Source organism: Culicoides brevitarsis, chromosome 2 (assembly GCF_036172545.1).
Source record: "Culicoides brevitarsis isolate CSIRO-B50_1 chromosome 2, AGI_CSIRO_Cbre_v1, whole genome shotgun sequence".
Classification (NCBI taxonomy): domain Eukaryota; kingdom Metazoa; phylum Arthropoda; class Insecta; order Diptera; family Ceratopogonidae; genus Culicoides; species Culicoides brevitarsis.
In genome coordinates this window covers 35,245,035-35,366,930 of record NC_087086.1, presented here as the reverse complement: position 1 = coordinate 35,366,930, position 121,896 = coordinate 35,245,035, and the positions used below count along the sequence as shown (strand labels likewise).

The following is a 121,896-nucleotide window of genomic DNA, read 5'->3' as shown; positions in this document are numbered from 1 at the left end:
AAAGATAGATCGCATATGTTTGTGCCATCCGCAACATTGTTTAGGTCGTCAAACTTTTACACACAGAAATTTATTTATTATTTTTAGCGAAAAAATGACCTAGATTTGACACGGATTGGAAATTGTTTGAACCAATTTCGTAAAATTTACTTTAATTTCTTTAATTAATAATTTTTTTTAAATAAATATTTTATTTTTTTGACACCTTTTGATCTGAATTGAGAAATAGTTTTGCAATTTTCCAAATTTTTTAATGTACGATCGACGGTTAAATCGCGACGAAGTTCATTGAGACACTAAGATGTGAGAAAAACAGGAAAAGTCGATCTTCTCAAGAAAATTTTATTTTAATTGTGTTAAAATGCATATAGATATAGATAAAAAAGAGTGAACGGGAGTGATGTCGGCGCTAAAAATATGTATTTTTAGCAGCATCTACTCAATCTGAATTTGAGTAACTTAAATTTTTTAAATAGCATTTCGAATAGTTGTTAAAGAAAAAAGGCGATTTTAGCAGGTAAGAAGTCTGTCATTTTGTAGACTTGGAAAAATTTCTAAATTTTTGAAATACTTTCTTTTTGTATCTTTCAGATTGATATTTTGATGGTTTCCAAAAACATAAGTAAACAAATTATAAAGTTTTAAAATTTATGAAAAAAAGTTGTCATTTGGCTGCCGATACGGAGAAACCAAATTTGATAAATATATCTCAAAAAGTCAAGAAGAACCGAAGCAGTCTTCGCATGTTATTTGCTGAACCACTGTTTCATCATTGGATTGTATAAAAAATGAGAACAAGATTCTGTGTCTTACAAGATTTAGGCTTCAAATGTAATGGATTATAAATTCGGCTGTTCACCTGTTCTAAGAGCAGCATTCTGTTCTCTTAGTAGATCAGACGATGTTGTTTTCTCGGCAGCTCCAATATTTTTCTTAATATAGGGAAGGTATCTTGTTGACAAGAATTTTAGAAGTCAAGACAGCACAGTAGAGTAATAAAATATGAAATTTTCATCGGAAATCCTGTCGGAAATATATCGATATTCTTCATAATATGAATTCAAATTCAACAGATCGCCTCAAATTAAAACTTTTGTTGTTTGAAAATTGACATAACCTAAAAATTCTAACCTAAAAAATTACAAATCATTAATACTTTATAAAAATTTTCATAAAATGATTAGAAAACATCTCAAAACTTACCTGAAAAGTAATTTCATCTAAAAGCGCTTCCTTTCCTCATCTCATCGACTTTTCAAAATTTCCTCATTACGCGTGCCTGTACGACGACACAATGTGAGTAGTAAATGAAAAACAAATTAAGAGCATCGGTCTTCCTACGACTACTGTGTGTCTCTCACACATCGTTGAGTTTATATGCAAATCATCACATCCAACTCATACAACAACGCAGGACGGATCGTACGACGGAAAATTATTATTATTACAACACCGGCTATATTGACATACATCGTGATGAAGAAGAAAAAAAAAATAAAACAAAAAATGTAAATAAGAGATTTTCTTCCGTAACACGTGCTGCTAACAAAATAATATGTAAGACACAAAATGGGCCGGCATAATGGTGTGTGGACTATTTTTCGTACTGTGTTATGTTAACATGATCGACGTGCGTGTTGCTGTCGTCTACAACACACACAGAAGACGAGAAAAAAAAACAGAAAACTTGGCAACCTTTACTCTAAACATTTGCTTTTCTTTCTCTTCTAATTATAAGTCACACACCAGAATAAAATTCCTTTTGTTTTGTTTGAAAACTCTGGCGAACGAACGAACGAACAACTGATTGATTGACGATATGACATTTGCAGCGCAACATCTTGCAGTGAAATAAAAACAAATAAATTTTGTTTTTTTTTTGTGTGGATAGTTGACAATAATTGGGCAAAAAGTAGCTAATCGTTTTGTGTCATCGATATGATGATTACATTTAGTTTAGTTTAGCAAAAAATAGCGAACAAGTATATTTATTCAGTTCTGCTCTAAATCACGAAGATCATTATCATTCTGAAAGTTGAGTAATTATTGGAAACTCATTATGTAACGCGACTACAATTGAATTATTATGACAATGAAAGTTTTTTCCAAAAATAAATTTATTTACAAAAACAATAAAAAAAACATATTTTAGAAGAGAGAGAAACTTAATTTCTTAAAAAAAACTAAATCTTCAATAAAGTTGTGGAAAAGTTATTGTTGACCAATTCTGAAAACAGAAAATCATTCAAAATCAAAAAATTGTTGAACTCTTTTCGATCATTATGCGTTTATAATGTCTCGGGCTTTAACAATTTACCACCATCCTTGGTTTCCGGCCCATGCGCCTTGATTTCCAGCAGCCCATCCACGGTTGGCGTTCCATCCAGAGTTGTATCCCAAGCCGCGGTTGTATCCGCTGTAGCCTGTAGCTCCAGCCCATCCGCCATATCCGCGGTTAGCTCCAGCCCATCCAGCGCCAGCATATCCGGGATATCCAACGCCGCGATTCCATCCAGAGTATCCGGAGTAACCAGTGTATGCGGGAGCAACAGCAGCAGCTACAGGAGCAACGGGAGCAGCCCATGCGGAGTTGTATCCTCTGTTCCATGTTGAGCTGTTTGAGAAAAGGGTAAGTTTGTTTCTTTAAAGGCAACTAATTTTTTTTTCAGCGAATTCAAATACTTTTTAATCCAAACCAAGCAAATTTATAGTTTACTTTACTCCTCAAGAGTAAATTAAATATTTTTTTAAGACTTCAAAATAATTTTAAGCCTAACTATGAAACTCGACTGATCTTAAAAACCTGATCTGAGAGTTAAAAAACTTACGCGCCATATCCGCCATAACCTCCATAGCCGCCATGCCCAGCATAGCCTCCTCCAAGCCCGCTATTCCATCCAGAAGAGTAGCTTGATTCGGCAGTTGAAAGATCAGCTTCCTTCTTGTCAGCTGGGGCAGCGAATGCTACAGCCAAGAGAACGAGGAAAGTCGTTGCCTGTATGAGAAAATATTTTTTTGTCAATTACTCAATGGAGACGACTGGCAAGAATTTTTTTTCGTGAATAATGAACTTGAGTTCTGAGAATTGTTTGTCATTGATGTTTTTGTTTATTTATTACTCATTTCGGATATTTAAATTTGTAATCCCTTTCGCTTTTTATTTAATTTATTTTTTTTTACAAAAAATACTCTTCCTTCTTTTTTCATGGGAAACACTTTTTTTTATTGTTACCTTAATGATCACCATTTTGGTAGTTTATTATTTTTTTTTATTATTAAAAAATCTCAAAAATAATTCAAATCTTAACAGTTGAAGATCTTTTTTGTAACTGATTTAAGAACAAAAAGTAGCTGCTTATTTATAGTCGACCGGGTGCATTACTGTTGACAATCACTCTATAATAACTCCTAAAGAGTTAAGTTACCTTTGCGTTGCTTTGTACGCAGATCTTTCTACAGAAAAATAGACAACTTTTAATAGATCACTACTCTGTACGCGTACTTTTGTGTTGCGGTTGTGCAGATTTAATCTTAAATAGTTAAATTTTTGTGTATTGAGGAAAAAATTACGAAGCGATGCACGTTTAATATAATTTTTATGCGTGAATACGTTCGACCTTTATTTATCAAGAAACAGAGAAAAAAATGCTGTATGAAAGATGGTGTTGCTTTGTGCTGTTATGAAATGTTATGAGATGTTATAATAATACGCTGGAGGTTGAGGATTGCACTGACCAGTAGTTGTTTAAAGGTAAACTCTGCAATAAAACAACGAGAGCACGTTCAAAAAGTACGAGGATGACCTGTTTGATATAGATTTAATTATAACAACATTCAACTTATGCAGTTTTGGATTGTTTATTATTTATAATTAAATGTTATCAAATTGGTTTTTAATACGGAGATTAAGGTGCAGGTTAAAAACTTATATTAATTAATCATCATTGTTTATTTGGCACGTTTAATATGCTTGTCAAGTTCTAATGCTAAAATGCGCTCAAGATAGTCTCATGCGTCATCGGAGTTAAAAACAAATTAAAATTAATTAAGGCTTCTGTCTATCTATCTAAATTATGTTCAAACCTCTCACCCACTTACGCTCTGACTTTACCTCAAATCGCTTGAAAATAACGTAATTTAACTTGAATTAAAAAAATTATTTTTCTTCTTATTAAACTTACATTAAGATTAGATAATAACTAATATAATAAAAACAAATAAACATTTTCTGCAAAATTCATAATCATGTCAGAATTTGTTGACCCCTGGGGGCAAAATGTGCATTACCTACAATAATTATTTAAAAATCAACAAAATATCTCAACCGCACAATTATGATAGACGAGCGGATAGCAGATGATGATGAGATCAGTTCTAAAAGCTGTTGGCGCAAATTTAATATGCAGCGAGAGAGTTCTAATAAACTTCATTTAAATAAGCTTTTGAATCGAAAAGTTATCTCAATCAATAATGTAGCAAAATCTTAATGAGAAGACATTAAAAATCATTCTTTATTGCCCATTCAATTGATTTATAGATGTTTTGCCTTATTTATAAAAAAAAATTATTTGAAATAATGAATTAGTAACTAAACTGTTTGATCAAATTTAGAGATTGTGACTTTGAAAAATGTCTTCCTCACAGTACCCAAATAGACAAAACGAGAGACAAATCGTGGTAATTTCAATTAGTTACAACATAATTAATTATTTGTCTCGATTAAAAATATGTTATGAAAAAACTTGCCACCTAAGTACGAGTCCTTCGGTATTGTTTTGATTGATTAGTCAAGAATATTGGTGCCATATGCTTGTTTAAATTTAAATAAATGTTCATTTTTCACAATTTTTATAACATATTTATTAACCATTTATTATATTTATTACGCTTGGCAAGTTGTTTATTTAATATAAATGATGAACGAAATGTATAGAAAATTTTTCTATGTTTAGGTCTTTGTCTTGATTGTGGCGAATTGTCAGAGTAAATCACGGAACAAGTCGTTTTAATAATAAGGTATAAAGTTTTGAGGCTTAAGCTGAAGGAAGATTGATGCGTTAATACATTTGAAAAGTTTTTGCGTGGTGAATTATTTTAATGACTTGAGCGCATTTTGTCTTCGTTACTAACGTTTATGATCAACAACGTGGATTTCGCATATTCTCATGTTAGTTGAAGCAAATTTCGCTAATTTTTTAAATATGTATTAATTTTCATAAAGAGCTTTTAAGACTTTTTCATTAAGTAATTGAGACAACGTATTTAAATTTATTAAGATAACTTCTTTCTTTAAGGAAATATATTAAACTAAAAAAAATAGTTTTTGATATTAACTTTATGTTCTCATAACGATATACAGTTTCAGATTCGTTCTGGTATTCGTTTTTGCACATATGCTCGCTGAATGGATGGAAAAAGGTTATTACAATACGATTTTCTAATTGCCTTATTGTTCACATTTAAGTACTCAAGGACTGTCTGAAAAAAGGTTCGTTCTAGTAAGCTTTTTGAATTTCTTATTAGATTTTCATTATTCAGTTCTACCCGAAGGACTCTTAGATGTATTTTGTCTTGCCTTGCCTTTTAGAAAAAATAAGATATTCCATAAACAAATGTTTTTACTGATAACAGTTTTCATTCTTGTAGCAAGAAATACGATACTTCGTTCCTTGCCAATCTTCTTCCTTTTAACATGTTTAACAAATTTTTCCAATTTTGATTTAATGTTTCTTTGATATTTAAGTTTGTATTTGAAATTGTACTTGCTTCTCTTCAGAACATTAGAATATCATATGGATCATCTAAAACAAATAAATTTCATCAAAAAATAAGAAAAAAAAATATTTAAAAGAATACTTACCAAAATACGCTCTCAGACAGACACTCCTCAACCATCGATCCAAATTTTTCCAATAGAAACGTTCGTGGCATATCGAATGTAAAAAAAATATATGATGTGAACACTTTCGATGTAACACAAGGACGTAATTAAAACGATTTTTTATTTATGATTATTCTGATGAGAACTGAAACACTTGAATAATTCCATAAGTTCCTGCTTTAATTCTTTGTCAATGCGTTATATTTGGACAATTGAAGCGATAAAAAAGTATTAAAAATAGTAGGGCTTCTACTTCTGTTTGAACAAAAAGAATTGCCGCAAAAATCGACGCATATCTCGTTACACATAAATAATGAAGTAATAATTATTGGGTCGACAGTGCTCCGAGGCAATGTACTTTCAAGTGTTCCAGATTGGTTTTTTGAACTCTGTGAGATGCAACACTCCGGGCATGTATAACTAACGAATTGGTTTTACTTGATTAATCAATTAATTGGATGCTTAGGTACTTACCTCAGAACATTGGAGCCGCATTTTAATTCAATTTTCGATTAAAAACATAATCGGGCACGGCGTATTTATCATCTTTATGGGTCACTTGAAACACTTTCAACAATTTTGCGAGATGCAATTTTTGTCGCAATGACGCAATTTAACGAAGTAAGTGGTCTGTAAAGTGCAAATTAATCGGCCAAAGATCAACGAGACTCGTTTAATTCGAGGTAATGAGAATGGTAGTTCCTCTTGTAAAATGAGCCATTATCTCGCGTTATCACCGCGACGCGACAATTACCATTGTTTGTCTTGCCATTGTCTCTATTTGCATAAACAATTGCGAAGAAAAGTCATCAAACTCGCACTTTCATGCGGATTAAAAGCCGTAAAATGACTGTTATTTAACACTTGTTGACTTTTTTTTCCATTTCCACACATTTATATTACGAAAACCGTTAGAGATTACAACTTTACATCGCGTTACAATTTTTTCCGCTCAGCCGCAAAAAAAAGCTTGTCTGATTGTCGCTTCTGATATTTAAAGTTGTTTGAACAAGTCGCATGCGAGTTTTTTTTTTGGCAAATCACAAAGTGTGTAAAAATAATTGGATGAGTGTGATGACACCTGTTACTCGCTGCTTTTCCATATCGCACTCGGTTTGTTCTATTGTCTGGCAGCAGTGCAGTGATTCACGCGGCGTTTTAGTGGAAAGTTGTGCCGAGCCAAGATATCGCGCGCTGCATTTTCTCGTGCAAAAATACTTTTTTTTTTCACGCGATGTGGGTTGACACGACGAAATTTTGTTAGTTAAAGTGTATATAAATAGGAAAAACAAACAAACACCTTTCCCATTTTACTTTCGAGTGTCACAATGTGTGGTTAATTATTATTTTTTTTTTATTTTGAAAAATATTTGAATATTTCTCGTGCGATGAAAAGTGATGAAAAATTTATAATTTTTGAACATTTATTGAATTAATAAAAAATTAATTGAAATATTTTATAAGAACGAATATAAGGAAAAAGATTAAAAAGTGATACAAAATGGAAAAACAAACATTAGTGATGAAAGGACTGATAATTTTAATGATAGTGAACAGTATTGATAGCATCGATTTTTCAACGAGGGATCCAAGATGTAAGTAAATTTTAATTTTTAATAATTTTTTCTAAAATTATTTAAATATTTTCAAAAAATGGTTAAAATTTTTTAATTAAAAAATTAATTAAAATATCTCATAATTTTATTATAATTTCAAAATAATTTTAATGATTTTTTTTATTAAATTTCTTATATAAAAAAGTTTAAAATTGAAAAAATTTTTTATGAAAAAAAATAAAGTAAAATTTTTAAAATTAAACCAGATAAGAGATTTTATGAATAATTAAAAAAATTTATAAAAAATGTTTTAAATTTAAAAAAAATAAAAATTTTGATCAATTCAAAAAATTAATTAAAATTTTATCTAAATAATATTAAATTTAATTAAAAATAAATCAAAAATGTTTTTAAATTTTTCAATTTAAAAAAATTAAATAAATTAATTTAAATATTAAAATATTTATTTAAATAATTTTTTTTTTTAAAAAATAAAATTTTTTTTTATTTTTTCAATTTTATTATTTTTATTTTATTTATTAAAAATTTACTATTTATTAAAAAAAAATAAAATTTAAAATTTTTTTAAAATAAAATTTTTAATTAAAAATTTTTTTTTTTATTTAAAATTTTAATTAGGTAATTAAAAATTTATTTTTTTCCGTAAAGAAAATTCAACAATTTATCAACCTTGATGAAAAAAAGTCAACCTAAATTTCTAATCACACATTCGTGCTCTCAAAACAACCTTATCATCTTTCATCAACTAAACAAAATACACACAAAAATTCTTTGTTCGAATGGGACAACAAAGTAAAGTGATGCAACCGAAAGTAATTTAGCACACTTTTTGTGCAGATAACCTATTCTGACATGCATGAACGTTAAAACGAATTTAAAAAAATAAATATAAAAGTAATCAGTGACTGAATTAATTTGTTGAAGTTTTTTTAAAATATAATTTTTTACTTCCTGTAACCTTGAAAGAAGTTTATTTTGTGAAATTTAGCCTAAAATTATTAAATTTGGAAACTTTTTTGTGATGTTCATTGTTTTGATAATGAAATTGGAAATTTATTTAAAACAATTGAATTTTTTTTTAAATTGTTTTTTGTTTCAAAAATATGAAAATATGCTTTTTTAGTACAAATGAACTTGAATTTAGTTGATAATTTAAAAAAAAAAATATTAAAATTTTTGTTAAATTTTTAAAATAAATTATGTGAAATATTTTGATAATTTTTTGAATAAAAATAAATGAAAAAAATTTTTTCAATAAAAATTATTTTTTTTTAAATTTTATTTTTTTTTATAAATTAAAAAATAAAAATTTTAAATAAAAAAAATTTAAAAAAAAATTAAAAATAAAAAAAATTTAAATAAAAAAAAATAAAAAATATTTGAAAAAAAATAAGAAAAATATTTTTCTAAATAAATAAATAATACTTTAAAAAAAAATTTTCAAATAATTTCTGAACAACGCCTTTGCTCAAAAAATTCAAGTAGGGGAAAATCTCTCAATTCTCTCTCATACGCTCCATTCCTCTTTATTTCGCAGCTGCTAATAAAAAAACAACAACAAAAACAAATATCAGCTGAAACAATTCAAACAACAAAAATACGAGAAATATCTTCGAATAAATGAAACATGAAGTCATCTTTTCATCTTTTTTTCCTACAATTAAAAACCTTCAAACTCCAAAATCCCTCAAAAAATCGCAAAATCCGCAAATTAATTTAAAACAACAACAATTTCTTCATGTTTTCTACGCTTCTAGGTGTATTCTACTCCACATAGACAGCAAATTGTTTTGAAAACAACATTAAAAAAACGAACCAACACAATCTCATTATTTCGCTTGTTTATTTATAGAAATATTTTTGATGCTAGCTATACTACCTTGTCTTTATGGCTCGAACGTGTTATTACTTGCTTTTGCTTCGTTTTTCGATGATAAACAAACGGATCGCCGAGAATTGCTCAAAGCTTGTGTTTATTTATTTTTTTGTGATTAGGGGAGGGAGAATTTTCGAGAAAATCATCTCTAAAAATTTTTTTAAAGTCTCTGAGAAGAAAATATCGACCGAAAAAGGGGTCGTTGCCCCTTATTGATGTCTTTGTCAGATAGATAGATAATTTCATATCTTCAAATAAAAATAATTATTAAAAAAATAATAAAACAAATATTTAAATAAATAAATAAAAAAAAATTAAAATTGAATGAAAAATTAAATTAATAAAAAAATAAATAAAATAAAAAAAATAAAAAAATAAAATTAATAAAATAAATAAATAAAATAAAATAAATAAAAAAAAAAAAATATAAAATAATTAAAAATTATTTTAAAAAATATTAAAAAAAATAAAAAATAAATAAAATAAATAAAAAAAATAAAATAAAAATAAATTAAAAAATAAATAAAAATAAATAAAATAAAAAAAATAAATAAAAATAAATTTAAAATAAAAAAAAAAAATAAATTTTAAATTTAAATTATTAAAAAAAAATAAATAAAATAATAAAAAAAAAATAAAATAAAAAATAAATAAAATATAAAAATTATTTTAAAAATATTAATAAAAAAAAATAAATAAATAAATAAAATTAAAAAATAAAAAAATAATAAAAATTATAAAAAATAAATTAAAAACAAATATTTTTTGGATGGCTTATCATAATTTTATTTAAACCAAATTTTTGTACAATTTTATATAATTTTTTTTTTCATTTTAAATTCATTAATTTATCGCAATAATCATCACCGGTGCCTTAAGTAAACGAAGATAAATTATTAATATGGTAAAAGTACGGTCACAACTCTCATTCTATCTAATCTACGAAACAACTCGAAAAAAAAAATTCTTAAAGAAACTGCTGAAATATAAAGTTCGAGTAACAAAACACCTGATAATACATGTTTGTTATTGTTTTTCTGTGTCGATAACGAACATTTAAACGATAACAGCACGATTCAGACGTCCTCTAACTTAATGTCGTTGTATGTTTTTTAATGGAAAGTCGCTCAAGTCAATATTTCAACTCGAAGACTCTCGCGATACCGATTTGTAGAGTAGCACGTTGTTGAGCCATGTATGTCGTTACCGATATTATTGCATCACACACGGCGACGTAGACGGCCTATGTACGTCTATTAATTAGCATTGAACTTATTTAATTTTTTTTTTGTATTTTTTTAATCACATTTTTTGTTGTTGATCCATGTTCCAATTTTCGTTTTTCCAGATAAACTCGCCGAGATCAGTCTTGATTATTTTTCAGAACACTCAAAAATAATGGCAGTACAAAATTTTTTCGGCAAAACGACGGATTTACTTGCTGTCCTTCCGTTCCTTCTTCTTTTGCTCGGTATTTTGCAGCTTTGTGAGGATTTTACGCGAATGACCTGAGGGATCGTGATGATTTGTGTGGTCGCTCGCTTCCTTCTTTGTTCTTTGTTTACCACTGTGTCCTTGATTGGCAATCTTGTCTTGTTCGTAGTTGTAATGTTCGTACTCATCAACGTAGGTATCAGACATTTTCTTGCGTTTTTTGTACCTGAAATGCGAAAAATTAAGAATTTACGACGACACGAAGAAAATTATGACATAAACTCACTTTTTCTAGAAGAAATTGAAAAAATTAACTTGGCAGCGATGCGCTTCGACTTGATGCTTGGTAGAATTCTCACAATAAACTGCGTATAAATTGTTCAAAATGCAGGAAGGCAGAGAATTTTTGGAGTGGGGATGAAATTTTTTTTCAACTGCTGAGAGAAAAACGAAACCAGTTTCTCTCGAAATTTCGATCTGTCAAAATTTGAATGGAATTTCCGTTAAAAAATTTAACTTTTAAAATTTTTCATGCAAAAGAAGCCAACTAATAATCGTTTAGGGACCCATAAAATCAGATCGTTATCGAAATTTCCATCTATTTTTACACATGAACTAATTTTTAGCTCTCAGCAATTTCAATTATTTTTTCCTATTACAATTTTGTCGGTTTGTGAAATTATTTTGCTGCAACTGAGACTCAATTACTGATTGTGAAAAGTTGTGTGTGTGTGTTTGATGTAAATTTCAGCTGATATTAACGTTTTATGACATCACGTGCGAAATTTTTATTGCGACAACATGATTCGAGCGAATATTGTGTTACGGAATTTTCATTTTTTTTTTATGTTTATGTTTTTTTTTCGATATCGTTAATATTTGATTTTGATGATTTTTTTTTCCTTTTTTTTTGCAGTTCTCAGTGGCTTTCATAACTATCCGTGGGGAATGAATGTATGCGCAGCGCCATCTGGCGAGCTCGGAAATTGCATACCGAAGAAGGAGTGTGCTGTGAGGGGAGGATTGCCCGGAGGACCTTGTGCTAATGGATTTGGCGTTTGCTGTGTTTGTAAGTAATTTTTTTAAAGAAAATTTTCTGAAATAAAATTATTTTTTTAATTAAAAAAAAAATTTTAAAATCTATTATTATTTATTTACCTAAAGAAAATTTAAAAATTTTATTAAAATATTAATTTAAAATTTCTTTTAATTTTTTTTATCAAATTTAAACTTTTAACATAAAAAAAATAGAGATATCATTTTTAATCATTTTATAACTCAAAACTGCCAAAAAATTGAATCTGAAAAAAAAATTTTTCTTTGACACAGTTTTGATTTGAAAACTAAATCAAGAGCAAAACTGTGTCAAAAACTATGTCAAAAACTGTGTCAAAGCAATTTTGTCAAATCTTGCTCCAAATGGATAAAAATTTGTAAGAGAGCTCTAATTTATCATTTTTAATCATTTTTTAACTCAAAACTGCCAAAAAATTGAAACTGAAAAAAAAAATTTTCTTTGACACAGTTTTGATTTGAAAACTAAATCAAGAGCAAAACTGTGTCAAAAACTATGTCAAAAACTGTGTCAAAGCAATTTTTTTCAAATCTTGCTCCTAATGGATAAAAATTTGTCAGAGGGCTCTAATTTATCATTTTTAATCATTTTATAACTCAAAACTGCCAAAAAATTGAAACTGAAAAAAAAATTTTTCTTTGACACAGTTTTGATTTGAAAACTAAATCAAGAGCAAAACTGTGTCAAAAACTATGTCAAAAACTGTGTCAAAGCAATTTTTTTCAAATCTTGCTCCTAATGGATAAAAATTTGTCAGAGGGCTCTAATTTATCATTTTTAATCATTTTATAACTCAAAACTGCCAAAAAATTGAAACTGAAAAAAAAAATTTTTCTTTGACACAGTTTTGATTTGAAAACTAAATCAAGAGCAAAACTGTGTCAAAAACTATGTCAAAAACTGTGTCAAAGCAATTTTTGTCAAATCTTGCTCCAAATGGATAAAAATTTGTCAGAGGTCTCTAATTTATCATTTTTAATCATTTTATAACTCAAAACTGCCAAAAAATTGAAACTGAAAAAAAAATTTTTTCTTTGACACAGTTTTGATTTGAAAACTAAATCAAGAGCAAAACTGTGTCAAAAACTATGTCAAAAACTGTGTCAAAGCAATTTTTTTCAAATCTTGCTCCTAATGGATAAAAATTTGTCAGAGGGCTCTAATTTATCATTTTTAATCATTTTTTAACTCAAAACTGCCAAAAAATTGAAACTGAAAAAAAAAATTTTCTTTGACACAGTTTTGATTTGAAAACTAAATCAAGAGCAAAACTGTGTCAAAAACTATGTCAAAAACTGTGTCAAAGCAATTTTTTTCAAATCTTGCTCCTAATGGATAAAAATTTGTCAGAGGGCTCTAATTTATCATTTTTAATCATTTTATAACTCAAAACTGCCAAAAAATTGAAACTGAAAAAAAAATTTTTTCTTTGACACAGTTTTGATTTGAAAACTAAATCAAGAGCAAAACTGTGTCAAAAACTATGTCAAAAACTGTGTCAAAGCAAAACTGTGTCAAAAACTATGTCAAAAACTGTGTCAAACCAATTTTTGTCAAATCTTGCTCCAAATGGATAAAAATTTGTCAGAGGGCTCTAAATTATCATTTTTAATAATTTTAAAACTAACTCAAAACTGCAGTTTTGATTTGAAAACTAAATCAAGAGCAAAACTGTGTCAAAAACTATGTCAAAAACTGTGTCAAAGCAATTTTTTTCAAATCTTGCTCCTAATGGATAAAAATTTGTCAGAGGGCTCTAAATTATCATTTTTAATAATTTTATAACTCAAAACTGCTAAAAAATTGAAACTGAAAAAAAAATTTTTCTTTGACACAGTTTTGATTTGAAAACTAAATCAAGAGCAAAACTGTGTCAAAAACTATGTCAAAAACTGTGTCAAAGCAATTTTTTTCAAATCTTGCTCCTAATGGATAAAAATTTGTCAGAGGGCTCTAATTTATCATTTTTAATCATTAAATAACTCAAAACTGCTAAAAAATTGAAACTGAAAAAAAATTTTTTTTTTGACACAGTTTTGATTTGAAAACTAAATCAAGAGCAAAACTGTGTCAAAAACTATGTCAAGGCAATTTTTGTCAAATCTTGCTAAAAATGGATAAAAATTTGTCAATTTTATTTTTTAATCATTAAATAACTTTTTGAAACTGAAAAAAAATTTTTTTTTTGACACAGTTTTGATTTGAAAACTAAATCAAGAGCAAAACTGTGTCAAAAACTATGTCAAAAACTGTGTCAAAGCAATTTTTTTCAAATCTTGCTCCTAATGGATAAAAATTTGTCAGAGCTCAAATAAGTTTGATAATTTTACCTTTTTAACTCCAAAATTGCTTAAAATTGATTTTTAAAAATAAATTTCCCTTTTTCTTCTTTCACAGTCATGACAAGTTGCGGCGGAATGATTCGCGAAAACGGCAGTTATTTCGTAAACCCAAATCATCCCGACACAACCGATGGCACAGGCTCATGCCAAGTCAGCGTTTACAAGTTGCATCCCGACATCTGTCAAATCCGCATCGATTTCGACTTCTTTTCCATCGCAGGTCCCGAGCCCATTAACCACATTTGCAACTTGGATCAATTTCTCGTAGCGGGCGGAAGTCCAGCGCCCGTCATATGTGGCGTTAATAACGGCGAGCACAGTAAATTTTAATTTTAAACTCATAAATATGCAAATTAATCCTACTTAATTCCCCGCTTTTTGCAGTGTACATTGACGTAGGTCTCGGCCAAAGTAATCCATTAATCCTCACAATAATCACAAGCGGACCGTCGTATCCACGCGCATGGCGAATACGTGTCACGCAAATCCCGTGCAACAGCATTTGGCGAGCAGATCCGGGCTGTTTGCAGTATTACACGGGCGTCAATGGTCGCATTCGCAGTTTTAACTTTGACACGACTTCGGGGCGACAACTTTCGAATCAGGATTATTCGGTTTGCATCCGAACTGAACGCAATTTCTGCTCGATTCAGTACCAAGCGTGTGTCGATCCAAACAGAAATCGAAGTCAGTCGTTCACGTTGTCGGGAAATTCGAATTTAATTGTGCCCGCGATGATTTCCGGAGGTACTCAAGGTCAACCAAACTCGTGTCAAGCGGATTGGTTGATGATTCCGTGTGCAAAAGTGGCAGATCGGATGCCTGTGCCAACAACTTGTGAAGATAAGATTTGCGGAGGAACGTTTAATGCGGAAATAAGTTCGCTTGAAAGGACAGTAAGCTCCAATATAAGACCTTTTAGGATGTCGTTTCACACAGATTCGGTAGAAGCTCCTTTGGATACGGACAATAAAGGGTTTTGTTTAACGTATGTGCAGCAACCGTGTACGACGACAAATGGATGAAATTGGTATTGAACTGATTTTCAGTTAATTTGATTAATTTTATCCTATTTTAACGATAGGAAGTTTTGAGAATGTAGATTGTTTGAATAGAAATCGTTGTTATTTGACAGTTAGACCGAATTTTGATACTTTAGGTTAGAGTTTTATATATTTTTAGGCTGATACAATAATTAAAAATGTTTTTGAATTTAGTCTTTTAAAATTTTTGAAGAAATTATGTATATCGAGTAGTATAAAAAATCTATTTTCTTGAAAGTTTTAAACAAAAATTTTTAAAATTAAGAAAAGTTTATGATTTTCTGATATTTTTCTTTTCAAAAAATAAATTTTCTATTAGAAAATTTTAAAATTGAATTAAAATTTGGAAAATTGAATTAAAGTGTATTCTATAAAAATACCATAGATGGCGCTTTAATATTTTTTTTTGTATTTTTAAAACGATTGTAAATTATTGAATTTTCAAGCATCTAGAATAATTTGTTGGTTTGAATTATTTTCATAGATGGCACTTTATATTTTTAATTGAATTAGAAAAAAATTTCCAATTTTTTTTAACCATAAAAAAGTTTTTCATAAAAATTTAATAATTTTTAATAATTTTAGATTAAATTCTTAATATTCAAAGCATCCAAGTGTCGCGACATGTCGCTTAGAATATTTCAAAAAATTTAAGTTTCATAGATGGCGCTTTACGATTTTATTTGAATTAGGCAAAAAAATACAATAGATGGCGTTTTTCATAAAATTTTATATATTTTTGAAGTGGTTTTTATGATAATTGTCGAAATATCAGAAAATTTGAATTTTATAGATGGCGCTGAATCAACTTGAATTTCATTTGAAAAAAAAATCTTGACTTTTGAACTAATTTTAAACAATCGTTTCAAAAATACAAAAAAAAATATTAAAGCGCCATCTATGATATTTTCATCATATTCATTTTAAATCCAAAAGCGCCATCTATTCAAGTAAAAATTTAAAAAAATTATTTTAGTCAAGAATTTGAATTTTTTATGATGTATTCGATATATTCTTATTTTAAAAATTAAAAAGAATAAATTAAGACATTTTTTTAAATTTCGTTTTTATTATTTAAAAAAGAGGATAAAAAACATTTTTTATTATTGTATCAACCTAAATAAGACAAAAAAAAAATTTTTATACAAAAAATAATCTCGAAAACTTACCATTCCATCAAGAAAAGCCAGAAAAATAATTTTTCATGAACCATAAACATCTCGAGATAAGAACAAAGACACTTTGTTAATGACTTAATTCCACTTTTATTATTTTTTACTCTTTTTTATATAATGTAATAATAATATAATAATTATGTTGTAACAACAGAATAAAATGTTTTATGATATAATAGTCTAAGTTTTAATGATGTTTCAAAATTCCTTACTAGTTAGTAGTACATTAAGATTCGTTAATAATTTTATAAATATTTTTTGATCATATTTAAATTTGATTGAAAAAGATTTATTTTTTCATATTTTTTAACAAGTTAAATTTTTATCTCTGAGTATTTTTTTTGTGTGACTTCCTTCAACATTTCTCACCTTCTTTTTTTTCAGATTTTCTTTCAAGTTCTGTCTTCTTCCATCATTTTTTGTGTTTTTCTTTATTTTTATATAATAATGGTGTCTTTTTGTATCTTTTTTTTTTTGCTATGTAACACTTATTTAGACATTTGAAAGGCGAGTTTTCTTATATATTTTTCGTTCATTTTTATCTGTGGTGATGATAAGTTACTTTTTTATTATATTATGATAATAAAATTTGTATCATTAACAACTTTATTTTGTAATACTGAAGGCAAAGAACATCGCAAGAACGTAACTGGGGTCAAAAGTTCACGTAAACTAATTTTAACAAGGCAATCATTCCATCTCGTTACCATGCTAAATGCCAAAGCGGTTTGCGAAAGGAATGATAGAATGAAAGATAGAATGTTCCAACATATTTTGTTCGCCATTCATGTTCGTATTTTATTTAATTAAATGTTTGATATACATTTTACCAACAACATTCTATTATATTATTTTATGTAGAATTCAGAGAACGAGAATTTCTCTTGTTATTATTTTATTTATTATTTTTATTTATTTTATCATGTATGTTGAAGCAATAACAGAAAAAAACAGGTAGGAGAATTTTCTTTTTAATTAAAAGACACAAAAATATTCCAGTTGTTATTTTTTAATATTTTTCAATTAAAATATATATTTTTTAAATAACGTCAAACATTTTGATAGAATTTTTCTGTGTATATAGTTTTTTTAAATTTTATTCTGGATTTCACAATCATTTTATTTTTCAATTAATTTTCCTTTCAATTTTAATTACAATCACAATTTTTATGAGCTTCTTTGTTTCAATTTAAATAGATTGTCAAAAACATATTTTTTTTTATAACAATATTTTTTTCCATTTATTATTAAATATTATCGACGACGACGACAACGAATGCAAGGAAAAGGAGAAGACAGAAAAAATATTTAATTTTAGAAAAAATATAGAAAATTTTTTATAGATTTTAACATGATTTGAGTTATGCAAGAAATTTTTGGATTTTTTTTGTATTTATTTGGTTTGATTTATTGCATTTTTTTTTAAAATATATATTTTTTAAATTAAATGTTTAATTAATTATTTTTTTTACAATACAATTTTTATGAGCTTAAATTTAAATAGATTGTCAAAAACATATTTTTTTATAACAATATTTTTTTTCCATTTATTATTAAATATTATCGACGACGACGACAACGAATGCAAGGAAAAGGAGAAGACAGAAAAAATATTTAATTTTAGAAAAAATATAGAATTGTTTTTATAGATTTTAACATGATTTGAGTTATGCAAGATATTTTTGGATTTTTTATTTATTTGGTTTGATTTATTGCATTTTTTTAAAATTATTATTAAATTTTTTAATAAATAAAAATTTTTTTAAATTATTAAATTTTTAATTAATTATTTTTTAAAAATAATTCTTAATAAATAAATAAATATTTAAATAAATAGTTAAATATTTTTATAAAATAAATATTTTTTTAATAAAAAAAATTAAAAATTTTAATTATTTTTAATAAATATTTCATAAAAAATTAAAATAATTTAATTAAAAAAATATTTTTCAATAAATTTAATTTTTTTAAAAATTAATTTATAATAAATTTTAATTTTTTAAAATATTTTTTTGAATTATTATTTATTATTTTATTTAACTTTTTTCTTAATTTAAAACTTTTATTTTAATTAAACAAAAAATTAAAACATTTTTATTTGATCCTTCTTTCTTTCATTTTATAGATTCTTAATATAAGAATGTAACACTGTTCATTTATTTATTAATTTTTAAATATTTTTTTCAATAGTTTTTTTTTTTATTTAATATGCTTTATAAACATTCATAGTCTTTATCAAATATCAAGAAGTAGTAACAATTCTTGCTTAAAATGCCTTTAAAACGACAGATGTTTAATTTTCTATTTAAAAAAATAATGAATGTCGGAAAAATCAAAGAAAACTTTATCCTTTTACGAGTTTTTTTTATGTCATTTTTCTATGCCGTTAACACTTAAAAATAGAAAAAGCGATAAAAAAAAGGAGGAAATCAATTGAGGAAATTTCAATTTCCATTTAATTTTGTGGAATCGGCGAATCTCCTATCATTTCAAAAAAATATTTATCGCTTGCGGTGCATGCAGTTATTTTTCAGTTAAAATCTCGTCAGAATAACATTTATCTAAATATTTTTATGTAGGTAAAATTTTGCATGCATTTTCTTATATTTTTTCTGTTGTTATAAATTTATATCTTAAACATTCATAAGAAGTTATTTTCGTCGTTATATATTTAAAATCTTATATTTTTTTGATTACATTCAATTTTTTTATTACTTTCAATATAAATTTATTGAAAATTGGGGAAATGGGATGGTTAGAAAATTGTTTTTTTTTTTGAAATGTAGAAAATGGATCTTGTGGTGCAAAACATTTATATTTATTTAAATTTATCAGTTTTATATCATCAGCTTACGTTTCTAAATTTATGATGATGATGATGTTGCGCTAACAATGCTCGCTAAGTACATTTATTTATTTTACGATTCCAATAACGTTAAGGTTGATTAAACTCCTGATTGTTAGCTGAAAAAAAAGTCAGACAAAAGGTTCGAGAAATCAATGTGAAAAAAAGTACACAAAAGGGAATGAAAGTTGTCGAGATGAAAAATTTAAGCGCATTTTTTCATTTAATTTTTTAACCACGTGGTTAGTTAAGATCATAAGATCTATTTAAAACCACGTGGTTTTTTAAGTCATAAGATCTTTTTCAACTACGTGGTTAGTTAAGATCATGAGATCTGTTCAAACCACGTGGTTTATTAAGATCTTCAGATCTATTTAAATCTATGAAATCTTTTAAAACAACTTGGTTTGTTAAGATCTTGAGATCTATTTAAATCACGTGGTTTGTTAAGATCATGAGATCTATTAAAACCACGTGATTTTTTAATATCATGAGATCTTTTTAAATCACGTGGTTTGTTTAAAACCACGTGGTTTGTTAAGATCATGAGATCTTTTTAAACCACGTGGTTTGTTAAGATCATGAGATCTATTTAAACCACGTGATTTGTTAAGATCATGAGATCTATTTAAACCACGTGGTTTGTTAAGATCATGAGATCTGTTTAAAACCACGTGGTTTAAGTAGATCTCATGATCTTAACAAACCACGTGGTTTAAAAAAATTATAGAAAGACAAAAAAAACTTCTAAAAAAGTATTTTTTGTTCAAAAAAACGTAAATGCGCTGCAAACACGAGATTCAAACGTCAACAATGTCGAAAAAATCTCGTATTTCATCTCGTATTTATCAGAAAAAAACGCTCTCTCGAACGCAATGTCAACAAAAGAATATTTACTTGTTTGCCTTTTGCGCGTCAGCAGCTTTTATAAAGTACGATAATATATCGATTGGCAACGGAAACACAATTGTTGAATTCTTTTCCGCCGATATCGTATTGAGTGTCTGAAAAAAGAAGGAACAAAAAAAGGGAATTGAATGAAAATATCAAATACGACGTCGTTGAAGCGTGAAATTAGCTTCGTCGATCTTACGAACCTGCAAATAACGGAGCTGCAATGCGGCTGGCGAGTCCCCAATAACCTCAGATGCTTCTCGCAAGGCTCGTGATGCCTTTTGTTCGCCCTCGGCAGCGATTACCTTGGCACGCGCTGAAAGTTAAACAGAATTTGTCAAACACACGAACGAGAGACAGACAGAGAAAAAAAGTATTTGTTTGCGACTCGTTTTATGTCGTGTCGAGGCAAATTAGGATATAATTTAGTTAACACCAACAAAAATTGTTCCGACATGAATAATAAAACAAGTTAAATACCGTGAAATTAAGCCCAGTGAACGAAAGAGAGAGAAAAAAAAACGAAAACAAGATTATTATTAAATTTTCCACGTCTTTAGCATAAACTTATGAACGCAGAAAAATTTTATGCTCAACTCTCTCTTAATAATAAAAGCTTCGAATCCGTTAAATTTTGCTCAAAGAAATTTGTGCGTTCTTCTGAAAAAAATTTTCTTCTCGTCTCTTTGACAATTGTTGGTACAAATCCTCAAAAATTAATGCTGAACAAGCAAAGGCTCACACTTTGTTGGCGTAAACAAATTACAGCTCATTAATTTCGAGTGTAATATTTTTTTTTTTGCTTCTCGTTTGGCTCAGTTGATGGTTGTTGTTATTTCTCGTTCATCATCATTAAACAGAGAGGATTTGAAGGGTTTTGGATGATTATTTTGGAATTAGTTGTTTGTTGACTTTTTGAAAAATTACGTCTTTTGTGAACAAATTATAGAATTTAGAAGCTGCATTTTTTTTTAATTTATTTTTTTGAAAATTTAATGAGTTTTTAAAGATCAAAACATGAAAAAAATTTTGTATTCAGAGAATTTTTAAGTAATTTTAAAAATTTTTTGAATCTCTTTAATTTGATTTTTATTTTTAAAAAATATAAATTTAAATAATTAAAATTTTTGGCTATTTTTGTCGATTTTCAACAAATATATAAATTTTAATTCAGTAAAAATTTCCTCAAAAATATTTTAAAAATTTTTTTTTGATACTTGAAGCAAATTTATTTAAAAATTTTCATTAAATATATTTTTTTTTATTTTTAATATTAAAAAAATTATTAAATTAATATTTTATTATTTTTTTACTTTGTTAAAATTTCTTAAATAAAATTAAGAAATTAAAAAAAAAAATTAAATTAATTAAATTTTATAAGAAATAATGTCTAGATTAAATTAAAAATTATTTTTAAGACTCAAAATCTAAAAAAATAATTTTTTTTTGCAAAAATTCATTTTTAAATTATTTGATAAAATTAAATAAAAAATAAAAATAAAATAAAAAAAAAATTAAAAAAAAATAAATAAAAATTAATTTTTATAAAAAATAAAATAAAAAAAATATTTTCATTCTAAAATACATTGAATATTTTTTTTTAAATTTTCGATTAAAAAAAATTAATTGATTGATCTATTTTTTATATTTTTTTAAAGTTTATTAAAATTTTTTTTATAAAATTTTATTTTGATAAAATTAAAAATGTTTTTGAAAAATTTAAAGTCTTAAATTTTTGTTATTATTTAATAAAAACTTGTTTTACTCAAAATCTTAAAAAAATAATTATTTGAGCTAAAATTTATTTAAAAATTTAATTAAAAATATTTAAAATTAATTAATTAAATTATTAATTTTTTTTTTGAAAAACCCGAAAAGTCAATATTTAAAAATTTAAAATAATTAAATTCTCAAATTTTGAACCTCTTAATATTTTTTTCTTGAAAATAAATAATTTTCCTTAAAAAAATCAATTTTGTTGAGCAAAAAACTCATTAAAATCCCTTTTCAAAACCTCAACTTAATGAAAAACACACAAAAACCATCATCTCAGTTTTAATCAACTAAATGTTTTTCAATTTCCGGCTCCATTGACTTTCACCCCATCATTCGTTCATTCATCTCCCATCGTCCTACTTTCCGCAACAAAAGCTCAAAATCCCGCGCGTCACGAAAGACGTCACACTGCGTGTCTGCGAAAAAAAAAATCTTTGACGCGTGAAAAAAAAAATAAATCTCCGCTTTCCATTTTCTCGTAACTACATTTCCTACATTTTCATTCGGCATCATTCATTATTTCACCTTCTTTTATTTTATTTAAACAAAACTTTTTTTTCTCTTTGTTTTCATGACGATGAAGCATTGCTTAACGAACAAGATGAAAGACGGATGCTAAATAGTTCACATTATTTAAACGTCTGCTTTACTTCTTTCCTTCCTGCTGACATGAAACACAACAGAGACTCACCTTCACGTGCTGCCTCTGCCTCGGCAGCCATGGCGCGCTGTAACTGAATCGGCAAACGTACATCCTTGCTGTTGTTGTTCGGAGGTAAATTGTGTGTGTTCCGCATTTTAAACATTATAATGGCAGCGATAATAACAATAAAAATGTGGAAAAAGGCATGGAAAATGTTATTCAATTTGTTAAGATGTCGAGATGGAGAGAAATTGGGCTTACATTTCGACTCGTTCTACCTTGATACCCCATGCCTCCGTGGCCTCGTCTAATTGTTGCTGCGGGAAAATATAAGGGAAGGAGCGTTAGTTTCGACCAGCAATGCATGCGGAAGAGACAATTAAGCGCAATTACGAATGTCGTAGCAGAGAAAATATGCTTTGGCTCGTAGGATGAGTGCGGCAAGCAGATGTTGGGCTGCTTCAACGGCACCATCCTACGACGCGCAAAGCTTATTTTCCGTTTTTCTTGTTTTGGGATGCACAATAAATACACAATAAAAATGATGTGGTAATTGTAAACAGGAAGAAACTCATAAAATAGAGAAGAAGCGGATCAATAAAAAAAATAAAAAAAATTAAATTCTACAAAAATTAAGAAAAACTAAAAATTTAGTGTTCAGAGAGAGGCAAAACAAGAAAACATTTCTTCTTGCTAGGACACGTTCAATGTTCAAACAAAACCACATCAATTTTTACTTTGATTTTTTTTTATCTTTAAACTTAACAAAAATGGTACAGTGGAGACGCCACTTACTTGCATACTTCCTGAAATGGTCATACGTTCACTCAGGATTTCATGCAAATGTCGTGTGCCCATTGTATTTCGTAATGTTGTTTGAGCAAGCAATCTTGTCGAATGATGAGCATTTTCTACATTGGCAATCGAAACCGTCGCATTGGAAACACGATAATAAACCACAGCATCGACACTCACTGTTACCGAATCTTTTGTCAGCACCTTTTTTTGTGATTCATTTTGATGTTTATTTATTTATTTTTTTAATTTTATTTTATTTATTTATTTTTAGTCAGAATTAGTAGTGTAGCGGGGAATTATAGAAATGTGTGTTTGTGTATGGAATTGTGTGAAAAATAATGAAAGTTGTCGTGTTTTAAATAAAATTAATAATTAAAGCGTATTTTGTATTTGCTGAATTTGAATTAGCGAAAAGGCGATTTACAAATTTTTAGTTTTTAAAGGGATTTTTTGATTTTTCAACTAATTTTTGAAAAGGTTTTTAAATTTAATTTCAGTTCTTAACAAAAATTTTACATTTTGAGAGAATTTCGATCTAAATCTAATAAAAATTTGAGAATTGCCATTTTGCTAATTCAAATTCAGCAACTAAAGAAAAATGAAATGTGATAATATTTTAATTAAATTTCAATTAATTAATAATTTATTTTAACTTATTTATTTTTAATTTATTTTAAGTTAAATTTTATTAATTTTAATTAATTTAAATAATTTAAATAAATTAAATAAAAAATATACCAATATAAATTAAATTTGTTAAATTAATTTATTTTAAATTAAATTTTGAAAATTTTATATTTTTTGACAGCTGACAAATGTCAAAATTTTTTAGAAATTTGAATTTAGATTTTAATTTAATTTTTTTAAAATAATTTTGAAAAATTTAAATAATTTTTTTTTTATATAAAACTTTAAGATTTCTCATGATTTTTAGTATCGAAATTGATCAAAATTACTTTAAAAACCTAAATTTATGGAAAAATTTTGACAGTTAAAATATGACATTTAATAAAATAACTTGTCAAATTTAAAATTTTTGACTGTTATGAAAACTTAATATCATATTGTTTTAGATAAAAATGAAAAAAAAAATCAGAAAATATAAAGAATTATAAATATAAAGAAATAAATTTTACTAAAATACCTAAATTTTCTTTATTAATTGAATTTTCTGACAGCTGTCATATCTTTAAATGAAAAATTTCTCATGAAGTAAAAATCTTCAATAAATAAAAAAATAATTTTTAAATGAAAAAATTCTTTTAAACTTTCAAATGAAAAAAAAATTTAAATAAATTAAAAATTTTTTTAGAATTAAAAAATTTTTTTAAAAAATTAAAATAATTTATTTAATATTTATAATAAATATATTTTTTTGTTTTTATAAAATTTAATTAAAATTATTATTTAAAGTTAATTAAATTAAAATTTTAATAATTAATTTCTCATAAAATAATTGACAGACAGACAACAAACCAACCAAAAAAATCCGAATTTTCTTTTAAAAAAATCATGCGGCAGAAAAAGCGACTCATTAATTATTTTAACATATTTTAAAAAATAAAACCCCAAAATAATTTATTTTAACTAGGTTCCATAAATAATTTCGAGTCGTGTTAAAATAGTTTCGTGTCGCGTGTGTGTGTTTGTATGAAATGAGAGAGTGTTTGTGGTGAAGAAATCAAAGTAGAGTTCAGCAGAAGAAGAAGAAGGAACAAGGTGTTAATTACCTCTTGTGGCGGCACATCGTACGTTCGTGTACGCAAATCAACTCGGGCATATGCATCGATGCAAGGCAGGATGAAAAATATGCCTAATTTTTACACGCACACAGATTTTTCGTGCGATTTTGGCGGAGAATGGAATTGAAACCCCCGTGTAAGTTGGATAACGGAAGCACAGACAGAGAAAGAGAGAGAAAAGATAATGATAATAATAATGAATGAGTTTAAAACAAGTAGCAGCACGGAGTTAATCGGCTGGATTTATTCATTAAATTATTTTATGTGTCGCTCGTTTCTTTCATTCTGTTGGCAAATAACTCCGTTTTTTTGCTGTTTTAATTAGTCGAGCATGACGTTGAGTGTAGAAATAGTTGACAAGTCGGAAATTAACTTCCAATCAACTTTTTTCGTTGTTTATCGTGATACCGCAAGCGATCCAAAATTCAAAAAACGCAACGAAACATCTAAAACTGGAGTAATACTCACCTGGTCCCTTGGCGCCGCCCTGCACAAGTCGCCCAAGACGGAAAATGACAGCGCGCTCGTATTCCTGCACGACTTTGAAGCAAACCAGCAAACTGAATGGCATCGTGAGCATCACGAGACACCACGAGAGGAAAATTAGAATCTTTCCGCAAGCTGATGCCTCGCTGTGAATTTGGTCGTCAGCTGCAATTTAAATGGATTCGGAAATTATTTTTGATTATTTATGCGAGATTCATGCGAAAAATGTTTCTAAAAATATTGTGTGTGCAACTTTTACATATTTTCGAGCAAAAAAGGTGAATTTTTTAAAGAAAGGTGGATAGAATTAAAGAGAGAGAGGAAATTACAAGAAAAAAGACGAACGAAGAAGAGATAAGTATAGGAAATTATTTGTAATTCTAATATACAAAATCAATATTAAATACTAAAAAATTCCAATCGCATTTTCGCAGGATGGTTCACACATCGGTTCCTCTGTTTAATGCTTGGCTACGGAAAATAAAATTTACATTTGCAGATTTTCTCATATTTTTTTTTTTTCTAAATTTCAGTCACTTTTTTGAGGTAAGTTTTGTTTTTGGTTTTAAAATTTTTTTCTTTGTAGAATTTTTTTTAGTTTGAGGAGTACGAAAATGTGAAAAATTGAAATTTTTAACTTTTGAAGCAATTTTGGAAGCAAATTTTGTTTTTGGTTTCAATAATTTTTTTTTGTAGAATTTTTCAATTTTTTTAAATAACTTTTTAGCTTGAGAAGTATGAAAATGTAAAAAAAGTTTTCAGCATCCTTTGGGTCAGTTTTTGAAATAACTTTTGTTTTTGGTTTTTATAAAATCATTTGTTACGTAATTTTTTCACTTTTTAAATTAGAGTACGAAAATGTGAAAAATGTTTTTAAAATATCTTTTTAGTTTTTTTAGAAAGTTTTCAATTTTTTGAATTTTCTTAATTTTTTTTGGTTTAACTTTTTAGTTTGAGGAGTATAAAAATGTGAAAAACAAATTTGTCACTTTTGAAGCAAATTTAGGGGTAATATTTTTTTTTGTTAGAATAAAATAATATTTTTGCATAATTTTTCGCTTTTTAATTTGAGGAGTACGAAAATGTGAAGAAACTAAAAAGTAACTTTTGGAGCGAATTTAGAGGTAATTTTGGTTTAAAAGAGTTAAAGTGATCCTAATTAAGTTATTTTAAAAGCTTTTGAACGAATTTAAGGTTCAAATATCTGTGGCCTATCATTGAGGAGTAAGAAATTGTGAAATTTGAAGAATTCTGTTTGTAAGTTTTTGAACCCTAACCTAAGGTAAATTTTATTTTTAATATTAATTTTATTCTAATTAAGTTTTTTTCAAAGTTTTTTAAAGAAATTTTTGTCACTTAATCTAACGTTAGTACATTGAGGAGTATGAAAATGTGAAACAATCAAGAATTGTTCAAAATTTTCTTCAGAAAAGTTTTCATTAAGAAATTCAGGTAAGAAAATTAAAATTTTAATATTTTTGTGTATCAATTTTGAAGTTTTCAATCGAAACAAGAACTTGAAAAATATCAAAATTTGTAATATTATAAAAATTAATAATATGAACTCAAATAAAGACTTCTTTTTAAGATTTTTTTTCAATTTTCTCATTTTTGTAACATTTTTCAACATTTTAAGACAATTTCCTTAACTCATTATAAATTTTTCTTTAGATTTTACCATGAAAAATTTTTTAAACGCAATTTAGCAACTTTTTAACACAATTTCCTAACCTTCCTGATTACCTTTCCTGCTAATTCACGCGTTTTTTTTGTGTCATCTTTCACGTATGATAAAATATTCAGATCGCATTTATAGCGCGCGTCAATACCATTCGAGAAGCATCGCATATCATTTTTTTTATTCCGCCTTTATTTTCCTTTTTTTTCGCACACACAAAAATTTCTTTGGAAACGGAAGACGCGACAACGATTCTTGCGAAACATTATCAGTACTCCCTATAGACTTCCCCCGAACCCCCGAAAAAAAAAATGATAAATTTGTTTGCGTAAGGAAATAAATCTGGCGAACATTTTTTTCGTTTTATTTTTGCCGCGAGAGTTATAGTGCGTATATTTTTTAATGTCAAATTTAATATTTTTCCACGTATTTGATTTTTTTAAATTTATGAAGTCGATGACTTTGGGGCGCGGCATGACATATTTAAATAAAATTTTAAAATTAAATGATTAATCGAGTGATTTTCCAATTCAATTTTATGACATGAATGGAGAAAGGATGTTAGGTAATTAGTTATATAATACGGATGATGACATGTCGGGCTTTAATTTGTTGCGACACAAATCCTTTAATCCGAACCGAACCTCGTTGGCTTGTGTCATAGACAAAAAAGCGTTGCCAGGTCTCTTAAAAGACAATATAGAACAATAGAAAACTCATAAATTTAAACGACATGTGGGAATCTTCTCTACTACTGGATGATGTCGGTTCTTGATGATGAAGTGATAATATAGTTTTTTCTTTCAGATTTCTCTTGAATGAATCGAATGAAAAGGAAAAACACTCAACGAGATGGGTGGCAGTGAAGATAAATGAAGGTACGAAAAAAATATCAAATCATCATAAAAACAACATTTTTTCTCCAATTTTTTTTTGTTATATTTAAAGAATGTCATGTTGTTGAGTTTTATCTAAGTGACATCATTCATTCATGCCGGAAATGCTGTTGCTTTAGTTGCCACTTATGCGACGCGTGATAAATGATGGAAAAAGTGTCCTTTATCTCACGAACGTCATCAATATAAAAGGGCGACATGGGCAATCAAAAATCAATTTTGACCGATTTTACGAAGGATTTTTTTTTTTGATAAAATATGCAAATAAATGTCTTTAAATTGGATGACATGACAAAACGCGGTGCCTCCTGAAAACGTTACTCTAAAACTAATCATGCTGGGAATTTAAAACATGCAGGAAATTATTTTGGGGGTAAAACATGCGTTTGATTTGTAATTAGAATATTGATTTGAAATTAATGCGAACGAACGAAGCAAAGGGGGATCGTGTCGGATGCATGAAGAGCTATCAATCAACCCATTTGAGAATTCGTCGCTGCGTGATGCCAGAGACCATAAATGTAGCTGTTGTAGTAAATTTGTTAGAAACTCGTGCTGCCTGCTGCCAAAAAGCAGTAGGAGAGTGAAATGCATATAAAAAATATGGTTAGAACATAAATAACCTGGCATTGCGAGTTAGATAAGAGCGACATGTACACAATTGAATTTTAAGATCATATTTTTGTTGTTTGTTGCGATGCGTATGAATAGCAAATTTGGAGTTTGTGTGACAAATTTTAGTTTCGCAATTTTTTTTTTCTCTTTTTTTTCAGGGACTTTGGAGGATTGAGAGAAATTTTCCAACTCAAAGAGGAGCTCCAAAAACAACGTGGTTGCGCCAGATGCAAAAAAGAAGGCAACTTTACGGGTTAACAGAAGAAGAACAAATAGAAAGACAAGAGCCAAGAAGAAGACTTCGTTCCTTCCAACAAAATGCTAACCTCATGAATAATACTTAATTATTATTGATTGAGAAAAGAATTGACTAGTTTTAAGACGAAAGATTCAGAATAAAGCAAAGAAGAAGAAGAATTGAATAGAAATCTTGACACATCACAGGATTTCATCGAAAAATAAATGGCATGAGATTTTTTGTGTTAGTTAAGCCTAAAGTAGTCCAAAAAACCTAAATTTAAAATTCTGAAATGAGCTTTTGAGATTTTAGACATTTTTAGTGGGTTTGGGTACTTTCAAGTACCTCTTTGACATACCCGATCTCACTAAAAATGCATAGAAAAATTTAAGCTCATTCTAGAATTTTAAATTTAGGTTTTTTGGACTACTTTAGGCCTAACTAACACAAAACCATCAAAAAATGCCATTTATTTTTCGATGAAATGCTGAAATCGGGTGAGTATTACTAAAAATCCATGAAAAACGATGCGAAATATGAACTTTGCACAATACCAATAAGGAAGAAGACAGTAAAAACGAACGGCTGCTGCTTAGTTGCTACTCGTACTTGCCATAAAACAAGCAAGACACATGAATCTCTAACTAAAACATTATGCATTATTGTGTTTTTGTCACGTTTTCTGCCTTATACACAGTCGATTTCCCAAAATTGCTCAGCAACGACTGATGATGATGACTACGTTCGTCGCAGCAAGCTTCAAGCGAAAAACCCATCCAGCAGGCAGTTTTGTTGTTTAAACAAAAACAAGGAAAACACAACAAAGTGCTACGATATCTTTTTACCCAAAAAAATGAAAAAAAAAGAAAAATGGGAAACGACGATGGATAGAAGCGCGCGTGAGAAACAACCAGAACGTAAATGATATGGTATAGAGACAAAATTCTGTGTGCGTAAATCGGTTCTTCCTTCATTTCCGTTATGCTTTTGAGAAATGTCACAGTTGGTTCCTGTCTTTTATCTGCGACGTTCCTTTGATGCTGCTTGATTATCGAAAGGAAATTTATGTGAAAAGGAAAACGTTTTGCGAATTGTGTGGATATCTATGACCCATGAAATTCAATCTGAGATGAAAGTTATTCGAGTGTCATGGACAATAAAAGTACTTTAGGCAGTAACTCGAGTGAAATGGTAAATATCGTTAAGGTAATATGAAAGGTAAAAGAGTAACCAAAGATTTTTTTTTCTTTGTGACAATTTAAGCATATCAGAGAATTTTTTAACCTCACTTGAAAGGAAAGAATGAAACTTAAAGCTTTTAAAAGGATTTTAAATCTTATTTAAGGCAATTTTTGATATTAGAAGATTTCGAAACCTTACCAAAAATTATTGAATTTTTCTTAATTTTCAATTGAAATTTCTTCTTGAATCCTTATTAAGAAGAAATTTCAATTGAAAATTAAGAAAAATTTAATAATTTTTGGTAAGGTTTCGAAACCTTGATGGAAAATTTCTTATAATGGAAAAAAAATTGTAAAAAATGAACAAACTAATTTCTAATAATAGCTAAAAACTTTCCTAAAAGCTTATAATTTTTCATAAATTGCCATTTTCTACTAAAAAAAATCGTTTGAAATATTACCAAAAATTAAACAATCCATAAATCATAAATTTCAATATTTCCGCGCTCTATTCGAGAAAAAAGCAAGCAACAACAAAATTCCATCATCTCATGATGAAATTGCTTTTCTTCTATCGTCTATCGCTCGTTAAGTGTAATTGATATTAAGTAACCAATAAATCACTTAAATTTCCTCAACACATTAAGATTTATCCGCAAAATTCATTGACGAAAAAAAATCACAAATCGAAAGTGATATCATGTTCGGGAGAACACAATGGTCACACATTTTCGAAATTATATTCATTTTTCATTTTTTTAACATCACACCCAATAATAAAATATATTGCAGATGTTCAATATTTTTGCCGCTGCAACCATTGCGGAACAGGCTTAACAACGATTTGTAGCAGCGGCAGCGGAAAAATATCCATAAATTTTAAACAGAATTATTCGCTTCACGTTTTGTCTTGATTGAATCTAATCCCGAGTACACACAAAAAATTATGGGAAATCAATAAAAAAAACGCCTTTATGGAATAATTGAGCGAAGCTTTTAATCTGATTAACGAAACAAAACGCCAGTTTGAATATTTATAGATTTTAGTTTTCGAAAGCCTTTAATTTGAATCAAAATTATTTAGCAATTAGTGAAATGACGCATAGAATTGATTGGTTGTTTCCAAGCAGCCTGACGAGTGAAAAAGCAAACTCGAGTGATCTATCATAATTATTAACGAACGATTTGGGAGCAACTTCTCGAACGATAAAGCACGTTAGCAGCGCCTGATAAAGATATCAAGTTTATTTTGTGGCAAAGACGTCGATAACTCGTTTAAAGAGTTGAAAGAATGTACATGGAAAAAAGTGCCAAAAAAACGGAAGAACGAGTGCTTAAGAGATGACAATAAAAGATACATGAAGACAAAAACCGAATAACCATTGGTTATGGGATTATTCACTTGTGACTTGTGTGTGTGTGTGCTTTTTATGGCTCCGGACACACATTTTGCGGAAAATATGATGGTTAAAGGTCGTTTATTGCCCATATGTGGTGAATATGACGTAAGACAGAGGCTCTGGAGGATCGAGGAAGGGTTAATTTAATACCTTGAGAGGTTAAAGTAATTCCATGAAGGAGTAAATTAACCTCTGAAGGTATTAAATTAACCTAAAAGGTTAAAAAGTTTGTTAAATTGAACTTAGAAGTTATATATTAATCCAAACCAAGCATTAAAACTTAACCAAATTTTCCAATTGATCCAAACCAAGCATTAAAACTTAACCAAATTTTCCAATTGATCCAAACCAAGCATTAAAACTTATCCAAATTTTCCAATTAATCCAAACCAAGCTAAAAAACTTAAGATATGAAGCTTCAAAGAAAGTTAAATGACCGCTGATAAAAATCATTTGATGAGAGATGAAAAACTATCTGAGTTCATTAAGAGAATAAAGACAAGGAAGAAAATAAAATTCATATCGAAGGACTGTCAAAATCAACTCCTTTCCAACCTTCGCGTGATGAAAACGTAATTCGAGACCGATAGCTATTTTTAGCTCCCTCCATCTCTCTAACCATCGAATACTTCATCACAAAAAGGGACAGGATTGGTACGATTTACATTTAAATGACGCAAAATTATCTCGATCTGCTCTCGCTTTGTTCGTTAGAAAAGCCAGACAAAAATGTAGCAAAACGTAGAGATAATGTTCGTTTCGGAAAATCATGTTGCCTTCCAGCAATAACTTTTGCGGATAGAACACAAAATAAACCGACAACATTTCTCTCTCGTTCTCTTTAATTTCCCTGCATTTTGTCAACAAAGTCGTGGCGTTATCACGATCAGATATGAACTCTTGAAACTTGATGCTTTATGGTAACGTTATGGTACTTGACCTGTAATTCTAAATGATAATGTCATCTTTAGAGTACGACTTTACTATTAATGGCTGTGTAAACATCATGTCAAACGAAAGGATGTTGTTAGCAGTACTTGAAGCATAATAAGAGGACAGAATACTTCAAAAGCTTCGGAGAAACAGAATTTATCGTTATTTCATGCATTTTTGAGCAAAATCAATGAATGCATCTCTAATTTTATTTATTTTTCCGAACAAAAGCTGATAAAAGGAACGAGTTAGCTGCATGAAAAGAAGGAACAAAAAAAGTAAAAGCAAAGTCAAAAAAGAATCCAGACAAATATTTTATACCATTTTATATTATATTGAGTTCATTGAAGCGGCAGTAATATGCTTATGTATGCGAAAATGTTCAACACATGCTCTTGTAACATAGTTTCAGTATAAATTTTTTCCACATTCTTTTTATCATTTCAGTTTGGAGCTACACATTTTTTTTTATACATATGATGATAATATGACATGCAAGTTACGCGAGTAATGAAAAAATCGAACTAAAATTGAATCCGATGAAAAAAGTTGTAGCAGGTAGCTGTGGATGAAAATGTGAAAAATTGTGAAGGGAAATGTCAAAAAGTGCCTTGTGAAGCGTATGAATAAATTATGAGGCGAATGGAAAATTCATTCGTTCGAGCAATGGTTGTGATTTGTCGAGTTTAAAGCGAGTTGTGTTGGTGCAATTGGTTGGGAAAGTTTCGTTGGTTTACATTTTCCAGTTAAAGAGCTTTTGAAGAGAGACTTTGAAAGCTTTTAGAAGAAATTGAGAGACTTTTAGAATCGTTTGAAAGTCCTTATCTTCTTAAAACTTATTTAAAGGTTTCGAATAACTTTTAAAAAGCTTATTTGAAAGTCTGAACCTCAGAATTTCAGAGCCTCAGTCTTTCAAAAAAGCTTTTCAAAGTTATTCAGAAACCTTTAAATAAACTTTTCAAGCCAAGAAAAATTTCATGGAATTTTTCGAAGACCTTTAAAATAGGTTGTGAGTCTCAAATTAACTTCTAAAAATTTATTTAAAGATCTTTGAATAACTTCAAAAAGGTCATTAGAAAGTTTAGACCTCAGAGTTCGAGCTTCAACTTTTAGAAAAGCTTTTGAAGTTTTACAGAGACCTTTAAATTAAATTTTCAAGTCAAGAAAAATTTCATGGAATATTTCAAAGACTTACAGAGTAGTTTAAAAGTCTCGAAATATCTTCGAAATATTCGTTTAGGGGAAGATGGGGTAGTTTCAGACATGGGGCTATGTTTCGGATCGAAAATCTAAAAATTTTTTGAATATCTTTAAAATTCTATGATTTCTGGGTAGTCAAAGTTTTCTGTCTGAATGTGCCCCATCTTCCCCTAAAGGTCTTTGGATAACTTCAAAAAGCTCATTTGAAAGTTTGACCATCAAGATTTAGGTTTTAACTTTCAGAAAAGCTTTTTGAAGTTATCCAGAAACATTTTAATGAGTTTTTAAAAGATGATTTGAGACTTTCAAATTATTCTAAATTGAAAAAAAAAATGAAAAATTCCATGTTTAATGACTTGAAAAGTTTATTTAAAGGTTTTTGAATAACTTTATCAAGCTTTTCTGAAGGCTCAAACTTTCATCTGAGCTTTTTGAAGTTATTCCAAGACCTTTAAATAAGTTTTTAAAAAATGTTTTGAGACTTTCAAACTATTCTAAAAGTCTCTCAAATTCTTTTAAAAGCCTTTCTTCAAAAGCTCTTTAACTGGAAAAAAATTCCTTAAATTCCCTAAAAAAATATTTCTACTCCTCAGGGACTTCTAAACCCTTCAAATTTGACAGACAGATTTCAATTTGTCTCTTTACCCGTAAGAACGTTCATCTAAATTGATTCTCTTCAGTAACACGTCGATTTTTTTTATCTTCAATTCTATCTCGTTTTCTATTAACGAACACGAGGAAAAACACGAGACATGATCAAAAAAGGATAAAAAAAAAACTAAAAAAAAAGAACTGAAACACGATCACATGACATGTAAAATTGAATAATGAAAACCCAAGTGAATTATAATATTAAACAGGCAACATGCTATTTCATCATTCCGAATAATTTTTATATATTTCATCTACTACTTCTACTACTATTTTATTCAGGAGATAGACAATGAAAGAAGGAATTTTATTTTGTGGAAAATTACCTTGGTCCCATTTGAAACTTTGCTTAAACACAAATGCTTGTGGTGCAGTCTCTGTAAGCGTAGAAGGTAGAACGATGAGGATTGAGGTAGGCACATCGGGAAAAAAACAGGAGAGAGACACGTTTCGTGTTTTTTTGAAATGAGAAAAATGAAGAAAATGAAAATGATGTAGTGACACAAAATATACCAATATGAAACATTTAGTGTTCATTTTTCATGTTTTTTTTCGTTCGTTCGTTCAATTTTTTTTTGCCAGTCAGTGGTAGGAGGATGTGTGCAACTAACAATAGGTAAAAACACAAAATTTGCAGCAGAGATCGAAAAACAAGACACACACAGACACGAATTCGGTGCGATGATGATGCGAGATGTTTTCTAACACGTCTCTTGGTTAAATTTTTAACTTCATTATGCAACTTTCGCGTGCTCTATATGTAAAATTTTATAACAAACTCCCTCTTCTGTCTGTTGTTGTGGAAATTAAATTGAGCTCCACACAATATTTCATCGCATAAAAAATAAAATAAAATGGCAAATGTCGAAAAAAAGGTAGCGACGCGTCGTCGTACATATTCAGAGGGTTGCTGTTCAAATATTTATCGAATGTTTAACATGCGGTTGTGTAAATATTGTTCCACAAAAAAAAGGTCAAAAAATCACGGGCTGAGCAAAAAACCCCGTTGAAGGATGCGTTAGAGGAGATAATAAATTGCCAATTCGCCGGAAATGTAATAAAATAAAGTTTGGTTTTTATTCACGGGAAATCCGGTAGTTGATTGCTTAATTTTTGCAACCACATCCCGGGCACAAAAATTGCAATGCGCCAACGGCGGGCAATGATGATGGCTGATTTCCATAAAATTGAATAAAAATGCAAATGGAAAAAAACATCTGCCAATGATTGTAATCTCTTTAATTAATATAAAAAAGCAGCAGTAAAAATGGAATGGGCGAAATGGCAATAAAAATCTTTGTGGGACGAAAAATTGTCTGACAATAATTACCGCAAGAGATATTTTTCCGTTTTCCATGTGAAAGTTTACCATAAGAAGTAATGCCATTAAAACACCCCGTCAATTGGTAAATGGATGCTCTATGGATTGAAATTTAGGGATTTTGATACTTCATGGAGATTTTTTTAAAAATTTTTTTGGAAGAAAAATTTCATCAGATGTTAAATTTAACAGTTTTGGTTTCAATTTAACATCTTTAGGAGTTAAAATACAACCAAAAATGTTAAAAGTAGCACTTTATGGAATTAAAATAATGTCTTTAGAGCTTAAAATGAGTTCTTTAGAAATTCATTTAATTTCAGAAGATGTTAAATTTAACATTTTTGGTTTTAATTTAACATCTTGAGAGGTTTAATTAAGCCTTGAAGGTATTTTGGAAGTTATTTTAATACCTTCAAGGCTTAATTAAACCTCTCAAGATGTTAAAGTAGATCTAAAAAAGTAAAATTTAACATCTTCATAAAATAACTTAAACTCTGAAGGACTTTTTAGAAGTTAATTTAATACATTAAAGTGTTATTTTAAACTTCTTAAGTTAATTTTTGACATCTAAAGAAGTTTATTTTATTCCTTAAAATATTGATTTTTACATTTTTGATTTATTTTAAAATTTTAAAAAGTTTTAAGTTTAAATTCAAACTTTTCAAAATGTTAAAATAAAACTAAAAATGTCAAAATTAATATTTTAAAGAATAAAATAAACTCCTTTAGATGTCAAATTTACCCCTTTTTAACCTCATAGAGCAAAATCGTTTAGCAAAAGACGAGGTAATAAAAACAAAATGTGTGGAATGGAATTTAAATTCAAACTTTGGGTACTTTTTCTGGTATAAAACTTCTCTTAATGGAGTGTAACGGCTTGCGGAAAGTGTTGGATCTGATCAAAAAGTTGTTTGTTTGTGGCAGAAAAAAAGCAATTGTAATTATTAGTCTTAAAACGCCATAAAAGGAATTATTTCTTGTTTTGATCAAGATTTATTGCCACTTTAAGTGACTGACGCACTTCCTTTTATGTCATTCGTCTCAAAAAAAAAGACAGAAAATAAGACAAACTTTGTCATAATATCAAAATTATTACAAACATTTTTCTGACATGTCGTACGACGAATCATAAAAACAAACCAAACATGCGAGCGAAAGGATAAAAATGTTTGTTTGTTTGTATACACACGCATTATATTATCAATATCAATGTTTTTTCTTCCTTCAATCGTTCGTCGTTCTTCGTTATATTTCTTCCTTTCATTCATTCCAACTAATGCTCTTTTATTATTTTTATTATATTACATTATTTACTGAAGTATGCCGAGAAAGAGCGAGCGATTTCTTTTCTTTTTATTCGAGCATTTATGTCTGACGATTGCTTTCATAAGTGTATTTGAATCATTTGAATTATAATAGCGAGCGGAGGAAATGATTTCTTATGCCCTTGGAATAGACATATTTTATTGATAATGTATACATGGAAACATTATTACTATATTTGAATTGATTAAGGAAGTTGAGTTAATAATTTTATGGATGAGACGTATGGTTATTTTTTTCAAATGATTTTATGTTTAGCGAATGTATTTGATTGGAATATCAATGAGCAACCGCTTAATAGAGCCAAGTCACGATTTTTGTTTGGCAAAGAGTTGGAAAGGGCGGAATTTATGATTTTTTGATCTTAATGATAGAAATTCACCATATTGAAATTTTTTTTTCAGAAATTCACCTCAAGAAATTTTTCAATTCAGAAATTCACCTCAAAAATTTTTTATGAGAAGTTTTCTTCAAAAAACAATTTTTTATCATTAATTCAGTTCACAAAATTTTTCCTTGAGGCTTATTTAGGTCAAAAACTCGAAATTTATTCACCTTTAAGAATTTTTGGTCAAAATCTTCTTTTTTGAGAAATTCACCTCAAAAAATTTTTTTTATGAAAAATTCACCTCAACGACTTTTTGTCTTCTTATAAATCTAATAAATTCATCTATACCTAAAGCTCAGATATTAACAGAACTTTTTTTCAAATAATTATTTTTTAATTGAAAAATCAAATTTTATTCACCTCACAAATTTTTTTTGGGTCGATATTCACCTCAAGGTATTTTTTTAGAAATTTCTCTTTTTCACACAATTACTTTTCGTTAAAAGTTTATACTTCACAGTCCTAATTTTTATCAGAAATTCACTTTAGAAAAATTTTTGTTACAAATTTGTCTCAAAAAATTATTTCTTTCTGTTTAAAAATTCAGCTCAAAACTCAAATTTCAATCAAAAACTCACCACTTTCAATTTAAAAAACTTTTTAACTGCATTCAAAATTAAATTCCCAACAGAAACATATCAATTAAGTCCAAAATCACTCCTTAAACTCCTTGTTCCGCTCGCAAAATCTCCCCTAAGACCTTAAACATCTTATTTCACTTCGTATAATTTCTTATTCCCGCAAGAGATAAAATAAAAGACATTAAGCTTATATTTTTAATAGGATAAAAATTAATAAATTAGCAACATTTTAAAAGTTTATTTTCTCTTTTGGCTCTTCGTCCTTTATTTAATATTTTTTTTTTGTTTAACGAAATTCCTTTTGTTTGTTCAAGTCAGCAGCAAGCAATGTTTTGTCATTTCATAAAATAATATTTTATATTCAGTTTTTTTTTGTGCTCCAAAAAATGCTCTGTGGATAAAAATAATGCGAAAAGCGTAGCTACAGTAAATTATTTTATTAAAAAAGAAAATTTTCTTTTTATCCTTTTATTTTATTTTTTGTTTTCAGATTGGTGGCTGGGGAAAACGCACATATTTTACGTTCATCTCGAGAAAATGCGAGAAAAGTGAAAAGCAAGCCAAAAGTAGTCACAAAGACGAAACTGTGTCTCCCATACCACTTCAGTGAGTTTGTGGTTCGTTTCTGACTGTGTTTGTATAACTGCGCGTTAACTGACCTATAAAAGATAGCAGAGAGATACAATTGTCCTCAACGGAGACGAATCATACAACAATTGAAATAATGTGTTATTTTTCGGAGTGCGGAGTGTGTGTCATTTAGTTCGCTTTTACTCTAATTTTATACATAGCTCGGTTGGTTTTTTGAATGTAGAACGAAAATGTTTCATTTTAATAAAGTACTCTACGCTCTCTCTATATTTATTATGCGTATAATAATTTTTTTTATTTGTTATTCGACAGAGATAGAGAGATAGATACAAACAAATGAACATCATCAGACAGACAGACAAAAATAGAAAAAAAAACAACAACATGGGAAAAAGGCAAAAGCAATTTGGACGTAGTAAAAATGGAGATTTAGGAAATGGCAAAGGAGTATTTTATTGTTGTTGTTGTTATTTTCGTTTCCATCATTTACGAAAGTAAACATAAACACATAACGTAAGTATAGAGCAAGAAAAACTAGAAAAAAACGTGAAGAAGAAACATGAAAACAATTACTGGCGCCCTCCAACGATTAATCTACATTTCCATCCTTCTTTTCAGTGACGGACTTAACCTCAAATTGACAAGGCAACACCTTGAGGCTTCTTTTTGAGTAAAAATCTTAAAACAAGCCTCAAGATTTTTCTCAAAAAAAGCCTTATGACTTTATGGAAACGTTAAAAATCGATTTTAGAAAAAAATTAAAATCGATTTTTGGAATTTGAGCTACTCTTCCATACTCAAAAATACTTCTTACTAATTTTGTTTAGTAAAAATTTTAAAATCTCGAGTATGGAAGAATAGCTCAAATTTCAAAAATCGATTTTAATTTTTTCTAAAATCGATTTTTAACGTTTCCATAAATTCATAAGGCTTTTTTGTGTTAAATTTTGAGGCTTGTTTTAAAGAATTTCTCAAAATTTATTCCAATTAATTCAAACCAAGCTAAAAAATCTATTTCAATTAATCCAAACCAAGCATAAAAACTCAAATTTCCATCACTGCCATTTCCCATGCGGATTTTTTTCCCTACATTTTTCATTTATGTGTATCCCGGAAACGCGTCGTCGTTCATTATCATCTGGTTACATTCTTATCTATTATTAGGAACGTTTCGCATACAAAAAAAAAACACAGTGAGGACAAAACAAATGATCGTCTCGTAGTTCATTGAACAAACAAGACAGACACAAAACATGACGGGAAATAAGTGATTTAGCAAAAAAAAAACCTTGATTAATTAATTATAACGCAATTTTTCCTCTCTCCTTACTCGTGACGTTAGTTTTTTGTTTTGTGGTTTTTCTTTTGTCTTACTTTTTTTTTTTGTTCACGTCATTTCTTATTAATCTTCATGAATATTTTGGTTTAATTTGACCAAAGCCAAGAAACTTTCTTTGTTTAATAAATATTTTAAGTGAAACGTTGGCGTTGTTTCTTTTTCGCTTTTCTCACACCCCAAATTGTCTTCTTTAACTCAAAAAAAAAATGTAGCCACTGCTGCAGTTGAAAGCTTTCCCAAAAATTACACAAGTTTTTTTTTCGCTAAGAGATGAGGAACGTGTGTTGTTTTAAAATATCAAGAAAATTTTTGCGTCATGATGATTTTACTCGATTTTAGCGCGTTTTATATTAAAAAGTTTCTTTTTTGTGAAGTTGCTTCGTGAGTTTTCAAAGAAAATATTTTTTTTTTAGTTTTTCGGGGAATGCGTGAGAAGGGCGCCAACTTTCAATCTGTACTTGGCATCACGTTTAGTGCTGCTGGAAAAGATGGTTTGTTTGTTTGTAAAGTAGAAGAAGCGAAAGGGGTGATGATGATGTATCGTCTTAATCTTATAAGCAAAGATTATTCAACTGTGGGATGATGGGAAACGTTTCTCAAGTCTCAGATTAAAATTTTCTTTAGTTTTATTTTCTTAGTGCGAGTCAGTTCACTTGACTTGACATTGTTAAGAGATTTCACATGAATATTTTGACGCAAATAATTTGTATGGTTGGAATTAAATTTTAATTTCTTTTGAATTAACTCATTAGAAATAGAAAAAAAAATTAAAGAAAAAATATTTAATTTTGTTTATATGAATTAATTCAACTATAGAACAGTTTTAATTTAATTTAATTAAAAATAAAAAAAAAATATTTTAATAAATTAACCTAAAATTCCTTAACTTATAGAAATTATTCATATAAAAAATAAAACACAAAGATTTAAAATAAGTTTTGAGTTATAAAATGATTAAAAATGATAAATTAACCCTCTGACAAATTTTTATCCAAGCAAGATTTGACAAAAATTGCTTTGACACAGTTTTTGACATAGTTTTTGATTTAGTTTTCAAAGCAAAACTATGCAAAGTTTTTTTTCAGTTTCAATTTTTTGCAGTTTTGAGTTATAAAATGATTAAAAATGATAAATTAGAGCCCTCTGACAAATTTTTATCCATTTGGAGCAAGATTTGACAAAAATTGCTTTGACACAGTTTTTGACATAGTTTTTGATTTAGTTTTTCTCTTGATTTAGTTTTCAAAACAAAACTATGTCAAAGAAAAATTTTTTTTTCAGTTTCAATTTTTTGGCAGTTTTGAGTTATAAAATGATTAAAAATGATAAATTAGAGCCCTCTGACAAATTTTTATCCATTTGGAGCAAGATTTGACAAAAATTGCTTTGACACAGTTTTTGACATAGTTTTTGATTTAGTTTTTCTCTTGATTTAGTTTTCAAAACAAAACTATGTCAAAGAAAAAATTTTTTTTCAGTTTCGATTTTTTGGCAGTTTTGAGTTATAAAATGATTAAAAATGATAAATTTTTATTAATATCAAAGTTTATATTAATAAAAATATAATTTATTTTTTTTTATTATTTAATTGTTAAAAAAAATTTATTCTAATAAACATAAAAATAGACTTCAAATGATAAAATTTTCAAAATAATAAAAATAATCTTTTAATAAAAAAAAAATTCTTCATGTCTTTGAAGTAAGTGTCAACGGAAATCTTCTGCTGACTTCCTTATAAAATGATTAAATTTAAAACATACAAGACATTTCAATTTTCGAAAAGAGATATTTACCGACATTTCAGACACGAGAAGTCCATTTAAAAACTTTTTTCATTTCCTTTCATATTTTTCTGTCTTTTTGTGTATAAAATTATTTTTATTTATTTTTATTAAACGAAAAATATCAAAACTTTCGAACAAGTCTCCTCAACTTCTCTCTCTTATTTACATGACAGTTGCTGTGCAACAAACAAGCAATATTTACACAAAGAAAATTGATGAAAAAAAAAATTGAACTTGAACGGCAAAAAAGTAGCCACAGGGGCTATTTTATCAACAAAAACCGACTGAAATTGATACCATCAGCGCAAAAACTTTTCAAAAAGTAAATTTTCAATTTTATGTTTTTTTTCCCATTGTTGTTATATATTTCGTGCTATGGATAGTGTTACATGGGCATTTGGTGCGACAACGCGGCATCTATTTGCTGATGAAATTAAACAATTTTACTGATAGACACGCGAAAGTTTCCGCTTTTAAATGTTATTTCATTCAATTAATTTAATTAAAAATTAAATTTCAATTATTAATATTAAAATGCGTCACAATGTCGGGAGCATGGAAAGGTGCCGCTGTGTGACAATTCGCAAAATGTTGTCTAGTTGGATGGCGGAACATTTAAAATAATCATCCTCCCGTTTTCCTCTACTTTTAGCTATGAGGGTGAATTGGCGTCCCAAAATAATAATTTATAATTGCTGGAACTTTTTCGTTCTTCCGCTGCGTCGTTCATTGTTCCACAAAAAAATTGTATGGCTTTTTAATTATAAATTCATGAACTTGTAATAACACACAGCTCAATGTGGGACAAGTAATTTTTTTATGACACCAGGTTAAGTTATGATTACACGACGGAAAAAAAATATAATGATGGACGTAATTATTTGTACGCTTTTTTATCACGACACCGTAGTGATGACAGCAAAGTGTCACTGATACATTACCGTGCTCAAGTTCTCGCCGGGACGAGCGCGGGTATTATGATGAAAATTTATGTGATACAGGAAGAAAAATTACCTTTTCTTTTTTTCTTTCGGTGTAATTGTTGACAGAGGTGTGACAATGAAGGATTTACACTTTTCAGGTAAGCGAAAAATATGACAAATTGTGGAAAATTTCACAAACTTAATTTAAAAAAAAATAAAATAAAATAAATTAAATGAAAAATTAAATTCAAATTCTATTAAAAAAAAATAAAATAATTTAATTAAAAATTAAAATTAAAAAAAATAAAAAGTTATCAAATTTTTATTTTGAAAAATTAAAAATTAAAAACAGATCAAAAAATTTTGAAGCAATTAAAAATTGAAACAAAAAATTTTTTTCTAATTAAAAGAACTTATGAAATTTTCCTTTTTCCCCCTTTTTCGAAATTTTCATAGAATTTTTCCGAAAATTTTTATTAAATTTTTAATGATTTTTTAAAAAAAATTTTAAAAATTGAAATTAAAAATTTAAGATTTAAAAACTCGGGAAATTTGGGAAAAATATCAAAATTTTTTAAAGGATTTTCATCAATTTTTCCGAATTTTCATAAATTTTTCATGATTTTTATTGTATAATTTATTCGAAATTAAAATTTATTGAATAAAGAAAAATTTATGAAAGTTTGGAAAATTTGAGGAAAATTCGAAAGGATTTTCTTTGATTTTTCCGAATATTTTATAAATTTTCAATGATTTTTTTGTTTTTATTTATTCAATTATTAATTTATAAAATTATGAAAAATTTATGAAAATTTTGAATAATCAAAGAAAAGTCTTTTGATTTTTCATTAATTTTCGAATTTTTTAAATTTAAATTTTTTTATATTTTCAAAAAAAATAATTATTTAAATTTTAAATTAAATAAAAAAAAATCTTTAATTAACCTCAAATTTTTTTAATTTTTTTAAATCGTAAATTTTTAAATTAAAATAATTTAAATTTTAATTAAATTTTTTTTTTAATTTTAATTTTAACTTAAATTTTAATTAATCAAAAATTAAAAAAATAATTTAACTTTCAATTAATATTTTTTTTAAACTTTAATTTTTACTTAATTTTATGTCAAATTCAAGTTCGTGATAAATTTCTCCATCTCTGCCCTCTCGTAATAAATTATGCGTCAAATGATGTAAAAAAAAGTTCATTTTCTTCTCAAAGTCGCAATTAAACTTTAATGAGGTACACACTTTTTGACCTCATTTACTAATTTCCCTGACATTTTCGCATTCGTCTCACTTGACTGACTGACGTGAAAATGTCTCAAATTCCGCTTGAAATATCGCTGCGGTTTCTCCAGAGATTAATAAGTAATTCTTCGTCACTCGTATCATTAAACTTTCGTTTTGGATGGAAATTCATCAAAATTTATTCATTTTCACAGAGACAGGTACGAATTCGAAAATTAACATTTAAAATTTACGTATGAATTTCTTCTCTCCTTTGTGGCACAGAAACTTTTTTGATAAATAACTCTACATATTTAATAACAATAATAACGATTTCAATAAAATTTTCGGGTAAAGGGAAACTTTTGGTAACGCACGTAAAGATATTAAAGGGATCAAAGTATACGAAACGAAACGCGTACAAAAGTAATCAAACTTCTGGGAATTAACTTATTTATTTCAGTTTTGTTCGTTTGCCTGAAATATGTGGAAATATCAATTTTTTGTTATCTTTTCTTGGGTTCCTTTCTGTCTTCGAAAGTAGCAATCGACAGAAAAAAAATAAGGGAAAAATATGTCAAAAGCAGCTCAGCTTTTTTTGTTGCTACTTTTTTTTATTTCTTTTCACTTGAATAGAATTTAATGTTTTTTTTTCAACAGATAAAAGTTGGAAAGAAATTTTTAGTGCATTTCCTGATCACGTGTGTGTGACGATGAAACGAAAATACGGAGAAACGACGGAAAAAAGTTGGTAGTAAAGAGGGAATTAAAGTGACAGGAGCGCATTTTGTGGGTAAGTAGATCAAGTTTATTGACTACAAAAGTATTTTTTAAAGTTTGGATGAAAAATGGAGACGACTGGTTTTTTGTAAAAAATAATTTTTAATTAAAATCGTTTGATATTCTGAAAATTTTAATACATTTTTAGTCCATTAGTGAACTTCAAAGCTGCTTCTTGGAATTGTAAAATTAATTTGAAAGCTTACTGCGAACATTTTTTCTGACAATTTTGATCATATAACAGGAAAATCTCATGCAGTGATGAATATGAGAAAAATTAAATATTCTTTGAAAAAATTTTCATTAAGTAATTTAAAGAGAGACAAAAAGACTCATAGAGTCATAAAATGTCAAAAGCCACTTAGTTTAATAGAAATTTGTCTCCTTGTTAATTCATTTCCAGAATTTTTCTCATATTTCCTTCAATGACAATCAAAATGAGATTTTTTTCTGGCTTCTACGAAACTTTTTGTAATCAAATTGAAGTAATTTCTTTAGAATAGAAAAAATATGCATTTTCCGTCGGGCTTCATTTTCATAATAATATTACTTAAAGTTCTTCTTCTGATTGAACTTTTTAATAATTTTTTTTTTTCATGCAAAATTTCAATTTTCACCCGAGGAAACCTTAGCCTACTAACTTTAAAAAAAAACTTTAATTGGCACCCGTTCTCATATACAAGAAGGACGTCTGACCAATTTCACCAAAATGCAGTAAAAAATGTGGAACAAGTCGTAAAACGTACGGAAAGAAGACAGAAGTAAATATTAAAAAAGAGAAAGGTGACACATGGAAATTTTCAACCATTGGTCAAATAAGTTACTTTTGCCAAAAAAGAAAAAAAAAGTTTTTCATTAAATCTTGAAAAGTTTTTTGTACAGATCTCGTCGCATTTAATATTTAAATTTTCTTTTTTTTAATACTTAACAGAATGCGGTGAATGGGGAATTTGAAATGACGACAATACAAAATGTAAGGTGAGACAATTCAAGAAAAATCCTAAAATAACAATAAAAGTAACGACGAAAATTGTACCAGATGTAAGTTCTTGTTTTGTTTTGTGCTGAAAAAAAAATGTTTCCCCGCATAATTTTTTCTGCGCTGTATTTGTTTTGTAGGTTCATTGTGAGAATTAAAAGTTTCGAAATTGAAAAATTTGAAAAAAAAAGAAATCGCTAATTTTCTCAGAAATTTTGATTTTAGGTAAGTAATTTTATTATTTTTTTTTTTTGAACAAATTTTTTAATTTTTTTTTATCAAAAGGTAAAATGTTTAAAATTTTTTTTTCAGATTTTTGGTAAAAAATTTCTGCAAACTTTAAGAGTTAATTAAGTTTTTAATTATTTTCATTTTTTTTTAATTTTTTTTTTAATTTAAAATTTTTTTAGCCCATTGAAAGTCACGAAGACTCCCGATAATCGCCAGTTTTTTGAAGGAGAACAGAAAAATTATTTAAATATCGTCCCTTAAAAATTTTATTTGTCCCCGTCCTTTCACTAGACCAAGTATGCCATAAGCGATAGGTCAAATTGATGTAAAACATCCTTGTTTTTATAAATAAAGAGAATAAAAAAGCAACGAACTAAGAAGTAACGATAGACTGAGACCATTATCTGTGATATCTTACCAAGAACAAGACTCATTGTGGTATAAAAATTCATCGGAGAACATCATAAAATTTTGAAATATGTCATGAAAAGTCAAAAATATTCATCAAAAATCACAAAAAAAACTTGAAAAAAAAAATTTTTAGAAACAATTTTTCCATAATGACGGAAACGAAGATTTCTCTTCGAAGATAATTTTTGAAAATTTTTAAACTTTTAGAGCTATAGTTTTCAAATTGCTTTTTCATTAAATTTTATTAAAACTACGTTTTTTTAAACTTTTGAAGTTTTAAATATAAAAATTTAAAGTTTAAATTTCAAAATTTAAAATTTAATTTTTTTTTATTTTTTTCATAAAATTTTCTGTTCTTTAAAATTTTCAAAAATTTATCACTCAATATTCAATTATTTTTTTTTTCAATTCCGAAACACAAACTTTTCACAATACACTCGTCATCACAAAAATGTTTCGAAAAACGAAAAATAAAAATGGGCAACACACCTTTCTGCACAACAACGACAAACACTCATCATCACGATGGAGTACACGATGTTCATTCGGATGAAATATAGAAATGCGGCTAGCTGCAGAAAAGGATCTTATTTATTTATTTTATGGCTTTTGTAGAGCGAGTTACACACAAACTCACACATGCCTGACTGGCAGTTTGTTGAACGAACGAATGAATGAATGAGTGATGAATGATACAGACATTTATATATCGACAAGGAATGAGCAAACAAGCTCTTTTGACGAAAAAAAAGGTACCTTCAACCATCATATGGTTATCTTCGGGCATTCTTAATGCGTTGCTGCTAAATCTGGCGAAATCTGATAACTACTTTATTTTAAAGCTAAAAAAGTTTCTTCTTGATTTTTGCTGATGTTTGTGTTTTTTGTGTTCTGTTTTTGTTTTTCTTTCGTCCACGAAGAAAAGAAGGCGAATAATGTGTGTCACAACACTTAACGTGCCCCCATAAATTACTGTTTTTATCACTTATTTTGACTTTTTTTGTTGTTTTACGTCGTCAGCGATGTCGACATCTCTCACACTACCGCTCAAAGTAAATATTATTTTTAAACAAAAAGCACTTTAGTTCAGCATCTTCTTCAGTTTTTTTTTTCAACAAGACCCAATTTTATTAAAAACTTTTTTTTGCTTTGAAATTTTTCATGACATGACGTCTTATCACAATATCTCAAAGTAGTAATAATAAGCACTCTCTGATAATTTTTATTTATTATTTTTACTGGTTCATGCCAAGCATGATGAAACCCTTAGATTTTCAACAGTTGATTTTTCTGTTGACAAGAGACTAAACAAGACAAGTTTCTGAAACGCGTTGTGTTTATTGGCTGGAATGTGTCGAAACACTAAACTAACATAAAAAATGCCTAAAGTAGCTTGGTGCCTTGTTCCTTGTTAGCAACATAGACTCGTACGGTAGTAGTAAAAAAACCCCGTGAGAGAGAGAGAAAAGCCGAATAACTCTCTCACTAAACATATGACAGACACGAACGAACTTTACTTGTCGTGCCTCCCTGCCTCCGATGACGTACGAAGGCGCGCGACGGCGATAAGTATGCAGCAGAAGATATGCAACAAGATGAGTTTTAAATTATATTTACAACAGAAACAAACAACAAATGCTCAACATCTACAATAATCATAAATAAACACTCATGCGAGGAGGCGAATTGCATCCGAAACACAAAAGGACGAAAAAAGAAAGAGAAAAAGTTGAGGAATAATTTAAATATTTTATTTATTTATCAACAAAAATGCAACAAACACCTCATGCATGCGCAAAACTTTAATGTGATTAAAAGGCGTCCAATGTACGAGTAAACTTTTTTTTTTCTGTTTGTTTGTCTGCTTTGAATTTTTAGAGAGTGTAAGGGAATGTACGAATTGGCATATGGGAGATAGCCACAAAACTATTCTAAAATTTAGGCGCTATAATTAAATTGTACATATTTTAAATGATTCTACACTGAAAGTTGAAAAGTATTGAGGGAATGTGATGTGTTGAATTCTTTTGAAATTCTTTATAAATAACTTTTCGATCATTTTTAAAGGATAAAGGAAAATTTTTTAAATTGATTTATCTTAAATTGTTTTATTTAATATTTTATTTTTTTTTGTATTTTTAAAATTTGAAAAATTTAGTTTTTTTATTTTTACTTAAGTTAGATTTTCAAAAATTTTTATTTAAAAAAAAATTTTTTAATTATTTTTTTTAAATTTATAATTAATTTAATTTATTCTGAAATATATTTTTTGAAAAAAAAAAATTTTTTTTAATTTCAAATTTATTAATTTTAATTAATTTTTATTATTTAAATTATTAATTTCAATTTATTAATTATTTACTATTTAATTAATTGAAAAACTTTTAATAAATTTTAATTTGAATTATTTAATAATATTTAATAATTAATTTTTTAAAAATTTTATTAATTTTTTTTTAATATTTTTAAAAATTAAATTTTAAATAAAAAAATAATTAAAAAATTAAATTGATAAATTTATTAAAAGCTTTCCATTAATTAATAAAATTGAAATTAAAACAAAATTAAAAAAAAATAAAATTAATTGATTTTAAAAAAATAATAAAGAAAATTTGAACCTAAAATTGGTTGAAAATCTTGAATACGATAAACATATTTTTTATTAAAAAAATATTTTTTAAATTTTTCTTAATTTAATTTTTTTTTAAAATATATGTTTCGACAAAAAAAATTTTTTTTTTTAGAATTTTAAAAAATATTTTTTTTAACTTTTAATAAATTTATCAATTTCTTTTTTATTTGTTTATTTATTTATGAATTTTCGAATTTGTTAAAGGAAATTTAATTTAGAAAAATTTTTATAATGCAAAAATTTGAACTAAAAATTTGTTAAATTAAATGTCCTTCTATTAATTTTTTTTTTTATTTAATTTTATTAATTTTTTACTTTTTTTCTTAAAATTCTTTAATTTTTTATGAGAAGTTTTTAATTTTATAAGAAAAATAGTTAAAGAAAAATTTATATTTTTTTTTTAATTTTTATTTTTAATCTAAAAATTATTTTTGGGAATGATTTTCTCAAAATGATAAAAAATCCCATAAAAATCATTTTTTTAAAAATAATTAATTTTAAATTTCCAAACATAAATATCTCACCATCAAATTAATTTCATTTAAACTCCGTTCAAAAACACATCAATCCCCATCAAAATACCGTTCGAATCGCCACCGTTCTCTATCCAAAACACAAAACACACGCTTCGTTAGTCGTGTCAAGCAAATCTCTCGCACACCGAAAGCCCAGTTGAGAAAGGGTTTATCTTGTTTGACAGTAATTTAGCGGTTAACTCGACTCGCGCCAAGTCCTTTTGCACGAAACGGGACAAAAACCGCAACAAACCACACACAAGTGCAGCGCACATAGAAAGAAGGGAACGATTATCAAACAAATTAAGTTGAGGAATTAATTAAAATGCGAAATGCGACAGATACGGCGACAGTCGATGACATCGCAGCAACGCAGTGTGACGGACCGTGTGTCACCAAAGATTGATTAGCTAATTATCCGTTTAGCTTGGCAGATCAATATTTAATTAATCCGTTTTGGCGCGAAGATTCCAACTAGTTGGGCACGAGCAAAGTCCGATTTTGGTTTTGTTTCGTCGTAAAATACGGATTTAATTGAGTCTCTGGACAATTTATCGTGTTTTGCTGTTCATGTCATGCCGATTTAACACAAACCAGAGCAAAAAAACATGACAAACACCCGAAAATGTGTTTCGAAGGGACATGTGAAAATTTTTGGTACTGCTACAAATAAACAATAAACAACAAAATTCAGTAGTTTACAACCTTTTTGGGGCGTATTTTGCTCACGTTTGTTTATTGTGTCCGGATGCTCCGGTGTCGTTAAATGCAGAGCAGAGACCAAAAGTTCAAACTTGTTGTTGCTGCTGTCTGGAAAATTAAAGCAAGACATTCGAGGGAATTTGAGACAAAAACACACGTGAGAGTGAAGTTTGAACATGACACAAGCTAAAAATTTAACTTTTGTCGTTTTAATTCGTTTTTTTTCTGCACCAGTTGTTTTAACAATTAAAATTTTACCATTTTTCCTTTCACAGCGTTGCACAATTCCGCCAGTTGTGGCTTTGCATTATTTTATTTGTGTTTGGGTGAGTGAGTTCTGTTTTTCTCTGTTACATCATTGGACACAGTTGGTTTGGTGCAAGAGATAAAGGTGTCATAATTGGGTCAGTAGACGCACAAAAAAACTTTGAAAAGAACTTTTTTTCTTTGGTAGACGATGTCAAAAGTTTTTTTTGTCCTCAAAATGAGTTTTATTTGGGCTTTTGTTGAGTTTGAAAAGTTATGAGTCGAGCCAAAAGTTGACTTTTTTGTTTGAAAAAAATTTTTTGAAAGATAAAAATATCAATTTTTGACATAAAAAGGTCAATTTTATTTATATTTTTTGAAAAAATGAGAAATTAAAAAAAAAAATAAATAAAACTCGAGAACTGGAAGTCCGCTGAAAATTAATTTTTTAAAAAATTAAGTCTTAAAAACAATTTTTGAGTATTTTTCATGAAGAATTATTCTTGAAAATATTAAAAATGTTTCAAAATTTGAATTCAAGAACAGAAAATCCGCCATTTTTGATTTTTTTAAAGGGCCACAGTAGCCTAGTGACAAAAATTTTAAAATTTAAATTTATTTAAAGTTTTTAATTAATTCAACGATTAAAAAAATTTTTATAAAATTACTTTTCAAAAACATAAATTTCAAAACTTTGCTTAAAAAATTTACTAAATTAAATATTTTTCTCTCAAAAATTAAAAAAGTCAATAATTTCCCAATAATTTAACTAAAAGACTCAAATTTGATCCCTTTTTTGTTTTTTTTTTCATTTAAAAAAAATTCAGATAAACATTAATAGGTCACAAAAATTCACGGAAACACAAAAACCTCTTCAAACAAAACACATTTGCCCATTTTGCAACAATTTCACGTACCAAAAATAAATAAAAAATCGAATTTTATTGACCACTCTCGTAAAAATAAAGCAAAATCTCTTTGTAAACCCGAATGAAATGGTCATGTTCAATTTAAAATAATACGAGAAAAAACGACAACACAAAAAAACTTTCCATTCTCGTCTCTCTTGTCGTCTCATCTTTTGTTCAAAAACGATGTTTTTTTAGCCATATTTGAGCCATAGACAGAAGGCTAAAGCTGCTTTTCAAAGAGAAATGAGAAATTTAATGCTTACTCATCTAAAAGTAAAATTAAATGAATCGCTATTGTTTGCTTATTCGCAGTTTTTTTATTGTCCTATGATTGCGCTTATAGAAGAGCAAAAAAAAAAATAAAACATAATAAAAATAAATTCAAAGGATGGATTTGGCAAAACTTTATCACAAATCCATATTTCATAATTTTTTGTTCATTTTTTTTGTTTGGTTTAAAAAATTGCTTTTTTTCTCAAGAATCTGTCAAATTAGCGTCTCTTGTAAAATAAAAAAAAAATAAATAAAAAGGGCGTAATTCGTTAAACTTAATGAATTAAACCAAATGTGACACTCGTAATAACACAAAATTAGCTTCGACGTAATTTCAACTTTTCTCTCTCTCGATTTGCTCCTCATGCATGTCCATAAGTGTACTTTGTTAACTCTGTCTCTAATTTATTTATGACCTCTTCATATTTTGTATTGATTGACGTCAAAAAGGCCATACAATAACAGAAAAAGTGAACCAGAAGGAAATTAGAGCAGACCAAAAGCGTTCAATAACATTTGACATCTATTTCGAAAAACCTACACAACAAATACTTGCTTGGACTTGTGGTTAGGAAAAGGAATTCAATTGAAGCTGATTGTTGTTGGAAATTGATCAGGAAAGTCGATTGTATGGAAAGAAAGCACAAAAGGAGCATTGTAATCGTTTTGACAGAAGTAATTGTTACAATCATTTATTGAAAAAAAATCTTTTGTTTGGGTTCTTTTTTTTATGTGTCGTTATGGGTATTTCCGGGGCGAAACATTTCATTAAGACAAGTCTCAAGGGTCTTGTAATGACATTTTGCGATGAAATCTGGATTAAGAGACGAGGGAGGAATGTTAATTTCTGTTAATTAGGATAAAATTTATGAAAAATGGAAATTATTATTTGATGTGAAGAAGAAAATTTCTCAAGAGAGTTGTAAAAATAGCTATGAAAATCTCGTAAAATTCTTCAAAATGTTGAATTTTTTGATTTCAAATTAAAATTTTTTTCAAAATAAAATTAAAAAAAAAAAAATCAATAAAATTAAAAAAAAAATTTTTTTTGGGGAAATCTTTACGTAATTAACCAAATGATTACCATAATTAGCCAATATTTTTTATTTAATTTTTTTTTTCTTAAAAATTAGTAAAAATTCGAAAAATTAAAAAATAAATGAAAAATTAATTATTTAAAATTTAAAACAATAATTCAAATTTAATTAAAATTATTTTTTTAAATTTAATTAAATTTTTAATAATTTTAATTAATTAATTAATAATTAATTAATTTAATTTATTAATTAATTATTAAAATTTATTTAATTTTGATTTAATTTTATAATTTATTAATTTAATATTTATCTCATAAAAAGTTTTTTATTATTTTTTTTTCTTTTAATTATTTTTTTATTTTTATTATTTTTTAATAAAATAATTTTTTTATTGTTTCTCAGAAGATAAAAATAAAATCTAAATTACCCATAAAGCTTTAAAAAAATTATTAACACGAAATTTTAAATAAAAGTTATGTCATTAAAAGCTCATTAACGTATTCGAGAAACTATTAAAAATTTATGTCTGATTTTTTTTTTATCGAGTTAACAGATTAAATATTTTATTAGGTTAAAAAATTCATAATTTTGATAAATATTAAAAAAAAAATGAAAAAAAAACGAATCAAAGTTAAAAGTTTTTATTATAAAATTTTAATTAATAAAAAAAATAAAAAAAATTGTAAATGAATTTTTAAATTTTTTGACATATTGAAAAAAATTAAAATAATAAAAAATAAATAAATTTTAATTTATTAATTTTTTTAAATTAAATTTATTTTTTTTAATTAATTATTTTTTTTTAAATTTGACTTTTAAAAAAATTAAATAAGTTAAATTTTACTTAATTGAACTACAATTTAGGTCGTTAAAAGCCTCTTATCAATCTTTAACGATACAAATGCCCTAAAAACTCATCAATTCTCAGAAAAAATAAATTTATTGCCTTTAACAGTCCTTTTCATTAACCGAATCTCATCCCTTCTTTGGTACAAAAAAAAAATCAAAGTTTCGGAAAAAGGCGTAACGTGCTAACTTCAAACGAGTTGAGTTATGAAACCACATGAAAGTGAAGGTTTAATCAATAAAATAACTTTTTTTTTCGTGTTTATGTTTTCATGTTGTCCACAATTTAATAATGACATGATATATGCAGCAGATACGGAATTAATGATCACTTTTGTCATAAATTATTAATGGACAGTACAAGCGGGGCAACCGAACAATCGCAAAAGTTATTTTAATATCAATTATTAACTAAGTGAATTCATTTTCAGACTAATCGATTATTCGTATGCGGAGGCCCCTTTGGAAAAATATGTCAGGATATTTATAGCAATGCGAGAAAATCGAAAGAGACGAAAGAGGTTGGATTTTGCCACACCTCTTATTCGGCTTCGTCTCTTCTTTCCTCGAGCTGCCTGCATGAAAATCATCAATTTTGTATGCTTGAAAGATCATTACAGACTTTTATTAATGACAAAAATATCGATTGATTTGGCTTTTGGGACGACGTCGACGATGGATAGCTTGCGGCATGGCGCGACGTTAAGAAATATCTATCGATTTCTTCTCGTTTTTCATTCATTTTTGTAACAATATTTGCATTCGATTATGATATAAAACGACGACAAACACGTCAGAAAGTAGATGATTTATGGACGTGTTCGGGCAAATTGTTGGTCAATATTGATGTTTCTTGTGTTAATTTGATGCAAGGGTGTGACACAAGGCAATCTATTTTTAGGGCTCTGAGGTATTCATTTATGAAATTTTGAAGCTAAAATTCATTTATGAAGTAAAATTTTTCATTTCAAGGACCGTAAAGTTTATTTTAAGAGTCAAGAAGTTCATTTTCAGAATGAAAAAGTTCATTTTAAGGGTCAAGAAATTCATTTCGAAAACTGAGAAGAAATTCATTTCGAAAACTGAGAAGAAATTCATTTCGAAGACTAAAAATAAATTCATTTCGAAAACTGAGAAGAAATTCATTTCGAAGACTAAAAATGAATTCATTTCGAAAACTGAGAAGAAATTCATTTCGAAGACTAAAAATAAATTCATTTCGAAAACTGAGAAGAAATTCATTTCGAAAACTGAGAAGAAATTCATTTCGAAGACTAAAAATGAATTCATTTCGAAAACTGAGAAGAAATTCATTTCGAAAACTGAGAAGAAATTCATTTCGAAAACTGAGAAGAAATTCATTTCGAGAACTAAAAAATTCTTTCAACTTGAATGAACTTTTTAATTATTTCAAATGAACTTTTAAAATTGCCCAAAAAATTTTTTAAAACAAAATTTAAAATTTTCCTTCCTTTTTGAACAAATTTCATCTTTTTCATAATACCTTTTCAAGGTCCCTACATTTCCGAGTAATTGAGCTAAAAATATCATTCACAAAAGATCTCATCGCTAGATATGTCAATATTTTCATTTTCCTCTGTCTCGAAATAAAATTCGGCTACATTCACGAGAACAAAGTCATCTTCAAAGCTTGTTTCCTATATAAATATAATAAAATTTTGGGGTGTTATTAATAAATCTATTGATATTCATCCCTTGTGTGCGACTATGTGTTTGAAGAAAATTGAGAAGAACAAAGAAGGTTTCCTTTTATTTATTTCTTAATACACTTCTCTTCTTCTGAATCGCAAAGAGTATCATGCAAAAAAGGATGAAGTTACAATTTTCTTAATGTCATTCGGTAGTATATTTATATTTTTTTCATCTTGTCAAGAAAACGTCGCTGCGAGAAAATAAAAGCAACGAAAAAGCAAGATACTTATATCATTATTGTTTTATGACTAAACTTTTTTTATGAAGATTATTATTACTTCCATACGAAAAAATAAAGAGTTTTTTTTATTAGATTTCCAGATTTTTTTCTTGAGCTCAAGTGATGTTAATGTAATGTTATGCAGAACGCTTTATTAACCACCTGACCTTGTAATGTTTTTTGCTTGCTCTTATTTTATCATCATCATCATCATCATCTCAGAGACAAGAGTTCGTAATATTTATCAAATAATCTCATTAAAAGACTCTCCAGAGACTTTGGAGTGAAAAATACTTTTAAAAATGGAGGCGCCTGGCAGTTTTTAAAGAAAAAATTAATAATCAGCAGTATTTTTTCATTCAAATAAAAAAAAAGACGAAGAAAGATCACAAAAAGTTATCTTTCATCGTCTTTTATGCGAGAGAATTTCATCAACAACGAAGAAATTGCTTCAAAAGGTAAACTTTTTTTTGTTTCTTCCGGATGTCCTTTTTATGATGAAAAACTATTAGATAAGAAATTTTTGCTGTTTTGTATCTTTTTTGCATCTTTTATGTTTTCTTTTTTTTTTGCAGAAAATGAAGCTAAACTTTGAAAGCTCTCAAAACATGAAGATAAAATAAACATTAAAAGTAGAAGAAACAGAGAGAAAATGTATTTTTTATTAGTTGGAAAAGGGGCAGGGCTGTCAACAGATTGTGTCGAAAAAAAAGTGATGAACTTGGAAAATTGATTCAAATGGAAAATACAAAGAAAGTGGCAAAATGTCATCGGAATCAATAAGAAAGTTCACTTAATTCATCATTTTAAAAGGGTTCAATGCACGTTTGAATGACTAATGAGGACTTTTGACACTCATTAGTTAGTTTTTGGAAGATGAAGAGGCGTAATGAACTTTTTTAATGGTAAGTTAAATTTATCATTATTAATAGAAATTTTTGTTTGTTAATGACTTTTATGACAAATTTTGATGATTTTCGATTTTTTTCACTTTTTAATAATTTTTAATGAAAAATTTTTCAATAAATAACGTTAAAATGCTTTCACAAATTAAAATTTTAAAAAAGTCAAAAATTAACTTCACTAAATTAATTTTTTAACTGTCAAAACTTTTTACAAAATATCAAATTTTAATAAAAAAAATTAAAATTATATCGAAATTTCTTGACAATGTCAAAATTTTGACATGACAAAATATAAAATCTGTCAAAAATTTAAAATATTTTTTTTAAAATTTAAAATTTTTCATGTCAAAACCATTTCCATTCATTTCTCAATCAATCAAAAAATTTTTAAAGATCCTTTTCTTGTCCTTCAACTGTCCAAAAATTCACAAATCCATTAAAGACTTCACTCAAAAAAATGACCAACTTCAACCCAAATTTGTAACAGAAGTTCATCAAAATGACCTTTCAAAACTCTACTTCATCCATCATCTAACCATTATAAGACTAATGCCCATTTTCCATCCTTTTTCACATATTCTCACACACTGTAAGTAAGTACGGCACCTGCTTCTCAAAACATACAAGTACAAAACTTTTATTTTTTTTCTTCGTTTTTTCCAAAAAAAGATGCATAAAATATGCTAAGCCTTTAAGTTTCCTTTAAGCTCACTCCATAAATTCAATATTTTCTTTTATGTAAATTTCTGCAAAAAAAAAACGGCATCGATAAAGATAACACCGTAATTAGAGAAGGAACGAAGCGATGGAAGGAAAGAAAAAACATTTTTTTTTTGAATAATTCGAATTCATGTTGAAAAATAATAAATCATGGTTAGTGAATTTTTTTCACAGAATTTTAAAGAAATTTAATTAAGTGTTTGGTCTGTTGTTCTTCTTTATGATGTCGCCTCAACAACATTGTTGCGGTTTATTATTTTTTTTCGTAAAAAAAAATAATGATAAATGAACGAAAAAACAAGACAAGACTCTTTAATGTCCTTGTTTTGTAGCGTACTTGACAAATTCCGGGAAAATTTACATTTTTTGAAAAAAAAATAAAGGATTTTGCTCGCGCTTTTTCCTTTAATTGAGCCTCATTTTCATAACATTATTATTTTATTATTATTCTCTTTCAAGTCCATTTGCTGTTTATTTAAGTTATTAATGGAGATGGAGAAGAAAAACGAAGACGAAGATGTTTTACTCGGAGGTTAAGGAGATACGAAACAAAGTTATCGTCAAAGTATTTAGACAAAATGATGGCGAATTACAATGAGATTACATTAATAAAAGACGATTGTTATTATATTCGGGGCCCAATCGGTTTTATTTTTGTGAAAAATTAACGTTTCGCAGGAGAAGGAATTTGACGAGATATGGTGCGAGGACCAAATGTCATAAAAATAACTTTTATGACTTTGAGGTAAGCTTCTTAACTTAAAATTATTTTATTGAAACTTTTCTATTTTTTTTTATTTTAAAGCTTACTCTGAACAAGATTAGTGAAAGACTCTTCATGGAACTCTGAAAGTAGAACATCTGGCCCATGCGACGGAGCTTTCAAATAAAGCAAGTCATTTTTGTCAGTTACTTCTATTTGATTCACGGACTCGTCAAAGAACATACCTTTTAATTGGTAAAAGTTATTGCTTATTCTATGCGGAAGAATCTTGAAACTCAACCGAAAGCTGCAGACATTGAAACGAAGGAAGGGAATTCTTTAATACAGCAAAGATTCAGACTCGACATCGATGCCTTTTATATTGAACTCTTCATTCAAAGAAAAATGTTAGAAATGGTATTCTGTTCTGCACTTTACAATGATAATGATGGTTGTTTCGTTCTTCTTTTTTTATGATATTTTTTAATATTGGAAGAATATTGAAATAGAATAGCTGCTGATCCGACAGAGCATCTAACATGAATGAAACAAAGTGCCTCTTGCCGAATTCTAATATACTACATGGATGCCTTCTTTTTTTTTTGGACTCATCAGTTAAAGCACAAACGTTAGGAATAGAATTCTGCTCCGTACTATACTATTCTAATGATGATTCTTTCGTTCTTCTTTTTGTCTGATATGCTCGAAACATTTGATATTCTGAGTGATAAATATTTTGTCGTGTTGTCGTACAAAAATAATTTTCAAAGCAAATTATTGAAACTTCATTGAGCAAAAACTGAATATGTTCACTTCTGTAGAATTTGATTGTAATTTTGTAGCTTTAATTTTTAGAGTTTGCTCTAATATCTCGCACCATGTCTCGCAAAAATTTTCAAGTAGCGAAACACAAACTTTTTACAATATTCTCGTAATTCGAGAAGCAATGAAAAGAGACGAATTTTAATACAAACCATTAGTTGGTAAGTAAAGAGGCGACGTACTCGTACGACCCTATGATTAAAAAGTAAATTAATTTTACAAATCAAAATTGAAAATTACATCTTAAAAGCTTAAATTCACATCTGAAATTAAATTTGAAGCTTTAAAATATTTTTTTTATTTTTAGATTTTTAAATTTATTCTTAATTTATTATTATTATTTTTTTATATTCTTTAAGACAATTTAAACATTCGTAAATGAGATTTTATGCTTTAAAATTCATTTTTAAGTTAAAGTATATTTTTTAAAACTTGAATTAATTTTTTAACGCATTTCGAAGAAAAAAATACGGTATTAAACTCGACTTGTTATGATTTTATTGATGACTTTTGAGCTTCTCTTGAAGAAAAACTTCAAAAAATTCATTCGAATCAATCTGCTTTCTAATCACAGGGCACTTGAGGCGGTTTCCATCAATTATGGAAATGCAATAAAACTCCTCTTCTCCTTAAAACATCTTTTTACGTACCAGTAAAAACCCCGTAATTCAATTTCATTTTCAGATTGAAAAGCAATAACAACACCGTAACATCGTCGTCGTTGAACGCATCTCTCAACATGTCAAATCATTAACTTTTCATCTCATTTTACCTTTTTTTCCTTCAGTTCTGTTTGTGTTTCAAGGAAAAAAACTATCGTTACGCGGAAAAGACGGAAGTATGTGCGCGACGTCACATCGACAAGAAATCACCTGTAGCGTGCCTTTCCTATTATTTTCTGCCGTGCGTTTCACCTTTTTTCTTCTTTTTTTTATTTGATTCGATTACACTCAGCTAAACTCATTTATTTTTGATGCGATATAAAAGGAACATCAATCGTTCACTTGGTTGAGCAGCAATAAAATAAAAAAAGAAACTCGAGATGATGAAACACTTACCGTGACTGTACATGGAGGAAGCTGAAGCGGTGCCGGGACGCGTAATGGAGCCAGCGCCGACACGTTGGGAATTCATGTTCGTTGGAGGTAAAGGACCGAGTTTCATTGGTTGAGCAGTTGCTTGCATCGTTGGTGCCATAGGCGTGATTTCTTTTGTTGTTTAATTAAAAAAAAATTTGCGTGTCTGGATTTTTTCTCCTTTTTTTTTGTCTAACAACGTCACAGACACTTTTTTGTTTTGATTTAATTTTTTTTTATTTTATTTAAAATTTGTAAAAAAATCACTTAAAGTGTAAAAATTTCTCACTAAAAAAAATTGTAAAAATTTTTTCTCTTATTTTTTTTTTTAGGTGGATGATCCGAATTTATTTTTATTATTTATCAAGTGACTCGGAATAAATGCACGGAAAATTGTCGGGATGCACCTCCTGTGTGACGAACGTCTGCGACAGGACTACAGCGTCGTGTTGTTGAGGGAGCAATGTTTCGTGAGAAAACGAGGAGAAACGAGATAGAGACATATACGGCGATACAACACACAATAAACTTTTACAATAATGATACATAATTTGATAACAGAAACAAAACACAGAACGTTCGACACTCTTTTCGGCGGTACGGCGCTACGAGGCTTCGTATTCAGGTAGCAGCAGCTAAGCAGACACGACAACGTAAATTAACATTACTACAAAAATCATCATAATATAAAAAATGAAAATGACACAGGAGTAAAAATGCAGAGACGCATGCGCCTGGCCTTTTACTCTTCCCGAACGAGCTGCACGACGTTCCGATCGCTGTACGGTAGTAAAGCGCTCTTTCACATGATTATTTACCATCTTTATGTGGATTTCTACCATCATCCATCTATCTGAGGAAAGACAAAAAAAACCGAAAAGTGCTCGAAAAATCAACTTTTCACCCCTTTTTTCGATCATTATATGAAGTTTGTTATTAAAAAAACACCCGAAAAAGGTGAAAATTTTCACACGAACCGATAATGATCTCATAAAATAAAATTATTATTATTAAAATATATGGACTTGGATGTATCGACACAATAAACACAAATAATCAAATTTTCATCGTAATACGATCCTCAATCAAATTATTTTATGACGAGCATATTTTTTTTTTTTTTTTTTTGGGAAACTCACAAGTGTTGTGTGTTTTTGGTAGGTGAAGTGAGTCGAGTTGAGTGTGTTAGGTCAGGGCAATAAAATAAAATAAATGAAATAAAAAAAACGTAAAATAATGAAGTTTAAGAGGAAACCGAGTAATATGTGGGTCGAGAATGTTTTTTGATGCAGGTTTGACACGTGCCAGGAGATCAAAAGCTTTTTTTTCTGAGTTTTTGTGATTTTATGAGATTTTGTCTAGAATGGAAAAAAATAGAACCCTTATCTATGAAAATTATAAAAAAATAGGCAACATTTGTTTGTGTTTGACAATTAAATTAAAATTGTCTGGATTTTCTTTAGATTTAATGAAGAAAATTTATTTTTTGTTTGAAAAGCATTGAAAGTTTCGAAATTTATTTTATTTTAAAGAACATTCAGTTACTCAGAAAATTTTTGCAATAGAAAAGTTTGAGGAACAATAACTTTTGTGAATAGCAAAGATTGATCACAGTTGAAAAGTTCTCATAAAATGTCAATTTTGAACAATAAATTGTTAAGAAAAGGTACTTATAATGGTCATAATTGTAATTTAATGATAAATTTTATGGTTGAAGTTAAGAATTTTTCACAAAAAAAAAGTTTTTGACCAATTTCAAGGTCTTAAGAGTAAATTTTTTATTTTTAAATTAATTGTTAAAATGTGAATTTTATCACATCACTAAATCGACCTTATCCAATTTTTAGCAATTATTGTGAATTTTTTAAAATCATGAATAAAAATTTTTATTTATTTTTTTTCAACATAAAAATTTATGTCATTTAAAAATTATAAATAATATTATAAAATAATATAATAAAATAAATCAAATAAATAAAATAATAAACAATAAACATTATATTTAAAAAAAAATAAAAATTAAAAAAAAAATATTGAGATTCATAGAATTTTAATTTATTGATATCTATGATAAAAAAAATAATTAAAAAAAATTAAAGTAATAGAAATTAATTTAAATTAATTAAATTAAATTAAATTAAATTAAATTAAATTAAAATAAATTAAATTAAATTAAATTAAAATAAATTAAATTAAATTAAATTAAATCAAATTAATTAATTAAAAATTTCGAAATGAAAAATAAATTTTAAAAGTCAAAATTTTTTAAGATCTTTTAAATCCATACGAATTTTGTAACGCTTTAAAAACAATTTTTGCTTCAAGAATTTCTTTAAGGATTTTTGTAACGTATTTCTATGAACTGTCAGAAGGTTTTTGTATCAGAAAAATATAAAAAATAATGTGAAAATTAGCGAAAAATCAAGAAAATGTAATGTGAAGTTCATTGCATACCAAAAAGGGCAAAAACTTAATATTCTTTGAAATAATATTAATTGCATACTTTCAGGGTTTAATTTCCTTCAAAAAATCAAAAAATAAATTTCAATCCGATAGTTGATTGTTAAAATTAATCAAATTGAAACTTTTATTTATCATTGAACTTCCGAATCCTTTTTTGAACCTCCATTTATTCAAAAAACTCATAAATCCATCAAAACTCCTTCTTCACCGACACAAAGGAAAAACACTTGTCTATGTATCCTCATGAATTGATAAACTTCCTTTTTGCCAGTTAAACTGCGCAACATTTCAACAACAAAAAATATATTTCACCGTCGAGTAACTTTGAACAAAAGATCCGCACAAGCCGTGAACATCCATCGCGGCAACCAAGATAACGCCGCCGTCGCCGCATCCAAAAACGTTTACGTAAACAAAAACACAGCAAAAACACACACAAAACAAGACGAATTGCTGAACATAAAGAACCTCATTTCCACTTGAGTTCGCATATCCCTCGACGCGGTATGAGACGACGACTCATCGTTCATTGTTGTGCAAGCCAGCAAAATTTTCATCTCCCAAAAAAAAAAAACTGAATAATGTTTCGACAAAACAGGAAATTAACCGTGTTAGGTGTAATTTATAAGAGCAGAAACCCTCATTTTTCGTCCTTTTAACGGAGATGCAAGATAGCAAGGAAGCCACATAAATAAAAAATTGTTTGAAAAGTGCAACTTTTAGGCGGTAATCTGGAATGTTTCCCACGAAATTCAATATTTTCAGTGTCACTGAAAAAGTCACACACACACAACGTTAATTATTCATGTGAGATAAAAATAGGGAAAAAATGAATGTTTTGAACATACCTGCACCTCCTTGAGCAGCTGTTGAATAAATTATCGTAAAAATTCAAAAGTTTAACATTGAAATATTTATCGATGTTGAAAAATGAAATATGTTTTTATCGGATTACGAGATATATTGAAGAGTTTTAGCGCATTTCGGATTAAAAACTATTTTATATTTTGTTAAATTTTAATTATTTTTTTTAAATAAAATTATTTTAAATAATTCTTAATCAAATTAAAACATAAATTTAAAAAAAATTAAAATAAAAAAAAATAGTTTTGACTATTTTTCCTTTTTTTTTAATTTTAATTTTTGAAATTATTAAAATTTAATTAAATAAAATAATTAAAAAAATAAATTAAATTTTAAAAAATTAATACTTTTAATATTTTTTTTGACAAGATTTTTTATAATTTTTTTCCCTTTTTTTATTTTATTTTTTTTTTCATATTAAATTATCCAAATAAAAATATTTTTTTTTAATGTTAATAATTATTTTTAAAAATTAAGAATATAAAAAAATAAAATTTAAAAAAAAATAAAAATTTATTAATTAATATAATTAAAAATATAATTTATTAAAATTAATTTTAAAATAAAAATAATAATTTTTAAAAAATATAAGGAAGTTGAAATTCGACAAATTTATATACCTATTAATTCCTGACTATTTTTTAATTTTAAATTTTTATTGAAAGTAAAAATTAAATTAAATTAAAAATCTAATAAAAAAAATTTTTTAAGATAATTAAATTTAAAAAAAAAAATTAAAAATAAAAAAATTTAAATTTAAAAAATATAAATAAAAATAAAATTTAATAAACAAATAAAAATATTTAAAAAATAAATTGTTAAAAATTAAAAAAAATAATTAATTAAATTTTCAGAATTTTTTTTAATTTTTAACAATTTTTTTTATTTTATAAATATTTTTAAATCTTTTAAATACAGACAGACTTTAAAAAAATTTTTATTGAAAAATCCTTCGAAATGCGTTAAAAAACTAACATGACACTCCCAATATATATTTACCTCGCATAACTCGCTTTCGGTAGTCATCATCGCTTTCCTGCGCTGCCATCGGTGACATTTGAAAGCTCGTTCCCGTGCCATTTCCGAGATCAGCTTCAATGGATGCCATTTTTGTATCTTTAAGAAAGAGAGAGGGAATCGAAGAAAAGTTTTACTTCCGAAGCAGAAACGAGGGACGACACAGATGCGAACCGAACATTATAACCTATTTATTGCTTTTTAATATTTTGCAATAAAATAAACATCTACAGCTTTGTGCATGAGGAATTTCCCGTACAACGACTGCACACACACCGAAGTTATGGGTTTTCTATTTTCACATCAATAAATTTTGCGAAATAATGCCAAAAATTAATGTACCTTAATATAATAAAATTTGTGTGATAAATTTTTGGTCCGTTATTTGCTTCTACGTGTTTTTGTTTGTGTTTTTGTGTGTGGGAACGAGCAACAATAACAAACAACTGTGGTTTAAAAATAACTTTTAATCACTCCGGCGTTACCTCAAAACGCACGATAATTTGACGACTTTAAATATTTTAGAAGCGACGAAAAATCTCTCGCATGTCGACTCGCCTGCTTTCCCGAACAAAGACTGACGTGTTTGATTTTTTCCGTTCCACAGTCGTCACTACATTGTTGAATAAACATTAAAATTATGAAAAATTGATACCCGCTTTTAGTTACCTACTACCCGCGTATGTCGCGTCGATAAAAAACCACAATCTCAAACAATTTTTCTACTACTTGTTGTGGAATTTTTCCCACACTCACGAACACACTCGAAAATGCAGTTGTAGATTTTTCGACGTGTCGTGTACTCTCCATCGGCATGCTATTAAATCGAATCGATTGATCATGCACATGTTCAAGATCCCATCCATGCCGTCGTCGCATGCAGCACTTTTCCTTTCGCTTCAAATTCTTTCCGATATTTACTTAGTTAAATATTGGTAATGTCATATCGCATTATCACTGTGTTTGTGTGTGACATTACAACTGTTTTTTATTGTCCTTTGCTTGTTTTTACATAACGATGTGACATCGTTGGAGGCAAGTTGCGAAGCGAAGACAAGAACCGATGGAAATTGTACAAGTTTTTCAATTTTTTGGCGTTAATTGTACAATTTTATTGTTTGATTTGCAATTTTTTAGTAGATTTCGAATAATTTTTTAAAAAAATAAATTAAAAATAAAATAAAAAATTTAATTTAATAAATTTTAAAAATTTTTATTTTAAATTTTTTTTTTTTTTTAATTTAAAAAATTTAAGTTCAATTAAATTTCAAGAATTAAATTAATTAAATTAAAATTAATTAATTTAAAAAATTTTTAATTTTTTTAAATTTTTTTTTTTAATTTTATTTAATTTTAATTATTAAATTTTAATTGATTAATTTTTAAAAACATTAAATTATTTTTTTTTAAATTGATTTAAATTTAAAAAAAAAATAAAAAAAAATTTATTAAATTTTTTTAGAAGTCAAAAACTTTAAAAAAATTTTTGTTTTTATAAAACTGTTACATTAAGAATCGATTTTATTTTTAAAAATCAAAATGAAACAATTTTTTTCTGAAAAATATTTTTTTTAAAGAAAAATCTAAATTTTTTAATGATTTGGTTGAAATTTTTTGGTAATAATAATTATTTTTTTTTTAATTTTTGAACAAAATCTTAAAAATAATTAAAAAATTTGAAATTTTGTACTAAAAAAAATAAAATAAAAAACAAATTAGATTAAATTTTGTTAATTTAGATTAAAATTTTATTCAAAAAATATGAATTTTAAAATTAATTAATTCAGGTTAATTAATTGATTCAAAAAAATTAACTTTTTTAAACTAAGAATTATACCTATTTTTTAAAAAAATTCTTAAAGTACCTATTTTAAAAATTAATTAAAATTATTGAAATAAATAAGATTAAAATAGATCAATTTAAAAAATAATAATAAAGTGAAAAAATTATAAAATAAATATTTAAAAAATTTTAATTAAAAAAAAAATATTTAAAAAAATTAAAAAAAAAACAAAAATTTTTAAAAAATTTTAAATTTTTATTAAAAAATTTCTAAAGGTATAAAAGAAATGAATAAAAAATATCAATTAATTTATTTATTTTTTTGCAAAAATTTATAATTTTTTATTTCTTTTAAAAATTCAAAATTATTTAATTAAAAATTTTATTGAAATTTATAAAAAATTCTTAAATTAATAATTTATTAAAAATTCATAAATACTTTTAAATCAAAAATCTTTAACTTAACCAACGACATTTTCCTTTCAAAACCAAAAAACTTGTACAAGAAACTTTAACATGGGAAAACTCACTTGAACCAACCTTCCAAAACACTTCCGCTCCAAAACAAAAACCATCAAAAATCGTGTCCAAATCATCTTTCAGAGCAAATATTTTTGACATACTGCTCATCTCCTTTTGTACTTTCCTACTCATTCGAATCCCGTACATACCTCCGACAAATCTCGACGAAGAGAAAATTTACTTCACTTTTATTTATATTGCTGCATCTCGTTCCCCCTCACAGCGTCTCATACAAAATTTATATATTTCTCTCACATTTTCTCTCATTTCGCGATATCCTTATGTCAAACACTGCTGAGAAAATTGTCGATGAAAATTTTTGGTGGCACACTTTCGAGAGCGCCAACCGTAGTCTCCATCCGTGCGTTACTGAAATCGGCCACAAAAACAGAATCTGCGGATGATGTGAACTATACTTGTGTGAAAAAAATAGTGGTATAGGTTTTGGTGAAAAAAAATGAGGAGATTGTAGCATTAGAGAAAAATAAAAAACGGGAAAAAGTGAAAAAGAAAGAAAATAAAAATAAGAAAAAATTAAAAGTCAATAAAATTTGTTAACATTCGAACATAAAACGGGTCTTAATTACGAAAAAAAAAATTATTTTGTACAGGCTAGTATTTCATTACAGAGCAAAGAAAAGATTTTATCTCTCCCTCCGTGTGTGTGTTCGTGTGTGTGTATGCTGGATGTGTGTCAGTGAGGCGCGCACGAAAAATTCGAGAGAAACTACTGTTTACGACGACGAGAAGACGGAGGAGACGGAAAATCGATGATTAGAGAAAAATACGAAAATTCCTCTGCCTCGAATATCAGTGAAGCAGCAGCGGAGGCAAACAACGCAAAGCCGAAGCCTGCGATGAGAAGGAAACTGGGTGTGATATAACCACATACGCCATACACGACTCCGCTCGTAGTATTTTCATTGTGTATCCATCATCATTGTTGTGCTAAATATACATTTTGTATAAGTAATTGAAATTAATTGAACCGTATTAGCAGTTTGTTACCAATAATAACTATTAGAGGTTCACACAATTGCCTGTAAGACGCTTTAAAGCTAATTAAATCATCAATTTTCCCCATTCTTACTCGAGTGAAGTGAAATTGAGTAATTCTCGTGCAAAAAAAAAGACAACAAAAGCCTGTCAATTTGGGCAGACGAGCAAAAAAAAGTCGGACTGGTGAAAAATTGAATAGATAACGACAGTAATAAGAGAAAGAAAGCACCCGCATCGCCTCTTTGTGCGTTCAGTTCAGGCACCGTTAGACATCGTCGTTATTATTATGTAATAATAAATTGAGTTTTGTAGAAACTCGTACAACAACAACACACAAAAAAATCCTTTTTATGTGTAGTGATGTTTTGTTATGCTCGACAAACGAACGAACGAAAAAAAAATGAGAGGAAAAATGTGAGATGAAAAAGTAACGGTACAATGGATAGTTAAACCGTATTTTAATTTGATTTGTGATGTTTTTAAAAGGTTTTTCGTGAATTTTCCGGAATTTTCTCAACTTTTTCTTGATTATTTGGAGCACATGTGAGTTTTTTATAAAATGTCGTTGGTTAGAAAGTTTTTTAAATTAATTTAGAAATTTTTGAGTTTTCCGAGTTTCCATGAATTTTCCAAAGTTTTTCTTTGACTTTTCGAATTTTTATGCAATTATGCTACTCAATTGAGGCTCACGTTGCAGAAAATATTCATAATTCAACTCTTCATAATTATTTTATTCGAATTTTCCTCAGTTTCCAAAATTTTCAATGAATTTTCCATGAATTTCCCGAATTTTCTTGAATTTAATTTTTAATTTAAATCCATTCATGTTGCTTGAAAGATTTTTTTAAACCTTTTTAGTTTTCTTCGCATTTCTTCGTTTGAAAATTTTGTGAGTTTTCCTGAATTTTCACAAATTTTCCAAAATTTTTCATGAATTTCCCAAATTTTCCATTGATTTCCTGAATTTTTTTGAATTTAATTTTTAATTTCAATCCATTTATGTTGCTTTCCTTTAAACGTTTTGAGTTTTCTTCTCATTAAATATTTGTGACTTTTCCTGAATTTTCCCAAATTTTCCGAAGCTTTTCTTGATTTTCCCAAATTTTCATAAATTTTGATTATTTTTAAAAGGCTTATGTTGTTTACAAGGTTTTTATGATCATTTCATATCTTTTGATATATTCATGATTTATTCGAATTTTCATGAGTTTTCCACAAATTTTCCATAGATTTCCACGATTTCCAAAAATTTTCAACGAAAAAATCTTTTAATTCTCAAATTTTATTTATTTAGACTGCTCAAAAGATTCGTAAAAGATTTTCGGTATTTCAAAATTTTCTTTGGTTTTCCCTCATTTTCTTCAATTTTCCATGAATTTCCCAAATTTTCCTAAATTAATTAATTTTTATTTTATTTTTATTAATTAATTTTAATTTAAAAAATCATTTAAATGTTTTGACTTTTCTCAGTCATTAAAAAAATTTCCTTAAATTTTTCCAAATTTTCTTGAATTTCCCTAAAATTTTCCTGAAATTTTTTAAATTTTAAAAATTTTCTAATAATTTATAATTTTTCCAATTATTTTAACGGCGAATTATGAAGAGTTATCTAAAGATTTTTAAAAATTTACTTTAGTTTTTCCTTAGATTTTCCGACTTTTCATGATTTTCCATTAAAACAAACGACACTCTTGTCACTTGACCTCATTTTTTTGCAAAAATCATCTTGCAATGCGTTAAAAAAAGTCCTCAGACATTTTATGATGATGATGTTTTCTGTGGTCTTTGACGATATGATGGTCGATCTTATCGCAAAAACATGAACAATGAAAAAAAATAAAGAAAAACAAGAGACGACGTCGCGAAAATCAATGTAAATTAATGGACTTGCTCGCAGTTAATCATTCATCATTTTGTTGTTATTTTTTTTTTTGTTCTTTTCCATCGAACTGCGATCTCGAGACAATCGCGCGTGAGAGGCAAACAAATTTTTCTTTTTTGGTTTGACACTAAAAAATAAAGAAGGAAAAATATTCCGGGGAATCTCATTAATTTTAATGTGATTTTTGTGTCACCGAATGTCCCTCTTGAGAGAGATCGAACTCGATTCCGGGCAAGAAATCTACCTTTTTTGCTGCCGATTCGTCGTCAATTCGTTACATAACGCCAACAAATCCAATAAAATATTTTGAAATAACACTAAAAACGTCATGTTTATTCAAGCGGCAGCAGCCACTAAAAATTTTTTTGCTCATCGTCGACATATATGAGCATGATTCTAATTTCCTTGATGGACAAATAAGAAAAATAAACAATATAAAAAAATGTACAACAGAGAGTGATATTTCATGACGCGTCGTCGTTCGTCCGGCTCGTTCGAAACATGACAAAAGCAGCACACGCTGGCAATGAAAACTACACAATAAAAATATTTTTCATCATCAAGAACGGAGAATGGGAGAGAATGAGAACTCACACAAAAAAAAAATAGTAATCATAACAGACTATTGGACTTTTATATTTGCAATAAAATAATTTATATAGAATTACATCGTTTTCAGTCTCATGATAGTTATAGCATGGGATTGAAGTGTGAATGTATTTTTTTTTCATCTCTTGCTATTCTTTGTTCCCACTTTTTGTCTTCTTGCATCGAACGACGACGTCGACGTCAGTAAAACTGCTTGATCATTGCAAAAGTTTTATATTTGCTGCAAAAGAAAATAGAAAATGGGATTAATTAAAATAACTCGAAGGATTTTGAAATCGTTGCGATGAATGAAGCAGTGATAGGTCTTTCACATGAAAACGCAAATTAATCTGAAAATGAATAAATTTTATCAGTGAATGGCAATAAACTTTATTGTTGAGGCATAATTTGGTAATGAAGTTAAAAATTGGTAGAAAAATTATCAAAAAAAGTATGAAATGTGGTAAGAAAAATTTAAAAAAATTAAAAAAAGAACTTTTTTTGGTTCAGAAAGAAAAAATATAAAAAATATATAAAAAAAAATAAAAAATAATAAAAAATAAAATATAAAAAAATAAAATAAAAAAAAAATATAAAATTTCAAAAATAAAAAAAATTTTTTTTTGTTATTTTTAAACAAAAAAATTACTTTAACCATGCTATGCAATTATTATTTATTTTTTTTTTAATTTAAAAAATGGCTAAAAGTTCAGAAATGGCTAAAAAATTAAAAATTTGATACAAAATATTGAAAAAAAAATTTTTTTTGAATACTTACAAAAAAAATTAATTTTGGTTCGCTTCATTGAAAAAAAAAATAAAATTAAAATTAAAAAAATTTTATTAATTTAATTTAATAATTTATTATTTAAAATTAAATAATTTAATAAATTTTTTAATTTTTTTTATTATTTATATGAAATTTTTAAAAAAATGCAAGAAAATGCAAAAATGTGTCAAAAATATTATTTTTTGACACATTCTTAGTTTAGATTAAAGAATTTAAAAAAATATGCAAAAAATTAATAAAAATTTATCTCTTAATAATTTTTTTTTAAATTTAATTTGGTAAAAAAATAAAAAAAAATTTTTTAGAAAATTTTTCATTAAAACTTTCTGATTTCCTTGAATTTTTTGATTTTTATGAGAAAAAAATTTAAAATTTTAATTTTTCACAAGAAATATCAAAAAAATATCAAAATATGAAAAAAAATTCAACAATAAAATCGATGATTGAATGAACTCTCAACTTAACTGAACCCAAAAAGTTTCCATAAACTCTCAAAACAATCAGACTAAACAACAAAAAGTGTCAAAAATTGAATCAAAATTAATCCCTTGAGTGACTGGAAGGTAAACGCTTCACAAGTTAAAAAGTGCAAAAAGTTAAAGTGATGAAAACAGGGCCAAATGTCAAGTGAAAAATGACAAATGAACGGAAAATCTCCCGTGCTGCTAATAAAAATGTCAAAATTTGAAAGAAAATTAATTGAAAATCGACAAAAAATATTTTTTTAGTGAAAATTTTGCATAAAAATTACTTTAAAATAAATAATTTAAATAAAATTTTACGAAATCGAAGTTCACTGATCAGAAAAATACCAAAAAAATCCCTTTTTCCTATCAAAATCTGATCATAAAGTGCATTCACATGTAAAAAAAATCATCACTACTGACCTAAATAATGAAAAAAAATCCCTTTGGAACAACAAAAATATTAATTCTTACTTTATTGTTCCAATTTTTCATCGAATTTTCCCGATTTGACCTAAATCTTTTCACAAGAATTGCATTTATTTGTTTCGTTCAATGCCTCGAGCAGCTGGACAATATCTCCGGTAAACTATTGTTTTCGAGCGAGCGCAAATTTTCCTGAATTACGGAACAAATAAATACAACACGGACCGGAAATGTTAGAGGAAAACCATTTATTAGCACAGAAAAAAATGTACAAAAGCGACCTTCATCCAATTTTCATCATTCAAAAAAAATGAACCCTTTTTTCTCCTCGCTCCCGAGATAAAATTACATTCGGCAATAAATCAATCAAAAAAACGAAAAATTTTTGTTGCCGCGCACAAAATGAATGAATGACCGATCCGTCAACTATTTTCCATGTTCAAGTTCGAATAAAAATTTTCTCGTTTTTTTGTTCGGGGAGCAACTTAATAGTATTATTGTCGATTTACGATTTGGAATTTTTTCGTTTGACTATAAAATTTGGTATCGCGCAATAAAATTTTGCGCTAGAGAATGTTTATCTTAAATCACTGAAAATTGATTGTGTGAGAGAGCGAGTGAGTGTTTATTATTATTATTAAATGTATCGAACGATTTTTCGTGATTTCTTTGCACGTTTTTCCATTGCTGAAGAAATGAATGGAACGATAAAATAATATTTTTTTTTATTAGAAGATTTATTTATTTATTATTATTACCGTTATGGTGCCGTCTATAGTTGACGATGTGACTCTCTCTGTGGAGTACATCACGCAAAAACCGAACAAAGAGGACAAAAATCAAGCAATCATGCGATTTATTTGAATTTGAATGATAATCGTAATTAAGCTAAAGTGCAAATAGCTCAATTTGTGAGGAATTTTTGTGTCAAAGGACAAGAATTTTGACAATTTTCAAGTTTTTAATGTAATTTTTGGATTTTATAAAATATTTTGGAAAAATTATGGTAAATTTTGAAGAAATTTTCTTTAAAAATATTTTTAAAAAATTAAGTTGGGTAAGTCCATGAAATTATTTTGTCAGAAAAAATTGTCAAAAGTAACAAAACATTAATTATTTTTTTTATATTTTGTGTTAAAAAGTGTTAAAAAATAATTTTTTTTAAATTCATCTCTTAAGGAGTTTAATTAAATAAATCTCATGAGTAATATTTGTAAAAAAATATAAAATTATAAATATTTGGAATAATTTATTTAAATATGAAAAAAACAATTTAAAAAAAATGTTTAAAATTTTAAAAATAATTAATTTTAAATTATTAAATTAATTAATTAATTTTTTTTTTAAATTTAAAAAATCATTGAAAAATATTTTTTTATGTTTTTATGGATTAAAAATAATTTTAGAAAATTAAAAAAAATATATTTCTTGATAAATTAAATAAAAAAATTAAAACTTGAAATTAAAATTTAATTAAATAAATTTTTATTATAAAAAACATTTATATAAAAATTATAAAATGACGTCAAAAATCCATTTAAATATGAAAAAAAATTAAAAATTTTTTAAATTTTATGAATAATTAAAAAATATTTTTTTTATTTTAAAAATAAATTTTTTTTTTAATTTTAAAAATAATTTTTTTTTTAATTTTAAAAATAATTAAAAAATAAAATGTTTGAAAAATTTTAAAAATAATTATTTTATAAATTTTAATTATTTTAATATATTTTTTTAATTATAATTTAATTTAATTTTTTTTTCATAAATTAATTAATTAAATTTATTTTAAATTAATTCATCAAATTTATTTAATTTAATTAATTAAAATTAAAATAATTTAAGCACTTGAAACTTTCAGTTAAAATTACAAAAATCAAATGTAAATAATTTAATATTTCATGCAAATTCCTTCAAAAAAATTTCACGCCTACAATTGTTTTACTGCCAAAAAAAATTATGGACTTTTCCTGTGAAAAAAACGAACATTTTTAGTTTTGACACATAATTTCTAACAATTACACGCGTCAACACATCTTCTTTATTGAAGGCGTTGACGTTAATCAAGCGAGAAAAAAAAAGAAAAAAAAACGAAGTGAGAGAACAAAACGACACAAAAAAATGCCAACAAATCTGCACTTATTTTTTCTATCATCGCATCATCATCAACATCGGCATCGTCACTATCATCGACCGACATCATCATCGACCAACATCAACTTTTTCCTTTGTTCCATTCAAATTATATCGATTCAAACGTTATTATATTTTTTTAGTATGTTGCCTTCGTCATTTTCTTCTTGTTTCTTCTACTTCATCGGTGCTTGTTGTTTTTTTTTGTGTGTGTCTCTCTCCGACGACCATCGTTACAAAATCCACAGAAATCCAAGAGAAAAAAACAATCAAGCTGATACAAATGAAAAGTTTATGTTATTTTTTTTTGTTTATGATACTTTTTTTTCTGCGTTCGCTGTTGTCAAGTTTTCTTGTTTTGCATGAATCCATGAATCTAGATTTGATATTTTTGTTGTGGGATTTTTTTTTCTTTGGTCTCCATAATCGATATACGTTCACAGAAGTTTTATGTCGGTCGGTGTCTTTCTGTGTGGTTGTGAAACAGATTGTTTTATCATTCTTGCTGTCTTTAAACTTTTTCCATTGTTTCGTGGTCTATTTCTGATGTTTTATTATTCTCCAAGGAGTTACCTACTCCTGTCCTCATCCGATATTCTGGTAAGCAATCGATGGCAAAAGAGAAATCGTGTGTTCATTAATAACTCACTTTTAACATTAGCGCGTTTTTTATTTCTTTCCCGCTTGTCATTGGGAGTGAGAGAAATGCTCAAGGTTTTCTTTTGACAGACGAAAAATATCGGTTTCTTTTCTTTTTTGATCTGTGAGGGATTCCAATTGATTGGAAATTTTTTATACTCGAGATAAATTTTTTTTACTTATTTTCGCAAAAATTTTAATTTTGTGCTTAAATTCGTTTGAGACGAAAAATCTCTTTAAATAAATCCACTTTGGAAGTACATGAAAGGAAAAAATTCTTAATGTCATGTCCTTGTCAAGAATGATCCTCCTTATGAACGTCCTGATGGTGATTTTACCGGAATAATATACAAGATTAAAAAAGGGCAATATTAGGGTTTCGGCAAAAACATATACAAGTTCAAATTATCTGACAGTAAAATGTTGTCTTTTTTGGTAAAAATGTCTTTTATGAACTTTTTTTTATCTCTATTTTTATTTTAAAAAGTCTCTGAAAAGTAAAAAAAATTATTTAATAAATATTTATTTTTTAAATTTCTGAAAATTTTTTAAAAATTAAACTTTTTTATTTTTTTTAAATTAAATTAAAATAAAAATAATAAATTAAATTTTTAATTGAACTAATTTAAAGTAAGATTTAATTTTTTTGAATTAAATTATAATTTATTTTTTAAATTCTATTTTATTTATTTAATTTTAGATTTAAATATTTGAATTAATTAAATTAAATTATTTTTTTTTTTTATAATTAATTTTTTTAAAATTCAAAATAAAATTAAAATCAAAAAAAAAAAATAATTGAAAAATTTAAATTTTTGTATAAAATTTAATAAAATAAATTTTAGTTTATTAAATAATTTAATTAAATTTCAGTTAAAATTAATTTAAATTTTTAAAATAAATTTTAAAATTTAATTAATTTATTTATTTTTTTAAGTTCAAAATTTAATTTTTTTTAATTATTTATTTATTTTTATTTAATAAAATTAATTTTATTTTTTTTTGTATTTTATTTTAAATTATTTTTATTAAATTTAAAAAATAAATTAATTTTAAAATTAAACTAATTTAAATTAAAATTTTATTAATTAATTTAAATTTTATTTATTTAATTGAATTTTTTTATTAAATGTTAAATTATCAAATTAAATTAACTTTATTAATTATTAAAAATTTAAATTAAATTGGGTAATTTTTTTAAATTTAGTTTTAAAAATTTTTCAAATAATTTTTTTTCGAGCTTCAATCCGTTACACGAAACATCAAAAAACCAAAAAAACCGTTGATCTGTAACGACAATCGGTATTAGGAGAGGTCGTGATGATATTTACTTACTTTTTTTTTCGGCAACATCCATTAATTCTCAATTTGAGCACCATTCTCTCCTCATTTCGATTTTGGTTTATGACTGAATAAGTCGGCACCTGCTACAACGACGCACAAAACTTTCCTCATCTTTTTCCGTATCATGAACAATCGAGCGACCGACATTTGTTGTTTTTGTTCTGTTTTCGCATCCATTCGTCGTTCGTTCATCCCTCGATGCGAACGATGTCTAAATCATTAATCAAGTCATTCCTGAGGGTCGAGCTACTTACCGCGTATGGACTATCCTCATTTGAATGAACCATAAAAAATGCTGAACATTATTTTTTTAAAAAAAAAGGAGGAAAAAGTTTCGACACAGTAATAAAAATTAAACAAGTGTATACCTTTAAGTTATTTTATGTTTCTTCTCACGTTTCACGTAAAACAATATCTTGTTAGTCATATATTTTAGTGCGTATCCAAAATCTGGCCTTGAAGCGTGTAAATCGCCAGGCGTCTCCATTTTGTTCTTCATAACCAATTTGTTCGTTTCTCACTCCTCTGTAATTTTTCGCACACTCTTCTAATTTATTTAATCAAGAAAGATATTTGTATACACTTCACTTACGAAACACGCCACACGTACTTGACGATACCTATAACGAATCAACAATAAGAGCAAAGCCAAACAAGAAATAATTTGCATTTCATGTTCATTACCGCCATTCATTTGTCTCTCTCTGCGTCTCTGCGTTTATTTACTCGACACATTACTGCGACACAGAACGATTACAGAGAGATCTCTGATTGGCCATAATGCAAACAAAACGTTAAGCGGCAAGGACTTTAATTAAAAAGTCCATAATTGGTTAATTTTCCCTCACCCCAAGACCATATTGGAAATTGGCAAAGAACAAATGAAGTGAAATCAATCAATGTGTAAATATTTGTCTTTGGAGTGCAATCATTCACTTTTACTTGTTTTTTTTTGGATTGTTTCAATTCTTTGTTCTTTTTCAATCACGTTTGTACGATGAAGCGAAAAGAGATGAATTTTACTCATTCTGAATTCTTAAATTTGTCTCTTGAGAAATTTATGGAAATTTTGCGTTTTTGGGTCAAATTTTTAAATGCTTGGTGTGAATTTGTTATAGGACACTTTCCAATATTTTATGAAAAATTATTCTAGAATAAAAAAAAAATATTAAATATTAATAATTAATATTAATTTTAAAAAAAACTCAAAGTTTTAACTTAACAGAAATCTTTAATTTTTTTGCATTCATTAAATTAATTAAATTTAAATAAGTACTTAACCTTTCTAACTTTTTTGAAACTAAGTTTTAATTAATTTTTTTTTTTAGTTTTTATTAATGAAAGTTACCCTTATATATTTTTTTTTGCAGTAAAAAAGGCAAAATTTAAAAAAAAAATCAAAATTTTAGTAAAATGGGCCAATTTTGCCCTTCACAAATTGAAGTATTTCTTAAAAGGGCAGTGAATGGGCAAATATTGCCCATTTTAATAAAAATTTAATTAATCGGAAAAAATGAATAGATTAGACAATAATATCGACATTTTTTTCAAATTTTCCTTCACTTTCATGTATTTTGATAGATGGGCAGAAAGAGGGCAGTATTGCCCATCAAGGTTAATGAATAGATTAGACAATAATATCGACATTTTTTTCAAATTTTCCTTCAATTTCATGTATTTTGATAGATGGGTAGAAAAAGGGCAGTATTGCCCATCAAGGTTAAAATGTTGAAATAAATGGGCAAAACATGGGTAAAATTTTTTTTATCAATTTTGATCTCTTTTTAGTACCAAAAGAGGTAAAATTATCTCCTTTTAAAATTTTAAAGACTTTACGTTACACTTTGAAATCTAAATTAGCATTTTTAAAGAGCTTCAATGTACTTTAAAACGAATTTAACGCACTTGAGAGTTTATTTAATCCCTTTAAAGGTATAATTTACTCGCAATGAGAGTAATTATACTTCTTAAAGGGATTAAATTAAACTATCAAGATCGTTAAAATTCTCAATAGTCAAATTGAAGCCCTTCAAAATTTACTTAAGCTCTTAAAGCGTAACTTAAGGTCTTAAGATTTCAGCTTAAGGAGTTCTTTTGTACTTTTTTGATTTGAAATCTAACCAAAAATGATAAAAAAAAATAACTCCTAATAGATAAATTTCAACTCCTTTCGAATAAAAGTGCAAACAATAGAAACCCGTAACCCGATATTGATCGAAAACCATAGCACAATATTCAAAACGATGAAAAAGTTTTAGATGATGATGATAGAATCTAATGTAAAGTTCATGCCAAAACAAATCCATTTGGGGTTAAACAAGTTTGTGGTTGAATCTATTCTCATTTTTTTTGCCTATTGTAGCTCAAATATGAAAAATGTGAAAACTTATTGCAACTGTTTGAAAAATGATCTAAATGCATCAAGTGAACGTTGTTACTTTGTCTCCCATTCCCCTTCTATAAAATTGTATTTTAAGTAAATTTTTTGTCGAAACACTTTTTTTTCTATGTTTAACTCAAAAAATAGAAAAAATTGACCTACAATGTAACGCAACACAATTTTCCATCAATCATTTCCGTTTCCTCGCTTTTATTTTTACATTATTTTACATCAATTTAACTAAAAAAAAAAAGAATATCAGCGCCCAATTTGGTGCTCAAGTAAAACGTTGACAAGAGAATCTTGTTTATAAAATACTTGTTATTGCTCTTTTTTCTCGTCGAATGAAGCGCGTTTCTCTGCGAAAGTAATGAAAAATGTGATAATGACCGGATGACAAATTAAGAGACAAAAATTATTATTATTTAAAAACATCGTGAAATTGACGAGCTTAAAATGGCTTAAAGTGTGGCATTAATTGAGACAAAATGTTGTTTTTCAAGGTCTGGTAGAGAGATTTTTTTCTGTCTAATGATTTTAACAAGACACGTTTGGTTTTAATTACGCCTACGATACAGCTGGGTTTTGGTTTTGTTGACCAAGGCTTTGTTGGAGAAAGAAAGAAAGCAAAAAAAAAAATTGAGAGAATTGACAATTAACATGAGAGACATTGTCATGCTCTGGTTTTCTTGCCATGAACTTTTCATGTGGCGTCATCTTGTTAGTGTAATTTTTTGCTTCTGTACAAATTGTGTTGGTCAGTGGTAAAGATGACTTTAATGGTTTTTGAGTACGGAAGGTATTTTAATGGATTTCAAGGAGATTTTCTTATTTGGATTTTGGTATGTTCTAAGTTGCCTTCTGTTTCTGACAGATTTTTCAATATTGATTTGCCATTAAAAAGACATTTCCTCAATGCAGATTAACTCAATGATGCATAGAATTGATTAGAAGTTGAAAATTGTTCATTTTTTAAAAGATTTGTACAAATTTCTATTTTAGAACTTTTTTTAGTACAAATTTTATCTTTTAGAACAACTTTTAGTACAAATTTCGACTTTTTGAACTTCTTTTAGTACAAATTTTAACTTTTAGAAGAACTTTTAGTACAAATTTCGACTTTTAGAACTTCTTTTAGTACAAATTTTAACTCTTAAAGCAACTTTTAGTACAAATTTTGCCTTTTAGAACAACTTTTAGTACAATTTTCTTTAAGAAGTTCTTTTAGTACAAATTTCATCTTTTAGAAGAACCTTTAGTACAAATTTCGACTTTTAAAGCAACTTTTAGTACAAAATTTTGACTTTTAGAACATCCTTTAATACAAATTTTGTCATTTAGAACAACTTTTAGCACAAATTTTGTCTTTTAGAACTTCTTTTAGTACAAATTTAAACTTTTAGAACCATTTTTAGTACAAATGTTGTCTTTTAGAACTTCTTTTAGTACAAATTTCGACTTTTAGAACAACTTTTAGTACTAAATGTAATCCGAAAAAAATGCACTCAAGATTTCCTTCTCATCAACTTTTATCATCTCGTCTCTTTATCAAACCTTCGCTGGATGTGTTGATAAGAAATGAGTTCCAATTTAGAACTAGACATCCAAATTTATGTTCATCACTTCACTTTTTCTTTATCTCTGCCACTCAACGTAACGTTGTATATTTACAAAAATTTATATTTACCCTGTGATATCCCTGACAACTTATTTAAATTTATTCCTCCATGCTTGTCTTTTTTGCTTTATTGAATATTCAATTTTCATTTATCCAACGTTTTTGTCGCAAGCAAAATGCTACAAACAAAATGAATGAAGATGATTCCCTCTTCTTGGTTTAAAATTATCTTCTTCTTTCGTCTTGTTCTTATGTATTTTTAATCCTCCTTTCACGGAAAACTTTCTCTCAGGTACATTCATTAAACGAACGTTATCTAATCATATTTATACAATTTTACATTTTATTTCCTATTTTCCTCTGTTTGAGCGCGAAGGAGCGTAAATTGTAAGAAAAACGTCTGTTGTGAGAAATAAATTGTAATTAATTTTGATGATATGAAGCTATTTTGTGCGTGTGTGTGTGGTCTCCGCAAAAATTTTTACGAGTTTGCTAGTTTTGGCGCTAATTGGATCCATAAAAAAATATTAATTGCCTGGAAACATGATTTAAATGAGAGAGCGCGGATATTTTTTGTGCACCATAAATTAATATGTGTGTGTCCCAGTTTCCATCTCAAGTGAACCCATGTCAGAGTGCTTTTTGAATTTTTATGCATTATCACAATCAGGAGTGTAGCTAAGAGTTTTTTTTGCAGTAAAAAGGGCAAAATTTTAAAGAAAAAATTGAATTTTAGTCAAATGGGCAGCTAATGGGCAAATTTTGCCCTTCACAAATTGATGTATTTCTTAAAAGGGCAGTGAATGGGCAATATTGCCCTTTTTGATTAAAATTAATTGAAATGTCAAACTCATTCTTTGAACCCAAAATTTTCCTTAAATTTTAAAATTGTTAATAGATGGGCAGAAAAAGGGCAGTATTGCCCATCAAGGTTAAAATTCTAAAATAAATGGGCAAAATATGGGCAATAAATTTTTTTCAAGGGCAAAATTGCCCTTAAACTTTAAAATTTTACTTTAAAAGACTTTAAATGGGCAAAATCGAATTCTTATGCTTGAAAATCATAGTTTTTCCCCTTTTGTTGCCCAAAAACATTTCGCTACACTCCTGATTTGAATACACAAGAGTAAAATGTGGATTTAAAAGACTATAGTCGAGCTTAGTTCGGCATAATCTTTACTCTATTTTCCGTTGGCTAATAAAACTTTAAACTTTTTTCGCATCGTGCAGGGATTAAATTTTGTATATAGTTGGCATCCAGATGGCTTGAAGACGACGTCGACAACAAACTACGAATATAATGACAAATAACGATATATTAAAGATAGATTTAAAGTGAAATAAAAGTGTATAGTATTGGCAGCAAGTAGCAACGTGACGATGTATGGCTAAGAGACAGCGCGACGTATGGAAAGAGGCGAACAGAACCATGACATGACAAGAATAAAAATTCAACAGCAATATTTTTACTTTATGTATCGACGACGACGTGGATGTGACCATACCAATAGCCATTAAAGTGAAAATAGCAACAAAAAAAAAGAGTGAAAGTGAAAAAATCGTACACATTTAAAATGATGATGAATCATTTGCTATATTGAGAGAGAAAAAAAAAATAGAAAAAATCGTCCTAAAAATATAAGAGAAAAATGTGGAAAAAGAAACTATTGTATTTAACGTAGACTCGTAAGTAACAAAAAAAAATGAATAAGGGACCCGATTAATAACGAAATTACAAAAAAGTGAAAAAAATCCGTATTTTAATGAAAAAAGTTTTAACTGAGAGCGATCGATCCAATCTCGCCTCGTCCTTCTTTCATAAAGAAAAAAATATAATAAAAGAATAAAAAGTGTACATAAAATATAAATAATACTCAATAGATAAAAGATAAAAAAAAATTATGGCATATATAACATTTTTAAAAATATTATCATAATAAACTTACTTCTCTCGACTGACTTCCCGGAAGCAGAATCCATAACCAATCAATTAAGAGATAAAAGAAAAAGTAAAAATAAATTGTAAAAAAAAGTCACCTAATGTAATATAATAATAAAATAAAAGCTCGCCAGACAAGTAACGGAAAAGAAAAGAAATAAAAATCGTAAAAACCATGATACCATCCTTTCTCGCATACTCGCCACGAATCACGAGCAGAAGAAGACGAACAAGTTCATCCCTAATTGTAATCAAATTTTTATTAATCTATGTAATAAAAAGTGTCACATTGTTAGATGAGGCTACACACCACACTAGCGTCGCAACACAACAACAAAATCTAACGGCGAAAAATGAAGCGCTTCCCGTTCCGCAAGCGTTGCAGGCGGCGGCACTTTCGGGATCTGGAGCAGATGATGGGTTACCCATCTTTCCCGAAAGACCGGATGCGGTATATTTCATTGTCGCAGGTAAGTTGAGATATCATGAAGGACATGTGTCACAATGAGTTTTGCTTTTTTGGACAGAGATTTGTTCCCAATTTACGTCATTTTGGGTTAAATAATTAATTTGTCACACGATCGTTAGAAAAGGGGGGAGTTTTGGATATTAAGATGCTAATCAAATTAAAAGATATCGCATTAAGATAATGAAGAACATAAAGTTAATTCTTTTATCGGTGAATGGTATGAGATGAACATTAATTGAGGTTAAGCTACGAAAAAAAAGTAATTTTAAGGAATGGAATGATTAGACAGGATAATTAAGGAACACAAGACTCAAACCTAATATTACTCAGGAGTTATAAAGAAAGTTTCAAATATTTTCAAAGGTCTTCTGAATGTTCTGAGATGGTCTGAAATTTCTTACGAATTAATGTGAAATTTAGTAGAAAATTTACAAAAATTATTTTACTCGTTAATGATGTTCGATATGGTAACATAATTAAAGAATTTTTTTGTCTTGCGAATTGACAATCTTCTTGTCTGATATTCTGTTAAATTTCAAAGCTGAGTAGCCCAAGTCAGAATTATAGTCTCAAATTAGTTTGAATAGCAAAAGTTTTTTAAAAAATCTTCTACATTCGTTGGGTACATTGAACTTCGAAGCGGAAAACTCTTCCTTGCTCTTGTCCCATATTATTGTTTGTAATGAAATTTCCTAATTTATTTTTTTACGTGTTTACCGTCAATGGCGCCTTGGCAGTTTAGTAAATTCCAAAATTTGTTTTCCAAAATTTCTTTGTTCTAATTTTGGTATCCAAACATAAATCTCGTTTGTAATCGCAGCTTGACATTAACTTCATAGATAAATATTGAAAAAGGAAATCATGTTAACTTTCAAAAATATTGCTTTAACATCATCAACCATTTGATTTTGTGAACTTAGCCCATAAACTTAATTTTCAAAAAATTGTAAGATAAAAAGTAAAAAAATAGTTCATAATAAAAAATTAATAAATAAACACTTTTTTTAAAATAAATGAAATTTTTGTAGTAAGTAGTTTTTCATTAATTCGAACAGATGTTCAGAATGTTCCTTATTGTTATTCTATTGTTTTCCTCCATAGGGTTCAACTTATAATTATTGACACTGTTATAAACTCTACCCAAAGCTTATGTGAGAGTGACTTCATCGAATCTCAAATATCTAAAAAAAAGAGAGAGAGTATGCAAGTTTGTACCTTTACAAAAATAATTCTTACCTTATTTTACAATATTTTGGAGTTTGCTCTACTTTTCTTCAATAAATTATACATTTTAATGATATTTAATTAAAATTGTTTTTAAAGTGTTAAAAGCAAAAAAAAAGTCTTTCGTAAATAAAATGATATTTTTATAACTTCAAACTTTTTTTTTTTTAACTTTTAATAAAATGATTTTTTTTACCTTTCTTACCTCTGATTTTAATCCTTTTGAAGATTTTCTTCTGTAAAGAAAATATTTAAAAAAAAACATAAAATTTGGTTAATAATTTTGACATATTTTAAAAATTAGCATCTTACCATGTGAAATTTATCCCCTTTTTAAACCACGGGGCACCTTTAAAAAATCGCCTTCATTAATAAACGTCAATTTAACCCTAAAAAAATTTTTTTTATAAAAGGTAATTAAAACGTTTCTCTTGTACTATTGACTCTTCACCGTAATTTTTATAATTTTTTTCTAAAGAACAAAAAACTTTACCATTCAATCAATTTTCGCCACATTACCTTAGATACCTATACATTGCGGCTTTTATTCTTCCATTTTCCCCCGAAAAACGATCGTCTTATTCATGCAAAATAAATTATCAACTTAAAATGTCGTTTCAACTGTTGCTCTTCTCGCTCGTGTCGTTCCATTGTTACGTTATGGGAAAATTCCCGTCGTCATTTTTGCCCCGAAAAACTTTATTGTTGCGAAAAGCAATTTAAAGTTGTGTGAGAGTAGTTTAAAATGACGCACGTTGTCCCTTGATACCGATATATTTTTTGATTTTTGATTGGAATTGTCCCCGGTTTTGAGTATTAATTACACTTTTTCTGCTCGCATTTCCGCAGTTAATTAAAACTTTTTCCTTTTTTTTGCAGTTCGTGGCGGCGGAAAAATGTGGGGAAGAACTCTTGCAAGAACACTGCTCGATTTGGGAGCACCTTTTGACAATCCCCAAGGACCTCCGTTGCGCCCGATTTACCTGGATATGCCGCAAACGGGACGCTTTTCGTCGAAAACATTGACGCGCTTGTGTGACCAAATCGAAAACAAGCCGATGGCGGGCGTTCTGGTATTTGGCGAAGGACAAGCGGCGCGTTCGTTGTCACTTGCCGGAACTGGCATGAAGCTTCCGGTGTTGTGGGCGAAAGGAGGCATCGCAAAAATACATGGCATCGGAAGAGAGGTAATTATCGCATTTTGCCATTTGTTGTCGTTTTTTGAGTGCTTCGGTGCGTGTTTCTGTGCTGTTGACCTAATTTCGCGCACACATGCCTTTTTTTCGTGGAAAGAACAATAATTTGATGAGATTTAATTTTTTTTTTATTTTTTTAGATCCAAACAAACTTACAAGCAATGTTACAGCCATCATCCAAGGAGATACTTGAAGCAATCAGGGCGCTTTTGTTGCAGGTTTGTATCATTTACCGCACGGAAAACAAACTTTTTACTCGAAAAATCAAGTAAATTTAAAGTTTTTGGCCATCTTTTGGTTTTGCAAGCGAAAAGTTTGTTTACGTGACTCGACTAAATGTGCCGTCATAATTTATTGGGCTGCATTTCGTCACGTTACTGCAGTGTCCTGCACCGTAATTTGGCTTAAAACTCATTTCCTTCCATTTCTTTTTGCATTTCAGACACACTGGCACTCATTTTTTGTGCTATCCGACATGGAAGCGACGATGGTTTTGAGCAGCAATATCGCTGCGCCGCTCAAACAAAAGCCTTTGGTGCCCAAAATCCTCCCGATTTCCTTCAAAAAGGAAGAAATTTTCCGCCAACTTGCACGAATTTCACGTTCGACGCGAGGAATTGTAATTTTATTGTGCGACTTGAAGCTCGCCCGCGTGATAATGTCGGAGGCACAACGCCTCAATATGGTTGGCGGACACTTTATATGGGTTTGGGCGGATACAAGTACCAACAATGAGTTCTTCGATCAAGTACAGGACCCGGATGAGATCGAAATGGAGCTCGGAATTGACGATAATTTGGGTCTTATACCGCCAATTGACCATGAAAGACCTCGCGAACGTAATTTCGAGCAAACATTGAATCGGGAACAGATCCGGTTTATTGACGATGACGTCATGAATCCGCCTCCAATGCCGCCGATCAAGCAAAAAACGAACCCGTTCGAGACGAGAAGCGAATACGAGACAATTAAGGGATTGGAAGAGGATCATTTCAACATTAACGAGGATTTATTGGAGCGTCGCGAGGATTTTGACGCAGATTTTGAGAGTTATAGCAGATTTGGGCATAATTTGTCGCATGAATTGCCTCTCGGGCCGGATGGGAGTTACAATCCGTTCGATCATCAGATCGGCGTGGGGTATGGGAAGCGAATGACGGTGCCCGAATCCACGTTAGATGTCGAGGAAAACGAATATGGGGAGTTAAATGTGGAAAAATTGAACTTGCGAACACGGAGGAATCCATTTTTGCCGTTTATGACAACGTACAATGGGAAAACGAACAAGTATAGTATCAATAATAACAACGACGATGTCGATTCCGGAGAGAATTTGATGGAAAATAGCAATGATGTCAACAAAATTAAGCGTTTAAACCTTTTTGCGAACCAATATGAGTCTTCTTTGGGGTCACAACACGTACTTTTCCATAATTATCAGGATTTTCCCATCGGATTGTTGACTTTGAGACCCATTAAGATGCTCCAAGATCGTCATTTCATCCGGGCAGCAGTTCGATTATTCGCAACCACGTGGGCTAAATTGGAACGGAACAATTACGGAGGCGGCGGCGGCCTCAAAGATGACATCGACAAGCCGTATCGCTTCAAAAACAGTCGAAACAAGAGAGAGGAACAAACAAATAATCAAGCAAACACTCCTGTAAATAGTCAAATTTCGGAACCCGAACAAATAATAACACAAAAACAACAAACAAGTGGCTTAAGCGACGTGAAAAGCAATAAATTTATATCTACATCGTCGTCGTCGTCGTCCTCGTCGTCATCTACTAATAATGTAAATACAAACACCGCAGCAGATAACGATGCAATCAATATAGCAATGAAAAGTAAACGATTCGATACGTCGTGGTGGTCATCGATTGGCGCGGGATCGAATAACAGGGAGAAGGAGAAGCCTCCGAAGGAAAAGCAGAAGGGACAAGGGAAGCAAACGGGCGAGGAAAGAATTAAAAATCGAGGCACACCGCAGTATAAGGGAGGGTGCTTTGGAGTTCCCACGCGAGGTGACATCAAACGAGCGGAGCTATTTGCACGGTAGGTTTTTTATTTTGATAAAATTTTAATCTTATTCCGTATGCGTCTCGTTATACTTCTGAGCTACTTTAACTTTGTGTGATGCTTCTTAAGAGGTGTTTATCATTCGCGCGTTAAAATTTTTCTTTCTTTTTAATGATTAGTTTTTGAAAGAATTTCCGAGTTAAAATTTACACTGAAATTTAATAAAAAAAATTCATTGAAAAAAACATTTATTCATAAAAAATAAATAAATTTATAAATTATAATTTTTTTGCTTCTTTTCAACAATTAATTTAATTATTAAAATTAAATTAAAATAATAACTTTTATTACATATAAAATTTTCAATTAAATTATTTTATTTCTTTTTTAAATTTTAATAAATTTTTATTTTTTTATTACTTAAATTAAAAGTCCAACACTTTATATATCAAAAATGGAAATTTTTTTTAAATTTCTTGAAAAAAAATTTATTACATATTTATTTTTTCTTTGAAAATAATTCAAATAAAATTAAATTAAAAAAATATGAAATCCAAATTTAACTCAAAAAATTTGAGAATATTAAGTTCTTGAAAATTTTTAATAAATTTTAACAAAATTTCATTTAAAAAAAATCGTAAAAAAACAATTACTGTCATAAAATATACAAATTTTTGCCTAATTAATATTTTCAAAAATAAAAAAAAAAATTTAAATAAATTAAATTAATTAATTTTTTATTTTTTTTTAATTTTTTTTTTTTAGTTTGTAAACTTTAATTTAATAAATTTTAATTTATTCAATTATTTATTTTTAAATTTATAGTTTTTTCTAATTTTTTTTATTTAATTTAATTTTTTATTTTTGTATTTTTTTAAAAGTTTTTTTTTAAATTCATAAAATTTCAAAATCTATAGTTCATAAATTTAAAAATATTTTTATTTGTAAAATTAGAAAATGTGTACCAAATTCAGCTTAAGAAAAAAATTTTAAATTTTAATTAAAATTTAAAACTATTTAGGTACAATAAAATAATTTTGTGATTTTTTTTCAATTTAAAAATATTTTTTTCATTATTGTTTTTTTTTAATTTTGTTGAATTTTTTATAATTTTTTTTTTAAATTAATTATTTATATTATTTTTTTTTATTTAATTTTTTTTTTCTTATAATTTATATATTTTTTAATTTTTTTCATTAAATTATTTTTTTTTAATTTTTATTAAAATTTAACTAAAAAACTAAAATATTTTTAAAATTGTAAAAAATTTCGGAAATTCTTTCAAAAAATCGCATTTAACATACATTTTCCTTTTTACTCCATCTTTCCCTCACTTTTTTATTTTTGTATTATTATTACGTTAGAGAGATGCCGTTATAGATGTGAGAAAAATTTTCCTCTCCATACCTTTTGCATATATCTACAAAGAAATGTGTGATGTGATGAGATATAATGATATTTATACAATTCAAGTGTTGATATAGAGAAAAGTGAACGAAAAGTGTTTTCTTAGCTTTCCTCATTGTCACACAGCAGTTCCTTGCCAGGTGTTACTTTGTTTTTGACACATTTTTATTTTTTTTCCTGTTTTTTGATATTGAAATTTTAATAAGAAAAAAAAATTTTGGAGAGCTACTTGAACTCGCATCTGTTACTTAAATTAATTTTTTTAAGAGAAAAGTTGTCACTTTGACATTTTTTCTTGATCACTTTAATTAATTTTATTTTTTTTTTATTTTATTTTTCCAAAAATGAGGATTCAAGGTGAAAAAAGGTTATTGACCAAAAATTTTCCGTTTGAAAGGTGAAAACGTGTCGAACATTAATAAATATTTAAGCAAAGCAACCCGAATTCGATTCACCCACGTAACATATTTTCGGAAATTGTTTCATTTTTCTCCTTTTTTCTTCCAAAATGTGTTTTTATGCAAAAAATTATCGAATCGAGACATCTTTTGACCTTTTCTCGTCTCTTTTTTCAGACATCTTCGTGCCGATGCCCAACAAGCGTTAGTTGGCGACTTGAAATCCATGCCGGAGAAGACGCTTGTGACGCATTTTGAGGTTTTGAATCTCGTTCCGATGAGTTTTAAGCCGCACGAACGCTTCAACCTGAATGTCATGCATCGGTATTCGGCGAAAAATGTCGCCCGCAAATGGCGTCGTGTCGGTTTGATTTCCGGGCGTGACGTTCGTTTGGATACAATTGTGTGGCCCGGCGGCGATATTGTCGTGTCGGGTGTCGCAACGCAGGCACGGAGCATTTTTCGCATTGTCACGGCTCTCGCGCCGCCTTTCGTGATGGAATCGAGCATGGGCGAGAACGGGGTTTGTTTGCGCGGCTTGGCATGTCATCGCATCACGACATCGGGCAAGCAGAATTTGACGCTGATGTTCAACACGATTGAGACACGCGATCGATTGGAAGAGGATGCACTCCAGCGCAATCAATTTGCCGAAGACGAGGATGGGGAAGAGGAGAAACTTTCGTACAAGTAAGTCCTTTTTTGCGTTTTTGCTGCTTTTTGTGTCATTGTCGACAAGTCATTTGCGTGCCTAACAATCTGTTTAACTTTGTGATTTCTTTCCTTTTGTGCCTTTTTCTTTGAATGCATTTTTAATTTATTTATTAAAAAAATTATTTTTCGAATGTTTTGTCGTCTGTCTGAAATAAATTGAAAAAAATTCAAAATAAATTTTTGTTGAATCAATTTAATAAAAAAAATCAAAAATTATTTAAAATATCGAGAAAAAAAAATTTTTTCAAAAAGAAAAAATTAAAAAAAAAATCAAAAATTCATGAAAATTTTGAAATTTTTTTCAATGATGGGAAAATTTATATTTTAAATTAAATTTAAAAAAAAATAATTTTTAAATTGAATTTTCAAAATTTTATTTGACTCATTTTATAAAAAAAATAAAAAAAAAATATTTAAAATATTAGAAAAAATTTTAGAAATTTAAAAAAAAATATTTTTATGAAAGTTGTATCATCATTTCATAAAAAATAAAAATAATGAACTTTTAAAAAATTTATAAAAATATAAAAAAATTTTGAAGTTTTTTTTTTTTTATTTTCTGAAAATTTTGAAAAATTTAATTAAACAATGCGAAATTTTTTTTTAATTTAAAAATTATGAAAATTTGAAAAAAAATTAAAATAAAAAAAAATTATTTATTGTTTCGCTAATTTTTTGAAACTTGAAAAAATTTTTTTTTTTGAAACTTGAAGGAAAATTTTTCGAACAGTTGAAAAAATTATAAAAATTCGAAAAAAATATAAAATGGTTTTTTATATTAAATTAAATAAAAATATTTAAAAAAAAATTAAAAAATAAAAAAAAAATTATTTTTTTTTTATTTTTTCGAAAATTTTCAAAAAATAAGTTAAAAATTAAATGAAAAAAAATATAAAAAAAAAAAATTTTTTTTTTTAATAAAAAAAATGTTGTCAGGATAAACATCACGATGTAATGTAATGTGTTTGAGATAAAAAAAAATGAAAAAAAAAAATATTTTTGAAAAAATTCTTAAAATAAAAAAATCCGTTGAAAATTTGAAAAAAAATTCAAATTAAATATTTTTTTGAAAGTTTTTGAAATTTTCAAGATAATCTCAAAATTTAAATCATAAAAAAAATATTTTTAAAAAAACTTCTTAAAAATTTGTTTCGTACAAAAATTTGTTGAAAATCTAAAAAAAATCCTCATTTCAAATCAAACTGCAATTAAATCTCTTCATTCAACGGAAACTTTTTCCGCATTTCCACATTTTTCATTATTCCATTTACTTTTCTTTTGTGCACTTTTCCGCGCTTTGTGTTGGAATGAATGTGTCATCGTCTGTTTTTTATGCTCCTTGTTTAAATTGAATCGTAATATTTTTTCCATCTAAAACAGGACAAAATGTTGTTACGGACTATCAATGGATCTGCTGGCAAAAGTGGCATCCGACTTGGGATTTGAATTTCACTTGTACATTGTACGTGACGAGTTATTTGGCGGCACACGCGACAAATATGGCGACTCGATGAAATTCGGCTCGAGCTATTGGAAGGATTTTCGCTTTTACGACAGACGTAAGTTTTAAATTTTTTTGTCATTTGTTTCGCTTTTTTATTTATTTTTTTTTTCGCTTTTTTTTTAGTCGATATCGAACGGCAATATCACATGTTCAAGGAGAACGAGCATATTTACGACAAACATTTTTATTTCGAATACGAGAAACAGCGTTTCCTCAAGATGGAACAAAACAAGGCATTCGAACGGCTGACAACGAGTCAATGGAACGGAATTATTGGTGATCTAGCGACAGGTGCTGCTGACATGAGTTTCGCACCGTTGAGCGTTTCCAAGTAAATTTCCGCTTTTTTGTGCGAAAATTCTCGCAAATAACACGAAATAATTCATTTTTAGAGCGCGTGCCGAAGTAATTGATTTTAGTGCGCCATATTTCCACAGCGGAGTGTCGTTACTCGCAGCACCGCAATCGAAAAGTGACATTCCCCTCTTGGCGTTTCTCCTTCCTTTTTCGCCGGAATTGTGGATTGCGATTTTCACGTCGCTCCATATCACGGCAGTAGCTGTTGCGGTCTACGAATGGTTAAGTCCTTTCGGTCTGAATCCGTGGGGACGTCAGAGAAGCAAGAATTTCAGTTTGTCATCAGGTAAAAATTTAATTTTAATTTTAATTTTAATTTTAATTTTAATTTTAATTTTAATTATTTAATTTTAATTTTAATTTTAATTATTTAATTTTAATTTTTTTATTTTAATTTTAATTTTAATTTTAATTTTAATTTTAATTTTAATTTTAATTTTAATTTTAATTTTAATTATTTAAATTTAATTATTTAATTTTAATTATTTAGTTTTGATTATTTAATTTTAATTATTTAATTTTAATTATTTAAATTTAATTATTTTATTTTCATTATTTAATTTTAATTATTTAATTTTAATTATTTTATTTTAATTATTTAATTTTAATTATTTAATTTTAATTATTTAATTTTAATTATTTAATTTTAATTATTTAATTTTAATTATTTAATTTTAATTATTTAATTTTAATTATTTAATTTTAATTATTTAATTTTAATTATTTAATTTTAATTTTTTAATTTTAATTATTTAATTTTAATTATTTAATTTTAATTATTAATTTTAATTTTTAATTTTAATTATTTAATTTTAATTATTTAATTTTAATTAATTTTAATTTTAATTTTAATTTTAATTTTAATTATTTTAATTTTAATTTTAATTTTAATTTTAATTTTAATTAATTTTAATTTTAATTTTAATTTTAATTTTAATTTTAATTTTAATTTTAATTTTAATTTTAATTTTAATTTTAATTTTAATTTTAATTTTAATTTTAATTTTAATTTTAATTTTAATTTTAATTTTAATTTTAATTTTAATTTTAATTTTAATTTTAATTTTAATTTTAATTTTAATTTTAATTTTAATTTTAATTTTAATTTTAATTTTAATTTTAATTTTAATTTTAATTTTAATTTTAATTTTAATTTTAATTTTAATTTTAATTTTAATTTTAATTTTAATTTTAATTTTAATTTTAATTTTAATTTTAATTTTAATTTTAATTTTAATTTTAATTTTAATTTTAATTTTAATTTTAATTTTAATTTTAATTTTAATTTTAATTTTAATTTTAATTTTAATTTTTTAATAATTTAAAAAAAATAATTAATTATTTAATTTAATTTAAAAAAAAAATTTTTTTTCAGCTTTATGGGTTATGTGGGGCTTATTATGCGGGCATGTCTCGTTCAAAGCTCCCAAATCGTGGCCCAATAAATTCCTGATAAACATCTGGGGAGGCTTTTCGGTCATTTTCATCGCTTCTTACACAGCCAACATTGCCGCCTTGATCGCCGGACTCTTTTTCTACAACACGCCAGAGCATTATGACGCGTCGGTAAGTCGTCATCAACACAAAAACTCGTAAAATTTCTCACTTTTCACTTAAAATCATTTTAATAGCTGCTCGCACAACGCGTTGGCGCACCAATATCCTCCGTAGCGGAATACTACGTGCAACGAAACGACCGTCATTTGTGGGAACACATGAAAAAATATCCATTACAGAACGTGGAAGAGGGAATTTTAAGATTAAAGTAAGTTTGGTCATTAAATTTTTTCCATTTTTTTCCCTTTTTAAATGAAAAGGAAACAATTAAAATACGCGCATCTGTTATTTTTTTACCTTTTTTTGACAATAAATAATCCTTTTTTTGTGATTTTAGGAATGGGACGTTGGATCTCTTGATGGCAGACGCTCCTATTTTGGACTATTATCGTGCCACGGATCACGGATGTTCTCTCAAGCGCATCGGAGACGTCTTTGTGGAAGACACTTACGCTATCGGAATGAAGCGAGGGTAATATTTCACACAAAAATTGTTTCAGGATTGATTTTCACTCGATTTTTATAGATTCCCGTTGAAAGAATCAATTTCCTCGTTGATATCAAAGTACTCGAGCAACGGATATTTGGATATTTTGACGGAAAAATGGTATGGAGGACTTCCGTGTTTCAATAAAGGCGTGCAGATCATCCAACCAAGGCCGTTAGGTGAGAAATTCTTCGTGAAATTTGACGAAATCGATGAAATTTGAGCTGAAAATTACTTTTTTCGTATAGGAGTGGCTGCTGTTGCGGGAGTTTTTTGTCTCTTGGGTCTCGGAATGGTTGTTGGAGTGTTAATTTTGTTCTTTGAGCATGGATTTTACAAATGGGCGTTGCCACATTTGCGCTTGAAGCCCAAAGGAACGATCTGGCGCAGCAGAAATATTATGTTCTTCAGTCAAGTAAGCATTAAAAAATTATTTTTTAATTAAAAAAAAAATAATTTTTTGAAATTTTTTCTTGTAGAAACTTTACCGTTTCATCAATTGTGTGGAGTTGGTATCGCCTCATCATGCGGCACGGGAGCTTGTTAATACCTTGAGACAGGGTCAAATCACAAGTTTGTTCCAAAAAAGCATTAAAAGGGTAAATTTTTTCAAAAATTTAGTTTAAAAATTAAATTTTAATGAATTTTTTACCTAGAAGGAGGATGAACAAAGGCGTCGTCGTCGCAGCAAAGCACAATTTTTCGAGATGATCCAGGAAATTCGACGGTAAATCCTTAAATTTCCTTAAAAAACTAATTTTTTCATGATTTTTTTCGAAAATTTTAGTGTTCAACAAGAAGAACGTGAACAACCATTACCGATTCTCGAAGAAGTTGTCGAATCAGTTGATGCTCCAACGACATCTGACGCAGCTCCGATCGCATCCGCGCCTGTAGTTCCCGCTCCAAAGGTTGCTAAACTAAGTCCTCGCCCAAAAATGGTCTCCAAATCCAAATCTGACCTTCAAACACGTTCAGCATCGTCGTCGCTCAATCTCCGTCGTTCCAGCAACGATAGTTTACTCGAAGATCGTCTCGGCACAATCGGCAGGAGGCTCAGTAGAGACATCACGGACTCGCCTCCGGATCTTATTCATCGTTTCGAGACCTTTGGCAAGGGATCTGTGCCAGATAACTCCAAATTCGACACTTTTGCGGGAGTTTGTCGCGACTCGAGTATTCCTGAGTTGAGTAAATACGACACTTTCAGCGGTGTGATCGACGACAGACCCGAAATCCCCATGAAAAAGGGTAAAAAATACCAAAGTAAACGAACGCCCTTGAATTTGGACATTTACGAGCGAGATCGTCACATCAACGACACCCTTTCCATGAGTGACAGTCTTTATCCGCCTATTTTCAAGCTAGATCGCACCAAAGCAGTCTTGCGCGAACGCGTTCACAACGAGCTCAAATCAAAATATCCCACGGATCGAACGTACATCGTCAAACGTCCTCAGCCAATCACGAAGCAGCAACCGCAATCGACTCTTAAACCATCAAGAACGACTCCCTCGTCATCCGGGGCACACATGAATGTCTCCACAAGCAGCGTCTCGAACATCCAAGATAAACCGTTGCCGCCAATTCCGCCGCATCAGGTTGAACAGCCGCCGCCCCCGCCCCCCAAAACGCCCATTTACGCAACTTCGCTGAAAAAACAGAAAAAATCCAAGGAAAAACAACGAGAAGTCCCCCAGGCAAGTAGCAGAAAAAGCTTGGAAAATCTCGTTGGAGGCACGTCACGCAGTGGCAGCAGCTCAAATACACGAACCCCGAAAGCAGCGCCACGCTCCTCGAAAAGTAGTTTAGACATTCCGCCGAGATTGCCGCCAAAAACGAGTCCGAAATCGCGCACGAGCAACATGTCGCTCGGAAAATTATCGAAGGAAGACTTGCTGAAACTCTCGCAAAGCAGCGAACTCGAAATCCATCAGTTTTTGCATTCGGATCATCATCAACACCATCATCATCCGCCATGAAAACGAAAGTAGTCAAGCCCTTACACAATATTTGTGTGAGTTGCTACCGAAAAAAAATAAAATTTGGTCACGCTTTTCTCAATTTTTTTTCGAGAACGAGCGTTTTTCACGTGATAGACCTGTCTTTAGGTTTCTTCTTTCAAGAAAACTTTTATCCGTCGCTGCTTTCCAACTAAACGTCTATAGTACTTGGAATGTCACAAAAAAATATAAAATTAAATATTTAAGAAAATTTTTATAGATAACATATCTTTAAATTAAAAATTTAACAAAAAATTACGTTTTATCCCGAATTTTATTCCGAAAACATAAAATTTAAATTTTAAAAAATTATTTTTTAACCTAAAAAATTTTAACTCCTTCCCTTTTAACTCAATTTTACTCCAAAACCCCATAAATAAAAAATTTTAACAATTTTTCTATTTAAATTAAATTTAAAAAAAAAAATAAACAAATAAAAAAAATAACATTTCAGTTAACGCATATTTTCAGCCTTACAAAAAAAATATAACATCACAAAAAACGTAGAGAAAAAAAAAATCTTTTTAAAAAACATCGATTGACTAAACTATTCTATCTAAAAAATAAAAAAAAAAAGATTTATATAAAAAGAAGAAAAAAATATATGTTAGTTAATTATTATTAATCTATATGAGGAAACTAAAAATTGTGTGATTTTGAAAAAATACATTGAAAAAAAATTATTATTAAGGCAAAAAAAGCCACCTGTGTAGAAATTATATATAGAAAAAAAAATAAATAAATATAAAAACGATGAATATAAATGAAACATAAAATAAAACTCCAACAATCTGTTAATATTAATATTAAATAAAAAATTAACAAAAAATATATATAAATATAATAAAAATGGTTCATGCACAATTTTTACAAAATAAACTAACATAACAATATAAATAAATAATAATAATTGTCTAGAAAACTCACACTTTGAAAAAAAAACATACGTTTAAAACGCCAGAAATTGTTAATCAAAAAAAAAAGTTTATATATGAATATATATAAAATATAAGAAACAACTACTGTAGAAAAAAAAATAATTATAAAAAAAGATCTTGATAAAAAACTGAGTATTTATAACAATATTAGAAAAGTGTCTTAACGTTGTTGTTTTAAAAAAAAATTAAAATAAATATTATTTATAAATAAATATTTATTATTATTAATAAATAATATTATTAATTAATAAAAATTATATTTAATAAATAAATATTATTAATAAATAATAATATAATATATTATTATAAAAATATACATCATTATTATTAACAATTATTATTAAATTATAAAAACTATAAAATAAAAAAAAAATATTATTAATGAAATATACAAAAAAACAACAACAATTTAAATTTTTAATAATAAATAATTTAATTAAATTTAAAAAAAAATATTAATAAAATAAAAAATGAACAAGACGATCTTCAATCAAACGTAAACCACCTTATAATTTCTAATAGATTTTAATAATCATTGCATTTATTTACATTTTTTTTTAAACATTTATAAAAGAAAAAAATATATTATAAGTAAAAATTTACGAAAGTTAAGATTTTAGCTAAAAAAAAGTTTTATACAAATTTATTATATTTTGATACTTGTTATAATAATTTTTTTGTATAACATAACATTAACATTTAACAAGATAAATTAATTATTAATATATTATAAAAATAATGTTAAACTTTGAAAATATTTATCTTGGCCTATAACTGACAATTTTTGTTTAAATAGGTAAAAATATATAATTTATCAATAATATTAATCATGAAAAAAAATGTTTATAATAAAAAAATGCAATATTCGAAAAAAATATTAATTATAACTTTATAACAAGAGTTACATACGAGAACTATCATATAGTGCATATAACGGTATTATAATAAAAAAAAATATAAATAAATAATAAAAAAAATATTAAATAAAATAAATATTCGGTAAAAAAAATAAATATTCTGAATAGAATTTTCATCAAAGCTCATCATCAATAATAATTATTTCATCAACAATTCAAAAAATATACAAAGAGACAATGCTTCATTTATATTTTGGGAACATTTTAGTGATATAACTCTGAAAAAGTCTTATGGATCAAAAAAATATTAGTCTAGAAATTAAAATGAAATAATAAAAATAAATACCAAAAAAATAAATTTTAGATGAAAAAATTGTCTCTAACACAATTAGTATCAAATAAAAATAATAAAACGTAGTAGAAATAAACAAATAGTTCAAAAAATTAAAATAACGTAACTTTCTGAAAAAAATTTAATTTAAATAAAAAAATAATAATTTTGTATAAAAAGAGCGCCTAATTTAAACAAAAATTTAATTTTCTCAATGAAAATTATTTAAAAAAAAATTTGAGTGCCAAATTTACGCAAAAAAAAAATTTCTTCTGACATTCACTACCAGTTTTTAAAATAAATGAAACAACAAGAAAAAAAGAATTGTATTTATAGGAATTTTTTAAAAAAATATAATAAAAAAATAAAAATCTAAGTAGAATTCTAAATAAAATATATATAAATAAATAAAACATAAAAAAAATAAATAAATAGTGAACAAATAATAATTAATAAATAAAATAAATATAAAGAGAAAAAAAACAAAATTTGCCAAAAAAAAAAAATAAATAAATAAATTAGGAAAATAAAATGTTGTTAGAAAAAGAAAGTTTAAACAAAGAACAAAGTGTTCACTAAAAAAATTTAAAGAATAAAATTAAATAATAAATAAAAAAAGTTAAACAGAATGTTATAGCCAATTACTAAAAAAAATAAAAAATTGTATATGAAACAGTTGACGAGGTGAGTTTAAAACTTGCGAAGGAAAATAACTTTAAATGAAGCAAAAATATTATTATTAATTATTATACTTACAGAAAAATTTAACTGAGAAATAAAAAGATATGAGAAATGATATTATCTGCCAAAGAAAAAAAAATACGAAAAATTGAGTTTTCTTAATTAACTATTTTTTTTATTAATTTAATTTAATTAAAATTTTAATTTTTTTAAATTTTTAATTTTTAATTAATTTTTTTAAAATATGAATAAATATTTTTAACTAAATTTGTTAATTAAAGGGTAAGTATATGATTTTTCTTTTAATTTCATAAATTTTGATAAAAAATATTTTTTTACAATTTTTAAGTTATTTTTGTCATTTTTAGACAAAATTAATTTAAAAATGTACAAAAAAATTTTTTTTTTTATCAAAATTTATGAAATTTTTTATTTAAATTTTGAAAGTTTCAAACTCCCGATTCACATCTCTCCGTCGATTCTTCTTCCCCAGAAATGCCAGTTTCCGATTTCGCTGTTTCCATTTCCTCATTTTCGTGTCTCACAGTCATCAATTGATCCGCAGATTGACTTTTTGGGATATTTTGTTCAGGAATTTGTTGACTAAAGCTTTGATTCAAGACACAATTGCACAATTTTTGGTTCGAATTGACATTTGGCGCACTTATTGATGCATTTCCAACATTTTGAGACTGCATTGGATTCGGCAAAGCTCCGAGACTTCCACTCGAATTGATGTATTGAAAGGCAAAATTTCCTCCGCAATTGACACAAAAGAAGAATCCGGGTACCGAAGTGCAATTTTGATGGAAAAACTTTTCTTTATCTTGATCGCTGGTTGAATGGATGCATTGATGGAAAACTTCGGTAGAGGAAATTCTCGGAGGTGTCGACGAGGAAAGTGTCGAACTGGAAGTGTTGGTGCTGTGAAGTAATGTTTCGGGTAAGGAGTCGTATCGTAAGAGGTAAGCCCCTATTTCTTTGACGTGCGCAAGATCGACGGAATCGATAGAAGAGGTTTTGGAAAAGGTCGTCTTTGAATCGGTTTTTTGGATGATGAAGCAATGTTGCTGTGTGGTACTTGAATCGATCCATGTTGAAGCTAAAAAATAAAATATTAAAAAAATATTAAAGAAATTTTTAAAAAATAAAAATTTTCTTGTAAAAAAAATAATAAAATTAAATAAATAATGAAAAATTAATTTAAATTTAAAAAATAAATTAATTTAAAAATATTTATTAACTTTTTGAATTAAAATTTTTTTAATTAAATTAAATTAAAATAAATTAATTATTTAATTAAATTAAAAAATAAAAAAATAAATTAATTATAATTAAAATAAAAAAAAAATAAATAATTTAAGTAAAAAAATATTCTAAATATTTTAATTTAAATTCATAATTTTTAAAATTAATTTTAAATAATTTTTTAAATTAAATATATTTTTTTTTAAATTAAATTAATTTTTTAAATTAAATTTTTAATTAAATTAATTATTTTTTTTTATTAAATTAATTTAATTTTTTAATTAATTTATTACTTTATTTTTTATTTAATTTATTTTAATTTAAAATTTTAACAATTTTTTAATTTTTAATAAAAAAAATAATTTTTAAAATATTTACTTACAATCAATAGACTCCTGCCGTGACATCGACACAGAAATCGAAACATTTGGATTTACGGGAGACGATTCATTCTCGTTGCCAGTCGTTGCGATGTTGTTTGCTGCATTGAACAACGTGCCCTGTATCCCCGCAACGTACATTGGTGGCGGACTCCAATTATTTGCCTGTACTTGTTGCTGCTGCGTTGTCGAAGGCGCTTCTGTAGTTTGGCTAGTCGACGGTCTGTTAATGGTATTTGTAACATCTTGAAGTGAAAAATGTCAATTTTACGAAAATTTTTATTTTTTTTTCTTCAGAAACTTACCGATTCTCGATGTCGCTGCGAAAAAATCATTTCCCTCAAGTTCTTCCCGTAAGCGGGAAATGTGCTGACAACGTTCCATTTCCGAATTTGAAGGACTCGAACTCGAAGGATGCGCGTCAGAAGAGTTTTGTTGAATGTTATTGACAATCTCAATGGATGACGACGTCGAATTTCTCAAAGTAGCTCGATTTATTTGAAGTCGACTTTTTCTCCCGGATCGCCTTCCATGCGAATTTCGTTGAATTTCTTCCTCAAGCCCGAGTTTTATGACTTCGTCGTATTCCGGAGGCGCTTCGTACGTTGGAGGCTCGTCAATTGGTTCATCGCCGCGGATGTTGTTGTTGTCCAGAAGCTCAGAAATTGTCTGCAATTGACTTTGGAGTTCGCGTTGTTCACGAGCACGAGCGCCAGTTTTGTACAGAAGCACAATGAGACACGAAATTAACGTCAGAAGACCCATTGTGCTCATGATGAAGATCATAGTTGCTGTTTTTAGGTCTGGATAACGATCGATTTTGGGAAACCAGTAGTTTGGGGTGTGAACGTACCAACGACGATCGATGGGTTCGGCAGCCCATTCTGAAAAAATACAAAATTTTTAAAGAATTTGATGAGAAAAGTTGAAATTTAGGAGATTTACCAACGTCACAGGAATCAGGTTCGTCACTTCTATCGCCGCAATGATCAAATCCATCACAATGAAGTTGCACGGGAATGCATCGATGGTTCTCACAAAGGAATTCGGAGCCCAAAAAGCAATCTATGGAAGAAATTTTGGTATGAATAACTCATAAATTTATGCTCAAAAAGTCAAAATTTCGCAAAAAATGCTTTGAAAATTTTTAAAATGTGCATTGGGTCAAAATTTTAAAATGTGTATTGGGTCAAAAATTTTTGAATATCTATTGGGATAATAATTTAAAAACTGTTGGAGCAAAAAATTGAAAATATTTTTTGTTGAAAAATTCAAAATATGCATTAGGAAAAAATCATTAAGTGTGCATTGGGTCGAAATTTTCAAAAATTTTCAATCAAATATTCAAAGTGTGCATTAGGTCGAAAATTTAAAATGTTTTTTTTTTTTGGATTAAAAATAACAAAAATGCTTTAAGTCAAAGTTGAAAATATTGAAAGTCAAAAATGTGCATCGGGTTAAATATTTAAAATGTGCTTTGGGTCAAAATTTTAAAATTTGTATAAGGTCAAAATATATCAAAAAAAATTAACTTAAAAATTAATTTTTTTTTGTTGAAAACTCAAAATATGCACAGGGAAAAGTTTATAAAATGTGTAAGGGTAAAATTTAAAAATGTGCATTGGGTAAAAATCAAAAATATGCATTGGGTTAAAAATTCAAAATGTTCACTGGGATCAAATAAAATTAAATTTAAAACTTACTCATATAACTAAAAACCGTATAAATGATCGCCAATCTCGAATCTATGCCAAAAACGCCTCTCAGATGCACATAAAACCCAGTTGACAATGGCACAACAACATTCGATTCATTCAAATTTCTCGCTGGGAACAGAATTCCTTCAATTTCCGGCTTATCTGATGTCAATCCTTGCCTAATAACCAATTCCGAGGGTCCTGCCATCTTCTCAAAAGCATCAACTTTCAACATTAAATGCGTTTTCAGGTGCATGTAAGTATTCGGAGGCCTAATTAACCAAATACAATCGTACAATTTCGGCTCTGTTTCATTTTGCAGCATTTTCATCATCGTTATTGCCCCGCCAAAGGTATCAACGAGCCCGCCACAGTCCGTGATGGGATGCAAAGCTGTTTCATTCAAGAGATCTTCGTTAATAAACTTGACAGCTGCTCGATATCCCAATCCAGTGCCGCCATTTGCGTAAAAACGAAGCAGTAAAGTCGAGTTTGTACTGATTATGGGACGAGGACGAGCGACAATTCCTGTGATGACTTCGATTTGATCGCCATTGCTGTCGTAAAGCTCAAGAGAACTTGCGGTCGAGATGAGAAAATCGCTGAAAATGATGTGAATGCGACAAGATGGAGTTAAGCAAGTGAAATTGTATTCGACAGTGTAGTCACGTGGGTAAAGGGCGGGAAAAAATGGCGACGTGATGATAGTTTGGTTGGATTCAGCAGCTGTTAAAGTGTCACTTGGCTCAGCAAAGAAGGTTTGAGTGTTTTCTGAAAAGAAAAAAAAATAAAATTTAAAAATTTTCCAAGAGTTTTCCAAGTTTTTCCGGAAAATTTACTAAATTTCCATGATTTTTCATGTTCAATGAAGTCATTTATTTAAAATGTATCTTGAACAAATGCGAAAAATTTTGAAGTTTTCCATCGTTTTCGGAAAAATTCAGGAAAAACTTAAGATTTTTCACAATTTTTCCGAAAATTTTAGGAAAAACTCATGATTTTTCACAATTTTCCGGAAAATTTTTAATTTTTCACAAATTTTTGATAATTTTAAACGTCAATGTTAATTTTTTTTATAACAATTTGAAGAAATTTTTTATGTTTTTAATTTTTTGGGAAATTCCTAAAATTTTCCGGAAAATCTAAAAATTTTCACATATTTTTTAAATTTAATTTTTTTTTAATTTGTTGATTTTTTCAACAGTTTGACGTAATTTTTTTAAAATTTTTAATTTTTTTTGGGAAATTCATGAAATTTTCTGACTTTTCCGAGTTTTCCACAATTTTTTTAATGAAAAATTAAAAAAAATTCCAAATCGATTCAAAATACGATAAAAATTAATGCAAAAAATCCACAAAGCGGATTATCGGTCGACATTGAAACTTACTTTCCGCATAATACTCCAAGGTGAACGCGTGTGTATAATTCCTCTGAAACACAAACCGTATCGTCACAGTCCTCGTGGTTGTCACAAAACTCGAATTTGTCGCACAAATCCTCGTTCCCGACAACGTTGGATCATACGGACTCTCAAAAATCAAGATGTGATCGTCATGCTCATCCACGCAATTCGACGTGATGTTCGACTGACTCAGCGAAATCCGGATTTGGCACGACGGGCAAGTAACGAGCTCCAAACTGCATTGCCGAGCGATGCGAGAATCCGTTTCCGCTGCCCTTGATGGCGGATAACTCTGCAAAAAATTAAATGGAATTAGCTGGTAAGCCTCGATTTGATGCGAATTCGTAACAATAACAATCAATTTATTACAGAACGGGCGAAATTGACCGCATAATAATCTCATTAATGTGTTTTTTTTGCGTAATGAAGAGAGACGAGGACGTAAGTTGTTTACGGAAAGTGACGATGTAATGTCTGACGAGGGGAAGGACGTGCTTTATGGATGAGGAAAAGTTGAAATTGCTCTTTTATGGCAGTCAAATGGGCGGAAAATGACAATGTGGTGAGTAAAGTTTCTCATTAAATGAAGAAAAATTGAGTTTTAATGCATAAAAATTTGTTTTAGATGACAAAAATAATCAAAAATTGTACATTATTTGTCTAAAATGAGGAAAATTTTGAATGGAGTCTCATTTAATGATGAAAATTAGAGCAAAATATGTCTCTCAAACAAAATTTTGATGAAATTGATGGATAAAGAGGCCAAATTTGACATGAAATGAGCATTAAGAGGACTTTTTAGTACAAAAATTGTCTTTAAAAAGGTAAAAAATTATTAAATTGACTCTTCAGATGACAGCTTAAGGCAAATTTAAAAAAAAAATTAGTTGATATTTTAAAAATTTTTGTTAATATTTCTCATTTTAGGATCAAAATTAACACTATTGGCATCAAAATTAATTTTCCGAAGCTTAAATTGAACAAAAAATTCAAATTTGAGGAATAAAAAGTTCCATTTAATGGCAAATTACTACTCAGGACGATGCCTTTTTGAACAAAGGTGCTTAAAATCATGAGTTAAACGTAAATTTTAGCATAAGTGATCCAAAAACTGCTCTTTTTATATCAGGGTAAGATATTTTAAAACATTTTTGTTAGATTTATGGACTAAAAATTAACTTTTTATACTCAAAAGTTCTTAAAATGGGCAAAATTTAAAGAAAATTTTGAATTTTTGAAGAAATTCGTCCCCAAAGTGACTAAAATCGATCAAAATTATTCAAAAATTCCGTTTCGAGCTATTTAAACGAACAAATTTGACGTCATTGGATCAAATTTCACAATAATCCGTCATAAATTTTCATAATTTTCTTCTTTTTAATCATTTTTTAGGTTAAAATCGTTCAATTTTCATCAAAAATTTCCTAAAATTGAAAAAAAAAATACTTACAGTTCTAAAATGCGTCACATTTTCCGCCTTTAATATCCCTTTCTCATGTAACTCCAAATAAACCCTATGATTATTGTATTTTCCACAGATATCGGTATTCCTAAAAGGTCGCACGACATTTGCTGATGTAAAATTTATCAAATTCACACAAAAAACGAGAACCAAGCAATTTTTTGCAGCATTCGTAAAATAATTCATTTAATTTTAATGAAATTTATTTAAAATTTTAATTATTTTTTATAAAAATTTTTCACTTTTAGCAACAAATCAACCGTTTTTGTTAAAATCTGGCAGCAAAATGAACTTCCAGTTCGAATTTCCGATAATTACTACCTGCGATGAAGCCATCTAAGGAAATTTTCGTCGTCGTAAGAGCACTTATTAGGTTTCCTGATTTTTTACATAAAACTCAGTTTTCACGAAATTGTCGTAATAGAAAGACACAAAATGATTTTTTTAAATATATTTTATTTTTTTTTTCGCCGTAATTTTCTCTACGTACTTTTATGCACATTCATGTAAATAATTACACATCGTCTAGTTCTAAATTTATGTTTTTTTTTTTTGAAATGTCTAATACTGAACCACATTCTTTTGGCAATTAATTTTGTTTTTTTTTTTTGACAATTTTGGCTGTATATATAATTTTTTTCCATTTTTCTTAAATTTATTTTTTTTTTAAATTAAAGGTAAAATATTTGCAGGTTCAATTCTTGTTTTTTTTTTTCAATAACATCACAATCTACTTTCATTGTATATTTTTTTTGTAACATGGCTCGCTATATTTCTAAGATAGAGTTCAAAAGTTTTTATAGAAAAATATTTTAGATTTATTTACATTTTTTTTTTCATATATTAAAAGTCTCTAATTAATTATTTTTAATTTTTTTTTTTTTTTTTTTTTGAAAATATTTTAGGATTGAAAATTTTTTTTTTATATATTTTTTGAGGATTATATAGTTTTTTTTAATATCAAGTTTTTTTCTTCTATTGCATAAATTTTCGAGAAAACAAAAAAAAAATTTAGAGATTCAAATTTAATGATCACAGATTCTAATTAAATTTTAAAATTTTTAATAATATGATACATCAGAGTCTTTTTTTTTAACTTATTCGTAAATTTAAAGGTACCAATAGCTTAATTTAAAAATTAATTAACAAGATGATTGAGCATCGAATTTTTTTCTTTTCAAGTTTAACAATTGCTAATTTTTTATCGATGATTTTTTTTGCAGGTATCTGTGAAAAAGTGATTTTAAGTTGTTTACATTCATAAAAAAAAATAAAAAATTATGAATCGTAAGCAAATGTGCGAAAAGTAAGAGGAAAAGTTATAAAAAATTATTCAGAAAAAATTAAAAAAATCAAGAAAATGAAGAAAAAAAATTGGAAGAAAAAATTTTAATCGAAAAATTAATTTTTTCATAAAAATTATTTCAAGGCGTTTCAATTGAACTATTTAAGAAAGGACAAGAGGACATGTGCTTATGAGTTTATTAAAAAATATCTCGCGGAGGAGTTTTTACATTAGACCCTGAACGTTTTTGACAGCAAAAAATCAGTTTTTGTGAGAAAAGTTTGTTCAAAAATTGAAGTTGTCGAAAATTATTCATTCTGCTTTAAGATTTTTTTCAATTCTACCTAAGTTACCATCAAATTTACAGAAATAATTAAAATAGATACAAAAAAGTCCATATTTTGATTGATTTTAAGATTAATTAAAATAATTTTTTTTTTATAAAATCAACCAAAAATATTAAGTAAAAGTGAATATTGAAGTGATGCCAAATTTTAATTGATTTTTTTTTTTTGAAACGAAGAGATTTTGAAATCATTTAAATCCACATAAATTAGAAGTAATGCGTGATCATTTTAAAGAAGAAAATTTAAGCATTGAAAATATTGATAAAAATTTATTCGCAATATTCAACGACAAAAATAAACAAATGAAATTAAGGAAAAAAAATGAATATTGTGTCTTGTTTCTTTTTAGAAAAACAAAAAACTATGCTAAGAACTTGAAATCTTGAAACCAGATTTAATAGAGCACGTCAATATAACACTATAAATAATATGGCATCTCAAGTTTGAAATTTTCAAAATAATTTTAAAATCCGAACTCTCTTCCAAACCAAAGAAGAGTTCAATTCCATCCCAAAAAAACTTTTAAAATTCACTTTTTTTCACAAAAACCTTTAAAAAAAACCATCGAACGCTTGATATTTCTTACCTAAGATATGAAAAGAGAGAATTTTAGTTTTTTTTTCCAAAAAATTTCAGGACCTACAATTCCTTCAAATCACGTCGTCTCTTACTTCGTACTACCTTTGTCTCTTGTTAATCCTTGCAGTAGCAATATTTCTTCAAGTTGTCATCATTCACGCAATACCCTTGATTGCCATAAGCATTCAGTCGACTAATTGATCCGGTCAGCTGATGACTCGTCTTGACGTTATACTTCACCGTAGCTTCAAATTCCCCGCCTCCCGGATAAACTTCGAACACAACCAAGTAATAGGTGACATTATCCGACGGTATTTTCGCGATTTTTGCATTTGATATCTTTTTCAGCTTCAGTTTTGAGCATTTGTTCGAGTAAAAAGGGGCTGCTGTCGCATTATTACCCGAAATTGTTGTTGTTGTTGTAATGTGAGTTGTTCGTGAATTTGCCTTTTTATAAGCCTCGAGTTCGTTATTGATGACTTGAATGGCGAATTTGACGGCATCTTTCACTTCGGGCGAGGATTTGTCGGATTTTTCATAGGGGATGCAAGTGCACCAGTGTTGCGTGATTTGTGCATCGCTACAGGAACGATTATAAGGAACTTCGTCGAACAAACTTTGACATGCGGGACATGATGGGGCACCGCCCAAAGTAACGTTTGGGGTTTTATCAGAAGGAGAGGATAAGGAGAGAATATGTTTCAAGGTCACATGAAAGTCATACGGGGTCGTGAGGCGATTCCGATTGATTTTGAAGTTTTGTACGAGTTCAGGATATGATTTTTTGAACCATTCTGGCAGCGAGAAGAAAATAAATGGCAGGCGTTCCTCGAACCATCCTGTGAGTAATTGCCTCACATTGCCAAATCGCATCCCGTGATCGCTAAAAAACACTACCAAAGTCTCATTGAGGATCCCGGAACGCCCCAGCTCGATGATATATTCGCGCATTTTGTCATCCATGCAACTTGCCGAACTGATGTCGTTGTGCGAGAAGGTGTTGGTCCAAAAAAGCCCGAAATACGGATGTCCTTTGTACTGCTGGGCAAAATCTAAAGCATATTGATAGATGTAATCCGCGTAATTTTGGTAGCCGAGACACAAAGTCAAGCTACTGAGCTTCGTTTTGTGCAGGTGTTTCTCGGCGGCGATGCCAAAAGGACGCAAATAGTGGTCCACAGGCGGCGTAAGGAACCCGTATTTGTTGTAGTTGAACGTATTGATGCGTGTTTCGTCCTCCGCATATGCCGTCGCGTAACCTTGCTCACGAAAATTATTCCAAATCATCGGACATGCATCCAATTTTCCGACCTTTTTTGGATTACACACGTCATAAGCGACGGAATTGTTGAAGCCTGCCAAGATTGCCATGAGATTCGGGAAAGTATTGTCGTCGATCTGAAATGAAATGGAAAAAAATTATTTTTTTTTTATTTTTTTCTTATAGTTTATGACTCACTTTGTTGTAACCCTTGAGCTCCATCCAGCCGGTGTCGTATAAATATTGCGCGGTATTTGGCATTGCGCGGATCAAGTTGAGGCGAGAGATGCTGTCGATGCCTATTAGCAAGACGCTCAGAGGTTTTGTGGCATTTTTTTCGGATTTTTCCGCGAAACGCTTCATTACTTCGGGCTTTCGACGCACAAGAGCGTGAGCATTTGTGTAAACGGTTTCAGGTTTCTTCTTGGAGGAGATTCGTTTGCAATTCACGAGTAGGAATTCCGCTTGTGCTGGCAGTTGAACGACCATGTCGAAGGAGTGACATGATGTTAAGCTGTGAAAGAGACAAAAAAATGTAAGAAATTTTTGAAAATAATTTTAGAATTTTTTAATTTTTTTCCAATAATTTTAAAATATATTAAAATTTTCAATAGTTTAAATTTAAAAAAAAAATAATATTTTTTTTTTTTAATTTTTTTAATTGATACAAATTTTATAATTTTTTTCTAATTTCCATAAATTTTAATTTTTTTTTGTACACAGTTTTAGATTTTTTAAAATAAATTTTAATTTTTTTTTTAATTTTTAAAAAAATTTTTAAATAATTTTTAATTTTTAAAAATTTTTTAAAATTTTTTCTATTTATAATGATTTTGTTTAATTTTTAAATAATTTTTTTTTTTTTTTTTATTTTTTTTTAAATAATTTTTAAAAATTTTTCAAAATAATTTTTAAATTTTTTCTCATCTATTTTTTTTAATTTAATTTTTTTTTCACAAATTTTTCTAATTTAATTAATTTTTTTTAAAACAAATTTTATTTTTATTTTAAAAATATTTTTTTAATTTTATTTTTATTCTTGTTAATTTTTCATACATTTACTGATCTCTTAACGGAGGCTTTAAAAAAAATTCTATAATTTTTATCTTTTTCTTCAAATTTTTTTTTAATACTTTCTTTTTTTTTAGAATTTTTATTATTTTCACTCAATTAGGTATTTTAAGATTTTTTTAAAAAAATTTCTAAAAAATTCATTAAAAAATTATAACTTACTTTATTTTGTCATCCGCATGCGTAAACTCGCCAGATCGAATAATTTCCTGATAACAACACTCCAAATAATCATTTTTGCCGGTAACGTAACTCTTCACGGAGGAAAAGTTCAAATGGAGGAACACAGTATCATTGCTCCAAATTTGCTGGATGTACGTTAACGCGGGCTTACTATTACAGGGTCTGAAAAAAAATTCAAATTTTCATAAAAAAAAATAAAATTTTTATAAAAATATTTTTTTACTTGTAGGTCTCTCGATGAAAAATCTTCATCACATCTTTGGCCAATGGATCAATATCCGGTATTTTGCATTCTGGTCCATAAATCAAGTATCCATGAGGCACTGTAGCATCCGTCGACGGGTCAATTGTTGTTGTTGTTGTTGTAATCAACGATGCATTGTCAATGTTCGAAATTTTCGTTGAAACGTATGCGGGGGAGGAGTTTTTTTGATTATTATTATTACTAGTTGCAGAAGTTACACAATCAATTGGATTATTAACAGTCTCATTCAAACATTTCTTGTCATTATTAACACGTTTAGCTTCTTCAAACATAAAGCCATAAAGGGACATATGAGGGTGTGACGTCGTTTATTATTTTTTTTATTTTTTAGATGAGCGGTGAGCATTTTTTTTAATTAATCAACAAATGGGTGCACAACATTTTTTATTACATTTTTTTTTAATTTGCAGCAAAAATTTAATTTGACCATTTTTGTGGATTTTGTGGTGATGCATAACGGATAACAAAAATTATGAAAATAAATCGGGAAAAAAGAGAACATAAAAGAGTAAGTTACAAATTAATACGTTTGGCGGCCATTCTAATCTAAACTTATTTACAAGATATTAGCAAAAAATTATAATTTATTACGAAAAATACCTTTTTTGAGTAATTTAATGTTAATTTGTGGAAAAAAGATACTACAAAATTATATTTTACAAGCAAATGTGATAAATGTGTCGTGTAGGTGTCATGAGAGATTAAGCTGTAACTGTAACAGTAGAACAAAATTTTGTATTTTATGATGTCGGAATGATACTAAGTTACTAATTTTACTAAAAATTGCTTAAAATTACATTTTAACGAATAAAAATTAGTTCATTAACCTCCTAAAATTATTTCTAAATTTTCATAAAAATTTCTAAATTATTTTTTTTTATTTTTATTTTATTTAATGTTTTTAAAATATTTAAAAAAAATTTATATTTAAAAAATCTTGATGATCAAATTTAAAATTTTGTAATATTTTAAATATTATTTTGACTGTTGTTTTATTTAAATTAAATTTCAATAAAATAAAAATAAATTAAAAAAATATTAAAATAAATTCAAAATAATTAAATTAAAATAAAAATATTTTCAAGTTTTTTTCAAGTTTTCAAGTTTTTTAAAAATTTTTTAATAAATAAAAAAAATAAAATAAAATAATTTTAACGAAAAAAATATAAAAAAATTAATTAAAATAATTTTTTTTACTATTAAAATTTTTTTTATCAATTTTTAAAAAAATCACTTTTTTTAATTATAATGTAGAATTGATCATAAAAAGTGAAAAATCTTATTTTTTATATATTTTTTCTAATATTTTAATAAAAAATTAATTAAAAGCTTAAAAGCTTATCGATTTATTCATAATATTTAATGTAGTTAATTTTTTTTTTTCAAAGATTTTTTTTCATTCAGAATAAAATATTTTAAATTTTTAAAATTTAATTAAAAATTAATTAAAAATTAAATTTAAAAATTAAATAAAAATTAATTTAAAATTTAATTAAAATATTCTATAAAATTTATTTTTTCAAATTACACACGAATTTTTTTTTATCTCCTAAACTAGTACTAAAAACTCACTAAAACATTCTAAAAATTAAATTACCTAATAAAAAATAATTAAAATTAATTAATTTATTTTAAAAATTAAATTAATTCCTACTTAAGGCACTCTTTTAAAAATTAATAAATTTTCTAAATAATTAAAACCTACAAAAAATATACAAAATTTTGTTCCACTGTGATCGCAAAAAAAAATAATTAAAACCGACAAATTTAATGTTTTCGGAGGTCATTTTGATTTTATCTTCAACAGTCACATAAATCCTCTCACGATGAAGTCTTATCTCGACTGAAATACGCGCACAAAATTAATATCAAAAAACAAAAATTAGGTTAAAGCAAAAAAAAAACTTCATGATAACTACACTTCCCATTATTACATAATATTTTCTGTATTTTTAGTGTTGCATGCAAAAAACTTGTCAACATCGAAAGCTAAATATTTACACAAAGCTCCGTTTCCCTCGAAAAAAAAAAACGAAAAAAATTACCTGTTGGTCCTGGCAGATTCAAGTCGTCATTGGGAATAATGACGGAAATTTGTGGCTGATATTGGCGCGTATTTGTGACGAACGAGAGGAAAATGATGAACAAGATCCCGAGCACGAGAGCGACGAGACGAAGTCTTCCGTAGCGTTCCTGTTGTTTGATTTTGGCACGACGTCTAAAGCTAATATAGTCATTTGGCTTACTACTACTTCCGTTTGACGCCACGGACGACAGCGACGAACTGGATCCGGAGGACTTGAGAAGTGTCTCGGATTCCGGATCGCGTGCATGATAATTTGTGTGATTTGTCGCGTGAATGCTCGCTGCGACGGCGTGCAGCGACGACGACACTTTTGATTTGGTTTTTAACATTTTTTGTGCTGCTGCTGATGCTGCTGTTGCGTTGCGGTTTTGTGATGTCGGACACAAATGATGTCAGTTGAGTGAATTTGTAACAACTTTTGACTTGGTGGGTTTGGTAACATTGCGCTGTAAGTAAAAATATGTGAGAAAATTTTAATTAATTGTCATTTTTTATAAATTTTAGGAGAGAAATTCGACTCAACCCGAAGATTTTCAAGCGAAATTTGGGCAACTTTAGAACAATTAAGCTGAATTTTGATTAAATTATGTCAAAAATTTCATTAAATGGAGGCTTTTGACCTTTTTGGAGGATTTTTCGAGGACTCAGAACTTCAAAAATGATTGAAAATTCATAAGAAAGAATTTTTCATCATAAATTTACTTAAAGTTTAACCAAAAATCATAAAATAAGGGATTTTAAATGTAATTTTTGTTCAGAATTTAAATTTAGGAAACATTTAATTCAACAATTTAACAACTAAATTAGTAATTTGATTCAAAAATTTTTCAATATTCTTTTTAAAATGAAATTTTCGATCGAATATCGCCTCCAAATCAACCTTTTATCTAAGTTTTTATAAAAAAAATTTTTTTAGAGGTTCACATATCTTTAAAAAATTAAAATTTATCAAAAATGATTAAATTTTATCAATTACAAGTACTTTTCATTAATATTTGGCTTGAAATTCAACCAAAAATGGTTCAAAAAAGCCAATGAGCTCATTTTTGATTAAAAAAAATTTAACTGAGGTACCTCAAAAGTCAAAATTTTAACCTTTGAATTGAAAAGTTGAGTCAAATTAAGAAAAATAAGTCCCTTTTGAGGGCTTCGAAGCTTAAAATTTATTAAAAATTCACAAATTTTTTCAATTAAAAGAATTTTTTATACAAAATTGACTCAAATTTGAACCAAAAATTTTCAATAAAGAGTTCAAGGCATGATTTTCAAACAAAAAATTGCATTAAGATATCACTAAATTTTCAATTTTATTAAAAAATCGATCAAAAAATTATTTTTGCTTAAAAAAAATTAGCAAATAATTACATTTAAAATATTTAAAAAAAAATAATTTAATTTTAATTTGAAATAATAAAAAAATTTTATTAAAAATGAAATAAAAATTTTAATAAAATTCAAATTTTTTACCAAAAATTTTATTAAAAATTAAATAAAAATTTTAATAAAATTCAAATTTTTTACCAAAAATTTTATTAAAAATAAAATAAATTTCTTTTAAAAATTAAAAATTTTAACAAAAATTTAAAGAAAAAATCATTTAAACCAACAAAGAGTCAAAATTTTGAACAAAACAGATGTTCTTTAAAATTAAAATCTATGTCAGACAGTCTAACGATGATCAAAATACCCGTTAATAGTGCTAATAAGTTAAAATTCTCAATCTGAAAGGTGACTCAAGTCAATGAATCACAATTTTTTGGGTAAGAGACATTTAATAATCCTTCCTTCAAATGACTTCATCCGTTGATCCATTGATTAACGATGATAATAAATTGATTTTAGATAAAAATCAAAACAAAAAATCTTCATTAGACTTCTTTTGTTGTTTATTCATTCAGTAATAGGTACTTTTAAATATTCCGTTTTTTTTATTTTATTTTTTTGCCTTTGCTCTTTGACCGTTTATTCACGTTCGTCGTATGACATAACACTCAAGCTCTGAATTAATGTTCAATGTATTATTTTATTTTTTTTAAACAGACAAAAACAAAAAAAAACAATCAACAATAAAAAATGTAGCTAAACATCTCGTCAAGGTCATCAAAGTGTTGTGATGTTGCTGTCTTGTAATACGAGCCTCTTTACAGCATAAAAAGCATTATTTTTTTTAGAAGATGTCGAAAAATTCGTGAATTGCTGATTTTTTGCAGGGAGATAAGTATTTAAGTCGACATGTTGTAATTATTGTCGGTCTTGAGAAAAATTAATTGAACGAAAAAAAAAACTTTGCATCGCATCATCGTTCACTGAAGTCACTGAAGTTAGCAGTAAAAAGCTATAAAGGTTGATTTATGGATTTTTTCGTGTATTGTTAGAGTTTCATTAAATAAATTATTATCGAACTGAGCAATAACTACAAATAACCAGTAAATAATTTAATAGACAATTGCGGCGATGCAATAAATATTTAAGAGAAACATCATTCATATTTCTTTAAGGTATATATTTATAATATCAAATTTTATAATAGACAATGACACTTCAATATTGTTTATTAGAAAAATTATCAATTACATCGTGATTCAATGAATTAAAATTTTTTGAGTGACTCATAAAGATTATTACAAGGTATTTAGAAGGATTTTTGTTTTAAAAGCGCCCTCTAGCGTCAAATTTTTAATGAAATTTTTTTAATGAAATATTTGTTAAAAAATGTTTATTGAAATTTCTTGAAAATTTTAAAAATTAATATTCTTAACAATTTGAATTTTTTAAATTTTAAATTTGTGACATATTTAAGAAAATTTATTCAAAAGTGCCCTCTTGCGTAAAATTTTTAAATAAAATTTGATGTTTTTTGAAATATTAATATTAAAAAAATCATTTAAATTTAATATTGAGAAAATTTTTTATATTTGCTCTTTAATTTTTTGAATATTTCAAAGTAATTTCATTCAAAAGTGCCCTCTAGCGGATATTTTTTATTGCAGGTTTTTGATAATTTTTGATTTTTCAATTAATTTAAGTTTAAATTTGTTTATTTTGAAAATTTTTTAAACCTGGAATACGAATTTTGAGCGAAATTTGTTATAATATAATCATCAAGCGCCATCTGTTGATTGTTTTTTGAAATAAAAATATAATTTTTATTCATTTTTACTCAAATTTAAGCTCTTGGAATTATTTTATGACTTAAAATTTTTTTATGACTCATATTAAATTTTAAGCGCCATCTATTGTCAGTTTGTGAAGAAATTTATTATAAAGCGACATCTAACGGCAAATTTTTAACAAAATTTTATATTTTTCAAATTTTTTGGTAAAAATGTGTTCAAAAATTCTCAACATTTAAGATTTTTTTGACTCAATTGAAATTTTTAATAAGATTTTAGATAGTTTTTTTTCAATTTTTATTAAAAAGCGCCATCTACCGATATAAATTTTATCTCCATAAACCTTAGAAAATATTTTTTATTAAAAAAATTTTAAATTTTTTTTCATTTTTTGATAATTTTGACTCACTTCAACTCCAAAAAATTTTTTCACTCAAAAAATTTTTTTATCTAAAAATTTAAAAAAAAATCTTCAAATTTAAATAAAATCTTCAAATAACTTCATTACTTAATCTTAATACAAGCCATTAACACAAATCACTCATTTGTCAAAAAATTTTCAATTGATCTCCGCAGACACACTTCTTACGTGACCATTTATCTCGTTCATTATCACGACCCCGCTAATCAAATTACACGATCTCATCTTTTCTCAGAACTCAAAATGCTGACGCGGAAGTCATATTTCACTTTCTGATTAATAACGTCGTCGTTCGACAAAATTCTGCCACATATCGCAAAATTGTCATGTAAATAAACAAATCTGCCCACCGAGATTGAAACGAAAGTAAATTGACGCTTTTGTTAAGTCATCAGAATTTATTTGTCGAAAACGTTGCCGGTTCATTGTTATGAAATTTCTGTACAGAGAGAATTTTCATCTCAATTTTCCTCTCACACAATCTCGGAGAAAATCTCGCATAAAATTTTTCGCATGCAACGTACACGAGCGCTCGTAGATTTTTACTTTTACTTTTCTGATGAAAAATTTATTTGAATATTTTCTTTATTTATTATTAGTTTCGAAATTCACTTTTTTTTAGGAATATTTGGCTCACTTTCTTACCTTGTCGATTTTTTTTTGCTATTTTTCGATTTATTACATCATTTTTAATTTCTCTTTGATTGCAGTCGAGTGAAATTTTCTATTTTAAAAGAATCGATAATTTTCCCTTGTTTTGAATTTTCTTGTTCATTTTCCATAAACGAACAACGGGAATGACCAACAACGGGTGTGATGTTATTTATTTATGTTTTCTGTGGCATTTACTGTGCGTGTCACTGCTCAATTTTCGTTTTAAACTACAAAATTCAAAATAAAAATAATAAAAAAAAAATTGGAAAAGTTTTTGTGTGGCGCAATTTGTGGTTTCTGGACAATTTTTTGTTTTTTCAAAATATTTCTTTTTAAATTTTTCGTTAATTTTTTGTTAATTTTCCGTTTTTTCACTTAAAATTAAATCACAAAACGTCTTTTTTGCTAAAAATTTTCCCTTTTTTTGCACAACTAGTAATTATTTTTTTTTTTCGTGAGTGCAAACACAACCGTTTTGTTCCCTTTTTCCGATAGAACTGAGCGAACGAGCTCTTCGATTCTCTTTGCTATTTATTTTTTTTTTTCATTTCAAGTTTACGTTCAGCACATGCCGTACGAACGCCGATTACTATAAATTTAACCAACAAATTTATTTTTAAAGAGAATGAGAGACTTGTCTGGGGTTCCGCATGCAAAAACGTGTGTCACCCTGGCTACGTACCGTCGTCGTTGTTGTTCGCATGAGACACAAATAAATATCAACAAAAAAAAGTGTTTTTATTTGTTTTTATGCGCGCGGGACCTGAAAATAATTAGTGTGGCTTGCGGCAGTTTTTTGGGTTGATCAAGTTTTAATCCGTCATCGTGAGAGTTCAATCACCGCGGGATTTGGGAACTTTTAATTAATGAAAAGTGACGGAAGAAGATGGATTTTTGATAACGACGAGTGATAAGTAGTAGCGGAGTGGAGAATGATCATGCGCGAAATTTTCGCTCTCTTTGCATGGAATGGGAATTTTATGTATAGCGGTACGGAATTTTGTGTATGCGAGTAAGGGAGTAGAAATGTGCACGTGGTGTATTGTTTGACTGATAACAATGTTTTTGCGTTTTCAGAGGCGGGTTTTGAGAAGGGCTCTTTTTTTCTTAAAAAAAAATTCTAAAATTTTTAATAAAAATTTGAAAATATTTTTAAAAAATATTATAAAAATTAAAAAAAAAATCTAAAAGGTTTGATTTTTAATTTAATTATTTTTTTTTAAATTTTAATTAATTTAATTTAAATTTTATTTTTATTTATTAAAATTTATTAAAATTAATTTATTTTTTTATAATTTTTTAATTTATTTTCAATAAATTTTTAATTTATTTTCTAAATTTTTCATTTTTAAAATTTAAATTTTTAATTTTCATGAAGCTTCAAAATTAATTAAATTATTCAACATACAAAAATTAAATCTAATTTAAAAAAAATAAAATCTTATTAAATTTAATTTCATTACCTTTAAGATTTTTTTTTTAATTTTTATAATATTTTTTAAAATATTTTCAAATTTTAAATTATTGCTAATTGATTTTTTTTATAAATTTTTAAATATAATTAATTTTTTATTTTATTTTTCTAATAATATAAATGAACGCAACTGAAAATTTAATTAATTTTAATACAAAAATAATAAATAAATTAATAAATAAATTTTTAAAAGTATTTTTTTTTTTATTTTTTAAAAAATTTTTTTAAAACTTTTACTAAAAATAATTAATTTAAAAAATTAAATATTTATAAAAACTGCAAATTTAATTGAATTTTTTTTTAATTTTTTCTTTTAAATTTTTTTTTTACTTTTTTTTTTTGTTTTTTTTTTTATTAAATCTTTAATTTTTGTGTGAAAATTAAAAAAAAAATAAGTATTTAACTTACCTTTTAATATTTTAGTAAAATAAAATTATTTTTTGACGATTGCTTTTTAATTGAGACAAAAACAGAAAAAAAATTGAAAATGTTGACTCATACAAGAAAAAAATTTTCGGAAGTTGAATAACTCATTAAATTGTGTAATGCGTCATTTTTTTTATTATTGCTGAAAAATGTCAACGAAATAAAAAGAAAAATTTCTGCTGGATTGATAAAAATTTCTGAAGTCATTTATTGAAAAATTGCAAGCAACGCAAATAAAAATGCCATCATTTTTTTCTTACTCTTTAAATATTTATTGTTTACTTTTTGAATAAATGCATTAGATTTTACGATTTGTTTATAAAAATTTTTAATCACTACTTTTATATTTTTATTAATATTGCTTAGAGTCAATTTTATTTATTTATTTTTTTAATTATGAAATATTGTCGTTTAATAATTATTTTTAATGCTTAAAAATATCATTCTAATTAATATTATTTAAGAAAAAAGTAGATTAAAATACTATTCTAAGAGAAATTTGGCCAAAAAGTTTCAGATCGGTTAAAATTTTTCGCTTTGCTTCAATTAATTTGTGACTGCCGGGCATCCTAAAAATTACAAAAAATTAAAATTCATCAAAAAATTTAAAAAAATTAATTCAACTTACTGCAAACTGAGCAATTATCTTCGTCACTTCCGTCGCCGCAACCATCTCGACCTGAACAAACGATCGCCGTTGATCGACATTTGCCATTTCCGCATCTCAATGGACAATAGCGATTAACGCGAGACGATCCTCCGAAATATCTCGTCACAGACTGAGGACGAGTGCCGCACAAATGCGCTGGTTCATCACTTCCGTCTTTGCAGGAGACAATCGCGTTGCAATATTCGTATTCGGGGAGACATTCGCCACTGCGGCACATGAATGTGTTTTCAGGACATCTTTAAAAAATAATTTTTTTATGAAATTTTTTGATTTTTTCAGGAAAAAATGAAAAAATTACTTCCTCGATCTCCTAAAATCGCATCCAAACTCATCTTCGCCGTTGGGACATTGAGGTTTTCCGTCGCACAGAGCAGCTCGTGACACGCAACGATCACTCATGTGACAATGGAACGACAAATGAGGACATTCCGTGACATTTCCCTTCGCATTCAAGACACATTCTTCGTCGGATGCGTCGGAGCAATCTGGTCTGCCGTCACAAACGAAGAACCAACTGATGCAAACTCCGGTACTGCGACACTGAAAAAGTAAAAAAGGCAATTAATTTAAATTTGCCACACTTTTGAGTAAAATTAATTACCTGGAACGTGCCGTCAGCACATCCGCGAGTCTTGGCACTGCATTTTTCGGTTTCCGATTGATGCGAACAGTCGCAAATGTTGTCGTCGTTGCAGTAGGAATAGGGATCGGCGAGTTGGCATTGACGAGTGCTTGTGCAATTGAGCCCAAGGGAGACAGAGCCGTCGCCGTGATCGACTCGAGTGCGGATTTCTGTAAGAAATTTCATTAAATTATTATTTTAAAAATCGTAAAAAATTATATTTTAAATTTATTTAAAATTTTTTTTTTAAAGGAGCGAATAATATAAAAAAATTAGAAATAGGTATTTTTTTTAATTTTTTTTTATAAATTTTATGATGTTCGAAAATTTAATTGAAAAATTAAGAATAATTTTTTTTTTAATTTTTTCATTTTCTGTCAAAATTTTTTGGAGAAAAAATATTAAAATTCATTAAAAATTATTTTTTAAAAATTAAATGAAAAAAAATAGTTTTTTAATTTAAATATATTTTCAATTTAATTTTTAATAAAAAAAAAATTACAAAATATTGAACTGTATTAAAATTAATTTTTAAAAAATAAATAAATTTTATTAAATTATTCAAAAACCAAAAAAAAAATTTTATTAATTTATAGTTTATTTATTTTAACTAATATTATTTAAAAACTATAAATTAATTAAAAAATTTTTTTTTTAACAATTTATTAAAATTTATTTTTCGACCTATTCATTAATTTATTTATTTTTTAAAAAATGAATTTAATTTTTTTAATTATAATTTTATTATTTAATAATATTTGTTAATAAATTTAAATATAAATTTAAATATTAATAAAAATTACATTGAAAACTAATTAAAATTAAATAAAAACTATTAGGTAAAATAATTTTAATTTTTTATTAAAAAATTATTATTATTATTTTTTTGTTTGATTTTTTATGAAAAAAAAATTTTTTAAGAAGTAAATTAAGTCAAAAAAATTTTTTAAAAAAATATTAAATATTTAAAAATTAAAACTAAAATAATTTTTAAAGTCTTAAAATATTGGAAAATTCATTTAAAAATTAAATTAAATTAACAAAAAAAAAAAAAAATTTTTTTTTTAAATTTTACTCAATAGGATTTTTGAAGAAATAAAAAAAAAATAATTTGAAAATGAAAAATTTTCTTACCTTGAGTCTTTTTCTGTTCCTCAGTCATGGTAGAAGTCTCCATTGAAACCTTCACAGTTGTTGGCGCCTCCGTCGTAGTACTTGTTGTTGTTGTCGAAGTCGTCGTTGAACGTCGATGTGGCTTAAAAGTAGTCGTTCTCTTGCTCCGAATCGTACTTGAACGCACAGGAGCTGCTGTAGTTGTTGTTGTTGTAGTCGTCGTCGTACTCGTAACATCAATTTCGTTCGTGAAATATGGTTCAATTGTACTTCTGTCAATCAAATGCGCCAAATTATCGCTCGTTTCCGCACTTTCCGTCGTAAAACTAATTTCATTTTCTGTCTCGTTCGGATTTATTATTGTCACGAAAGGCATTTCGACCGATTCCTGCGGTTGGTTGTCATGATATTCGTCAAAAATGTCTTTTTCGACTTCCTGTTGGGGGTTTTCTTGGAAGTCAGTGACGTGATTCATCGTTTCTGGCGGCGATGGAGTCGTATAAAATTTATCTTCGTCGAAAATTATGACAGGAGGTGAAGTTGTTTCTGCTTCTTTCATCCATTCTTGCGTCGTTTGAACAATTTCTTCGCTGTTTGTGATGATTTCGTTCATTTCCGGGGATTCCGTGCTCAAAATTTCTTCGACAAAAGTTGTTGTTTCGTCATTTTTCTCCATTTCTTGCGCTTCTGTCGTGGTAACTGCCTCATTTTTCAGGAAAATGTTCTCAACAACTACCGGTTCGTCTTCATCTTTGCCCTTTGTAGTGTCAGAATCGCCGCTCGGAGGTCCCGTTTGCTGAGGACGAGGCGGAGGACCGTCAAAACTCTCGACTTTTCCATCGATGTCGTTGCTTTCGATGATAATTGCGTCGTCGTCAACGGCGATTTTGGGACCTTCTGTTGAATGAAGTAACTCTTGTTCGGTTAGACAAGTGCCTCCGATATTTCGAGCAGGAGACGAGCATTGACAACGTCCGAAGAGATTCGGGATCAAAAAGTCGCAATGAGAGCGGTAATCGAACATGCGGCAATGATCGTTGCTGTAACAAACGGTGCCGGGTTGAGCAGCTGAAAAAAAAGAAAAAATCCCGTTATTTGTTGGAAATTTCAATGGAATGCAAACCACGTGTTATAACAGTATCACTTTGAGTCGACTCGAATTATAACAGTTGAGGAGTATAAAATTACAAATTTAAAATATTTTTCGTTTATCGTAGTTAAAAGCATCTTTTGATGTTTTATTAAAAAATATTTTAGTAGATTTTTAATTTTTTTTTTACTGAAAGTCCTTAAAAAATAAAATTTTTGACGTATAAACGCCTTAAAAAAATTTTAAACCCAAAATTTAATTTTTTTTAAAGAGAAATTTACAATAAAAGAATAATTTTTATTATTTAAAAATGAGAAAAATAATTTTTCTCCAAAAATCGAAGTAATTTTTTTTTTTTTTTTTAAAAAATAGCTTAAAAAGTGTCAAATCTATAAAAACTTCAAAAATTTCTTAACATAATAATTTTTTAAATTGAAAAAATTTAAAATATTTTTCTTAATTTCAAAAATTTTTTATTTAAAGAACTGGAAAAATGCAATTTTTGAATTTTAAACATAGAATCACTTAGAATTTGTTTAAAATTGAAAAAAAAATAAATTATTTTTAAGAAAAAATGACAAAAAATTTAAAAAAATGTTTTTAAAAAGTATTATTAAAAATTTAATTTAATTAATATTAATAAAATTATTTAAATAAATATTTCAAAATAAATATTAAATATTTTTTGAATAAATAAATATAAATTTTAATTAATTTTGTTTTAAAAATTAATTAAAGAAATTCAAAATTAAAAAGAAAATTCTTGAGATTTAAATAAAAATTTAATTAAAAAAAAATTATTAAAAATTTAAGTTGATTTGTTTTAAATTAAAAAAAATAAGTAAGGTAATTAAAAATATTAAAAATTAAAAAAAACATTTAAATTGATTTTTTTTATTTAAAAAAATATTTTTTTAATTTCCAAAAATTAAATAAAATTGAGAAGAACTACTCAACTACTTAAAAATCCATCAGAAAACCAATTCTTTGATATTTCATTATCTCAATTTCCGCACTTTCAACAATGTTGCTACATAAAACTTGATAACTTGTGTAAATAAATTATTGAAAACTCATTTCACCTTTTACTATTTAAAAAAAACCTTCTCTTTCATTTCATTTTAACACTTGAACTTGATCTCTTCTTGTTCTCTCCATTGAAATGCTAAGTAACAACGTCGTTACCTTCTAATCGCAGCGTCTTTAACTCCAAATATTTAATTTTAATACTACGAAGATCTTTCGTGACTTTTTTTGTGTGCTTTCCATGTTCGACACAACAACAAAGAAAAGACAAACAAACAAAAGATCTAGATTAAATCTGTAGACAAAATTCAGAGAAAGTAACGAAAAAATTCCACAGCAAAAAAAAATTATCACTTACAACAATTTTTCTATTCATTATTTTTTATTTAGTTTGGTCATCTCATTAAATTACATTAATTTTTGTAATATCATCTACATTTCCACTTG

At 27.3% G+C, this 121,896-nt stretch overlaps 7 protein-coding genes across 14 annotated transcripts in view; 2 read left to right on the top strand and 5 right to left on the bottom strand.

The window, feature by feature from the left end:
* Window positions 1-2,178: 2,178 nt before the first annotated feature.
* On the bottom strand, window positions 2,179-3,362 carry LOC134831906 (glycine-rich protein-like). 2 transcript variants are annotated; one of them, XM_063845745.1, is made up of 4 exons: window positions 3,233-3,362; window positions 2,829-2,995; window positions 2,318-2,614; window positions 2,179-2,227 (listed from the first exon to the last, which is right to left on the bottom strand). In XM_063845745.1, coding segments are annotated over exons 1-4 (480 nt in total). In that variant the 5' UTR covers window positions 3,248-3,362; the 3' UTR covers window positions 2,179-2,226. The 2 variants fall into 2 exon arrangements, with proteins under 2 accessions (XP_063701815.1, XP_063701814.1); XM_063845744.1 differs by having other exon boundaries at window positions 2,179-2,614.
* Window positions 3,363-7,382: 4,020 nt separating this feature from the next.
* LOC134829021 (uncharacterized) lies at window positions 7,383-15,225 on the top strand. The gene is made up of 4 exons (XM_063842014.1): window positions 7,383-7,476; window positions 11,685-11,837; window positions 14,241-14,504; window positions 14,570-15,225. The coding sequence occupies exons 1-4, from the start codon at window positions 7,383-7,385 to the stop codon at window positions 15,208-15,210; spliced, it is 1,152 nt and encodes a 383-aa protein (XP_063698084.1). The 3' UTR covers window positions 15,211-15,225.
* Window positions 15,226-19,150: 3,925 nt separating this feature from the next.
* LOC134829947 (band 7 protein AGAP004871) lies at window positions 19,151-64,390 on the bottom strand. Of its 5 annotated transcripts, XM_063843264.1 has the most exons (11): window positions 64,264-64,390; window positions 63,904-64,020; window positions 62,889-62,906; window positions 25,570-25,752; window positions 25,090-25,172; window positions 23,357-23,560; window positions 22,823-22,878; window positions 22,610-22,677; window positions 20,346-20,458; window positions 20,146-20,252; window positions 19,151-19,367 (listed from the first exon to the last, which is right to left on the bottom strand). In XM_063843264.1, exons 2-11 carry the CDS (start codon window positions 64,010-64,012, stop codon window positions 19,364-19,366), a joined length of 945 nt encoding a protein of 314 aa, XP_063699334.1. In that variant the 5' UTR covers window positions 64,013-64,020; window positions 64,264-64,390; the 3' UTR covers window positions 19,151-19,363. The 5 variants fall into 5 exon arrangements, with proteins under 5 accessions (XP_063699334.1, XP_063699332.1, XP_063699335.1 ...); XM_063843262.1 differs by lacking the exons at window positions 62,889-62,906; window positions 63,904-64,020; window positions 64,264-64,390 and adding exons at window positions 34,706-34,756; window positions 59,560-59,895; XM_063843265.1 differs by lacking the exons at window positions 62,889-62,906; window positions 63,904-64,020; window positions 64,264-64,390 and adding exons at window positions 34,706-34,756; window positions 47,013-47,293.
* A 17,213-nt stretch (window positions 64,391-81,603) lies between these two features.
* Window positions 81,604-94,745, top strand: LOC134829020 (uncharacterized). Its single transcript, XM_063842013.1, has 16 exons — window positions 81,604-81,898; window positions 84,001-84,308; window positions 84,458-84,535; window positions 84,760-86,375; window positions 88,322-88,834; window positions 90,239-90,417; window positions 90,486-90,693; window positions 90,755-91,005; window positions 92,095-92,285; window positions 92,351-92,484; window positions 92,614-92,748; window positions 92,803-92,942; window positions 93,012-93,178; window positions 93,243-93,362; window positions 93,423-93,490; window positions 93,551-94,745. The coding sequence occupies exons 1-16, from the start codon at window positions 81,604-81,606 to the stop codon at window positions 94,743-94,745; spliced, it is 5,598 nt and encodes a 1,865-aa protein (XP_063698083.1).
* Window positions 94,746-97,812: 3,067 nt separating this feature from the next.
* Window positions 97,813-104,030, bottom strand: LOC134830827 (uncharacterized). Its single transcript, XM_063844413.1, has 7 exons — window positions 103,752-104,030; window positions 102,287-102,593; window positions 100,905-101,669; window positions 100,147-100,266; window positions 99,507-100,085; window positions 99,204-99,446; window positions 97,813-98,675 (listed from the first exon to the last, which is right to left on the bottom strand). The coding sequence occupies exons 1-7, from the start codon at window positions 103,947-103,949 to the stop codon at window positions 98,023-98,025; spliced, it is 2,865 nt and encodes a 954-aa protein (XP_063700483.1). The 5' UTR covers window positions 103,950-104,030; the 3' UTR covers window positions 97,813-98,022.
* A 767-nt stretch (window positions 104,031-104,797) lies between these two features.
* LOC134830271 (uncharacterized) lies at window positions 104,798-115,505 on the bottom strand. Of its 3 annotated transcripts, none has more exons than XR_010161964.1 (7): window positions 115,020-115,505; window positions 110,800-111,286; window positions 108,713-108,812; window positions 108,469-108,651; window positions 107,434-107,749; window positions 105,982-107,372; window positions 104,798-104,956 (listed from the first exon to the last, which is right to left on the bottom strand). XR_010161964.1 is itself a non-coding variant. In XM_063843692.1 (6 exons), exons 2-6 carry the CDS (start codon window positions 111,167-111,169, stop codon window positions 106,089-106,091), a joined length of 2,253 nt encoding a protein of 750 aa, XP_063699762.1. In that variant the 5' UTR covers window positions 111,170-111,286; window positions 115,020-115,505; the 3' UTR covers window positions 105,932-106,088. The 3 variants fall into 3 exon arrangements, 1 of the variants encoding a protein (XP_063699762.1); XR_010161965.1 differs by having other exon boundaries at window positions 104,945-104,990; XM_063843692.1 differs by lacking the exon at window positions 104,798-104,956 and having other exon boundaries at window positions 105,932-107,372.
* A 1,902-nt stretch (window positions 115,506-117,407) lies between these two features.
* The window catches only part of LOC134829019 (serine protease nudel), a 9,673-nt gene continuing 5,184 nt past the window's right edge, over window positions 117,408-121,896 (bottom strand). Inside the window, exons 3-7 of the mRNA XM_063842012.1 lie at window positions 119,355-120,401; window positions 118,200-118,390; window positions 117,897-118,138; window positions 117,557-117,834; window positions 117,408-117,497 (exon numbers count right to left, since the gene is read on the bottom strand). Coding sequence (XP_063698082.1) covers window positions 117,475-117,497; window positions 117,557-117,834; window positions 117,897-118,138; window positions 118,200-118,390; window positions 119,355-120,401 — 1,781 coding nt within the window. The 3' untranslated portion in view covers window positions 117,408-117,474. The remainder of the gene's footprint in view (window positions 117,498-117,556; window positions 117,835-117,896; window positions 118,139-118,199; window positions 118,391-119,354; window positions 120,402-121,896) is intronic.

What these genes read in the sequence shown, in the direction of transcription:
- LOC134831906 (XM_063845744.1), bottom strand. An exon ending in GGTTATGGCGGATATGGCGC is followed by an intron (nt 2,615 to 2,828) that starts GTAAGTTTTTTA and finishes TTTCTCAAACAG; the next exon opens with CTCAACATGGAACAGAGGAT.
- LOC134829021 (XM_063842014.1), top strand. Translation starts at nt 7,383, where the DNA reads ATGGAAAAACAAACATTAGTGATGAAAGGACTGATAATTTTAATGATA. An exon ending in ATTTGGCGTTTGCTGTGTTT is followed by an intron (nt 11,838 to 14,240) that starts GTAAGTAATTTT and finishes CTTCTTTCACAG; the next exon opens with TCATGACAAGTTGCGGCGGA. An exon ending in CGTTAATAACGGCGAGCACA is followed by an intron (nt 14,505 to 14,569) that starts GTAAATTTTAAT and finishes CGCTTTTTGCAG; the next exon opens with TGTACATTGACGTAGGTCTC.
- LOC134829947 (XM_063843262.1), bottom strand. Translation starts at nt 59,698, where the DNA reads ATGGCACCAACGATGCAAGCAACTGCTCAACCAATGAAACTCGGTCCT. An exon ending in AAGTTTCAAATGGGACCAAG is followed by an intron (nt 25,753 to 34,705) that starts GTAATTTTCCAC and finishes TTTAAATTGCAG; the next exon opens with CTGACGACCAAATTCACAGC. An exon ending in GGGCGGCGCCAAGGGACCAG is followed by an intron (nt 25,173 to 25,569) that starts GTGAGTATTACT and finishes TGTAAAAATTAG; the next exon opens with GCATATTTTTCATCCTGCCT.
- LOC134829020 (XM_063842013.1), top strand. Translation starts at nt 81,604, where the DNA reads ATGATACCATCCTTTCTCGCATACTCGCCACGAATCACGAGCAGAAGA. An exon ending in GCTATCGGAATGAAGCGAGG is followed by an intron (nt 92,749 to 92,802) that starts GTAATATTTCAC and finishes CGATTTTTATAG; the next exon opens with ATTCCCGTTGAAAGAATCAA. An exon ending in CATCCAACCAAGGCCGTTAG is followed by an intron (nt 92,943 to 93,011) that starts GTGAGAAATTCT and finishes TTTTTCGTATAG; the next exon opens with GAGTGGCTGCTGTTGCGGGA.
- LOC134830827 (XM_063844413.1), bottom strand. Translation starts at nt 103,949, where the DNA reads ATGAATTATTTTACGAATGCTGCAAAAAATTGCTTGGTTCTCGTTTTT. An exon ending in CTTGGAGTATTATGCGGAAA is followed by an intron (nt 101,670 to 102,286) that starts GTAAGTTTCAAT and finishes TTTTCTTTTCAG; the next exon opens with AAAACACTCAAACCTTCTTT. An exon ending in CGCAGCGACATCGAGAATCG is followed by an intron (nt 99,447 to 99,506) that starts GTAAGTTTCTGA and finishes TTTCACTTCAAG; the next exon opens with ATGTTACAAATACCATTAAC.
- LOC134830271 (XM_063843692.1), bottom strand. Translation starts at nt 111,169, where the DNA reads ATGTTAAAAACCAAATCAAAAGTGTCGTCGTCGCTGCACGCCGTCGCA. An exon ending in TTTCATCGAGAGACCTACAA is followed by an intron (nt 108,652 to 108,712) that starts GTAAAAAAATAT and finishes ATTTTTTTTCAG; the next exon opens with ACCCTGTAATAGTAAGCCCG. An exon ending in AGCTCAAGGGTTACAACAAA is followed by an intron (nt 107,373 to 107,433) that starts GTGAGTCATAAA and finishes ATTTCATTTCAG; the next exon opens with ATCGACGACAATACTTTCCC.